We start from the raw sequence: 136,008 nt of genomic DNA, 5'->3' as shown, positions 1-136,008 counted from the left end.
GTATATATGGTCAGGGTAGAGATAGAGAAAGTGCAAAGGATAAGATAGAGTATAAAAAAGTAATAAGTTTTATATATAAATATATAGAGTGTGTTTTTATTTTAACTGATGCCCCTCTCTCTATTTGTGGCCTTAACAATGAGGTCAACAGAGGTCATATATAGTGAGGGATAAAGCCATGGGATATGAGTGTGAGGCGAGGGCTGGAATAGAGTTTGCCTTTGAATATTAATAGTATCTGCAAAGAAAAATACACTTTGAGTGGAAGTTGAAGAACTATAAACTTGTAAGTAATATACATATCTTTCTAATTATTGATCATTGATTATTCTGGCTTTATCTATGGACTTCAAGAAGAAAGAACTAAATCTGAACCTAATCACATATTAGCATATGCTCCTAGTGCTTTTCTGCATCTTTGAGATTATGAACTAATAAGTTCTTTGAGTGCAGGGGCTCTGCTTTATTTAGCTTTGTCATCTCCTGGGTTTAGCCCAGTGCCTGCCTGCTTTACTATAGACTTCTGGCAAATGTTAATTGAATGCATGAGGGAAATGGGATGCTTTCACAAGAGAGCAGGGTCAATCCTCAGCAAGATGATAGGTATGGACATGCCTTAGGACTTCTGCTTCCTTGGCCTGTTTAGTTCCTGTGATATCACAGAGGCCTCTACTGCAGCACCCCACTGAATCTGCATCCCAGCAGGGATCCCTTCCCAGCCACAAAAGTGATGGTATCTGCATTGGATTTCTACTTCACTTGATAGCTCATGCCACTGAGCTTGATGTGGGATGAGTGCTCAAGTACCTGATGTGTGTAATCTGTACTGTCATTTAAAAGACTGATTTTGGGGATGACAATGTCAGGTATCATGGCTGACCCAAATAGCTGTGCTTTATGCCACCCAGTTTTTAAGAGACCCTGAAAAATATAATTACATCCTGTAGGCAGTTACCCGTATACTTTTATGCATACTTACAGAAGGGAAGTTGTATTTTCAAGAATTAAATTAGGTCGTGTGGAGGCATAAAGTGCAGACTACATGCAAGGGTGCTCCAGAGCACAAAATAATGGGGAGCCGAGATGTCATGGTGGTGGGGAGTAGGAGGTGATCCAGGGAGTGTCATCAACCAGCTAATGCTACAGAGCAAACCACCCTAACTCAACCATTTATCATTGCTCACAAGTCTGTGAGTCAGTTGCTTAGCTCTACTGATCTGAGCCAAGCTTGTCTAATGTTAGCTGGGCAGTACTCTTGGTCTTGGCTGGGGCTCACTTGTGTGTCTAGTGCTCAGTTGGCCATTGGTTAGTCTGGAATGGCAGTGGCTGGGCCAGCTGGTACCGTGCCATGTGACTCATTCCCCAACAAGCTAGCCTAGACCTACCTTCTTGCAACTACGGGGATTCAAGAAGGAGAAAAGAATTGTGCAAGGTCTTCTGAAACCTGGGCTCCAAATTTACACATTGATACATTGATAATTCTACGGTGTTCTTTTGACCAAAACAGCCATGAAGCCAATCTAAATTTAGGAAGTAGGGGGATAGGCTCTACCTCTTGATGAGAAGAGTGTGAACTCACATTGCAAAGGGCTCAGATACAGGGTGGGATGGAGAGATGAACCGCTTTTGCACTCAATCTATCCTGGAGAGCAACTCGACTTTTCCTCTCTTGTCAAACAGGGTTCTTATGATATATTGTAGTGGCATATTACAAGAGAAGGGCAGCCCCAGGGACAAGCAGGCTGGGGTCTGGGCACTAGGAAGCAGGCCTCTGCTTCCCGTAATGACCGGGTCACAAGGCTTCTCATCACAGGAGCGGCCCCCTTTGTGGATGTTCCCTGCGTGTGCGCTTCAGAAGCTCACAGCGTTCTAGATGGACCCTGCATATCAACTGGCAGCGTCTCCTCCCTTTTCAGAGGACTGAGGCCCAGAGAAGGGAAGTGACTTGATCAAGGTCAAACAGCTACTACTGGCTGCAGGAGAATCTAGAGATGTTTGGAGGAAAGAAAGGTGTTTTGTTTTCTGGGTTTTTTTTTTTTTTTTTTTGACTTCTAAAATGTAAAATCATAACCTCTTCCCAAGTGAGGGAGCATGTCAGACTCATTAGACTGTAGCAGGATGAGGACAGACAGAGTGCCTGGGTAGCCAGAGAAGGCATCCTTGGAGAGGTGGCCTCTAAAGCCACCATTTGAAAGACAAGAAGGAGATGGCCAACTGGGAATCCGAGGAAAGAGCATTCCATGTGGGCAGGCCAGCGAGCACAAGGACCTCCATAAGGAAAGGCAGGAGGAGAAGGTCCTGTCTGCAGCATAGCCTAACCTGTTACCTCCAACACAAAGCGGGTTTTGCTCTCCAAACAGAATTTAAGAAAACGTTTTCCTATTTGAAAGCAGACTGCGCTAGAGTTGGCTCAGAAGCCGTTTGCTTGGCTGACGGGGGAATAGATGCATAGCCCTTGTGTCTCAATGGCCTTTAGTGGAGCCAGCGCCCTGGTGTGTGGGGTAAGAATGATTTGAGCCCTGGAACCGCATCCGATTTCCCCCCCAACCCCAGTAACAAGATCTCAGATGCTTGACAAGCGGGCCCTCTCCCCGCTCCCCACACCGGTCCTGCCTCCTGGAATTCTTGGGCAGAACAGCTGCACTAGGGGCTCAGTTTTCAATGAAACAATAAAATACTCCTGCGTTTCCCTAAGAGGATGGCATTTATGACTGGGGTGGGCCAGCTTCCCTGCACAGACAGCCCCTCCCCGATTCCCAGGCTCACCAGCCCAGACACTCACATGTCCCACAGCTTGTCCTTAAGCCTCTGGGAACAGCAGCATGGGTGCCCTGGAGGTCCTGGCCCAGAGGACGCCTGGGGGGAAAGACACGCTTATCCAGAACATAAGGACTTTTGCCAAGAAGTACAAAATGCACTTGCATGTCCCAGATCAGCCTCCAGCGCACCCTGCCTGGCACCACACCCTCTCCCAGAACCCTGCCACTCTCGGCACGCACACAGCTGCCTCAGGGAAGACTGTCTGCTCCCTGGTTCAAGGACAGGAAAGCCCTCCCTGGCTCTGAGAGGAAAGCGGGTGTGGCCCACATTCCTCCAGCACCATACACCCTTCCCCAATTCCCTATTTCTGCCCTGGGCTCTTCTTTAATGGAGCAAGAAGTCCTGGACTTGCATAAATTTCCCTTGTGCTCAGCATGCAGGTTGGGACTCTGTGCATTGATCCCCGGGACTTCCTTCCAAGTGCTAGCCTGGAACTTCCATGCCTAGGAGGCCAAACCTTCCAAGCTTCCACGTGGGGCCCAGCATGCCAGCTGACAGTTCAGTGTCAACCTGTCCACACCACCCCCTCCTCGTCCCAGGCACAGAGTTTGGGCAGTTATTATACACATTTCATTGAGTTTTGTCCTTATTGCATTTTAAAAAGAAAGCAGTAGGAAGCAGGACTAGAAAGCATACGTCTTGTAAACATAATACAAATGAGATAGGTGTCATGAGGCACGCCCAAGGAGAGCAAAGGCACCACCAACAGATGTTCACCAGAATTAAATGGATTGAGGGCTGCAGACGGAGACCAGACACGTTTCTGCTGTTGGCCTTCTACCCAGAATGTTCTTTCCCTGGACTGCCACGTGACTCGCTCCCTCACCAGCTTTCTAAGTCATGGCTCAAAGCTCAGCATATCCGGGGGGCTCCCCTGACACTCCTGTTGCCAAATGCAACGACCTCTCCACCTTCCACCTGCATTTTGGGTCCTCGCTACTCTGTTCTGCTTTGTCTCTCCCACTCCCCATCGCACTTATTACCATCTAACAGACTGACTTGTATAGTTTTTGTTTTCTGTCTCCTTCCATTGTTAGACCACCAGCTCTATGAGAGTTATATCCCAAACATCTAGATTGGTGTCTGGCAGCTAGGACACCATTTTGTTTTTCAACATTAATATTTCATTAATATCAATGAATGTTGAATTGTAAAAAGTAAATAAATATGTTCAAAATATGGGTAGTATACTGCAAACATTGCTCCAAAAAGGTGAGGTACAATTATGATGTTGCTATTTCTTTTAGATCACTGGGAAAACACCCTTATGCCATGTAAGTTTATGATTATGCTTTCAAATATTTTATTTTTCTGTACAATTTTGGAAACATACTATACATGACAATAGGGGCTGACTCTTGAACAAGCTAATCCCAGAGTTAGAGCAGACTCAGGTTCCGGGCAGAGTTCAAGGCAGGAGAGTGAAATTGGGAAAGGCTACAGGAAGAAGCAGTGTGACCTGCACGCCTCATGATTGATGTCTGGCACATACTAGGTCAGGTTTTACAGCAGGTCTTTGTCAAAGAGTATGGCCTGGGAACTGTGGCCTGAGCCTGCCTGGATTCCTCACCAAGTGTTTGCTGGCTGGCCTTTGCAGCAGGTACAGCCACTTTGTGCCCTCAGCCTGGAAGGAGCTGAAGTCCCGATTCTCTCAGGTAGGTCCCCCTCCATGCCCCCATCTAATAGGAAATGAAGGACAAGATACATGGCTGTTCCCCAGGCTAGAGGAGCAGAGGGTGCAGCTTCCCATTCCAATGAAGTCTTGAGGGAAGGGAATCAGAGAAGCCCCCAGAGCAAGGACAGAACCTGCTTCCCCTAGCAGCTTCAGCAATTCTCCAGATTCGTCCCTTATAAAAACATGAATTGTCCAGTAGTGAGCACTTGTAAAGAGTTCTGTCTTAGTATACTAAGTGCTTTACCTGTGATATAACTCACTCACTTCTCTCTATAGCATCTGTCCTGTGTCAGTAGGTAAATTTGCTTCTATAAGAAAAGGCAAGATTGGAGGGGTTAGTTTACCCCAGGTATGGCTAGTATACTAGTATAGTTCATGTCAGAGGCCCAGCTGTCTGACTGTAGAGCCCCCGTTATGAACCACTGTGAGGGCCATGCAGAAGAACATGGGCCACACTGAGGAAGCTGGGAGTTCTCTCAACTACCTCTAACAATTCTTTCACCCCAAAGGAATGCAGAGGTTCAGTGTGAAATGAATAACAAAAAACAACCTTTTAAGACCACTGAAAAAGAAAACAGAAAAACTTTACACACAAAACCAGAGAAAATCTTATTTCAGTAGACCAGATGGATAGAGTAGACAATGCCCTCAAAGGAAAATTTATTTTGGGTTCAGAAAATTCTTTCTCTTTCTTGACACACAAACACTGAAAACGTGTGTAATTTCATCTGAACCTCACAGAAATTTACTCCAGTCTGGGACTGTGGGTCTGAATATGGGTACTATAGGCTAGGGCAAGGGGTGGGGTTGGAAGTATGTGTTGGTTTAGTTCTTCTGAGCCCCAGCCTCCAAACTTGACCAGGGCTGATTCCCTGGGAAGTTAATGAAGCTTCAGCTTCAGATTCCATCACCAACTCCAGCACCTTTCAAAGGTTGGGAGGTGCCCTAGCAATGTATTCATATGTTACATGGTTTTTAAATTTTTGTGAAAGTAATATTTAAAGTTATTTTGATATCAAAAAATAAATTGTGATAAAAAATTTTTAGATCACACTAAAGTATTAATTCATTAAGAAGGAGAGATAAATTTCCGATAGAAATGACACATTTTCAATAGAAGTAATGAGTAGGCTTTTGGATTGTTATATAATCCAATTAAAGTAAAGGGATGAATTACATGTTCACATTGGAAAAATAATGTCCCTTTTTTTGCTGATTCAGCATGAACTGATATAATGGATAAAGATAACATAACCCTATAAGTGTGAATGATGATGACAGATTAGTTAATGAGAGTTGGTAATTCTAAGAGCATTTAAAATTAATCACTGCATTAAAACAGATGGAAATGTCCTGATATTTTTCATCTGATATGTGAAAGGACCTTCATAGAGGTTTTCCTAAATTTGGTAACAATTCCGAAAATGTACATGACATTACCAAGATTAAGTTGTGAACCTGAAAAAACTTTTCTGAAATATCAGTATTAAAAAACAACATGTGAGTCATTGTGTTACAAGAGAAGCTAAATCATCTTCCTGTTCTCTCTATAGAAAAAAATATGTAATCCTATTGTCAAATATGAAGAACATGCAGCAAAACATATGGGAAATAAAGTATTGTAGAGGTATGCCAGGAAGTTAACGGAACTATTAGTATTAGGTTTTGTACGTTTTCTGATTGTTTATGGTACCTGTCAGCTTTTAACATTTATAATTTGTTGTGATTTATTTTTCTTCTTTATGTACTTATATTAAGTTTGCTAGAGCTTCCCTAACAAAGGGCTACAGACTGGAGGCTTAAACAGTAGGACTATATTGTCTCAGTCCTGGAGGCTGGAAGTCTGAGATCAAGGTGTCAGCTGTGATGGCTTCTTCGAAGGGCTATGAGGAAACTATCTGTTTGAGGCCTCTCTCCATGGCTTGTAGATGGCTGTCTTCTCCCTGTGCCTTCCCATGGTCGGTTTTCTGATGTCGCTCCATGTGTCCGTGTTCTAATCTCATCTTCTTATAAGGATACCAGTGACATTGGATTCAGAACCACTGTAATGACCTCATTTTAACTTAATCACAGCTTTAAAGACCCTATCTCCAAATACAGTCACACTCTGAGGTACGGGGTGCGGGTGGTGGTGGTGGTGGTGGTGGTGGTGGTGGTGGTTAGGACTTCAACATGTGAATGGGGGGGCAGGGCACAATTAAACCCATAATGGTGCCCACTCTTGTATTGTGTTTCTAAAGAGGGTTTAACTTTGTTTGTTTAAGTTTTAAGCGCCAAAAATCTGGACCCAAACATATGGGTATCTCTTCTGTTCTTAGAATCACACCTTTTCTGAAGTTTATTACCTGTTGCATACAGGATGTCTTTACAACTCAATAAACATTATTGAGGAATTACTGAATGCCAGGCACTGCTCACACTGGGGCTTCAGCAAGAACGCCCACAGGTCCTTCTCCAATGCCTGAGAAGGGGTGTGTGTGCTAGGAGGGGAAGCCCCAGGTCCTCTGGGAGCCCAGAGCAGGTGCAAGGTGGGCTTCATGGGTGTGTGACTTTGGCAGTCACATGAGGCCTTGCATGTAGGGCTCTGTGCTTGGGCCTTCATGTTTTGCTGCCACCATTTTGAAATTCTTAATTACTTATGAACAAGAGACTTGTGTTTGCCTTTTGCACCAGACCCCCATAATTCTGTAGCCAGTCTCAAGGAGGGGAATAGAGGTGCAGCCTCTGGTTATGGTCAAGATAACTCTAACAGCTGGAATGTTCCAGGAAGAAGAAATGTGTCTCATGTGTCAAGACTTGTGGACAAGAGTCAGGAAACAGAGTGTGTAGTCTGGAACTGTGTCCCTCCTCATGAATCAGAGGACACAAATTCCATGTGGAGAACATTTCAAGGCTTGGTTTCTGGAGCATGTGGGCCTGAGTGCCAGTCACCAATGGTAACTATGTGTGAGTTACTGACTATCCCTGGGTTTTAGCATCTCCATCTCTCAGAGTCAGGACTTCATACATGGACACCTGTTCTTTTCTGGCATCATTTCCAAGTCAGGAGAGACTGCTACATGTGGTAAAGACTGTGGTCAGGGGAGGAGGCAGAGGGCTGGGGATGGGGAACCTCCAGCTCCAAGGCTTAGAAGTAGGCATGTGGGGAGCCAATTACTGGGGCCATTCTCAGTATTAGTGAGAGAAAGGAATAGCCAGGAAAGCAGCTGGGGCTGCAATGTCAATGACCTCAAATGCCCAGCCAGGAAGCATGGACTATAGACAATGGAGACCCCCAAAAGCATTTGAGTGGGACCTGATGAAAGTGACATTTGATGAAAAGTCCTGTCTGGGAATATTCTCATTCAGCTCCTCCCAAAGGCCAGGTTGGGAAAAAGAAAAGCCAACTCTACTGCAGGGCTCCTGCAAGGTGAGGGGGGACCCTGCCTTGCTTGTTAAGCAATGCAAAGGAATTGATGGGGCAGCAAGGAGACTGTATTCCTAAGGCTACCAGAGCTGCGCTGTCTTCCTACCCTCCTGAGGAATTATGGCCTTGCTGCCTCTGAAGTGAAAAGGGACATGTGGGTCAGTGGCCTGGAATAGGGCCTGTGGGTTCCACAGGCTGAGGTCAACTGCAGCACCCACCCTGAGGAGGCTGGTTCCAATGGACTGACAGTCACACTGACATGAAGCAGGGTTCGTGTCAAAAGTTCAGGAGGAAGTTTGACAGGATAAGAGGGAGGGGAAGCAATGTGAACTGAGACCTAGCATCTGGCCTTCCAGCTGTAGGAGACCAGAACAGGCAGTGACCAGAGTTGGCCCTCTCATCAAGCCATGGGCACCAGGGAATGCACAGGGGGAGGCTGAGTGAGGGGTCAAACTCAGATGAGGAAATGCATGATGAAGTGGCCCCACTACAGCCTAACTCTTGCATCTACCTTCCCCCAAACCTGGCTTTTGATCTGGCAGGATGCCTATCACCCCCAAGTCTTTCCCTTCAACATGACTTTGAGCATATCCACACTCCAGAGAGAATGCAATAGAGCATGCTGGGATCTACTCAGGGGCCACCACATGGCTGGCCACCTCTATTCCTCTGACTCCAGGAAGGCCTCACTCTGCACAGATACAATGGAGCAGCCATTACAAGAGGTCTAGGGGGTGGATGATGAAGCTCAGAGCCCTTCTTGACAGATGGACACTTGGGTTACCTGCCTATTGAAGGACATCTCCTAGTTAGCTCCCAAAGGACACAGGATCCCCCTTTTCTGCAGGATAAGGTCCAAGCTCTTAAGCATAGCCCATTGGGCCTCCATGACCTGGTCCTTGCTGGCCTCACTCTTATGTCCCAGTAACATAAACCTATTTGTTGGCTTCAGGCAGAGTCCCTTTTCTGTGTCCTACTAACAAGCTGTCACGATAGCTCTTGAAACATTGAACACATTGCATCACAGTTGTCTGGGTCTATCACTGCAGGAGACTGAGCTGCAATCCAGGGTCTGACACAGAGTCAATGCAGAGGGAGGAGGGAGTTGATATGGCCCAGAGACCCTTGACTCATCTGAGGTCATGCAGTGTGACCAGGGCCCTAGGGTTCACATCCATTGCTCTCGATGGCCGCACTGGGCTGTTAGTCACCCACACTGCATCTCTCTTACGTCTTGCTCACCAGAAAGGACCAGGATGGGGCAGTGCCCAGTCAGAAGCAGGGGCAGGCCTGATCCCTGGGGAAGCCGCTCTCTGAAGGAGTATGAGGAGGAGGAAGAGTAGATGTTACAAAGAAACCCATGGGAATTAGGAATGTTCTGCTTCCTGATTGCCTGTGCTGTCCAAATGGCAATGTTCTTTTGGAACCTGGGCTATTTTTATAAGAGTGTTAGAAAGCTTCCAGGTTTGGTCTGGACTTCAAAAATCAAAAGCAGTAGACACTCTGACTTAGGCTACATTGCGAGGCATTTGGGCAAGAAAAAGCAGCACTTCCCTGTAAGCGAGGGTGGCGATGAGCGGCAGGATACTGTGTGTGTGTCTGTGCAGGGCAGCCAACTGAGCAGCTAGATCTCCTTTTCTGGGGCCTGCAGGCACTGGTCCCATCTCTCAGGGGAGAGCGCTGATGTTACCAAGGGCTTCCTGGATGCCAAGCGTGCTGCTAGATGGCTTCCGGGTTTGCCTTCCCTCCCTACGACATCCCCAGGAGGTAAGCAGAGTGGACGGCAGGCTGGAAGAAGGTATGCCTGGACCTGTTGTTAAAATACGAAACAACTACTGTACCAGTTAGTATGAACTGCTGCTCCAAGCCCCCATGGGGTATCCCACTGCCCTTGCTCTTCCCTTGGGGTCTGCAGGAATTACCTGTTCTCCAACACTCAAAGAAGGCCCAGGGGAGCCCCCCCTGGACCCTGTTCCAGCCTACTGGTCCCCTGGGCCACACTGCCTGTGCCAGCTACAGACGTTTCACTGTCACCCAGGAGGCAGGTCCTATCATCATCTCCATTGTATAGAAAACTTGAGACTGAATGAAATCAAGGAAATTGTCCAAGGTCACACAATTGTGAATGAGGAGATCAGGAGTCCAGCCTAGGTCTCCTGGACTTGGGTCACCAACCAGAGGGACAGCCTCTGGAGGGGATGATAATTGCAGATTTCACATCCAAGCTGGAGAAGTCCAGGTCTCTGAGAACAGCAGAAGCACTTGTTGGCAGGACAAATTCTGTGTGAACTCTCAAGTGATACATTCCTGTAGTTGGTGGAGAAGGCGCCCATTAAGGCAGCCCCAGCTCTGCCCTATATGTTAGCTGTGTGACTTTGACCAGCTTACTGAGTTGCGGCTGGAAGCAGTTCTAATGGCCTTTCTGGGACTTCTCAGAGGCCATCCAGGTTGCCTTTCCTGTATCCTCTCAAAGTTCTCACCCCTGCCATTCATTCTTAAGGTAGGCTGGGTTAGCTCCTGGGGTACTTTGTAACTGAATCAGGAATATTTTCCTATATGCCTTTCTGGAAGAAAAACTGAGGGTTTTGGAGTACAAATGACTCAACTACCATCCTGAGAAGTCACTGATGGGACCCCAGAAGTAGTCTCCTTGAAGCATGCCTTAGATTATAATTCCCTTGGGCACCAGAATCAGAAACATAGCTACCTACGCTCTCCTGCCTGCCCTGGCTTGAGATCTGCCAGTGTGAGCCAGAGGCACAGAAATTCAGAGGGAGTGGCGCTGCTCACTGCCTGCCCCCCCAACCCAGGCCTTGCTGCATCTGGAGGTGTCCAGAGGGTGCAATGCACTCTTAACAGCAGGAGGGAGTGACTGAGTCTTGTTGTTCTGGAATGTAACAGGTCTGACAGGGTAAAAGTTCCTCAGAGGGAGGGAGGGTTGAAGAAAACCCTTTGAGGAAAAGCAGCACTGTGCATAACGCTTGCCTCTGTTACAGGGAAAAGTGGGTGCCTAAGGTCTTAGATAAAAAGCTTCACCCAGAGTTAAAGGATGACGAGATGACTCACAAACTGGGTTCTATTTACACTTCTACTGCCAAAACTTGGCTTTTGATTTTTGGTTAAAGATCCTATCCTTTAATTAGGGTCATTATACACTCAGAGTATAAGAAAAAGTGTTTGAGTTCCCTCAGGCATACTGACATTTCATGTCTTGAATTTCATGGCAGCAAGCATTTTAATCACTGGAAATATATAGTAAATAACACCACCCTCACCCTGCCCCGACTACTCCCTGTTCATTCTCCTTTTACTCTTTTGTATTTCTTCTTAGTGGTTACCACTACCTGAAATTATCTTAAATACATATTTTCTTATATCTTTTTTTTCCTGTCACACCCTCTAGATGGGAAGCTCCCTTAATGACGCATCTGCCCATTTGTCTTTATACTAATCAATGCCTAGGAGGAGAGCTGGCACACAGTAGAGCTCTATAAGAATCTTTGACTGAATGCATGCTTGAATGGATGAATGACTGCTCAACCAATCCTGATGTTCTTTATCCGAGGAGGGTAAACATAACCCTGGTTTATGGCCTTGTGTTTTGTTTCCATTTGCTTATATTTAAAAGTTGTTTTCTTCCAATTCAAGTCCTCTTTCCAACAAGTCACCAATGAAATAATGGAGTCTCAAATCTTTGGACTGAAAAGGACATTATTTTTCGATATTGTGAAGCTTCTTGCCTCCAAAATGTATTCCCCTAACTCATGTTAGACATACAGTTCTGACTAAACCAAGCATGATAGCTACTTAAGGAGATTACAGCCAAATGCAATGACATATCCAACAAGTTATTACACAAATATTATTGCAGTTGTGTTACATGATATGAAATAAAATGATGGGTGGAAAACCTAGACCCTAATGAACTCAGAAGGAGGTGTCAGGAAAATTCCCTCTAAGGAAAAGGAATTTACAAATTGGATCTGAAGACTGAGCAGGAGTGAGTCAGAAGAAGAGAGTGCAAAGACAAAGGAAGAGCATTCAAAGCAGAGGGAATGACATGCCTGCACCTTGAGAACAGAGGGAGTTTGGCTCCTTTCAGGATTTTCCTGAGAGAAGAATCTTTGGTTTTCCTGATTGACCAAGAGTCTTTCAAGGAGCCAAGTTAACAACTGGGAAAGGCCCTAGACCAGAAAACAGAATCACTGTATGTCTTTTTTGGACCAGAATCTTTAGGTTTCAGCTTCCCAACATCTGACATTTTCCCTTAAAATGGAACCTGAATTGTCTCTGATAGCATCCTCAAGCTGCCCACCAAGACATGCCTCCATGGAGTGACTTTGGTCTGAAGAAACCCTGGGCCTCAGCATATACAGTTATTTTTCTTGGTTCATCTCAAACTTTTTGTCCAGTGTCCGAAGTGGTGAGGTGGTGGGTGGAATAGGACTTCTGCAATGGAAAGCTAACCATAGACCCCCGTAGGGGAGTCCAGATTCTACCCTCTGTCTGCTCATGAGCTTTCACCCATTTTGGCTTCAATGAGACCCATTTGTAAGCAAAGAGGCTTATCTATGGCAGATTATTTGTAAATAATTAAGGGCTGTTCTTCCATAATTTCAAGCACACATCTATCTCGATCATTAAGCATCTCCTGGCTATCTCTGCCCATGGGCACCTCAAACTCAATATCTATTGTTCCTGCCTTGATACCCACTTGTCTTGCAGTCCTGTTGGATATGATTTAGAACCATTATGCCTTAAGAATGTTGTGGTCATCTTCCTTAATGCCTGCCTCTCTCACCTTCCACATCCATTTGGTTACCAAATCTTATGATACCTCAGAAATGTTTCTGTAATCTGATGTTTCTCCTTTCTTCCACTGTCTTCTCCCTAGTCTTGGCCCTCCATGGTGTTATTGATCTCTGATCTTCCAGCTAGCATCCCACCAGTCTGTCTCCAGTCTATCCATCAGTTATATGCCACTAAACTTATCTTCTTTAAAAAATAGCTGAAAAAAAAAAAGCAAACCCTTATTGGCTCCTCATTGCTTAATACACCAGTGATTCTCAAACTGTGCAGTGGCAGCATCACCTGGGAACCTGTTAGAAATGCAGATCCTCAGCCTCCCCTGAGACCTAATGAGTCAGAAACTTGGATGATGGGGCCCAGCAACCAGGTGAGCCTGATGCTAAAGTTGAGAGTACCCAAATAATCAAATGTGAACTTCATAGCCTTTCACACATGGCCTTGAATTATTTGGTCCCAACTTCTCTCTCTAGTTTTCTAAATTCATGAAACTCTTATTATCCCCAAACTTTTACTTTCCTCTCTATATGTCAGATCCTTTCACCATTATGCATTTTTGTAGACTGTTCTTCTATCTGAAATATCCTTCCCCTCATTCTTCCCTTTCAGACTCCTACACATCCTTAAGAGCAATCTTAGAGATCACCTCCTCAGTGAAGCCTTCTATGACTGTTCAAAGTAACATTTAGTTGCTCTTTTTCTGGAATTCCTGCAGCCTTTTTCTTGACAATCTAGTTTTGACTGCTGTATCTGTATATTTGGCTTTAACATAGAGAATAGATTTATGTAAAATAATTAGAGTTATTTTAAAATGGAGCCAGCTCCTTGTGAGGAGGTGCTTATAGAGAGCATATGGAAATTGCCAAGGCTACTCTAAGCTGCTATAACTTAAGGTTCCACCTTTTCTATTCACTGCCTGTCCCAGAAGGTTAACATCTCTTGTGTTGCGGCCATACAGTTGAGCAGGGTGTATGACATCTAGTAGGCATTCAACAATTTCTAAAAAAGTGTATTGAATAAAAGATTTCTTCCTTGTAAGGGAGGATAAAAGTTTCTGTCCACATTTGAAATTCCTGTCTCAGAAGGGTCTCAAAGGTTTATGACAGCAATGCTGATCTTCATACATAAGAAGCTACAGCCACCTTCCTCCAGTACTGTGATCATGAAGTGGCTAGGAGGGGGATGGAGGGCTTGGGGTTGGAGGCTCACTCTTTCTCCCCAACCTCTGAGAACCGCTGTTGCAGTGAACTTCTGAACTAATGAGTCTGGAACCTCCCTCATGTGGGACCATTATTGGGAAACCTTCTGTATAGACACCTTAAAATCTCCTGTGTGTCAAGGGCATGCCACCCTCCTCACTCCCCTCACCCCTTGAAATTCAGCAGTGAAGGCCCCTGAAGCACTCAGCATCTTCTCTCCATCCTTGTCTTACCCAGTTAACAACATGTCCTTCCACACCACACAGACCTCCTGGGCTCCTCTCTGGAGCTTACCTTTACCAGCTGTACAACCTTGGGCAGCTTACTTAACTTGTCTTAACTATATGTCCTCAATTGCATAGGAGTTAAAACTGCCAGGATGCACACGGTGCCTTACAAGGAGGACGCAGCCAGTGGATGATAACCATCACTATTATCTATTCTTTGGTCTCTCTTATCTTCCACCACTAAACCCACACTGGCTCCCAGTGCTTTCCTACCAAATTGCAAGGTCCATGATTTTATCTCCTTCAGTCTGGGCTGGTGGAGTCAGCTGATGATGTTTGTATCTGCAAATCTTCAACCCTGACCAGCCTGTTTTCTAGTCCCAAGAATGTTCATTTTCCATATGGTCCCCAGCTCACTACCAGCTCAGTGTCCTAAGGGTTAAACTTATGTTCCAGAGCATTCTTTTCAAGCATTACCATTCCTTTAAAAAATTCAATGTATTAATGGTTAGGATATCAAAACTACACACACCCGCATGCAAGGACACACACATAAACATACACGTGTGCAAACACATGCATGCCCACCCACTTCCATACATCTTCATGTGAAAAGCCATTTAACTCATTAGGCTGTTTCACAATTTTACAATAAACTTTTATGTTTTCCTGCCACAGAGACTTCTGTAATTGAACAGGCAATGCCATTGCTGAATTCTGCAGCAACTCAACTCAGTCAAACTCATCAGCTTCTAGAAAAGTCTTGGTATCTTCGGGCCAATGTCTTCTCCACCTCTTTACTCCTCCCTGCTGCAGGCACATCTATGCTTGTTTCATTGGCCTTCCATACACTGTCACCCATTACGGGCCAAGCAACAAATCCATCAGAGTGCTTTGACCTGCTCTGTGGTTCTTCTCTTCCAAGCTGGGCTGACCTCCACCTGGAACCAAGCAAAACCCCAGGGTATCCAGTCACTAGAGAGTCACTTGCATTCAGCTCACTGTGAAACACATGCACCTTTTGAGAAGTTCATGGGACCACTGACCACTGTAACCTGAGAAGGCATGTGTAAGGACTTCGGGTCTCCTTAGATTTGGGGGTGGGGACTTTGAGGAAGAGGATCAGGCTGAAGAAGGTTCCAGTGAGAGAATCAGTCTTCTGTGGTTGTGGCAATTCCTGGGCTTGTGGAACTCAGCATGTTCAAGGCCCTCTGGCCAGGGTTGTTGCGGGCGGGGGATGGAAGGGTAGACAGTTGTCTATTTTCCAGGCTTCAGAGGACACTCTCTGAGGCTCAGTGAGCTTGAGCTTTGTGAGGCGAAGCTGGGCCTTGCCAAGGACCTGGTATTGGCTTTGCACACCCAGGGCTGTCAGACCTTGAAGGCTGGGGGATGCGTCTTCCTGGTGAAGCCAGACAAATCTCCAGGTAGCCATAAATGAACTACACAGTTTTCATGCTCAAACATATGTTCAAAGGTGATAAAATACATGCAGATGGTTTCTCCAAGCCTCAATGGAGGGTTTTTACATCGAGTAAACAAACTAAAAAGCACATACACGGAAAAGGGACCCAGCAAAGAAATCCTCAGATGCCAAACCCTAAAATACCAACCTGGAGAAAGCATTGTTGGACAAAAGTGAGAGGAAGGGAGGGGGAGAGAATGGGAGCAAGAACAAAGCTGTCTCATAAATTTGCAAGAAGGAACAAAACACACATGCACTCTCTCTTCAGAAGATCAGATAGGCTGCTAGTAGTTTTGCTGAGAGGAGTTAGCAATCCTTCCCTCGTGTGTAAACTGAGAAGGATTCAAGGCCTATCAGTGAGATTGGGCCACTGGCACTGAGCAAATGCTACCCTGGGGACTGCCTCCCATGGCACAGATGCTTGATATACTTTCACTGTGAAGTTTAGAAATTCTTACCAGAATTGCAGAGTGAGGGCTCCTGAAAATCCCACAGAAGTTAGTCATCATCATCGTGTTATACCCAGGGGCTTCCTATGTGTCAGGAATTGGATGCTTTCATTACATTGCAAAATGATCTTATGAAGTAAGCACCATCTTCATTTTGTGGACAAGGAAACGGAGGCTCAGAGAGGCTAAGTAGCTTGCTCAAGTTCACACAGCCCACAAAGGGGGAAACCTTAGAGATGGATAAGAGGGCAGAGAGAAGCCTCCACCAATGGCCAACAGAGCTTCTGAGCACAGCATTCACTAAGGAAGTGAAGACTACCTAGTATGCAGTAGAATCTCATGATGCAGAAAGATCCCATTAGGACAGGTGAGTTACCCAGGGATACCTAAGCAATAAGGGAAGATGGGAGAGAGTGTGGAGTTTCCAGGAGCCAGACACCAGCCCTCCAAGGCCCTCCTCTCTCAAAGGTGAGTTTAATTTTCAACCTATCACAATGGCCAACGTACACACTGGATAAAAGTGAGCCTGCCATGAACCTTGAAGAGGGCTCTGCCCTGGACCCATAAGCCCAACACGTTGACTTTGGCACCATGTGAATGCCCTCTACTGCTAATGAAGTAACCAAAATGGAACTGAATAATGCTTCATTGCTCCGAGACCCAGCAGAGGAGAGGCAGAGTTGTCCCATAGCCTGAAGCCTGGAGATCCTTTCAGGAAGGTTTTCACTCCTCCCCAGGTTCACTTTCTCCTTGGAGCTGCACTTGCCCTCGAAGCATGCCACTCCAGACCCGCTCTGGACATACAGGCAAACTCCTTCCATTCAAGGCAGGGCCTAGGACTCAGTCCTGCTGTTTTAAGGACTGTGGCTTTCCAGGCTGGGATCCGAGGCCTCTGTCATCCAAGCCCATCCCCCCAGGCAGTCAGACCCTCTAAACAAGCCCCCTGCTCATTTGGAATAGAAGTTCTAGGAGAGGAACCTCAGTTCCAGCCTGAGAACTGGGCTTGGGTCAAGCATAAGCCTTCCATTATCCTATCAGTGGGCTGCTGTGTTTAGCTATAGGCTCATGAAGGTACAAAAGGATTCCATGCAGAGAACTACATTTTTCATTTCTCTAGGATTTTAATGTTCATTCTGAAATGCAATATACCACACAGAAGGGGACAAGGAGGAACTAGTGAGGGGAAAACAAGGCCGAATCATCATTCCAACAGGAATTTAAATTTCTTGCTACTTACCTGCTCAGCAGTCATGGGCAAGTTAACTTCCCAAGCCCCAGTTTCCTCACCTGCTAATGAGATGACTGTGACTACCTCAGAGGACCTGTGACAACGGATGGTGGACCTGTTTGAAAGTGCCTAGCACACAGTGGGCATGGGGCAAAGTCCTCATTTCCTGCTCTCCTCCAGGCATCTAGAATCAAGTGCAATGGAACGATGCTCTTAACCAAATCACTGCTTTTGCTGATCCTATTTCAGAGGCTCATGGCAGATAAAGGACACATCTCCTATTAGACATGTGTTAGACAGGCCTCAGGGTGCAGGCTGTTCTCAACGGAGAGAGCACACCTGGGCCTTGAAGGCAGGGCGGTCCAGGGACGGCACAGGGCAGGGTGGCGGGGCAGTAACGGCAGCTTCCATGGTGGGATGGGGGCATGACCACGAAGAAAATCATTACGAAAGCATGGGCAGTAACCACTACATTATAGAACTGATCATCTATGACAACATGGGAGATGAGATTCCTTAGGCTCCAACCTCAAGAGCTTGGGGACCACTGGTAGTCTCCTCAGGCCTGCCACGGCAGGACAGGTGTGGCCATCCCTACGGGGACCCTTTGGCTTCTGTGACCCCTTCCAGGACCCAGTAGACACTAGGGAGATTCCTTTTGAGCTTTTACACTTCAAAGTGATGAATCAACCAAAAATGATATAGAGGAACACAATAGCTGAGAAAGAAGAGGAGGGGAAGGGAGAGGGGACTAGCACTCTCCAACACCTACCTTATGCTAGAAGTCTACAGGGGTTATGTATCTGAATCCCCAGGAGAGCCCAGCGAGGTAGGCAGAATCCCATCTGACTTGCTGACCCTGAGAGACGTGGGTTCAGGGTGGCTTCCAAGCCTAGCTCCAAGTCACAGGGAGGGGCTGGGATTTGAACACAGGCCTGACTGCAAAGCAGAAGCCTTTTCGGATTCCTCCTGCAGCTCTAGAAGGCGCCACCAGAGGAGGCGCCAAAGGATCTCTGAGGAGCAAATTCTCTCCTGTGTGTGGATTATTCACAAGCCATTTCAGTTTGCTTCTGGGTAACCATGCAATTATTCTGTTACAAATAGTTAAAAATTTTTTCCTATGTATCTAAAGGATGGAAACCACTTACAAAAGCAAAACAAATACAAAAAAGAAAAAAGAAAAAAAATCCAACCCTTAAACAACCCCAAATAACAAATGTGCTGAAAAGAAACTTCCAAAACTAAAATTGCCAGGTTTGCTGTAATTGTTCTGGGACATATCACTGGGGCGAACCATAATTCTGATTGGCAAAGCCGACAGCAGAGAAAGGAAGAGTGAGTTCTTGACAGTGAACTTGCTGCCAGAATTAAGAGCAGGGCTCAAAGCTACCGGGTATCCTTTACAATGCAGGTGATAACAGTGTTTTTAATTAATTAATCAAACATGAAGCATACCAGGAGGGGGATGTTACTGTGTCTACACACAACTCTGACATCATCTGATTTTAACAAGTTTACTAAAACGACAGTCATGGCCTTGACAATACTGAATGCAAAATACTGGCGTACACAGATTTTACACAGCGGCTCCTGAGAGCTGGGTCACAAAGTAAGGCTTAACAGATGGGAGAGGCCCGAGGGAAGGCAAGCACACTGATTTTATTGAGAAAAAAGCTTATATACTGTAGGGTTGCTGAAGTTTAATAAATAAAGGTCAACTTATAATATATAAAAACAATATAAACATTTATATGCTACATGCATATCATATAATTTAAAGTAATAATTTATATATGGGGAGAGATGCCAATTTATGTTCTTCCGATTTTTCTTGACAAGGCACACACACAGGAGGTGTCTATCCGTATCCACCGCCAGCCTACGAGTTTATTGTTTTCTGATGTCAGTGCTCGGACATAGGTTTGGGACGTTTTGCACTGAGAGTTCCAGTGTTTATCGTCAATCCCCCTGCAACCGTTTTTGACAGGCCTGGCTTCTTTACATCTCGTCTCATAAAAATATTGTTTGACAGGAGAGTTGCCGGTTTTGATCTCCCCCAGCACCGTGACCTGGTGTCCCCGAATGTCGATGGCCGATGACTTGTCGGTCACCCACAGGCTCTCGCTGTCACAGACAGAGTACTCCCCTCGGTGACTCTTGTGCTCTGCGTACCTCTTCCGCCGCGATGTTCTGTTCGCCACCGTGGGGTTGCCCACGTAATCCTCCATGAGATACAAGGGCGGGGGCTCCAAGGGGGTGCTGTCACTCAGCAGGACCCGGGGTGAGTTGTAGCGTCTCTGTTGCCGCAGCAGTTCTGTGTCCATTGCAATCATCGGCTGGAATTCTGACTTGGCGGGCTCGCCCTGTTCTGGCTCTTGGGGGGCCTCTGCTTTGGGCAGGGTGCTCTGGTAGTTTTCCTTAACGTCCACCATCTGCTTGGAAAGCTTGTTTTTCAAAATATCTGCCTGGATGAGCTTAATAATCAGGGAATTGAGCGAGTCTTCTGGCAAACTCCTTTGATCCATGTTGTTACCTTGGATGCCACGGAGATAAGCGAGAAATATCACATAAAACAAGATGGACATCACCTTGTTCACCTGTAAGAGCTGAAAAGGAAACACAGGTGTTACTAGCAGGCTGTAATAGCTGATGTCATGCTGGGACCAGCTACCTGAGGTCAAGCGTCCCTGTGTGGGTAAGAGAGAGCAAGGTGTCACCATTCTAGGTGAGCAGGGAGAACTCTCTGACATCCAGAGACAGAGCCTGTCTACCTCTGTCCCCAGCCTGGGGACTGCTGCCTTTATGCCACTATTCTGAATCTCTACAGCTCCTTTCTCTCCTAGACTTCTAAGTGTCTTTAGCTCAAGTCTTTCTTCTCACACTGCAGCTGTGTGATGGGGAAAGAGATGTGTATTGTGTGTGTGTGTGTGCACATGTTGTATAAACATAGGGGAGAGGGCAAAGCATATTCTTTTAACAAAATAAACCAGAAACATTAATGGAGAGAATTACAGTTTTAAAGGGTTACGTCTCTTCCTAAAACCCAGGTCACAAGGGCAGAGGCAGGGTGAGGACGGCACTCCAGCCCTCGGCCTCTGCTGTTCCCGAGACAGACAGCACCCACTGCAATGACACCTGAGGTCTCCTCTAGCTGCAGCCTTCTGTTGGGTGTGGATGATGTCCTGCCACGTCCTTAAATATCACTTAGCCTGAAAATACCATAGCCCACTCCACCTCGGCAAAGTATGAAGAAATTGAACCTGAAAATTATAACTGTGTATTTAGAGCCTGTTATTGGCAGCAGCAGCCTTGCAAATGTCTCAAGAATCAGGGCTCTACCGTCCCCAGCTGCAGCCCCTGGGTCTCTCAAAGGAATTCTCTGAGGCTGGGGGTGGGGTTCTGTGTTGCTTTTGTGTTATGAAATCAGAGATGGGTTCACCCCTGGCTGGGCCACGCCTGGTGGAGCTGTTCTCCTGCCTTTGGAAATGAACATGCGGGGCCACCACCCACTCTGTGACAGGGCCTCAGTTTCAGGGTGCTCTGCCAAGCTCTCCAGTGAACATGCTCCCCCCAGGACACCCAACAGTTCCTCAGAGACTGTCTTCACAAGATGGTGGCAGAAGATGGAGCAGCAGCAGCAACTAGCTGAAATTAATGAGCTGGATATATCCTCAACAGCAAGATTTCTTGCTGATTAATTCTTCCTGTTTGGCCCATCAACACTCTTATTCTGTTGCCATAGGAGAACCTCAGCATGGGGTTTCCACCGGGTCTTTGTGGGATCAGTGGTCTGATCTCAAGATGCCTTCCTTGCTGGTCTCTCTCACTAGAGCAAAGCCTAAGGCCCTGGAAGGACACTCAGGGTGGCTGCACAAGTCACCCTGACCTGTACCCTGTGACTCACACCACCCGCCTGGAGGTATCGATTCCGTAATTATCATGGCTACCATCTAACTGGCATCCAGGGGTGTACTGTTTCCCCTTTAAAGCACTCAGCATGGAAAATAAAAGCCCTTCCTTGGTTCACCTTTGGTATTTTAAGGGAGACTTTACTAAATCCAGGTAGAAAACAGAAAGGAAATAAACAAAGGTGTCACGAGAAATAGAAAACCTGTTCTGCTTACCGAGTACCTGTGTCTGAGCCGGCCCATGCTAACTGGTTCCCAGGACTCACAGATGTAGCCTCTACTCCCATTTTATCTAAAGAACTTCTCTCTTGTCCCCAATGGCCAGCAATGTTGCAGCCACTTAGTTCCAATTTCCGCCTTCTGGCTCCTGGCCTGTCTCTCTGATAAGAGGACCATCTTTTTTTCCATGGGAACCACTTTCTGGACGACTGACTCCCTCAAGATCAAAGCTGAGCAAAGGATTCGAGCTTTGCTTCCCAATCCCAGAGTTTGCCCTGGGAATCATATTCTCCCACCAGATAACTCATCTCCCTCTCACTCTGCAGGTAAGTGATATTTCCTTCAATCTTGCAGCACCAACAAAATTAAAGTTGAAAACACAAATATGACATACACATCACTAGAATTAGACCCCTTCACCCACCTCTCCACTACCAAACAGAATACAGTTGTAATAAAATAATTTGACACTGGATGTCTATCAAAAACCTTATTTATTAAATCCCTCCCAAACCCAGACAGTATACACTCAGAATACACGCAGTATTCTCATAAGGAGAGGGATCAAGCATGGTTAGTGGGGGGAGGTCCCAGGCAGAATAAGAGTCAATGTAGAGATTAGCAAGGTCATTACAAGGGTGAGTGAGAGGAAGAATGATGGATGATGCCAATGGACTGGGGATGTATCTCTATGGTTGGTGGCCTCCATACAGAACCAAAAGGTATTAGAAGGAGAAGAGCCTTTAATCCAGCTCCTTCATTTAATGGATGAGAAAACCCTAACCTGCAGTTTAAAGAAGAGGGGTGACACTGGGGAAAGAGAGAGGAGTACTTTGAACTCTGGCCCAACCTGCCTTTTCAATATTACAATTGGACTCATACACCCTATGCCCCAGCCCCGTTCTCTAATCAAAAAGTAGTGGAATATGCTTTACAACCCATTTTCATGTGCTGTTCCCTCCGCCTTGCACACTTTCATCACCACTCCTGTTGAAATTTAACCCATTCTTCACTGCCTGGTTCAAAAACTAACTTTTCTAGGAGGGTGCCAGTGGCAGGAATTGCCACTCCCTTTGCATTTCCTGCAGCATGTTCTCCAAATGGCAATGGTGGCAGGTATGGCAGGCCTCGTGTCTTTACATGGTTTACTCCCTAGGCTCTCTCTTCTCCAAGGTCAAGGCCCCTTCTTTCCTGTTTGTGTCCGTGCTTCTCCCCGGTGTTCACATCACAGAGTGTACAAAGTGGAGGTGGAAGCCTGCATGCTGTGAGTCAGAGTTGGAAGTGAGGCTAGCTGAAGGCGGAACCAGCTACGTGATGGGCAGGCCCTCATGAAAAAATTATTTAAAGGCAGGGTGGCTGCTGGAGGTGTGAGCACGTTCGAGTCAACGTGCAGTCTCCAGGCGCGTGTTTCACTGTCCCACTGCACTTCACTTACAAAACAAGTAATCAGAGATAAAATTCTTAAAAATTTCAAGATGGCAACCACAAAGCCTTGCACCCTGAGTTCAACAGGGTCCCCTTCCTTCGTGTGGGATGCTGTGCCAGTGTACTGGTTGCATGAATCCAGCCTTGGCTACAGAAACTAAGATGTTCTATCTCAGTGAAATTGTTGGAAAGTAAGAGTAGAAATCAATTTTTGGTCTAGAGGGATGGGCAAAGCCCACAGAGAACTGTATGGCAGTGTGTCACATTCAGAGTGGTGGACAGGAGCTATGACTTTGGCTGTAATCTGGCAGCCCTTTAGACTGCCTGCTTTCTTCCTCAGGCAGTGGTGACCAAGGATGGAGGGAACTAAATGGAGTGGTGAGACAGGTCAGGGTTGTCAGGGAGAAATGTTTTATCACTGATATTGTTATGAATTGCCAAAGTACGGTCAGCACAGAAAGCTGATTGGCTTTAGTTGATTTCATTAGAGTTTTTAAATTCTCTAATACTGCTTGTACCTTGGTGGAGTTTCCTACCGTCCTACCACAGGGGGTTAGAATACAGGTGTCCTGACTCTTTTAGATAGTCCTGCCCCTTTCCAGAGTCCCAACACACAAACTCAGCACAAAGAAATCAGGCCACCACTGGTGGAGGTCAGGTAGAATAAATGAAAAAAAAAAAAAAAAGTTAATAATATCAAAAGCTGCTTAATGGCCCTGAGACTAGGCCGTGCCATTTCTGGGTCCGTACTGTTTATTACCGCCAAATCCCAAACCTTGCCACCACACTCTGTAATCAGCAGCTGGAGTAATCCAACTGTTCCCGCACTATTTGCAAAACCCAGCAGGCTTCCTAGGGACTCCACTCGGTAATCTGCTTTCAGCTTTTTCTGTAAAGAGCAAGCCCATGAACGCTGGTAGGAGAACTCACCAAAACACAATGTTGGAAGTTGGAAGTTGGAAGTGACCCTAGATAACCTCCTCATTTTTACAAATAAGGAAACTGAGGCCTGGCGTGGTGGTGAATGGAGTTGTCTAAGGTCAGACTGCTAAGTTACAGCAGATAGGGGACACTCGGTTCTTCGGCTCAACAAAGAATCATGTGGCTGGTGCTCGATGGAGGCTGCTGTGAGGGGTGAACGAGGAAACCTAATGAAAGCACTTAGCGCAGTATTTGGCACAGAGAGGTGCTCTGGAAACACCAGTGGAACATAAACCTGAATTGTCTGTGGCAGCAGAGATACTGTGTGCCTGCCCTCCATGCCCTCACGCAAAGTACCAGGGGACTAGATCCCTGGAGAGGGGCAGTGAGAGGGGCTCTGAGAAAGGCATGGCAGTGCCAGTGCGACCCAGGCAGGGCACATCAGTGAAGTTTTGGATTTAGAGAGACATCTGTGCTCCTCCTCTGGTGTTCGCAGTGGTTTATCAACAATTACCCTACCATGTCATCACTGTGGTTATGCCTCCTCTCTGATGATGGAGCTGTGCCTTTTACATCCATACAAGCCCGATGCCTAGCACAGGGCTGCTCTCGCTGATTGAATGAGTGCCTACTATGATCCAGATCTGACCCAGGACATTGTTTACTGGCCCGCGATCTGTATGGACTTCTGCCAAGTCTGGTTTGGAAGCCAATCAACTCTGCCTTCTTTTCCCAAAGAAAATACAGGCCCTAGCTCTGAAGTAGGCCATGGTCCCTAGGCTCTTCTTGGCTGTAATTGGAAAAAGACCTGTTAAAGACCTCAGTAAAACCCCCTTCCTACACTCTCCCCAGTGCCCATTTTCCCCTGCTCAGAGTTTTCCAAGATCCTGACCAACTTGCATATGCTGTTTTCCTCACTTAGAAATGCTTTCCCACATATGGTGTTTTCTCAGTCCCTGGAGCAACATTCCTACAAGGTTTCAGCATCCCTCAAAATACTCAAAAGAGAGCAATTTCTGATTCCTCCTCTTTGGCTCAATTTACAACACACACAGAGGGTTCTGGGGTATTTGAGAAGCAGATGAAATGGAAAAGGAAGCTGGAGTGAAGAGTGGTATGGGACCTGAGCCCAGAGCAAGCACCAGGTCTGCCCTGATCGCATACGAAGAGTTGGGGCCTGCATCCGCTGGGTTCCGACTTCCTTCTCCTGACACTCCCCAGCTCCTCCTGCCATACACCAAAGATCTCACTTATTGCATACGTATGGAGTAAATTTTTGGCCTGGGTAGAGTGGGAGTACCAGGAACAAAAATGCCACGTGTTACATACTGGCATACATTCAATCTTTAATCGTGATAACAACTCCTCTGAGATAGTAGTTACATTTCTGATTTCACATGGGCAAACTGAGGCACACGGTTTAATAACTAACTAATAAGCAGCAGAGCCAGATCACAGTCTGGCTCTGGAGTTGGTGCTCTTAACGATTATACTGTCTGTCTGTCTGTCCCTGCTCTCAAACATTCCAGAGAGTTTATTTCCAAAGGAAGCTCAAGTTCCAAGCCCGGAGCCAGGACAGCTGCCACCAGCAGGTTGAGCATCTCCCCAAGAAGCCTCAGCTCTGAGCAGAGTTTCCAGGGATTTGAGGCCACCACTCCAGTCTCCTCCTCCCCATATTCCTGATAAAAACATTCCCTATAAAATCAATGAACAAAACTCAGTAACTCCTTCCCCTCCTGGGCCTGATGCTCTCCAAGGTTAGTCCCTCTGCTGGTCACCCATCCCTGCAGAGGCTGTGTGTTGTGTGGACAGAGCACTGGCTATACCTTCTATAGCTCTGGGTTTGGCACCAGTGCTAGAAACTAGGGTGACTTACAAAGAAGACATAAAGACTCAAGCTTTCCCTGGGGAAGGAGGCATAAGATCAAATGCGGAAGCACTTTTAAATTTGCCAAGTTTTTAATATGCAAATTCAACAGATTTCATGATTTCTGCTATAGCCACATCCTCTGGAGGCAAATGTATCCTCCGGCTGGGGTTAACAAGGACACTGTCCAGCTGTATCCAGAAGGTCCTAATTCTCTGGAGAATTTCTGCAGCTATGACATGGTCTCTTACTAATGCTAAGGGTTCAAAAGACCACATCCTGCCAGATAACCCTAACAGCTTGTACAGGGAGGGAAAAGGGAGAGAGATGGGAAAACGATAGATTTAAAGGAGAATGACAAAAAGGAAAGGAATGTAGTGGAAATATTAAACTCAAGCGATATAAAAGACTGGTTAAGCTTGTTCCACATATCTTAATTGCAAAATTAATTCAAATTTGCTTTGTTCTGAACGCAGCTTCTGAGGCCTAAAAATTAGTCAGTGGGGCCACGTGAAGATGTCCTAACCCATGAGAAGGCGAGGAGCTGGGAGAGACAGATCCTGGTGGAACTTCCACTGGGGATTGGTCTGGTCTTGGTTAATCTCTTTATTAATGATCTGAAGCAAGAGAGAGAAAAAAGTGGCAGATTAATTAAAATGCACAGATGACGCTCAAAGGGAAGGTGCTACAAACACCGGTGCGGACAGACCAATTATTCCGCAACACCCGTGAGGGTTGGCAACCCGGAAACAGCATGATGAGATTCAAACTGGAAACATGCAGGTTAACGCACTGGGGGCCAGATGAATCCAAAACCAACAAGGGAGGGAAAGGCTTGTAAAAGGATGAAGGGAACGAGTGACTTGGAATTGTTACACGGAGTAAGTGGGAAATAAACTCACATGAAAAGGGCTGTGTGGGTTTCCCCTATAGCTTGACATTCTTTTCTAAAACCCACCTCACTCACACCTTTGGAGTGGTGGCAACTATCACAGTCCCTGTCTCCACAAAAAAATGTATAGAAAAATTGAGCTTTAAAGAAGGTACAAAATGGAGCCATGATCAAACAGCAAGTCAACACTGCCCCCCAAACATGTGATGAGCATGCCCTAAACTCCCCAAACCAAAAGCGATGGGTGATCTCGAAAAGGAAGAGCCACCCTCTCTGTGCTGTTTGGGAGGAGACCTCGCTTGAGAACCCCTGACCCCTGTGTTGGGGAGGTTTTACATTGTTCAAAGCATACTCTCCTCCGGCACCAAGGCAGAGAAAGATGGCAGGTATGGCACATGTCAAAACAATGAGCACCAGAAGCTCACGGAGGAAAGTAAGAGCAGTTATTCCTCAGGCTAAGGCACCCTCTGGCGTGGTCCCATCTTGGCAGAGAGATCTGAAAGGAGCTTGATATACCAGCACAAGCCACAGGAAACCCAGATTTACTTTATCCTTTCTGTACTACAAATTCTCATTCTGTGGCCAGAGGGTGGACAAGGAAGAATCTGCAGAGAAAATTTGTGTCAATCTAGCTACTAGCCATAAAGGCATTTATCTAATAAATTCAGTGTTCTTTGTTTTGAGCACTAATATGTACCCAACACTGGGCCTAGAGGTCTGCATGCATGGGCTTGTGCATGCACACGTGCACACACACCAGACACATACCACACAGTGTATTGCCTAGCTCCCAAGGATGAGGATGGGTTACAGTTAGGCTATTCCCAAATCATCATATCATTTAATATTCTGAGATATTTTGAGTTTGGGTTCATTTTCTGCATCTGGGTTAACTCCATTTTTCCAAGTGTGAAAACACACAGGGAAGGTTGTTGCTTCAGTTACATAGACAGTCTGGGGTACACCCAGTGCTAAACTATTAGCATCAGAGAATAACTACTCCAAGTCAACCTTTTTATTTTTAATTTATGCTTCATGTCTGAGTTGGGTTTATGAGCTAAGCATATGCATTACCTGCAATGTGCTGTACAGCTGTAAGTTAGTATTATTACAAGGGAGGGGCTGCTGAGAATTGATCTTTAATGATTATAATACATAATGATGATGATGATGATGATGATGATGACAAGGTATCATTCTTGTCTACACAGCCAAGAATGAGTCTCAAAATGGCAGAATAATGGAGGTGGCTTCAACCTGAGAGCAGGAAGCTAAGGGAAATCCCACAGCATGACTTCCCTTCACACTCTGGATGTCTCTTCCAAACCAAGACCACAGCTGGCTTGGCAACACCCGAACCTTTGACTGTGCATCAGCCAGAGCAGCAACAGCAAAGCCAGGATCAACCCAAACCATAATGGTTTGGCCCCAGGAGGACTTGGCCACAGTGAGTATGGGCAGATGGCAGCCTTTCTCCTCCAGTCTTGACGATCAGGCCTGTGTCAAATATAGCCTATGTCTTCCCCTCACACCTCCTCCTGGCCCCACAGCCAACCTCCTTTCAGGAGGATGAGGGATTGGCAAAGGGTCCGTGGCTGTCTTTGGTCTGAATCCCCTCTCCAGGAAACCGCCACATCTGAAGATGCCAAGGGCAAGGCATCCTTCCATGCTACTGGCGTCTGCCCTCTCTGTTCACCCCAGCTGCCAGCATTCACCTGAACACCCTGACAGACCAGGAAACTGAGACAAGAGAGGCTGCTGTGTGGTGACCTCCTGGGCCTCTTCTTGCCCAGTTGTGAAGCGATGCTGGGATGTGCACACAGAAAGAAAATCCATCTCCCACTGAAACTGGAATGAGTGGTAGGCACTTCATAAATGTTATGACTCCGATTCCAAACAGTCTACTGACTCTCTTTCTGCGCAGCTGGGCGAGACTAAAAACCAACCCAAAGCTTGTCCTCTGAAAACAGTTTTGGCACCAACACCCTGAACCCAAAGCTGTCTTTAATCACAGACACAGTCATAATAACCGCTAGCATTTACTGAGCCGCGCCATATGCTAGGGACTTTGCAGGACACTTCACAAGGATTATCTCAATTAATCTTCACAGATATGATTATTATCGCCACTTTGCTGCTGAGGAAACTGAGGCTCAGAGGGATTAAGTCCTTTTGTCTGAGATCACACATCAATGGAGAAGCAGAGCCAGGATGCAAACCCCTGTGTGTGCGATCCCACAAAACTTACTTTTAACCGATACTGCGTAACACCTCCCAACCCATTCCAGAGTCTAAGGCACCTGCTACTGGCTGAACCAGGCAGCGAGCACCATGCTTGTATATTAACGGTTCTTTCCCTCTTTTGAGAAAGAGACACTCAAGACATTTCACCGTCTGAGGCTGGCATCACCAACTCACAGCAACTGAAAAGCCTATTTCTGCAACATTGGGCTAATGGGCTCATGTTCCTGTGCTTCGGTTTCCCCAACTAGAAACTATCCCTTTCCTGTTTCCTTATTTGATGGTAAAGAAGACCAGTAATCCAGGGATTCCTTGTGAAAGTGGCTGGAATTTGGAAGGTGAGACACATTTCTGAGTCTTTGGTTTTCCTCAGTTTTAGTGTATTTGCAGTTCACAAGGAGAAATAAAATAACGTGAACTCTTGGCACACCTCCTCTTCTGATTTGTGACTAAAAACCAGCTTTGCTACTAAGCAGCTCTGTGGCTGTGGGAGAACCGTGGCTGGTCTTGGGGTCTCAGTTCCTAACATAATTTCTCCTTGGGGGTTCTGTTGGTATTTTGGGAAGGATAGTTCTTCATTGTCCAGTTTTGTCCCCCACACATGAAGTCTTGGCCCCCACTTACTAAGTAACAATCATGTCCCCAGTCATGGTGGACAACTTAAAAAAGCACTCATATTTTTCCAAAGACCATCTGGGGTGGCCTTATTCCTCCTGGTTAACAATCACCTAACATAATGTTGGTGGATTAATGACCTTTTTAAGAATTAATAAAAGCCAAAAAACCTTTTTCCTAAAAAATAAAATCTATGTGCACATAAAGGAAAAGAATTGCGAAGTAATTTCAAGGCAGTTCATGGACTCCTTAAAGCTTAACCCAGAGACACAAAGATCCTAGAAGAACAATTCTTGAACTAAAAAGGTTCAAAGTTTCTTTCTGGCCACAATACTGTATGATTCATCACTGTCAACCCTGAGATATTTCTTCAGTAGACCACATAATCCTCATCATTGGTGTCATTTTCTGGTCCTCCCTGTTTCTCTGTGTCCCTTTGAAGCTATGGAGCCAGGCAATGACATCCTAATCTGCTATGATTCTCACATAATAGGAAATCTATGATGAGAAAGTGACCTGCCCAAGAGGAAACAATAAGTTAGTGGAAGAGCCAGAACTAGAATCCAGCCCACAGAGCAGTATATTTAAGAACACAAGGGCAAAAATCTGCCCACAAGGCTCAACCGCCATCAGGGCTATCTCAGGGAGCAATATGGGTCCCATGAGAGCCGGACCACCATGGTATGTTTAACACCACACTGTGAGAGGGCTGGAGCCCTGGCAGCCTCACCCAGCTCAAGAGGTAGCCCACAGAGGCAGCATCCTTCCCTTTCTCCTCTTACATATGTTTGTGTAGCATCAGTGCCATCACCTAGTGACATCCACATTTCTCAAGGGCTTTGGGACTTTGTGAATTTTCCTTTCCATCTCTCATCCTGCTATGACTCTGGACACCTTAACCTCCAACTTGGTGGCTTTTCTATCCCTTTGGTCGCCTCGCTCTTCAACATCCTCAAGGCCAGTGCACTCTGTTACCTTTGAAACGTTTCTGTTTCTGAAGAGGCAGCTGCCACTATGGTTCTAGGGAGGAGGAGCACTGGGCATGGCTGTACAGCCTGTCAGGAGGAGGAGCTGGAGGTAGGAGGGCTTCAGGGTGGGCATGGGACACTGGCCAGGGAGACATGCTTGGAAGCTTGAGAGAGGAAGCTTCAGCATCAACAGGCTCTCTTGTTATATCATACAGCGAAAGTGGGTATACCCATCACTCCACAACAGGGCCTAACCAGAAAATATATTAGGGCCAGATACTGTGCACAAGCGTGTTGCTAATTTACAACACAGCTGCCGATTTTTGACTCTCTTCCCATCTAGAGGTGGTGTCTGTGTGCCATCGCCTTGTGTGTGGGCGCCTCGCAGCTGTTTTGACCACAGTATCGTGGAAGTAACAGGCTAGGCCATGAGATGCCAGGCAGCTTCTTCCTGTTCTTGGAGCCCTGAGTCACCATGTGACTCACCTGATGGTCCTGAGGCCACCGTGCTTGAGGGGCTCCCCTCGATGCCAGCCTTGCCAAAGCACTAGACTTGAGAGTGCAGCTGACCTGGATGATCTGAACCAGCCCATCAGCCAACTGAGTAGCACCAGGTGACCTCTGTCAATGCCACATGGCACAGGAGAATCTCCCAATCCAGCTTTATCCAACTCCCTGATGCAGGAAATAATGACAAATAATAAAAGTGGCTGTTGCTTTACACCACTGTTTTGGGGTGGTTTGTTACACAGCAAAAGATAAGCAAACACCCAGAGCTGGAAAACCTACAAAAGACCAGAAGTGTCATCTTTTAATAACATGTTATTAAATTTTCTTAGAAGAGTCTGGGTCAATTCCTGGGTGATGGATGTAAAGTGGATCTCCAGGATAATTACTGTGTACTGTCAACTACCTGAGGCTGGAACCCTGAAGAACAGAATGTCGCCTGAACGTGTGCTCTAGCTGAGGTGCTGCCATCCCAGTGGGTGTGACTTCAAAGTGGCAACCAGGGGTGTGAAGCCACCATCCTTCAGGGTGAGTGTGTGTGTGTGTGTGTGTGTGTGTGTTTATGTGTGTGTGTGAGAGACAGAAGGGAGACAGGACGTGGGAATGGGGAGAAGGAAGGAGAGAGAGACAGGCAGACAAGGGTTTCTTGAATAGAGGGGTTCGGCTGAGTCAAAGGCCCCTGGGCAGGTGGCTTTTTACCTGGTGAGGGAAAAACAGGAGTAGTGAGAGAGAGAACGCCCCCTACCAAGTCACTACTACTACAGCTCCAAAAGGTGCGTCTACACTTAGACGCATGCTGGAAACTGCTCCACCTGCCACTCTCCCACAGCTAATTAAATCGTTTTTTAGGTTACATTTTCTTCCCACCCCCTGGGGAAATGAGCAAGCTGGTGCTGCAGACATGGCAGGGAACTGCAGACCTGGTACTATGAGAAAGCACAAAGGCATGAACACTCAGTTTCAAAAAGAGTTCCCTGAGTGACACAGAGGTCCATGAAACAGGCCATTGTCATACCGGTCATTTGTACTGTGTCCCAAGGATGGTTGGGGCAATGCCCAGCAGCGCTGCCATCAAAGGTGGGGGGTGAAGGAATCCCAACCAACGCATGTGCTGCTGGGAAAAAGGCCAGGCAGTATGTGTGTGTGTGTGTGTGTGTGTGTGTATGTATGTGTGTTCCCTTGAGTGTGTGTGAGTATATGTATGCATGTGGTATGTGTGTCTGTGTTGTGTGTTGGGAGAGGGAGGCTGACAAGGGGAGAAAACCCAAGGGTTAAGAGGGATCCCAAGACTAGGTGCTCTCCCCTCAGCTTTCTCATTCAGTCAGTGTGAGACCTTGGATAAGCCTATTTTTCCCTCCTCCCAAGCATCAGTTTGCTCTTCTACAAAGTGAGGGCGTCAAAGTGAATCATCCTAAGATCATTCCAGTGCTAGCTGTCTGCTTACCCACAGGAGGTCTGAACAAGGCTCTGGGCTTGATGCTTTTTCTCTGGTCCTGTTGGACACAGAGAAGTGAGAGATGACTCTGGGGGTCCTACTTACCTACCCACCCCCACCTTACACACACACACACACACACACACACACACACATGCACACACACGCTGTCAGCTCTGCAAATTTACAGAGTAAGGCACAGGGCTCCAGTGGCCTTCTTGGGTGCCTGTGAACTGGAAACAAGTAAGGACAGGCAGGGGAGAAGCCGGGGAGATAGAAAGAGAAATTCTGGGTCAAGTTTGCATTTCTCATTATTTCCCTAACCCTTCTCAAATTCCTTTTGTTTAGAAACCTCCTTGAGTTTCTGAAACCTTCCCCCTCCCCCATCCCACCCCTGAAAAACTCTAGGAGCTCCTCCAGCCTGTAACCCTTCTGGGTAACACGTTCCATATGTCGGTCACTCTGCGTGAAACGTTTGCACTCACTTTTCTGGTCACCTCCTCCACGGTCTCCCCACACGGCCTCTCCTCAGAAGAGCCTACCAAGCCCCTCTCAGACCCTCTCCATTCAAGAAGCACGAGTTTGGTGCATCCTGGAGCACCCTGTGCTCCCCACCTCCCCGACCCCCACGTCAATTCCCAGTTAGGATTCCTGCAGGTTTGCCCTGTGAGTGCCCAGAGCACTTGCCTTTTGCTCCAGCCCACCCGCCACCACGACAGCTGTGGGGGACCCTCCTTTAAGCACTGGGGCTAATTGAGCAGTGCTCTGACCGAGCTGGCCATATTATTTGCTTAGCGTGTGTTTTTATTGCAGGGCAACACAGCGTTCTATTGTCTTCCTTCCCCACCCCAGCTCCCCCTCCTCCCCCCGTGGCTACCCACCATGGTAAATAAAGGCTGAAGAGATTTTTCCAATGTAACTTCCAATGTTCCTTTTGGGGATGCAAACATACCTTCCATCCCCCCTACCCCATGCACCTCCCCTATGCACCCTGCCCCTTCTGATACAGCTTTTGGCCACTGAGCTTGACTCTTGAAAAAAAAAAAAAATACAAACTGCAATGCACAGCTTTCACACCAGTTTTTCTGTGGGTTTCCACAGCTCTGGCGAGGCTGAGTTGGGTGGGCTGAAGATGACCTTAATTTGTTCAAGGGAGCCTGAGAACTGCATGAAGCTCCTCTTCCTCAAAAGCATCATTGTATTGAAAGGCTAAAGGCCCCTATGGGTGCTCTGTAGAGCCAACAGAGGCCATCTTGAAACAGGAAATGAGGCAACCCTTTAACCTAACAAGTGCAGGCAGGAACAAGTAAGGAAAACGTGAGACCCTGGGGGCCAGATTGAAGGCTCAAGGCTTTCCAAAGCAGACACATGGGTCTCAGGCACAGAAACACACCTGGAGACATGGCAGGACCATCAACTCTTAAGGGAAGGAAGGACAGTATATTGATCACCAACTATATGCCAAGGGCTGAAACTTAAAACTTAATCCCCCTGTCCCTAGTTTTTCTGGTGGACATGGAGTTAGGAAAATTATAAAGGGAGAGGGTATTGCTCTTTTAAAGCTGAGAAATTTAGGGCATAAAGTCGGTGAGGGATGGGCTCAAAGATGTCACAGAGTGCAGTAAAGCTAAAACCGGACTCCTGATCCTATGTTCCTCATAAAAGATAACCTTCTCTCTATTATTAAAGTCCAGAGTCCAGACCACATGCCTGGGCTCTACTCAAGAAGTAGAGATCCTTCATCTACCTGTGAACTTTGGAAGATCCCCTATAGTACAAAATACAGATGGTATTTTTCTCTAGGCTCACCATTTCTTTAATGCAAAGGGCATCCCATCCAGGGAGGTGGATGGGACCTGTCATTAGCCCAAATTCTGCACCTATGTTTTTCTAAGCCCCGCCCTCCACCACTGGTGTTCTCCCTCAGTGTTGGCTCCATTCAGTCTAAAGATTTATTGCATTCTGGAGATCAAACAACAGGTTAAGCCAAAGTGTGTGTTAAAAGCAATCTCAACAATACCTGCATTAAGAAAACGATAATTGTGAAGGAAAATATGTTTCATGATGTGTTTGGACGATGCATGGTGGCTAATGAGACAAATAAATTAATGTAATTGGGGGAATCTGACTTCAGAAGCTCCAATTATACTTGATGGGCTTGGCAAGGAGCCCTGTAATTTGGTGCTAATGAATGGATTAACACAGAGGATAAGGGGAAACCCACGAATGTGCAGGAATCTGTCCTGACACTGTGCTGGGCACGCAGTAGGGGGGCCAACAAATACCTGATGAATTGAAGTGGAAAAAGGTTGGAGACCTCATAACAGGCAGTCATTTTTGGCCAACAGATCAGCTCTTCTGCCACTGGACCAATTTGCTAAGCGTTAGAGCCATCTATTTCAGGGAGTTCTGTTTCGGTTTGCTAGGAGGAATGCTGTAGTGAGTTTCTGGGAGTGCAGTCTTAATGACCAGATTAACTGGATTTTATAGGCAGGACTGCAAAGAAAGTTTCCTCCAAATCTGAGGCCCTGTGGTACAACGTGGATGTTGTGAAGGTAAAACACTCCACCACAGGGAGGTCGATGGGGCCACAGAGGTCCGTGGGGGCAGAGCAGCTTCTACCCAACGTGGGTGAGTCACATGGTTGAGGGAACAGGACTGCCGCCGACTGATCAAACTAAAGGGTCTGGAAACATACTGGCATAGGTTCAGAATGTGGGACTTTGATCCTATAACATGATACATTTTATTTCCCCTTGCAGATGTTAATAATATAGTTGTCTAATGCTACCCTAACAAAATTTATGAAGCCCTGACTCACCCAAGAAAAGGAAGAAGTAATGATCTCAGTTTGTATACTACCTATGCTTGTGAAAAGGTTGAGTACAAATCAAGTTTTTGTGAGTTGATTTATGTTTTAAAATACTAGGAGGGCTTGCAATAACAAATCTTACTGTAAATTCCTACAGAAAGCAGTAAATAATATCTCCTGAATTTTAAAAAGTATATATGGAATGGTTTTAGTTTAAAGCAAAGAACATCTTTAAATGCAGAGCAACTCTGTTGTGAATACCTTACAATTCCACAGTGAATATAAATGCTTTGAGATTAAAGTCTTCATTAGGGGAATAAGATTTATTCTTTAATTCATTCTTCAACTATCTGGGTGCTTTGTTAACATGTATTATTCCCTATGATGTTCTTCAGGAGGCTAGAAATCTAGAAGAAGGAAAGAGGCAGGAGAATTTCCCTTCTAAAAGTTCCCATTTTTCCACTCCTGTCCTAAACATGTCAACCTAAGTTCCCATAAAAGTTGTCTTTAAAATCCCAATAAGGAAAGGAACAGAAGGAAGAGAGGGCAAGCAGAAGTCATGCACTCCGTGCTTAGTGAAGGCTCAAGAATAATTATAGTATCAGTAATGATGACAGCGAATGTCACTGCGCATTTACTCCGTGCCAGGAACTGTGCTAAGAACTGTACAATCACAATCCCATTTATTTCTCCCGTACGCTTTGAGGCAGGTCCTACACTTCCCAATCCCTTATCCAAAACCTTGCACATTATTTGAATGTTACCTAATATGCTCAATGGGTCTGGGGCAGCATCCCATGATTAGACAAGTTCATATCTCTACTGCAAAGATATATCCATTTAAGTGAGATAAAGATTATGCTAATTCAGGTCATATTTTGCAGCCAAATTGATCTGCTATCACCTTAAGAAATGACTCTGAGTTTTGAGCTTTTTAGGACTTGGGATTGTAAAGAAGAGACTAGAGATGCGTATTATTCCCTCTATTTCATAAATTAAAAGGAAAAAAAATATATCCAAGAGAAAGCAGCCTGCCCGAGATCACACCATGGCCACGCTGTTGCAAAGACTAGTAGCAGAGCTGGGATTCAAACGCAGGCATGTTGATGCCAAAGCCACACTGTCCCACACCAGGCCATACTGTCACGTTCCCCGTGCTGGGGCCTGAGGACAGGAAAACTCCCTACTGCAGTTTTCTGAGGAAGCCAAATTAAACTGTGATTGCATGTACCCCTTTATATGTTTAAAGAATTTTTCCCCTAAATATGTTGTTCTAGAGAGAGTCTTTTTCCTTACTATAAAAGCAATAACAGCATATTAAGAGGCATTCTAAAAAACCCAAAAATATATAAAGAAATCTAACAGCTTCCACAAATATCATTATGGAATATTTGTGCCCTGCCTTTTTTTTAAACATACAAAAAATTTCCACGTATGTCACAGTTGAGACTGTTTAATATACATCATTCTGTAACTTTCTTTCTTCATCTTACCACTTAAGCATATTAAATATTTTAATCCCATCATATTAAAATTCTATGTAAACAAAATGTTGACGGCTAAATAATATTCCATAAAGGAATGTGCCGTAATTTACTGGATTACACTGCCTTTGCATGAAAACTTAGTATTTCTAGTTCTCCACTCTCATAAACAATGCTGCAATAAATGTCTTCATATTCAAAGCTGACAATCTGTGTAAGTTATTCCCATGGTCCATCACTTCAGCCACTCTCAACTGTCTGGTCACATCGGCCTTGCATGTCCCCACCTCAGGTCAATTCAAGCATCCATTTCTCCTGCTGACACCCAGGCTGCTGAGGCAGGGAAAACAAACACACATGTGCACGGATGGTGCCAAGCCAACTGGTGCTGCCCGGTTCAGCTCAGCCTTGCTGTAGAGCAGTGGTTCTCAACCTTCCGAATGCCGTGACCCTTTAATACAGCTCCTCATGTTGTGGGGACCCCCAACCATAACTAAAGCATAGTGATTAATCACAAAAACAATATGTAATTATATATGTGTTTTCCGATGGTCTTAGGTGACCCCTGTGAAAGGGTCATTTGACCCCCAAAGGCGTCGCGACCCACAGGTTGAGAACCGCTGTGGTAGAGCCACAGTTGGTTGCTTTCATGCTTTTATACTCATGTCAGGTCTTTCATTCCTCACAACGGTCCTTTCAAAACTGCACTTGTCTCCTGGCCTCTTAGACACATAAAATCTTCCCTCCTACTTCACAGAAAAGAAAGAAAGAAAGGTCCCTTAGGTAGGAACCCTTCACTCTCTGACACTCCCTACCAATCTTAGATGCATAAATTGAGGTGACCAGATACTTTATCACCCAAATCAGAACACACTTGGAAGTAAAAGGGAGCATTATTAATCATTTGGTTGGGGTAACTGCTGCAGAGCAGGTCTGGCTTGGGTCAACCAGGTCGTGTGGCCATCCTGAGTAAGCCACAATTTGCTTGGAGTGGCTGAGTTGTCCTTGTCACACAACCCTTTCTAACAGGATCCACACTGACAGGCTGGTCCCACTCCCTTCCATTTCCTCAGAAGCCTCAGTCCACCAGGACTCCCTCCCAGCCACACCTTTAACCTGCCCCTCTCTGCAGGTTTCCTCTCCTCAGTATGTAATGCTTGACTGTTGCCAACCTTAAAAAAAGGAAAAGGAAATAGTTGTCCTTCTTTAAGGATGACTCCCTGACCCCAGCCTAGCTTCATAGAAGAGCGCCTGCATCTGTTACCTCCAGTACCTCAACCCCTTTGCAATAGGCAGAGTTATCTCCTTCCCCCCTCACCATCAGCACCAGGGCTCTCGTGACATAGTGCTCCTAGAACACCTGAGCCCCTGTTGTCAAATCACACAGACCAGACACATTGCCACCCCTCCTGCCTTAATATCTCGGATCTCCCCTCTTCAGCTCTGTGACACTATTCAGTCATGGTTCCATCCAACAGCTACCAGTACTTACCGTTTCACTCTTCCATGCTGTTTTCCAAATGCTGCCTTTCTCCTCTCATCTGTGCTTATGACTCTGCAATCTCGTACACCCCATATATGAGTGGATGATGTCTCTATCCGCATCTCCAGCACAGACCTCAACCCTAGACTCCAAGCCAGTAGACCCAACTGCCTACTGCACATCTCCACTCAAATGCCTCAGAGGTACTGCAAGGGGAATATACCCAACAACGAGGACACCATATTCCCCAGACCCTGCTCCTCCTCCGGCCCCAGGTGCTTGCTCGGGAAAGGGCACCGGCACTCATCAGAATCACCCATTGGTCCTCTCTCTTCCTTGCCCCCACATCAAATTGATCTTTAATTCCAATTGATTCTGCCTCCTCATCTTTCTCAAAACTCATCCCTCTTTTCTTTACAGCCCACACTATATCTCTCTGGCCTGACTTACTTCAGTGGATTCTTAGATGGTTTCTGAGACCCCACTTTTGCCCTCCCCCGCTCCACCCAGCCTCCCTATCTTTTCCTCTCCACACTTGAATGGAATGATCTTTATAAAATTAAGCCTAACTGGGTCACTTTCCAGCTGGATACATTTCTGTTCTTTTTTAAAACCTTGAAGATAAAGCCACAATGGCTCAGCCTGGCATGAGATCCATTGTGGTCTGGTCCTTGGGGGCCACACTTAGCAGTTCTCCTCCCACACTGAGCATGCCAGCCACAGGGAGAGTCCACAGCTCTGCAGACACAGCATGCGCTTGCCCACCTCTGCAAGGATTCCTCTGATTACCCCCTTTGCTGAGAATATTCCCCACCACTCCCCTTACCTGGCTGATTCCTATTTGTCCATCTGATAATGCCCGTGCATCACCTCCCTAAAGAAGACTTTCCCTTGGCAGTTACCACCTTCTCTTATAACATTCTTTTACCTGTCTACCTCCCCAGAGACTGGGAGCACTCTTTCTGTGTTCGATGTCCCCTAGCACCTAAAATGGCACCTGGCTCATCATAGATACTCAATAAAAGGCTTCTAGAAATGACATCACTGGATCAAAGGGATGAACCTTTTAAGAAGTGTGACCATTTGTGATTTTGTCTTGGCATAATAATTACGAGTTCTCCCTCTCACGCCCACCCTTCCGCAAAGACCCATACTATGGACTACCTGCGCCCTTTAGGCAAACTCATACAGAGTTAAAAGCAATAAAGTGGGTAGGATGAATCAGCTGGAGATGCTTATGTGAGCGTTGGCAAAAGGACTTTCTGGATGTGCTGGGTGACGGTGGATGACCTGGGGGATCTCTCATGCAAAACTGTGTGTCAGTAACTACAAAGCAAGACTCCAGATGCCAAAGAGGAAAATAAAAATTTCAATTCCAGCAGCCCTGGCCCACTGCCCAGAAACAGCATAGTTTTCTCTCTTTGGGAAGGAAGGCAAGGAGAAAGGCAAGTCTCTGGGTCACAGAGAAGACACTTGCACTAAGATGGGAAGGAACTTGCACAGAAGTCTGGCGCCCATCTGCACCTGAGTCTCTCTTTCTCATCCCTCACTTATTAGCAGATCACAATGCCTCCAACAAGGCTTCCCGGCACTACAGCTCTGGCACAGGATCAGGATTAGATTGGGAATTTCTAGACATGAATGCACAAGACCAGAGAACCTGCAGATCAAAGCACCCAACAGGACTTGTGAAGGTGAGAATAGGGCTGGGCCAGAATATCTCTTAGCCACTGCTGTGAAGTCCAAGTTCAGGCTGGGGCAAGGCCCTGGGAGGCCCTCCTATCAGCTCAGCAGGCTCATGGAGCTCTAGGTTACTATTGGGTTTTATTGTTCCTGGGAACAGGGCTCACATATATTCATTTCTGCAGCCCCGGGGCCTAAAACAGTGCCTGGCACAACATGAATTGTACAATTACATGCATGGATGAAAAATAATTTACTCCCAAAAGATGTACAAGAAATCTTGGAAGAGCCGGGAAGGCAAAAGGTAAAGAGAAAAAAGGCTTAACTCCCCATGGCAACAAAAAGAAGGTTCAGGTTCATGTCTTCAGCAAGACCCATTTAGGGGAGAAGAAACTGTTTTGGAACTAAATAAGACAGGAACTCTGCTGGAACCTCCAAAGAATATATTTATACCTTACAAATAAGCCTCCTGGCCCAAAGAAAAAGAGGATTTGAAAAATTTTTTGCACTTAAGAAGTTCACTGAATCACAGCTCTGAGGGAGAATTAATTATGCATCGACATGGAAATCTGAGGTTGCTGATTCACTAGGACAGAAAGCAAAAGGCTAGCTCTGAGACTAACTCCTGGCAAAGGTGGTCTCTCACCCTGGCACTTCCTATTGCTGTGGATTTCTTCCTGAGCATTACCCTCCCAGGGACTCTGGGCCCAGTGGGGGGAAAAGAGATGCAAATGGGAAAAGTGACCGGTGATGGCAGTCAAGCCAGCCTTGGGAAACTGCCCAGTCCCTGGCAACACTGGAAATCAGTGCCTCCCCTCCCCCACCCCAGGCTTGTTCAGATTAGAGCAACAAAAACCTGACCAGAAAGAACAGAGGGTAAATCACCACCAAAGGGAGAAGGTGAGGCGAGTGGAAGTGGTGGGGGTCCCAAATGTCATAACAATTAACATATAAATTGTTCTGCTGTAAGCTTTCAAATTGATCGTTACAGTAGCTCAATGAGATAGGAAGACCAATATTTACTTGATTTTTAAATTTACGAAAACTCAGTCTTGGGAAGGTTAAATGATATATCCAATGGCAAACAGCCGGTAACTGACAGAGCTGGGAACAGATCCATCCCCCCACCCTCTGACTCCCATTCTTTTTCTGACTACTCATGTACACTACAGGCCTGACCACGCTTGCCCTTCCCACCACACCATCCTTCAGCCCTCTTTTCACTGACATAGTCCTAGGATTCTTCCCCATCCCATGAAGGTCAAGTCTGTGTGTAGAAATTTCAAATTATTTCTGTTAATAAATAAATACCAAACCTCTTTAGAGCCTAATTATGTATAGAGGGCAACCTTACCATCAGGTAAATAATACCTCTAGCCAGAGGAGGCTTTCTCGAGAGGACCTCAGATTTCACATCTATCAACATGAAACCAGGTAAAAATCAACAGTATGCAGACAAGGTCTCAAGACCTCAAGTTGATTTTCTGTCTTGTACATAATGCATTCCCTCATCAGACTTGCAGGGGTTATGCAACATGCTGGGGAATTGATGTTCCATCCCTCCCAGCCTTCCTACCACCAACAAAGACAGAAAAATCCTCTAGGATGCCTAAAGCCCACTTTCTACCTTCCACTAAAAGAGGCAGAGACTTCCCATCAAGAGACGTGTTCCTGAATTCCACAGAGATCCAGAAATTTATCCCCAGTGAACAAATTCAAATTTCTGTGCAGAAGCCCTCCCTTTTTCCAATGTTTCTTCATGTAGTTATTACCACTTGTCACCACTTCCTACCCAGACTCTCTTCCTTGCCTCCAAGAAGAGCTCCCTAAGATATGACCACAGAGGAGATGCACATAACAAACAAGAAATACTGATGCTAACCCTTCTGAAATCCTCTGGGCAGGGTCCATGCCCCTGTGCATTGGTGTTTCTCCTGCTGTCTACCCAGAAACTCTTCATTGCAATGCCAGTCCCTTTTCTTTTTGTATGTTCTTGGTGGGAACAGACTACCAACCTGATCATGTTCTGTACTTTAGTACTAATTTATAATTCCAATATATTATTGCTTTATGGGTTTCCAAACTCACATAGTGTTTCTGTGTGACAGATGAGGAAACTGAGGCCCACTGAGGACAGTGACACTTTTAAGGCCACTCCCTGGTTGATGACATAAGGGGAAGTGTGAATCCAGGTGTCCTAGCTCCTTGTGAATCGCTGTTTTCAGAGGCATCTGCTCCACATTAATAGCCCACGAAACAGTCTGTAAAAATCAGAGGACTATTTAGTGCTAGAAAAGACCTTAAAGTCAGTGGGGCCATGTTTCTCAACACAGACTATATTGTGAGTAAATAAACTATTAAAAGTGCCTATTATGAAATCTAGTAATAGGGGAGAAGAGAGGAGACCAGTAACGGAGGACAGGAATTGATGACCACTTGTGTTGCCCGAAGGAAGAGTGGGGAAAGAAAGGAAGGAGCTCAACGCAGCTGCTGACAACACACCCAGCTTCTGTGAACACCGGTCACTGAGAGACACACATTCCGTATTTCAAGGTAATAGCCTTTATCAGAAGTCATTTGGGCTACAGATTTATCTTACAATCAGTATTTTATGGCAGAGAAGCCTCAAGGCCAAGTGGCATGCCCAGAGTGTGCATTTGGACTTTTTAGGTGAGGGAAACACCGGGTCTTCTGCTGTCACAGCTCTGCTGGGCCAGTGTGGGTAGGTGGAAGCCCTTCCCGGCACCTGTTCTCCAGCCACTGCACCAGGGACCCAGGAGAAGGCACAGCACACTCACCCAGGACAGGAAGGGAAGAGGAGGGAACAGCCCCCTGCCCTGCAGCCAAGGGAAGATGGGTGGTGGGGGAGATTTATCAACAGGATCTGCAGAAATGGTTCTCTCCGGTTACAGCAGGGCCCCCAGGGGGATTTCCCAGGAACACGGATGTCCCCACTTCCACCTCAGCATCCAGACCATGACATAAAATTCAGGAATTAAATTCAGGGTGAGGGGGTGTTTTACTGCTGCAAAACTTGGATGTCCAGATACTGCCTTCTGGAGCTTGTGGCAGTTAATCCAACTTCCTGCTCTCAGTGGAGTTCAAAAGAGCTCTGTCCTTGTATCAGAGAAGGGGAAGAGTCCCAACCCTATGATTCTTCTTCCCCCACAAGAACCTCTACGCCGGAAGTTTTTTAAAATGAACTCATGACTAAGTCACAGTGTGAAAGGGAAATGGGGTCCTTCTCATTGTGTGTGTGGGTGTGTGTGTGTTTTTAAATATAGGGAGGTTCACTAAATCAAGGACGTGGGTAATTTAAAAAAGGGATGACATGAGTCTAGAATTACCTCAAAATTAAATGTTAAAAAATGCATGGTTCGAAAATAATTTTTATATTATTTTGGAATGTGAAAGAGACACACATCCAATAAGATTTGTGATTTTCAAGGAAGGTTTGGCCAGTGTGTCAACATTTTGCCTTACTGGCCAGGGTTAGTTGTAAGTTAATCATAAAAATATTATTATAAAATCCCATCCAATTCTCCATTCATCTGTAACGTGTAGTTAGGTGATGATATTCCAGTTTCCCGTGATCCTGTGCACTGTGCCACCACCCCTGCACCGCAGGGAGTGTCACTGGCCGCACCGGGTCGTGCCTTGCAGTGCAGGCCCTCCTTCTCCAGGAGGCTGCACCCTCCAGCCCCTTTCCACCTCCCTCCACGGAGCATGCCTAAGCTCTGTCACTGCCCCTCCAAACCCTCCCCTCCTAGTCTGTTGTTTGGGAAAACGGCTCTGATGGCATTATGCTCTGACTCTTCCACACTGTGGCTATGACTGTTGTAAAGCTAACTTTTCAGAATTCACAAAAAATACTTTTCTCCTAAGTGCCTGGCTCTGCACATCGAAGCCACGACTTCCCAGAATTGTCTGGTATAGATTTACAACATCCCATTCAGCAATTCAACTGATTTCTCTGTTCTAGGTGGCATCTCTCCTCCCCGATGAGCTGATGAGTGTTGATGACCCAACAGGTTGGGGGGGGAGGGGGCTTCACTATCACTCAGGGTAGTGCCTGATTCCCTTTATCCTGGCTTAACCAGGGCAGTGTAATGATCAATCTAGTAGAATTCAGTATGGGGTGGGTATATGGAGCTTCTACTGCTCAACTGCCATTTCCAAGTTCATATCCATATTGTCTTCTATGGCCTCCACATGTCATTCCCCAGGGCCGCCGCCTATCTTTTCTTCCTGTTAAAAGAAAGAACTTATAACTGGGGGAGAATGAAAACTGACTCAGGAGAAAACACTACATGGTACTGGTGAGACGTGGAGAAGCAAACTGCCCACCTCACTCTCCATTATGTGGGTGACATTTATGATGAGTGATAAAGGAAGTCTGCCCTCAGTTTATAACTAGTTTTTGACCCAGATTTAGATAGCTATTCTTAAAAAGTTAAAAAACAAAACAAAACAAACAAAAAAACCAGCCCTAGGGTTCTCAGATGAGTCCAGTTTAGGTGATGTGCATTTAAGATACTGATTTAGAGAAAGATGAAAAGAAATTACAGGCATGATAAAAAGTGTACCTCCCTTTCAATATATAATACACATACACTACATGTAATATATACACACATATATGCATTTAAGTGTGTATACATAAAACAGCCCAAGAGGTGGAGGACACAGAGTAAATTACATGAACAAATCAAGGCAGAGCTGGTATCACAGAACAGACTGTGATTATGTTGATTGAAACCAGATTTAAAGAACCAGGGGAATTTGTTTGGGAACAGAGAACAGGACCATAATATTCCCTCAGAGAGGAAATCTCATCAGAGGAAAAGCATGGGGGGGCTGATGTGGGGAGCAGGGGAGCGGAGCAGGCAAAGTCACTTTATGGCTGAGTTTGGGAAAGTGAAATGGAAGAGTCACCTACCGCTCCACTAGCGAGTGTGTAAGAGGAACACGGCCTGATAAATCCAGGGGACCACGGGGATGGTGGGGCAAAGGGGAATCTGGGCAGGGAGGGAGGAGGACAGGAGGAAAGGCGGCGAATAAGGACCTGCCCATTTACCCCTTTGCTGTTGTGAACTGGGAAATAAATTCATTCCAATTTGATAACTGAACAGTGACGCATACCTCATTGCTGTCGGAATTTGAGAATAGACATTCATCATGTGCAGGTTTCAAAGAAGCAAGATTAATGGACAGGTCTAGCAGGATGCATCAAAAGAATCTTTTTAGACAAAATCATTTGAGGAAGGGTGAGAGGCAGGAGACGGAAGAATCTGGCATTTGGCCAATCCTTAGGAGAAGAAAATGCCAAATTCAGAATTCCACCTTTCTGAGCCAGTCAAAGCCACTTGCAGCTGCAGATGACCCAGCCGGACTGGATGACAAAAACTTCTCAGACACAACACAAGGTCATGCTCACCCAGAGGGATCACCCTAAATACATGGTTTGAAATGATGGTGGCATTTAAAAGTCAGGAATCCCAGAAGTGCAGGATTTTAGCACTCAGAGGAACTTGGAGATCATCTACCCCTCACCTCCATTTGACAGCTGAAGGAACCAAGGCCCAAGATGCTCAGGTGAGCTGCTCAAGGTCACACAGCCAGGTAATGATTGAGCAGGAACTGGGTTTTACACACTCAATTAAATATTTCTACTGTGTTGTTTTTTAAGGTAAAAAAATTTTTTGTGCTGTTTTTCATAATTTTGTAACACTCAATAGATAATTAAATTAAATTACAGAAGGCATTCAAGGGAATATGGCCTACAAATGGGCAAGTGAGATATGGAGGAAGAACAATCACATTGAAGACCTCATCCTTCCAGGCACTAGGATGTCCACATTTGGGAGGCCTTTGAATGCAATACTGTCATTCCCATTACTGAGGTTATGGGAGGGGAGAGAGGAAAAGGTCTGAAGAAGATCTCAGAACCCAAATCCCAGGACCAGCTCTTCCTAATTTCCTTTTTGGGAGCCTTAGGAAGTCCCCACTGTTCAAGGGTGTGGAGGAAAACTTCTAGGGCTGGTCCCTTCCTGCTGCTCTCTCTCTTCCCCCTTCCTTCCCATGGAAAAAATACACAGAGTTCGGGTTCCCTAGTTGGGCCCAGGGCAGATGCTGCCAATCCTCCTGGGAAATCCCAACCTGCAGCATTTCTTGCCTGTGCATTCTGAAGTAGAGGAATTTTCATGTTCAAGTTTGAACAGGAGACTCTACCCAGGAACAAAAAAAAGCAAATAACAATTCAGTGAGTAGGCAGTAGTTCCTGAATATATTTCTCTACCACATCTGAGCAAACTTAGAGTTCCTGTCTCCCCTCTTTCCCCTTTTCCGGATCCCCCTTAAGCATGTATGTGTGCACACACGTCATTTCTGGAATGAATCAGTGCCTAGGAAAGTATGGATCAAAAGGAGAATTTGTCAGAAGAATTACGAGGGAACAAGCAGTTGTAAAAGACACCCCTGGGGCTGGCAGCACATTCTTCTGGCATTATCATTGTAGGTTGGGTTTAGAACTCAACTGCGCAAAAGGGGACAGGCCCTAGTTCCATTTAGGCACTGGGGATAGCCCTGAATCAGAATACCAAGAGCGACAGCAGAACAGACCTGGGTCAGCCTTTCAGGAAGGACATGCTAATTGTGATGTTGAGAGAGAATGCTTCAGAGATGTACAAAGCTCTAGTATGAACTTGTCCTGAGACAGGCTAAAGAAAGCTCAGCCTGGAGGCTAGAGCATGGGCCCCAGGATATTCACAGGTCTCTTCCAGGCCCTGTTTCTGGCTGGTGATGCCTTAGAATGCTCAGTGTTCATCTCAGAGAGGCTGAGCCATGTATGGTACAAGGACAGCTGAGTCAGGGGACCTTTATGTTCTGGCTCTGCCACTTGAGCAATTCCTGTCATCTCTCTGAGCCTCAATAGGGAGCTAAGAAGAAAAGTTTCTTGAGTAGCCACTCCTGGTGCATGGGTCCTACTGGATAAGCATGGAGGCTGCCATGGGAGAAAGGCCAAGCCTTTGCTGTAGCTGTTACTGCTGAGGTTCTCTTGATGGAGCTTAGTAGGATCATAAGTCTGGGACTCAGGGTATCCAGTTCCATTAGGTGAGTTGGACATTTGGAGGCTTTGAAGCAAGAGAGTGGATGGGAAGTTAGACCCATACACAAAGGCTGGCTCTCCAACCTCCTAGTAGTCTGACTGTGAGTAAATATAATTTTGGGAAGCCTCAGTTTTCCCAAATATAAAATAAGACCAATGATGCCTATCCCATCAAGTAGTTAAGAGGAATAAATGAGGCATTCCATGATTAATGTCCCTTGTGCATAGTGCCTGGCACATAGTAGGCATTCAATAAATAATAGGTCCATTCATTTAGGAAGATTCCTACCCTCCACCTTAATTTTCCCACCGGTAAACTTCTGGGATACTAAACTCTGCCTTCCTTCTGCCTCCTGTGAATTCTGTGCCGATGAAATAACATAAACACAGGTTGTCATGGTGCTACTACCTAAGAAAGCAGATATAAAGAAGCTGTCATTTGCTGCAGCAGGAATCCTTCCAGATCAAAGCTGTGTCAGCTGCCCTGCTCTTGGCAACAAGCTCCAGCCTGAGTTCTCTGCCACCTCGATTCTGGCTCAAACCCCGAGCCCACATTGGCCTCTCCCAGTTCCAGGATCTGCCACACTTGGGGGAGGGGCCACGTCTCACTTAACATGGAGCAGGGAGCAGCCCTGGACTGAGGGCAGGAAATGGTGCTTTGAGGTCTGGTCTGCCACTTGTTACTTCTGTGAATTTGGACATATAGATTCATCTCTCTGAGCCTCAGCCTCCACATCTGGAAAAAAAAAGATAATAACACCTGACCTGTTTACCTTTGGGGGCTCTTTCCAGTCTCAGTTGATAAAATGTGAGTCTTAGATAAATACGAGAGAGAGTGAAAATAATAATGGCGACAACATTTCACATGTGAATGACCTGCCTTCCTAATGAAGCTGTGATTTGTGTAGGTTCTCAGAAGTGGAGATCGTAGCCGTGTCCTGACTTATATTCTCCATTTCCATCCCCTACCCCTGGGACATAGATGTCTGTAACAAGCACACAGGACAGAAAACAATAAATATTCCATAAATCCAAGTAAATACATAGTCATTCTGAGTAGTGATGACTGACAGTCCTCCTTCAATCAGAGCTCCCTGAACTGGGTGCAGCACCACAGTCATCTGGGAGCAGTTCATATTGCATATTACAGAGTCTCGGGCCCTACCCCAGGCTTACTAAATCAACATCAGCAAGGGATGGAGCCCAGGAATCTACATTAAAAAAAAAAAAAAAAAAAAACCTCCAGGGTGACGCTAGTAAGTATGCCTGGAAAACATTCCATGTCTACCTGTCAGCCTCAAGACTGGCAGGACTTTACCTCACACAACCTCAGCACAATGCCTGCACGGAAACTGGTCATAAAGCGTTTGCTGAGAACAAAATAGAAACAGATTCATAGGTACAGAAAACCAACTGAGGGTTGCCGGAGGGGAGGTGGATGGGGGTTGGGTAAAAAAAAGGTGAAGGAAAATAAGAGGTACTAACTGCCAGTTATAAAATAAGTACATTGAGGGATGTAATGTACAGCACAGGAAATAGAGTCAATAATATTGTAATAACTTTGTACAGGGACAGATGATTACTAGACTTATCATAGTGATCATAAAGGTATATAAATGTTGACTCACTGTGTTGTACACCTGAAACTAATATAAAATTGCATGCCAAATATACTGAAAAGAAAAAGAGTGTTTGCTGAACTCAGATGAAATTCCAAGTTGGTGGCCCTGTAATGAAGAACCCTCTGGGACCTTCCAGACGGGAAGGAGCCAGCTGTTACTTGTGCCTGTGCAGCAGACAGACAAAGCACAGCTCGGACCAAGCCCCAAACCGGACCCCTGACTTCTATGTGCCTATGGAAACAGATACCACTTTGTGCCCACTCCCATCTCACAGAGGCATAACAAATAAATAAATAACCCTATCACTTTTTCTTCCTCTTCCTCTTCCTCTTCTTCTTCACCATCATCATTATAAAACCATAGGTGTCGTACTTAGAATGGGCTAATTCAACCTCCGGATTTTACGGGGACGGACATGGAGGCCCAGAGAGGGGCAGTAGCTTGGCTGCGCTGGTGCTGCAGTGGTGTGATCTAAAGGAAAGCGGCCTGAGCCAGCTGTGCGGCTATCCAAGCGTTCCACAGACCTGCCGAGATCCCACACCGGACCTGTGCTTGTACCCAGACATACCAGACTTCTGCCTCTAAAACTCAGCCTCAGCAAAAGAAAGATTCCTGTCTCGTAGGCCATGCCCCTTGGATACATTCATCCTCGTGGCAATCTCTACACTTCAGGGCTCTTTATCTCCACAATCTCATCCCCTCTGCTTGCCGGTCCTACTGTCCCACCTTGACCACCCCTGCCTGTCCTCGTAGAGCTCTGCTGAGAGACTGATCGCAAATGCTCCAATCTCTACCTCCTCTGTGTAGCCTTTGGGGTCTGCCTCCTTGGAAGTCCCAGGCATTTCGATGATCTCTTTCGTAGATCTTCTCTTTTGCCTTGTCCTTTGTGTATTTCTTTATCCCTCATAACAGTTTTTAAGCTGTGTAAGGGCAGGAATTATGTTTTATATCTTTCATATCTGCTATATTGTCTAACACACTTCAATGATCAGGATGTATTTGCTTAATGAAACAGAATCTTGACCTGATGCAATTGTCCAGGTCCAGAAGGGTACAATGCCCTTGACTAGCCTTTGGCATGAACTGCCCACAACTGAATGGAAGGAAGAACAAGGCAAAGCCCCAAAAGAATTTGAAACCACAAGGAAGAAATCTGTTTAGCTTCTCCTTTTTAGTGCCTATCAGTAGGCCAGGAAGGGAAATAATAAAATGTACTACATATATGCTTATTTCCTCAAAGCATTATAAAAATACCCCAAGAAAGGCACTTGAAGTCACTGATATTGCAGGATATGTAAATTTATGACATTAATCCTTTGAGTGCCAACATCGCTGTGAGCAATGCTAAATTTTCCCAAAAGCGACTCTTTTTCAGATGTCTATCAATGTAAATAACAATGGAATAATTCATATTTTATGTTTTGTACCCTCTTTTTTTTTTTTTTTTTTTTTACCTCAGGTTATATATTGATATAATTTTTTCTCATGTTGATCCAAATTTCGAATTACGCATGGCACTCAAAGGGTTAAGAGTTCAATTTGCTCAAAGAATGTTCCCTGGGGTTGCTGCTCTGAGAATAACACCTTCCCAGCCTAGAGGCAAGGTCCAAGTCCAGTCTGATATCATCTTGGAGAAGGCATTCCTGGGGATGCCCCATACACCCCTCTCCAGTCTTTTCACCTTAGAATGGGATGAGCTGCAGTGAAACCTCCCAAAGGTCTGTCCTACCCCCTCCACACCAATACACTTCTCTGTCATCACACCAGTGGGAATGCCATGAAAACGAGTTATTGTACAAAGATCACCCCTCACATCTCTGTCAGGGCTTTCCTCCGTCACAGTGAAGATGCTCCAGAGGGTCACGTGCTAACGCAGGCCTGGTGTGGGCGCACACCCGCACGTGCAGTGTGTCCAGTCCTCACACACGGAGGTTAACTCTGTCCTCCCAGGATAATGAGGGAGCATTGTATTCATTTGTGAAAGAGATTTCAGAAGAGTGGTAAGCATGTGAAGTTAAAGTGAGGTAGATTTAGAGGGCCCAGCTGTTCTCCATCTGCCTTCACTGAGGACATTAAAAGAAGGACATTAAAAGCAGCAGGGTAAGCCAGGGTGGAGGACGTGCATCTCTGGTTCTACACAGTGTCTGTGCCACTTCACCACCGTATTTGTCTACCACTGGTGCATGCTTACGACGTGCGTGCAATGTTCTAGGCTCTACCGTGCATGATCTTATATACCTTATCTTACATTATCCTTGCTTCAGACCTCTGTGATAAGCACTATTTCCTTAATGTAGAGAAGGAAACTGAGGTTACAGAATCATTATTAACAATTAATTATTAATAAGTAGCAGGTCAGGGATTGGAATTCAGGTATTCTGACTAACCCTAATGTTCTATTAAACTAGAGGTGGCAAGTGGGTTTCAATCAAAGTTCCAAATCTAATTTATCTAGAGACCTGTACTGAGGATTTAAAGGCACTGTAAAGCTCAGTGGGAATGAGCATTATGATCGACTAGTGATGTCCGCTCTGGGGAAAAATAAGAATGATAGTACATGTGCTGAATTTATTTGCCATCCTGCGCTAAAGCATACTTTATTGAAAGAACAGTTTACTCTGTCACAAATTTGATCACAAACCCCATCCTCCACCATATCCTTTTAAAGTTTCCCCATACGCAGACCCCTCAAACATTTTCAACATTTTTTCAATTGTCTTTTTCTAAGTTTTCCAAGTTACCCACGTTTCCTTTTAAGTAGCTAACCCCTCAAAATAAGTCTTGGATCACTGTGGCATATGGGTGCAGCCTTTCCTTCTAAGGGCTTCTTCCTGTATGCCACCCCAGTTCGACCCTCCTTTGACCCCAGAAAGGCCCTTTGGAGATAAAAAACACTCTTAAAACACAGGGAAGGCATGTTTGACATGACCCTTGACAACCACTCCCTGGAGTGACCATTACTGCCCAAGGGCTGAAGCATGAGGAATGGAGTCAAGGAAAGTCGCAGCGCTGGGCTGGGGAATCAAAAGGCGGCACATGGGCAGCTGAGAAGGCACTTTCAGAGTTTAGGCAAAACAGCGTGGCCTGTTTGGAGCAGAATACTGAGGAGAGCAAAGAGCATGCTTAATGGCCAATCGCCCTGCAGCCTAAAAGTGATTTACTGCCTTGTGCAGCCAACCATGAAAAAGAAATGAAAGGGAAAAGAGTGGGAGGAAACGTCTCTTCTTCATTCTAACTCCATTGTCTTAATCATCGAAGTCATTTGGACGTTGTGCTGCAGGCAGGACTGACCGCAGCTGAGAACCTGGAGAAACCGGATCCTATCCTGAGACCCCTTTAAAGCGATTAAACTCCTATCAGACCAGGCTGGACCCCTTGACAGCCAAGACGTCATGCTTGAAGCAGCAACCCTGGGAAATGCTCATTGGGCAAATCAGGATCTTAAAAAATAATTACAGTTCACACATCCTGAAGCAATAATGAATTCAACCCCCCCCTTCACATGTGATTTATACATAAGCATATTTCCCCCTTGAACCCTCTCCCCCACTCCCATTCTGCTTACTCCGCCTATATCCAAGTGGTTAGAAAGTCAATATTCTTAGGTCCTGCTAAAAAGTCCAGATGGAAAAACCCTGGTCTGGTTCAGGAAGAAAAGAACTGCTAACACCACCTGCCATTAAAATTCTTATACACCCAATTGTGCATGAATGTGAGTATGTGTGTGTATTCCAAGAGATTCAAAGGAAAAAGGAGAAAAATTAATTAAGTCTACACCTCCCTGCCAAGGTTTCAAATGCTCTCTGGGGCCTGGTTTTGAGGCAAAGAAATGTATTCCTATAGGGCTGCTGGTTCTGATCCAGTTTACTGTAGAAAGGAGAGAATGAGGTTAAACCTGGGGTGGGGTGCTGGTATGGACCTAGCCCTCCTTTGTTGTCCCTGGGAAGGTGGCCCGGGTCTTGGGAGGAAACGTACATCCATTATATTCTAAGCACTGGCATCATAGAGGTAGAAAGGAACATATCACGGTAGGGAAATCCTTCAGAGGACTGGCATTGTGGTAACAAAGGAACAAAACAAAGACCAGTTCTGCTTCTGCGAGGTCCCATGAGGGAAGCTGACAGGTGGGATCAGAAAGAGGGGAAAAAGCAAGAGGATAAGCTAGCCCCTTAGGACAAATTACAATTGGAATAAGCATCTGGAATGGCTAATCAAATATCTTTTCAACATCAGACTTAAAGATGTGAACCAAGTACACAGAATGAGCTCATATGACTGAGCAGAAGAAAGAATTAGAGGCCAGAGACCCCCAAAGAGAAGGCAGCTGAAGAAATGCAGCCCCCTCAAAGACACCGCTGATGAAATCTGCTCTAGGAACACAGCCCCTTCTGGGAACCAACAGCCAAAGCACCTTGATAACCAAGGTCTGGAATATCAGCTGAGCTCTGGTCTTTTTCCTCATATTGCAACTGCAGGTGTAAAGAAATAAAAATGAAAATTCACAGCCAGGCAAAGGTCCAATACATATGTTTCTCCCTGAAGATAATTAAAAATGAAAACAGCCCCAAAGAGGATAGAATCACTTATAAGACCTCCAGGAAATAGCCTCTTGCTAGAGTGTGAAGGGCAGGAGACAGTGTGCCCTGTGTCACCCTAGCAGGGGAACAACAGCAACATCTTTGAGAGGAAGGACAGACATGTCCTTAACTGAGGAACCTTGGGGTAGGCACTGAGCCTTGAACTTCCTGAGGCCTCTTTTCAGATGATCCTCTATCATGAAGAACTGCTGCTTCTGGAAAGCTTCGAAGGAACTTTATCAAGGTCAAGGAGGAAGGATATGGTCAGTCTCCATCCTCTGACTTCATCCCATCTGAGAATCCAGAAGAGGAAGAGATGAACTCTAAGCACAGAAAGGAGAAAGCTAGTTTAGGGGGAACCGAGTCAGGTGGTGGCTTTGAAAGGAAGGAGGGTGCAGCAGCAGTGTCCTTAAAGGAAACCAGCAAAGACTGAGCTGCGACTGCACTTCAACGGTCCCACCTGCTCCCCTAGATCTAAGGCTCAGGGGATTGTCCACGGCCTGCCATGAGCCCAGACTGGAATGTGAGTTACCATCTTGGAAAAGAGAAGAAGAGGTTAGGCATGTTGCTGTGTGTGACCATGATGTCTATGAGTGTGTGTGTATGCATGCTCTCACTTTCTGTACCACTGGCCACAGAGAAGGAAGGACCAGTTCATCTACCTGCCAAAAATCATTTCAGAGATTGTTTTAAGAGACTTTCAAAGAAGGAATAAGCTCCCTGTGGGAAGAGATTAAACCTCATTCAACTTTTTATCTGGCTGTGTGGCATGGAATAAATGTTTGCCGAAGTGAATGAGGGTTAGTCATCTGTTCTGGGAATTCATAATGCCACCCTGAGGAAGTTCCTTCCTTAATTCCAGTGTTGGTCTTTGATCCTATTCCAACTTTCTGCAGGGCAAACACCGTTGGTTCACTCATCCATTCACTTAATGGCTATTTATTGATTATTTATTATAAGTCAGGCATTGTGCTAAGTGTGATTGAAAATGCTACGAACAAGCAGGAATATAGTTCCTGCTCTCAAGAAATCTATAGTCTAGTAAGGAGGTGGTTGAACCAGAAGTTAGAATTAAGAAATGTTGGGTATGGGTGAAAGTACAAGGTGCTATGGAAGTATGTGGCAGGGAGCTCTGGAATAAGAAAGCAGATTAGGGACAATCTCCCAAAGGAAGTGATGCTCAAGATGACACCCAAAGGGTCATAAGAGTCATGCAAGAGGCATGGGGGTGGGAGATGGAGCAGAACAAGATTGTTCCAGGTAGTAGAACCTAAATACTGGGGCTCAGAGGCAAGAAGGTACAGTGTGTATTCTGGGAAACAACAAAATCCAGTATGGCTGAAGGAAACAAAGGGGGGGGGGAGAAAAGGAGCGGAGAGGAGGGCAGAAAGGAGAGAATAAGAGAGGAAAACACTGTACAATTTAGAGTAGAAAAATGACCCCATTAGCTTTGCAATCTGGGGATAATGGCAAGAGATGAGGTGGCTTTGATTAGGAAAGTGGCAGATCTGGACAAACTCAAGAGATGCTTACAGGTTAGAATTTGGGCAACCTCCAAGTCCTCCTAAATCATTGAGAATAAGAGACAGGGACACGCTAAGGATGAGTCCCAGGCTTCCGACTTGACCAGATGCAGTAGCAGGTGTTTCCATGTACTAAGCTGGGAAACAAGGGAGAATATTCACTTGGAGGTAGAGCAGGTTTGGGGTACAGAGAAGGCCTCTGCTTATTTTGGGACACACTGATGTTTAGGTACCCATAAGACATTTTGGTGGAGTGTCTATTAGGCAGCTGGATATATGGGTTTGTGGCTTAAGGGAAAGGACCTGTGTGCTTGGGAGTCAGCCTCATACAGACGTAGGTGACCACTGGAATGCTTGACATTGGCTGTGGAGAGTGTGTGGAGAGAAGAGAGCCTGGGTCTGGTGGAGGAGAAAAAGTCAGCTAAGACACGTGGGAAGACACTGCCACAGAAGTAGGATCAAAAGCAGGACAGTGTGGTAGATCAAAGGAAGAGAGAATTTCAAGAAAGAAGACAACATGGGAAAAGATGCTCCAAGGGCAAGCACAATGACACTGGCTTTCTTCACTGGGCTTAGTGACACGGTGGCCATGGGCCAGATAAGGCTCTATGACATGTCAGTGGTAGAAGCCAGAAGGCCGAAGGTTTGAGCATTGGGACAAAAATTGTGGAAATGGAGTCTCCATTAAAGAAGTCTGGTTGTGAAGGGGAGAAGATAATCAAGGTAGGAGCTGGAATGAAGTCATCCTGGGTGGCAAGAGGGACACCAGGGGCCTCTAGTTCACAGATCCCAGAACTTCCTGGCAATGATACTCATGACTGGATTAGATTAATTTCTAACTTCTTACCCTGCATTCCTCAAATCCGACTATGCCATGAATTTATACAGTTCTGGTTCTCTCTGTAATTCAAAGCACTTCATAAATATTTTTTCTTTGTTCTCATTCTATAGCTGTGCAGAAAAGTAGCAAGATGATCATTGTCTCCATTTTTCAGGTGAGCAAACCCAGGCAGAGACCCTGTGGGTGGGTGATGGAGGTGGGAGGCAGCTGCTCCCTCACCCATCTCTCCAGGATGGGCAGCTATGGAACGCTCAGCACACTTGAGCTACTAACAGACCAGTCATTCAGAGACTGGAGAACTTGGACCCAAATCACTTGACCTAAGGGAGCTTGTGCAGTTTCCTTGTCTATTCCAGGAAGCCTGATAAAACTCATGGCAAATATCTGAAATGGAATTGAATCAGAAATGGAATCTGGTCTTTGTCATCCCATCTGCACTGAGCTGCTGAGAGAGAAGCTTACACAAACCTCCCCTGCAATTGTCCGGCACTTAGCAAATTAATGCTAGAGCTATGATCCTCAGTCACTGCTCCAAGGGGTGGGGGGCAAGGTGGGCTTGCAGAGCTCACAGTCTGACAGAAACACAATGAGGACCACCTTGGCCCAGAAAGAGGTCTAAAGAGCTAGCATCAGCTCTGCTGGGTGCATTCAGTCCTAAAGTGGGGAGTTGGATTAGATAACCTTGGGGCTCAAGAGGCCAAAGTCCCCTAGTGTTCAGTCCATTTCTAGGGTGAGAAAAGAAAGCTGCAGTATATTGAAAAATCCCAAAGGTAGTTTATCATTCATTTTTTTCCACTCATTTCGGCTATATGACTCTCAAAAAGGGCTGGTACTGGGCCTATTAAAGGCATTTGGAAGTGTGTGGAGGTGTTCCTGGTTGGCATGGTAGCTGGAAGGATGATGTTTAATGCTTGCTGCTTATCCTGCACCACTAAGAACTGTCCCATCTCGTGCAAACTGATGGCAATAGAAGCCCACCCACTGACCGGGGAGTTTCTAGGACACTTGAAGGAAGAAGTCATCCATAAGCAAACAGCTTGCCTGCCCTGCAGTGGGATCACACCCCTCCTTTTCCTCTCCTGGCACCCACAGCACTGAAGCTCACCCAGTCTGGCATGGGCCACTATGACCTGCAGTTTGCCGAAGTTGGTCTTGTTTTCCTACACTCTCTGAATCATCTAATTCTAACCACTGACCTTCATTCCTGACCTTTCTCCCTGGTCATTCTTTACTGACCCTGTCCCTAATAAAGGGCTTCAGTACAAGGATCAACAGAGCCACCTTCTTGCGCGGCACTGTCTTTGAGTCAGCAATGTGTCCTCAGTTTAGCTGCTGTGTGCCCCTGAACAAGACATTCACTTCTCTGAGCCACACCTACCCTGACCTTCCCCATCATCCATATAAACAAGGTGCAGGTCTTGCTCTCTCACTACCCAGGGTGCTGGCAAGATAAATTGAATGGCATGAGCAGAGCCTGGGCTCCTTGGAATATAGGAGCAGGGTATGTGGCGGTGGTGGGGGTGGGGTGGATACTGAGGCGAGGTGAACAGGTGATCAGAGCCCTGTAAATAATAATATAGATGGAGCCACTTTAAAATGGAGTCTGAGCTGCCATACCAGAGGAACTGCCTTGCCTGTCTTATACCTCAAATCTTGGGATATTAAAACAGGGCAAAATAATCATTGGACGTTGTATTCCAAAGAAGTGTTTCCAGAGATAACAGAAAGCGGTTATTATGACTACTGGACTGAAAATTAAAAACATTGTTTGGAATAAACATCATGATGTTATATTAGCAGCACCAATAGAAATGCCTTCTTTCTATTGGTGTAATTGGTCCCCTTCCCCTTCTCATAAATACCCCTTGTCTTCGTCTCCTAATCAGAACACTATTTGGGCTCCTGCCAGGATCAGTGCTGCCTGAAGAGCTATTCTTACTGATCTCAAATAAACGTGAGTTGCCTCTCACTTTGAAAGGCCTTTTCAAGCTAACAGCTCAAAGATTTACTTAATCTGTTAGGGCAGCACTTCTGGAGTCAAAGCTGGAGGCCAGGTCCAGGCATTCGGTCCCCACCTGGCTTATAGGCATCTTCCTCCCGCCTCCCAGCTAACACAGTACGCAGCACACGCAGTCACAGGCTGTGTTCAAGAAGCTTGGCATGGCCTCCCAGAGCTGACAACAATCAAAGACAGATGTGAGCAGTCAAAGAATAATGGAGATCACAAAAAGGAGTAGCAAGCTTACATGTGGGAAGAAACAGGAGTCAGGAGAGGAGTGGGAGCCATTTACAGAGGCCCAGGCAGGGCACCAGATGCATTCTGGGTGACGCTGTGGACAGGGCAGCCCTGCTCAGAAGATGTTTCCACAGGAAGAGGGGCTGTGCTCTCTGCAGAGCACCAGGACCAAGAGCTTTCATTGCTCTGAACATTACGCTCTGAGAACTCAGTTCTGGCCAGAAACGAGATCCTAGGCAGGAACCTCCACCTCATTACACCCATGGAGAAACCAAGGTCAGGAGAAGTTAAACACGTGGGCCAAAGGCATGCAGCCTGGTGACAGGATTGGGACAAAAACTCACTGCTGCTGAGCAGCCTTCTGCAGCCTCCCCACTGATATGCCGCTTCACACACTATCTCTTTCTGATCATTCCACTCCTTCCCACTGACCTCCACCCTCTGCTCCTCCATCACTTCCCTCTGTTCCCTACCAGGTGGACTCTAGCTGTGCTGTTTTCTCCAGTCAGCTCTCAGAAGCTCCCAAATGGATAAAAGAGAAAGGCAGGAGTCATATTGAAAATAAAAAGGGTGGGATTGAGACAAGGAAGGCAAGATGCCTTCTGCCTTGGCCATCACTGTTGCTGAGACAGACAGAGACCCCACTTGAAGCTCTTGCCCCTATTCATCTTAATGCTGCAAAGAACCAACTGCATATTTGCACAGAGCCTGCCCTACACGCAGTAGGTGTGTGCAGTTATGGATCCTCAGTGTCTTTCCTTTCTATTATGGATTGAACTGTGTCCCTCAAAAACAGACATATTAAACCCCCAGTACCTCAGAATGTGACCTTATTTGGAAATAGGATCTTTACAGAGGTAATCAGGTTAAAATGGGTGGGCCCTAATCCAATGACTGGGGAAACTTAGACACAGACAGACATGCACAGAAGGAAGACCATGTACACACACGGGGAGGATGCCATGTGAGGATGGGGGATTGGAGTGATACATCCACAAGCCAAGAATTACCTCAAGCTACCAGAAGCTAAGAGAAAGGCATGGGACAATTCCTTCCCTAGGACCTTCAGGTAGAGCCTGGCCCTGCCAACACCGTGATTTAGGACTTCTGGCTTCCTTAATGGTGAGACAATAGATCCTTGTTGTTTAAGCCACCTAGGCTGTGATTTTTTTTGTTACAGCAGCCCTGAGAAACTCATACACTTACCTACTCTTGTGGTCCTCCTAGGCTGCCTGCCATTCCCTGGGGCCTCACTCTATTGTCGACATCACACAATGTAAGGTTGAGGTTTGGTTAACATGCTACACAGTATAATCTGAATTATGTATGCTGTGCATCGAAAGAGATCCTGGAACTTGTCTAGGATATTCGAACTGTAACCTGCTGTAACAGTTCCCAACGTCTTCCTCTCTCCTCTCCCTAAGCAGGCACTCCAGAGAGTCTTGGTGGCCATGCCACTCCTGGTGTTGCTGAGCAGAGGAGCCCTTCAGCACAGATGTCCCTGGTCTGTGGTCATCTGGGGAAAAGATCCCAAACCAGAGGGGAGCTTGAGGGGGAAGGAGTCTAGGCAAATAAGAAGAAAACCTTCCAGCTACCCAACACATCTGTTGGGAGAACAAATATAGTGCAATGTGGATCAAAGAGATTTCTAAGTAACAGAGAATGTTTTACAATGCAGCACCAATAAAGCCAACTAGAAAAGCTGCCAGCCGGGCTCCAATTCTTTCTAAATAGAACAAATAAACTGATAAGGAGGGAGAGACCAGGAGGAAAGAAAAACGTGCACATATGGGCAGACTGGGAAACCAGAGAAAAGTCCACACTCTATAAAATAGTGAGTGTCCCAGGGAAGGAGAGAAAAGGACAGGAAAACACTAAAAGGGAGAAGAGAACTAATACTGGGGATTGGAGGAAAAGTGTTGTTTTAAGTCCCATATACATTAGAGTGCTGACATCTTGCAGAAGATCTTAGAAGTCAAACCCAAATGAATATATATTAATAATAATACTGCTATTGATTTATCCATCTTAAAATTCATTTAATAATCTGCCATTTATTAAATGCTTTCTATGTGCCAAGCAGTGTTTTAAGCATTCTATCTGAATTTAATCATTAAATCTTTGCACACTCCAATGAGGTAGTTAGATTATTATCCCCATTTTACAGATGAGCAAATTGAGGATGATAGATGTATACAGTACTTACTGAAGGTCACTGCACTAGTGAGTGATGGAACTGAGATTCAGAGCCAAGCTGGCATGGCTCCTGCACCCACGTTGCTTTCCACTGCACTCTGAGATGTGCACTAGCTGAAAGGTTTGGGGTGGCATTGGGAGAAAGACAACAGGACAACAATCCAAAACTTAGATCAAGAAAGTACATAGGCCCGGACAGTCTTTCTCATCATCCACAGTGCTCTTCACTGCGGCCGCATGTTGCGAGGTAGGGGAAAGGAAGGGACCGCTGGAGCTGGCCAAAGCACCCTTCTCCTGTCTTATAATAACTATCAACTCTGACTCCCCACATAGAGCAGATAAGCCTTTAAGAAAATCACTGCCTTTCTTCAAAAGGTCACCATCCTTTAGCTCAGAAAGGTAACATTTAGAAACCCATTCTAAGAAGATAACTAGATATGTGCATAAAAATGTACAGAGAAGGATGGTTAACTGCAACGGAAAAGCAGTGGCCACAAGGAAGATGTGTCACAGCAATGGAACGGGTAAAGTATGGTGCATGATTGAATACAGTATTTCGTCTTGTACAAGTACAATTAAAGACATGAGCCAATACATAAGATGCAGTATTAAGAGGAAAATGCCAACTGAAAATTGTTTTATAAAGTATGATGAGCTCTCTTATTAAAAAAAGGAGACACGGTGACACATAAACATGTACACACAGAGACAGAAAAAAATAACTTCAAGGTTATATGTACTAAAATGTTGATGGGATTTCTGGTAATTGTCTTCCTCTTTATTCTTTCTAACATTTCCTAATTCTCTAAAATGAACATGCATCGGAACAGGTATTTATTTCACAGTCGGGAAACAGTGTTGCATATTATCGCTATTTCTGGAAGGACCCCCAAAGCCTTAGCTGTCATCTTTAGCTGACAGTCTTATCCTCTTTCAACTGAACAAGAAAGCAGGACTTCCAGCAACCCCAGCTCAGCTCTATGGGACTTCTTTGGCCCTAATCTTAATCTAGGAAAAGCTATGGAGGCAAATATTTTATGTTTCTGATTATATCAAAGAACTATACATATGTTAATTATACCTGTGAATTTAACAGGGAATCAACAAAAGATCTTGCTCAGGAGGCTGAGGATGCCGTGTGGAGGGGTCCTGTCACTTAGTGCATCTAGTACATGACAGCTGTGCTCTTTATTCAATTACAGCAAGAAGGGAGAAAGGCATAGGAGACAGGGGTAGAATGGGAGATGGGAAGTTACTTATACACAAAGAAGAAGGCAGTGTGAGGTAGGGGTTAGGAACACAGACCTGGAATAAAAAAAGACTGATTCCAAGCTTGCTGCCACCATTTCCTAGCCATTTAAATCTTGGGCACACTGTGTGGTCATTCCACACATATTTACTGAGCAACTGCCATGTGTCATGTAGTATTCAGGTCCTGGAGATGTGGCAACGAAACAAGGATACAAAAAAACACTGCTCCCATGGAATTTATAATAGAAAAAAACAGACAATACATTTTAAAAACAGGTAAAATATATAGTTTCTCAAGATGATCAAGTCTCAGTTGCCTTGTCTACAAAATGGAAGGGGGATAATAAAATAGCTATTTCATCAAGTAGTTGTAAGGTATCATGAAATCACATATGAAGCACTGAATATGGGTCTCAATTCAATAAATATTAACTATTACCATTATATTGAGATTAAAGAGTCAGCTCTGCTTTTCTTGTCTGCGTGGTGAAGTGGGGGAAAGCACAAGAAATGGCTGCAATCATTCAGAAATTGAAGAGGCAAAGGGGATTTGACCCAAAGTAATAAAGAAAAAATTAAACCAACAACATTGTAGTACAGTATTGAGTTTCCTAACAACAAAAACAAAGGGCAAAATTTTTCTCACTCTGGGGTCTATCCAAAGTCCCAAGAAATAAGAAGAATCCCTGGTCACTTCCACTATCATTTAATAAAGATAATACCTGTCCTTCGGTTTCTCCCACTGCAGAATGGAAATTAACAAAAGGCACAAGACCCAGGGAGTCTCACCTGCACCCACGTTTCTCTGCCAAAATTTCCTGCCTAGGGTTTCTAAAGATGGCAGGGGCCCAGAGCAAAGGCAAGGCAGTCTGTTGCTCTTCCAAGTCCACACATTTCTGGGGCCATTGGGTGTCACAAAATTGGTTAAAGACTGAAGTGGAGTTCTCCCAAAGCCTGGTAGAGCCAGATTATGGACCACAATGCTTTAGGGACGAAACTCACATGAGGGTGTTTCTGATCCAGGCCCCAACCACTGGCCAATGGCAATGACCCTCCTGGGGAAGAAGGAGAGAAATGACACTGTGGCTAGGCAGAAGAAAGAGCTTTCCAGAAGTCATATCCTAGAAGCCCTGGATTCCAGCCTCTTGGAGAGGACAGACGTCATCAGAGGCTGGACAAAGGGCACAAAGAGGTAGATGTGTGTATTTGTATGTGAGTACGCCAGCAAACACATGTGCAGGAATGTTTTAAATAACTAAATGCAAGGCTTAAATCAGAGGGATTATCCCAGGGTTTCACAAACCAGTAGCTTATTTTTGGCAGACCTCTGAGGGGCTAAATGATTTCTTTGCACTTGACAAAGAGTTTAGCTTGTTAGTGCTTCTCTTCTTCTCTGTGAATCCAGGTTTGGCAGAGCTCTGTAAACTTGGGAGTTAGAGGTGTTCGGTTTTTCTCCGAAGCCCTGCTCCTACATTCAAGGTAAATCCTTCTTTTCCAGGGACTGGGATGACAGCAAAACAGCAAAACATGTACCCAACGCTGAATTCAGAGAAATGCTTCTGGAAGGCTACAACCTACAAAGCAGAACCCCATAGTGTTAAACTAAGGACAGATGAGAAGACCCCAGGAGGAAGTTCCAGAAAGTTCAAAGAATGCTCTTAGGGGGAAACAATGCAAACCAAAAACAGGAAAGAGAAGAGAAGACACGAGGGGATACAGTAGGCCTTTCCTCCCAAACCACCGGGCCCTGGGAGATGGGGAGAAACTGCTGAGACCCAGCTTCTTAAGTGCTCTGTACAGACTCTCCTTTTCAGGCACATCGGTCAAGCCTGGAACACTCCCCACTTCGTGCCTCTGTCTGTGCTACCCAGATCTACCCACCTCATTGGGGGGATATCTCCGTCACCCACCATAAGTCTTTGGAACCCCAACTATCCTCAGTGTGTAACATTGCTGTGGCCCTCTCATTTCTGTCTTGAGTTTTATTTAGCTGGGGATGTCTTTTTCCCCTGGATATACTCTAAGTTCTTGGAGGTGAGGAACCATGCATGTTGTATCCCCTGCCAGCACAGGACACAATACCTTACCATATCAGGCCCTCAGTAGCTCGTTGCTGAATGAGCAGCTTTTTTAGAGCCAGAATTTATGCCCATTAGGTCACTGAGCAGAATTCATTTTTCAGATTAGATTAATGAAGCATACTGAACATTCTATTTTTCTTCCTCTTGTGCTCCTGGTAATGACACAGTGCACAGGCATGGAAAGAAGCTCTTTTGGGGGGGTGGGGCTTAGGAACCAGACACGAACAACGGTGCGTCTTCCTTCTGGGACTGTGGTTGCTCCGTCTTCATCACAGCTTTCCTTCTCTCACACTCTGCCACTTGCCCATCAGCAAGTCCTTCCAGCCCTACTGCCAAAACAGATGCCAAATCTTCTGGCTTCTTTATACCTCCCTAATGACCACCCAAGTCCAGACCGCTCTCTCTTGCCCTTCTTGGCATCTGATTTGTCTTACATCCCCTAGAGCCTGTCCTCCACAAAGCAGGCAGCAAGACCTTTTAAAACATGTCCACCATGTGACAACATTCCCTGCTCCAAACCCTCCTATGGCTTTCCATCACACCTGGAGGGGAAGACTCTGTCTTCCCAATATATTTGGAGGGGGGCATGGAGAAACCTTGGCTTCTTATCACAAGCCTCAACCTATCACACAAATAAATTCTGACTGTAAGACTCAACACAACTGAACTGGTCAGCCTCTCTCATTCTCTGTCTCAGCCACCCAAGACTTCCTGCTGGGTCTTGAGCATGGCAATCTAAAATACCCTCTCCCACAGTCTGTTGCATCACTTTGTTTTATTTTCCATCATGTAGAATTTCATTCACCTATCAATCTAGGACATGCTTCTTTGTCTCTGCATTTATGGGTGTCTCTGCTGGAATGTAGGCTCCATGAGGACAAAGGGTTAGCTCTTCTCATTCACAGCTCTATCTACAGCACCTGGAACAGTGCCTGCCACATCACAGGAGCTTTTAAATATTTTTGGATGGAAGGATCTTTCTGGTACTGATGTTAGAATTACCTGCCAACAGAGTTCTCCCTAATGTCAATTAATGCCAAAAGAAATTCTTAGAGATCAGAAACCAAAAGCCAAGACTTTATAGCTCTGGCCAGTAATTAATTAGCTGCTTTTTAAAGTTATCTAGATGAATTTCCCATAGAACAAAAGAAGGCTTTTAAAGGCAACCACAAACCTTCCCACAAAGATACATCAATGCTGAAAAGAGTCTTGCCAAATTCTGGGACCCCTTGTGATGATGTAGGATTGCCTGGAATTCAATTTAGTGCAACCAATGCTTTTTGAACATGGTATTAAGTCCTGGTGGATATAAAGATAATTAGAATGGGGCCCTTACCCATGAAGAGTGTGCAGACTCGTTGGGGAGACAGACACACAAGCATGCATAATGCAGTAACAGTAAACCAGAGATGTTTGGGGCTTCAGGAAAGGCTTCCTGCATGAGCACCTGTAATAGCCATCCAGGTAAGCAAAGTCAGGAGAGAGACTCTAAGCTTTGGAAATTATAGGAATAAAAGTATGGCTGTGAGAAAACCCATGGAGGCAGGATACTTAATCATAAAATGTGAGGCTGGCAGAGTGTGTCGTGGAGGGACAAGTAAGTCACATTCAAGGAGCTTGCTTGTACTTGGTGTGCGATGCAGAGAGTCTTTGACCACACCAGATTTCTTCAAATATACGAGTGGTAGGTGGTATTGGCTGTATCCACTCTTTCCTTCCCTAAGTACAAAATTGCTCAGCAACCAAAATTCTAGCTAATGTAGAAAACAAAAAGAATGAAAGATAAGATGATGGCTTGGGACCTTCTGAAGTTACTTCAAAAATTAATCTAACAATTAGATAAAAGGCTCCAATAAGAGAATAATTCCTCAAATGATGTTGTGTATTTCTTACAGAAAAACATGTACGATAGCTTCACTTAAAGGAGGAGGAATGGAAGCTAGACAATCTGCTCCCGAAAAGAGGAGATGCCATGTCAATAGGCAGCATGTAAGAGACCTAGCTTCTGATCAAGGCTCTGCTGGACAAGCTGCTTATCTCCGCTGAGTCTCAGTTTCTCCATCTGTAAAATGGGCAAAATTAGTCCATCTTGCTGAGTTGCTCTGGGGATTGGCAATGTGCACATAAAGCATCTAGCACAGTGTGATCCTGGTGTCATGATGCATATGCAAATAAATAAGCCAACAAACACTGAATGAATCATAAAAATTATCGCATTAAAAATTCTCAACCTAGATCACGAACTGGTTATCTAATTGTCCAGGATTTAAGAATCCGAATCTTTGCCATTTTGGATATGCCTAAGGCCTTCATTGTTTAATCCTGCATTCAGCTTGAATCCTGCAGGGAATTAACAGGGTAAAGCTCACACAAATTGGGAACTGCATGTGTACACTGAGGATCTGCACTTTCTGAACTGCAGAGGTAGAGCTCAGGGGAAGCTTCAGAGAGCAAAGCCTAGGATCTGTACTTGGGAAAAGAAGCTAGAAGGCATGTTCCAGCTCCCAGGGCCACACAGCATGTGTGAGGGTGACTGGAGGATCTGCCCTATCAGACCTCACCATGCCTTCCCAAACTACATGCAGAATTCATTTCATGCCTGTCTACCCGAGTGAAGGCCCTGACTGAATGATTACCCAAAGATAAAGACCTGAGGTAGTGCTGAACATGATCTGAGGCTCGGCAAGAACTAGCCGTGCAGAGACACATCAACCTGTCCTTCTCCTCACGGGGTGCTCCATGCGGTCTGCTTATTTGTCATTCATATTAGTCTGCATTCCATTGACTGCTCCTCTCCTCCCTGTCCTACAGTTTAGCACGGGACTGTGAACAACTCAGAAGAGACTGACCCCCTTCAGACTGCCCCTATCCAAGCTCACCTGAGCATCCTCACATGTCCTATAGCTAATTTCATTCCTGATATGATGTATGGATCATTTTAGTGGATAACTTGGAGGTAAGTGCTTGGTCTACAGGCCCGCACTCTGAACAGCACACCTTTGTGGAAAGGTTGGGCCTCTGAAGTTATTTATGTTCTACATGACCCGCCCCTGCTCCCTGGTCTACAACTAATGAACTGGTGTAAACCTCTGACTAAAGCTGGGAAAATCAGAATCTCTATCTGTGGAATTTGGAATTGGGACCCTGAGAAAGTCAGTAGGTAGGCCTAGAATGAGAGAGAGGGAGAGGAGGGTATCGATACACAGAGAGTGGGGTACTGTTCACAGAGAGCAAAGCCACGTGATCCTGCAGACAGAGAATGGCCTCCAGGCTCCTTGGTCTCTCATGAAGACTGGTTGCAATTACTGCCCTTGAATTCCCTAAGATGGCACCGTAGCTGTCCCCCCCCCCCCCCGCTGTGGGTTAATGATATTCAAAACAGTAATGTCATGATAGCAATGGCTAAAAAGTTATTGAACCTTGACCATGTTCCAGACAAAGAGTTACATACTATGCCTTATGAGTCCTTCTAACAATGTAATGTCATCCTTTCACGAGTAAGAAACTGATTGAATCTTAGAGATATTGTCAAGGTCTCCTTGGCACAAAGAGGTGGAGATGGGATTTCAAACCAAGCTGATGCTCTGTTTTTAATCACAATAATATAAAGATAACAAAACAGTTTTATCTGCCTAAAACAAGTCCCTGCTATGGGGCAGGCACTGTGCTAAGTGACCTAGCTTTTATCACCAGTATCTACTATCGTGATCTGCTTAAACATTTCACAAGAGCAAAGCATTCTTAAGAACTTGGAAGAGAGTCCCATTTCAAGGTGGCAGACTGAGTACCCACTGCAATCCTCCTCTTCCTCTATCAAATCCATATACACAACAAAAATATATTAAATGTAGATGTGTAGCTGCCTAGGCTTGAAAACAAGAAGGGGGACTTTCAGTGGTAAAAAAATGATAAGGAACTCTTAAAAGAAGGTAAACATTCAAGAAAGCACAGACAACTTAAAAAGCTGAAGCCAAGCACAGATGCCACGTGCAGGGAATCTAGGAGAATCTGCCACAGGAGATACCCTGGCCATGAGAATATCCGACCACCCATCTGAGGAAAGCCAGCACGTGGAAGGAAATGGCAAATTTCACTACCAGAAAAACTCAAACACAAAGAAGCCATTAAAGAGCAATCAGAAAAGGACTTTGAATATTTCATGATCTCAAAGATATAAGGCGCTGCATCCACAAAATAATAGTAGGGATGTTTCAAGGGGATTTTCATAATGATAAGAAAACAAACCAAAAAGGTCGGCCCGCTGCAGTAGAAAAGGTCATCTGTGAGATCTGCAATGGTGCTGGGAGGTTCTGTTTTGCAGATACAGCTGTAACTGTGCAGAAAGAATTTAACAAGAATAAACAGCTGGAGACAAACTCAGTGACCAGCCTTGCAGAATGGGTGGGTGACACAGACGGAAATAAACTCAACTTCCCCGCACTACATTTTGACTGCCCTGGGCATGTCCACCCTCGACATTCTGTCCCCTGAGCTGCCCCTCCCAAATGGCAGTACCTTGGGCTTATCTACCCTGGATGACATCATCAGAAAATGGTAAAAGAATACATTGATTCTCTCAAGCGACAACTGTAACACTGCTTCCCATTTCTTATGGGTGCCCCTGACAGCTCAGTGTGGCAAGAGCACCAAGGTGCTGGAGTATCTGTTGAGGAATATGTCCCCAGCCTGACCTGGAGGACAACCATCTTCCAAACAGAGAACAATGGGCTATTAGCATTGTTTCAACCAAACCGTTTATACCAGTTTAAACCAGAATATATATTTGTAAAGTAACTTACAGCTTTCAAAACACTTCTCTATGCATAATCTCATCGAAAACTCCACATGAATTATGTTAAGTAGTTAATGCTTATTATCCCAGTTTAAAAAAGAGGCAACTGAGGCTCCCAAAGGTTGTGACTATCAGTGATTGACAGAAGTGGAAATAGAGCCTGGGTCCTCTTGCTTCCATGTTAGTTCTCAGTTTCCTTCACTGTAGTGAGGTTTACATTCCTTCACCATTAGCTCTAAGGCATAAATAGCCTGAGGAGCACTTTCTCCTTCAACCCCCCACCCCCACCCCGCACGATTCTGTCAGGGGATTATTGCAGGGCCACTCTTAACTCCTCTTACAGTTAATGCAGCTAATGTTCCTCAATACTATAGTCAACGTTCTACTCAGTCCATGGTCCCTTATGAACATGTTTTTGATTAGACTTTCAAAAACAAAATAAACTGTCTACAGAGCACATATAAATGCTTCCGCTCATCTCTCTCTCCACTCTTTAAAACATTACTGTCCCTGATTCTTTTTTAAAAAAGCCAGTGCTGAAGGTGACTGTACTTGGGATGGGGGGAAGGAGGAATAACAGGGAGGGGCGGGTGGGATGGTGGCAGCTTCACTGCGCCAAGAATGACTTCAGTCCCATCCACATGCTATATAGGGAGAGCAGCGAGAGCCCTGTGGGTTTTTGCCCCCACTGTTCTTTGCAGGGCTTGTCTCTGTCACTGACGTGTAATCCTTAAACAGTTCTTTGTGCAGAAGAAGGCCTCCACTCATTCCACTGCGGTCGCTGGAGGTCATGGCTGACCCACTGTCCAACCTCCTCCCTGGGACCACCATCTTCACATCTGCTCAGCGTGGCTCACTCCGCCACATTATAGTTCCTGAGCTACACTTAGGCTCCTCAGCAGTCAGGAGAATCCCAAATCCAAAATGCTTCCAGAAGCACGTACTTAGCAATGGGAGTGAGACAGCCGGTCCCAGCCTTCCTGACAGCGTATGAAGGAATACCTTTTTGTAAATGAGAAACTCAGGGATTACAGTGATTCCTCATGGTCAGCTTCACTATTTGGGTTATATGTGGTTGGAAATGTAACATTTTTGGACCTTTCTAATTTTTTTCAGACCTTGATTGTTAGCTTCCTTCTCTGACCTTCCACCCGACAGCTCTCCTGCAAGCCCTGACCTCCAACAGGAAAATGGAGAGACAGAATACAACTGCTTTCTCCACCTGGAGGCCCCTTGGTTAAAGCAGGTCCTCAGCCTGGGCCTTTTGGGAGCACCGTCCAAGACAGCGGCACTTGGGCTGATCTCACAGAACCGAAAGGTAAGAGAGATGCTCACTTTCCCATTGAGCCACTAGTGCTAGATGGCAGCAGCCCTGGTCCATGGCTAAGCCTAGAGTAGGCGCTCTGACTGATATGCACATTCCCAGAGAAACTCATCCTTCAGAGACTGCAAACCATTTTGCATTCTGAATGCTTTGTGGAGACTGTGCCCTCCAGCCTGGTGTAATATCTGCCTCTGAGGGCTGCTGGGGGAACTAATGAGATGACATATAAGTATATAAGAGTTCATGAGTTCATGCCCTGGGAATGCTGGTCTATGTTCCTCTCTCTCCCTTGCTTCCCACCATCTACCCTCAATAGCCCCTTCAGTAGATGGGGGTGGGGGGCACTTCAGAATCTTCTGAGCACCTGTAATCTGCCCTCTTGGACTCCAGTTTTGGAGGCAAATGCTGGACAGGGAGGGAGCAGGACAGCTCAGCTCAAATGAGATGAACACCCTTAACTACATGGGGAGTTCTCACAAGCACATGCAGAGTGGAACAGATGCCAGGGCAAAGTTGCAAAGGACAGGGACAGGGCACAGGGGTCAGATTGTAAGCTAGTGGCTCTCAACTTTGGCTGCACATTGGAATGACACAATGAGTTTAAAAAATACAGATGCCTCTGCCCCAACCCTAGATATTCAACTTTAACTGGCCAAAGTTAAAAGTGCAAGGTGAGATCAGAACAGTAAGAACATGGGAGAGTCTTGGTCGAGCAAAGACCTTTGCGATGACAGTAGAGGTTCTCTTTGGCATCCTTTGGCTTTACCAAGGGGAGTTTGTATGTCCCCATATCCCAAGTTACTGGATGATAGCATGTCAGGTGCCTGTCTGGGTCACTGTCATACATACTCTCCTTAAATATGCTAAGTAATGTGACTTTTCAAGTAACTATACGACAAAAGAAATTCTGTAGAATTGGTAATTTTTTAGAGACTTTGAAATTCACATGTGCACATGACACACACATACACAAACAAATCTATAGGAATCATCTATAGGTGCGGTTGATGTCCAGGAATCTGGTTTTCCCTCAGATGCCCCAGGAACCTAAGTGTCTGTCCACATTCCACTCTGAGCCTTTGAAAACATCTGAAATGCAAGCAGCCCCCTCTGGAGCAAGTCACTGTCAGTTTCAGACTTTCTGGGGTCAATTCCAAAGCCCCTATCATTTTGATCCTGAATGAAATCTAATTCATATGGAAATACAGAGAAGAAGGAAAAAGGTTGGGAGACCGCCCCTCACTGCCATCTACCCTAAACTCTCAGCATTAGGAGTGACTAGTTACTATTTTAGTCCCTATTTTCTATATCTAGATCTAATAATCAATTTATGGACACCACCCACATCCTCACAGGCTGGTTTACTCTCCCCAGGAGCCAGCACTGATCAGAATAATCAGAGATACAATCAGTCTCGATGGTCCCCTTCCACATTTCATTCATTTGTTCACTCACTTATCATTCTTCCATCAGTCCAACCAACAGCCGTTCTTTTCACTGAACAACTGTGTTTACCAAGAGCCATCTTCCACATTGCAGCCAGTGATCCTTTCCTAAACAAAAGACTGATTTAGCCCTCCCCCATGTCAACTCTAATTTTCTATGGCTCTCCATCACCCATGAGGTAAAGCGTAAGCCTCTCCCCACACCATTGGCTTCTACCTACACCCCACCTCGCCTCACCGTGTACACCACCCCACAAATGTCTCTGTGCGTCACCTACCTGGACTTCCTTTAGCTTTGTTAGTCCCAGTTTTCCTCACCTCAGGGCCTTTTTTCCACTTGCCTCCTTACCTGAAACTCTTCTCCCACCTCCTCTTACTTTCACCAATGACTACAAATCACATCACAGGCCATCAGAACACCTCCCAGTTAGTTCCTGGGGTTCTTTGGCTCCACATCCATGGCTCAGAACACACGATCTCCCTCCACACTTATTGCTGTTGAAAAAATTTCCCTTTCTGTCTGTATCCCAAGCCCCCTGCCCACCATCTCTCTTTGGCTGAGAGTTACAGACATCATTGTGCCACGGGACAGCATGTGAAACCCCCCCGGAATCCTTCTCCAATCCTCTTAGTCAAAAAATCAGACCTTCTCTAACGGCTCTATCCTTGGCTGTGCCTCTGTCAAGTGGTCCCCCAAAGAACTGAGGAGACTTGCAGCAGACAGACGGTAATTCTATACAGCAGCCCCTAAAGGAGATGTAAACACTGACGGGGGGACTGGGAAGATATATTGCCAATTCATACAAGAGCCAAAAAGTAAAAAGGAAATGTCAGAGGATTATGGTGACAAGCTGAGGTCTCTCTACCAGTAACCCAACCCAAATTCAACTTGATTTTCTAGACTTGCTAATAGACCACAATCTAAAATATCTTTCTCTCTTGTTCTCATTCTCTCTCTCTCTTTCTCTCTCCATCTCTCTCTCTCTCTCTCTCTCTCTCTCACACACACACACACACAAAGACAAGAACATGAAATAAACACACTGAAGATTTCCCTAGTGCTCATTTAAATGCTAAGGAAGAGAGAGAAAAAAAGATGAGAATGAGTTATTAAAATGTTTTTTCCATTTTAACCCACAACCATCAAAGTTTCAGATACTTAAAAAACTCCATAAAAGCAATGAGTGGTAAAACAAACCCTAATGTGAAGGAATCTTACACTTGAGCTATGACTCATCCCACTGCAGTTTCTGTCTTTGACTCAAGTACTATACAGATATGTTTTTGGAAGGAAGGTCCAGGGGAGGTGTGCAGAAAAGCGGAGACCGGCAGACCCTCCTGAAGCTGTTCATCCCCTCATATTTGTATAGCGCCTAAGATTCCTCTGGGGAAAGTCTCTCTCTCTGTAAAGTCTCTTGTCGTTGTAACCCTCTGACATTTCCCTCTTACTTCTTGGCTTTGGGATAAAGTGCTAAGAAGGAAAGAGAGAATATAAGAATGTGAGTGTGGTGATTAGGACAGGGCCACACCTTGAGTGCCCCGCCCCACATGGGACCCAACTGGGACTCTGGTTCTAATGCACCTTGACAAACTGGACACTAAGATCCACCTCCCACTATATGCAAGTGTGGTACCTCATGCAGGGTCAGGGGTGGGAGCACCCTGCGACAACAAGACCCACAGCCCTGGGTCACAGTGCGGGGTGGACCTCAGGCTTTCTGGGTCCCAGGACACCCAGTGCAGAACCTATTCTATGACATCATGCAGCTCTCTCAGGGGTCTTTCTCCAAACCCTGGAATTGTTAAAACTGCCCACCCTTGTCTTTCCCAATCACCCCAGCCTGCAATGACTCAACCTTCCTCCAAACTTCCAGAGCCTCTGTGGTCCCTGCCACTCATTGTCACCTACCAAACATATCCTGCCCCATCCTATGTCTATTTCTCTGCAAGTCTGTCCTGACCTCCCAGTTAGAGTGCAAGGCTAAAGGAGGCAGGGCCTAGCCTTTCACCTCCTGGTATTCCACATGGGACCTAGCAGGGAGGTTCAGAAGAATCAGGAAATACAGGAGGCCCCCTTAAAACAACACTTTTGTTAAGCAAATAAGAAAAACATCTAACAGATGTGTATGTTTTTTAAAAGCTCCCTTCTAAATTCCAAAGAAATCACTAAATAAGGACCTGATGTCTATTCCATTTCTCCTGGTAACTGGACCAATTAAAAACAGGACACGAAAAAAATAAAAAAATGCTGAGGAGCTCACAAAGCAGGAGGGACTCTCAGAGGACAGAAGTGGACAGTAGATGGCAGTCTGTTGCTGTGTCAGAAATGGTCACAGAGACATGTGCACTGAGGCAACAGGGAGAAGCAGTGAGAGCGTAGGCACCTCGGGCAGACCCACCTTCCTGTCTGCGCGGACCGCAACCATGAGCAGGATACTTCTGAAAATCATACCTGTGAGCACACACCTACACATCCAAGCCCTGACACCTGTCCAACATGTACGGTCCCCAAGCTCTCCCCACAAACAACCAAGGGGCACATAACACAATGGGCTCTGAGATGCTCTGAGACTTGATCTGACATTGAAAATCTGGGGACAAGAAAACCACTGTCCTGCCAAAGTGAAGACTGTTCATAGACCCTTCAGCCTGCTCCTGACAAAGAGGACTCTCCATCATCATTCACACTAAAAAGCAATGCTCCAATTGGGAGCCCTGCACTTGACCTTCCATGCTCCTCTTCCCAGAGTGCACTGATGTAACCCATCTGTCTCCCTCACCAAATTCTAGATCCTCAGATCAGAGCTGCAGCATCCACCTCACATCTTCTCCAACATCTAGCACAGGCCTAAGACTTAGCTACCAACAGGAGGCTTACTGAATAATCTCCCAGCACATGCTTTCCAAGTGTCTAGACATCAGTTGCCCTAATTCGTGTGCAATAACACTCAATTCCCCTTTGACTAAGATCCCAAATTTACAGAAGAGCTAAGCAGACTAAGACATGGGGAGAGGGGTCTCCAAAGCGAGAAAGAACAGCCTTTCCTAGTTAGCAGGCTTCATGACCTCAGGCCTGGGACAGGTCAAATGGAGACACAGAAAACAAGGCTCTGGACCATTGGCGAGCGAATCACCTCTCTGAAACTCTGCACAATCGCTATGGCCCATTATGCCCCCAATTCATTTCTGTGGCAGACACTGTTCAAGGTACTGGGGGCACAAAGAAGAAAAGACCAGATCCCTTTCTTTGCAGAACTCATATTCTAGTGAGCAGATAGAAATATAAATAAAAGTCAAGCTGCTAAGTGGTATAACATGGGATGGCTGGTGAAGGAGCCCCTGGCTCTCTGGGGAAGGCACGGAAGCTGCCCAGAAAAGGTAATGGTGAAGCAAAGGTGTGAAGGATGATTTCCAAATCCTTGAAGATGGAGGGAAGAGCATTTCCCTCTACAATGAAGCCAAATCCCCATATGGAACCATCCATCCAGGTTTTTCCTACTAATTCCTAATTCCCACGCTAAATGATGAGGCAGGAAAGACTTTGGGGATCACCAAAGCCAGTAGCCCTTAACTCTCTCACTTATCGCACGAGGAAAGTGAAACCTGGTGTGGTTCAGGGACTCCCCCAAATGCACAGTCAGTCTCTGGAAGAGTCAGGGGGACATCTGGTCTCCTTGCTCATAGTTGAGGATCTTTCTGATTTAGCCTACTGAGTTCAGCTACCCACAGATAATTTTATCCCACATAAAACTCTCCCTATGCTCCCAACTTCCAATTCAAGATCTGCCACAAATCTGGCAAGCTTGCTTCTTCAGCATGTTATAAACATGCACTCATCCATATGTTCAATAACTTATCTGGCACCACATAACTTAATTTCCTCCTCCTCTTCCCCTCCAGGTTTCTGCATGGAAGTCCTCCAGGCCAGTTGGGATACCTGAAAATCCCAGCCCTGGGTCATGGTGAGGCTCAGGGACCAGCAGGATCACGGAATATGTGAGTTGTCACAACTGGCAGGGTCCTTTTGATCTTCTACTGAATCCAAGCTCCTCTTTTTCCAGAAGAGGAAACAGAGGTCCATGGAGGGAGACAGATTTGCTCCAGGTCACACAGCTAGTTTGAGTCCTTTGCAAAGAGAAGTACGTAGGGCAAGCTGGGTGTCAGGACAGCTGGGGTCCGTCCCAATCATGGGATGCACTTGTTGGGAATCAGGTGATATCCAGAGCTGCATTTTCCTCTTGAACCCAGTAGAAGCAAGGCCATGCCCTATGAACCATCAGGAGTAAGTCTGCTAGACACAGGATGGAAATAATTCCAGACTGAAAATTTGAAACATATTTCCTAGGGGATCATTTGGAACCAGAGGGGGAGGATATTTTTAAATGCCAGGGTCTCAGACCTAGAAACAGAGGGAGGGAGGCAGTAAATTTCAAGGACCTGACCATTATTAAAAAAATCGTAGGAGAAGAGCTATGTCATTGTATAAAGAAGAAATGCATCACCTTACACATAAAGTTATTTTAAACCAAGTCAACACATATTTTTGGAGCACCTACAACCTCACTGTCATTAGGTTAATGTTGCATGTTTATTTTCATATTGCAATACCTTTAAGCAACACAACAAAATCATGCTCACTAATTGCCTTGAAGATGAGAATAAGTGGAGGGAGAAAGAACAACAGTCTTCAGTCTTACCCTTCAGAGATGGCACATGCGCCCCAAGCACTCTTCTAGCTGCTCTACCTCTGGTACTGCCCAAGGGAGGGCATGCAGCAGGCAAGTGCCGGGGCTGGAGGACCCTACAACTGCTCTGTTCTGCACCAAATAGAGCCTGGGGACCCAATTCCTTAGTGACAACCTCTGACCCCAACCTCTCAGGGGAAAAAAAAACAACAACTGCATTCACATTGGCTCCAGTATAAGTGTATGAAATCCCCTAGCCTATCAAGGAAAGCCATTTTCCAAATTCTGAAAAGCCCTCATGGTCTCCATTCATATTTTCTTTTACTTTGATTCTGTGCAATCCTCATCGCAGGACTCAAGAATGCTGGGACCTACCACCTCTCATGGATCAAAACCAGATGTCCAGCTCCAATGTTACAGAGTTTGCAAGGAGGCAATTGTGGCTTAAATCAATACCCCTGTTCTGGACGGGCAGATTCTCTTGTCAACAAAATGGGAAGTACGGGGGGAGGGCCAATGGGAGCTCAGACAGATCTGACACGTGCTTGCCAGCATGCTCCTAGAAAACCTCAACATTTGTCTTACAAGTGAAAATGAACCCTCCAGTGGAGCAGGGTTCCCTGTGGGGTGATAGACTTTACAGAGGGCTATCAAACAATCTCCCGTCTAGATGACACCGCAGAATACAGAAAACCCGAATCTAACTGGCAGGTGATGGACTCAGGACGATGGCCACAGGCTTTAGGACAGAAAGCCAAACACCAACAATTACTTGTGTAACCGTAAGCATATCCCTTAACCTCACATAACCTCAGGCTCCCTATCTGTAAATGAAATTATTTTGATTATTTGAGATAATGTCATACATTATTTGTAATCATGCCTGGCACTCAGTAAGTACTCAAATATAAATTATCATTATCATCATCATTAATCATCTTAAAGGCGGGTCCTTATCTTAGTCAAAAACGCTGACACTAAGAGGCATTTAACTGGAAACTAGATGATAAATTAATATCAGGCCTACAAGAAAGCCAAACTCAACCTCTTTCGGCTCTGTATACAGTGTGCAGACTAAGCCAACTTCGTGAACATTCTTGGCCAAAACAAAACATTATGGCAAATTCTTTGCATTACTTTCAGCCTTTGACTCAGCCATTCCCCCAAGATAAAAACAGGAGCTCATTTAGGGTGTGCCAAGATGTACTTGAAGCAAAACATACTAGCACTGATTGAGCAGGAGGATAGGGCTACTATAGAATCCTAGGATGGTAGAGATGGAATGGGACTTGAAGATCTTCTAACTCAGGCCCTTCATTCACAGATGGGTAAATCATGAGCTGGAGAGAATGTCCAGGATTAAACAACAGCTGATTAGTGACAGAGCTCAATTCCAAACCTGGACCCCCACCTCCAAGTCAGCAGGCTTTCTGCTGCCCCATGCTGCTTAAGATCACCTTGGCCAAGCATCTTTAGAGATTAGTAAGCTACCTACAGCTCTAGCGTTGAGTGAGCGAGAACTTTCAACCTTTCAGAAATCCCTGTCTGGACAATCCATAAAAGATTTGGGGCTCAACAAATATCTTCTCTGGACATGTTAAAAAGTGAGCAACCACAACAGACCCCACCCAATTTCACTTCGAAATCTGTTCTTCTCCAGCTAAACCAGTTATAGTCAAAGGTTTGTCCCGTGAGGATGTCCAGAGACACAGACAACCTCTGGTGGTTCACTTTTAAGATCACTTGAAAAGGAACATGGTGCAAATGAGGACTGGAAACAACAGAAGCATTCTGACCACCCAGGGGTACATACCCCTTGGTATTTTGGGGTAGGATAAAAGGGCGAATTATGGAAAACTATCAACAAAAACAAAAAAACAAATACTTTAAAGATCTTGGGCCATCTGAAAAGCTTCCTTTGTCCAGACTTGATCTTTACAGAAATCTGTCCAGGCAAGAGTGAGGTACTATGGACACTGGCCTCATATTTCCTAAAAGCTCATATATCTTCTATCTCCCTACACAAATGAGCTAAAATAACTTGCTTCTGACTTTTTCCATAAGCTGGCCCTTCTGCAAGAAGCAATATGATGACAGTTCAGTCTGAGCCAGGCACCCATATACCTGCCACCCATAACATACGCCCTGCAAATGCCTCCTGCTCACCCAGGGCCACTCCTGTGCTCACGTGTCCCCCAGCACACACGCACACCCCGTGCTCTCTTCTCACTCCACACACACCTGCCCATGCACACAGTACCTTATCAGCAGCACCACACTGGGCTTAGGCTTGTCTCCAGTAGAGGATTTGGTCCTTCTCCAACAAACTCAATTTTAAATAAAACTAAATCTAAAACATAGCTACAGTCATTAGTTCAACCCACTGCCAGAAACTGCTTGCCTCATTAAAGAGGAAAACAGCAGCCAGTAAGGTCTTGAAGTTGGTTAGTGGGTTTTAAAGATCTTCAGTATCAGCCTGACTCCCCTCTCCAACTTCAGCCAACACGTGGATTTACATTTCCTTCAATTGGGGTGGAAGTCTCTGCTCAGGAAAAGGTCTGGAGAAGCCCGGAGCAGGAGAAGCCCGGAGCAGAAGCCGCCCACTCAATTAGTCGTCCTGAATGGAGGGGAAGAAGAGAGGCCTGAACATCTGATACATCTGGGAGTGGAATTGCAGAGATGGGAAATGTTGTGTAATTAAACTCTGCTGGCCTGTCCTGCCTGGGGAATGTGAGACCCATCAGCAGTGACCTCTTCCAATCAACTTAATTGGCCCAATCTCGCCAAGAAAAGCAACAGAATTGGTTTAGTGCCTCATGGAAATAGCTTAGCTCCTGACTATTTATGGCCACTGAACTCAAGGATGGGAGCCTGACTCTGAGCCAGGAGCTGACAGCATGTGCTGACTTCTGGGAGCACTCGGAGGCTTCAGTGAGTTTCCTTGTCCCTGTGCCTCCATTTCTCTGTGGAAAGTGGCAGTACCAACTTGTTGCTCTGGGTGCACGCCATTTCACATATCTCAAGATTCTTGCCTGCCAAAACCCCACAGTTCAGAGGAAAGTAGACCTTCACAGTAACCCAGGATGGCTGGACTTTGCTCCTCTTTTATTCAAATACGCCAAGGACAGTTACTATTTTCTCTCTTCTCAAAGTCACATTCATTTTGGCATCATTGCACAGCTCATGTTAAAGAACAGGACAATGTCTGTTTTTGACAATTAATAACATGGGTTTTTGGATCACCTTTCTTCCAATAAGTTCAACAACCTTTTATGAATATAGATTTCCATCAACTATAATCTAGGTTTGGCTGCTTCCATTTTATGGATGAGTAAGCTGAGGCGGTTAAAGAAAGTTGCAGGGCTTGGAGACATGAAAAAGCCCTGGCTGGTGTGGCTCAGTGGATTGAGTGCCAGCCAGGCTGAGAACTGAAAGGTCGCCAATTTGATTACCAGGCAAAGTACATGCCTGGGTTGCAAGCCAGGTCCCCAGTTGGAGGCAAGAGAGTGGCAAACACACACTGATGTTTCTCTTTCTCTTTCTCCCTCCCTTCCCCTCTCTCTAAAAATAAAAGTAAATAAATAAAATTTAAAAAATAATAATAAAATAAAGTTTCACTCATCCAGTGGGTGAGCAGTAGACACGCAGAGGGCATTAAGACTATTTTACCAACTTGCACTGTCAGGGGAAAGAGGTACAGATCCCATTTTTACAATGGTTGATACACATGCTGGCACTTGTATTCAATTAGACTTCGTCTCTGAGTAAAGCTTTGCACTCCTAAACACACCAAGCTCTTACTGGGAGAAAAGCAAAGTGAACTTTGCTCCTTGAAGCATCACAGACATTGGCATTTTGCAAAAGGAGAAACAAAACAGAGAACCAGAGAGATGAGAAAACTTGCCCGAAGTCACACTGTTCCATGGTGACAGAGTGGGGACTAGCACCAAGACATTCCCAATGTGGAGTCTTCCACCCCCACCACACAATCCTCAGATATATCTGCCACCAGATATGACCAAGGGTCAAGCTCTGTATTAACTCTCTCTTAAAATGGCACAGCTATCATTTTATAAATTCAGAAAGGTCCTGAGTGCCCCCAAACATATGCTCTCACACAATTACAACCTAATAAATGAGGTTTCCTATCACCTGGTCTAGACAAGCAAGGATGTGCAGTCAAAGCACACCACTCTCCCTGTTCTGATGCAGCCAACTAACCAGCTCTCTCAGGATATGAACTCAACCAACTTCACTTCCCAGAGGCTCCAAAGCCTACAGCTCTTCTTTTATCTATACCTTTTTTTAAAACCTAAGTTGCATATCTGAGCATCCTTCCTCAGACACACAGAATTCCTATAAAAAGATAAACTCCCCCCCCCCCACGGGAGCCAGAATATACATCCCTCCTATCTTCATAGCTAACTTTCTCCCAGCTCCTTAACTCCAGCCTCATAGAGTCTCTGTGTGTGTATGTGTGTGTGTGCGCACACACACACATGCACACAATCATATACCACCAGGTTAGCTTTACACTCATAGTCCAGAAAACATCAAAATTAACAAACACTCTCAACCCACATCTTCCCTGATCAGTGCTTCACCCTGCTGCAGCTCCACATATCAAGTTTTGTTCCTGCTAGTACCTAAGCACTACACACTCAAAAACTCACCACTCAAATGCATCAGGACCTGCATTATGACCTGCACTGAGGCACCCCCTACCCCAATTCCCAGCTCACATCCCCTACAAAAAACAGTAACATGCTTCAGCTCCATCCCGAACACCCAAACGTATACAACATCCCTATCTTTATGTCCTCTTTTTACAAAACCACAGATATATTTCAAGTCAGCATCCCTTTGGCCCCCAAGATCCATAAACATCTCTAAAAACTGAATTATAGTTCTTGAAGAAACCTCAACTAGCATCAAGCTCGCTTCATTCCTCCTGGCAAAATTGCAGCAGTCAGCTGAGCTCCAAGAAGGAATTTTTCCAGGGCACTGTGCCATGGCTCAGTATCCAGCAATGAGCTGAGCATCTAGTAGTCATTCTATAAATTTTAATTAATAATCAATATTAATTGGCGACAGTGAATTCCTCTATTAAGTAAGAATTCTACTATACAACATAATATAATGTGCATCTCTGCCACTAGGCATGCAAAATATATTCCTTCACTCATTCCAGTTCTATGCATGCATCCTCCCTGATCCCCACCCAGTGCCAACACGTAGGACTTTTCCCCTTAAACATATATCATCCCTCACTCTAAGCCTTCTCCAAGTCCCTCCTTTTGGGGGAAATGGGGATGGGGAGAAGGCAAAAACAAACCCAGCATCCTTCCCTGGCAAGTCTCTCCATAATGAGTGTCTGAGTCCACATTTTCTATCTCCCACATACCCCAATGCCATCCCAGTCAAACTTCCCAACACACGCTCATAAAGTTCACACTCTGCTCTTCCCAGATAATCTTTCCCCACCTCCACACATATCCCTTTGGTAATCCTCAGGCACCCAACCTGCCACACACATCCACCTTTCACGCCCACGCACAGCCTAGCCGCCCTCCCACACCACATCCACTCCGTGTGTCTGTGCAGGCATGCACATGCCATCTGTTTCCAGCACACTGTACCTCTCCTCCCGCTCCAACACCCTTCGCAGGCACAGATTTCTCATTAGCTACACCTATGTTCCCGCGTGCTCTCATCTCCTGCTCATCGCACATATGCTCATCTTGCAGAGTCCTCAGACACACGTCCACGGAACACAGGACACAGGACAAGGTGGAGCTCCTGCTCTCTGGTCACCCACCAAACACAACCTCAGGCAACTTTCCAAAAACCGTCTTCCCTGACCAAACAGAGCACCCAAGGGTACCCATCTAACCTCCACAGGAAAACAGATCCCATCACACAGAACCGAATCTTCCAATTCCAGCTACAATGCAGTCCTCACCAACACACCCCTACTGACATAACCCACCCCCCACCCCCACCCCGCCCCGCCGCTCCCTCAGTCTTTCTACCTTCAACACTGTTCACAGAGCCTGGTTTTCTTTCCATTTCACCCTGCTCCCAAAGCTAGGTCTCAGTTCTTGTGCCCAAAACAGAGGCTGCTGGATTTTTATCCCCCGAATTCTAATGCTCAACTTTCTCCGTGCAACAAACATATCAGGAAGGAATTGGGGGCCAAAGTGGGACAGGCTGAGTATGCTGGAGAATCTCTGAGTGCTGTGAAAACAGAAGGGACTGAAAAGTTTGCTCTGTTACAGCTGTCTCCCATCCTGACATTCAGGGCAGAGAGCTTAGATGTTTTTCTTGCTCTCTGTTCTGGAGGGTGGGAGAGAGTATCTCTTGATTAAAAAGCAGGTCCTCCAGCGCATTCTGTAATCGCCCGAGTTGCAAACATCAGACTCCAGGAGTGACACCTACCCGCTTTTAGCCCCCGCCCCCTGCTCTTCGCGCACATAAACAAGTCCACGGGGGCGCAGTCTCCGAGCTCTCCAGCTCTGAGTACAGCACTTCGGCTGCGTCTAGGCAGCTGCCTCCACTCAGACTCTGAATCTGCCGCCCACCACCAGAGGTCGAGAGGAGTCGGTCAGGTTCATGTTCGGTGTTTCCTCCACCTGGAATCCCCGGAGCCACAGATCCAATGAGAGGGATCCTCACTAATCCGTGAAGGGCTCTCAGTTCTGTGCAAGCGAAGCGCAGATGAGGAACGCAACAGCTAAACTCCCCCAAAGAAGCAGCGCACCCACTGGCCCGCTAAAGCTACAAGCAGAGTCCCCTCCCCCACCCAGTCTCTCTTTCCCCGAACTTTCAACCACCAAGCGTCCCAAATTTCATTAGGATTATGAGCGGAGCTCTGGGGCAATGAAGCGAGTCGGACCGTTGTGGGTCCTATTGACTCCGACGTAGCTCCTCCGGCCCCCGGGTGTCCCAGCCTCCCCACACCTCCGCCTCAAATTCCTAGAGCTGGCTCGGAGAAACCGCGAGGATTTCTCCAGGGATGGTCCGGCCCCCCATGCCCTCCGATCCTCCGCCTGGTCCCAGATGTGCGGGCCGCGCGCGGAGCTCCAACATCTGCGCAGAGACCCAGGGTGGGGTAGACGCTGGCCAAGACCTGCCCCAAGTAAGGGGTCATTTCCGTAAAAAAGCTTTCCACAGAGGCAAAGGGACTCCAAAGCAGGTACGTCGCGCCTGATGAGGAGTCTCAATTCCCCAAACTTGGAAGTGACCTCCAGGTCCGGTGCTCCGAGTCCCCTCCCCCAGCCCACGCCTGGGCAGGGGCAGCCTAGCAGTGCGGAGAACTCCGAGCGGCTAGGAACTAACTGGGCGCGGGGGGCGTGCCGGGGAGTGGCGGCGGCACCTTGCCTCTCCCTGCCCCAAGATCTGTCGGTCACCCCCTTTTGTTATAGGAAGCGCAGGGAGCCTTCTCTTCAGGAGCACACGCGTCTGTTGGGGAGGGGGTGGCAGCTCTGCTGAATCCCTTCCCTGCCCTTCTGTCGCCCCCATTTCCCCTCGCCTCCGCCCTTCGTTTCCAATCCAGGTCCCTTAAACCTGATCACTTTCCCAGATATCGGTCGGTTTCTCGTGCCGCCGAGGGACGAAAGAGAGGAGGTGGGGAGAAGTGGTGTGTGTGTGTGTGTGTGTGTGTGTGTGTGTGTGTGTGTGTGTGTGTGTACACGGGGTGCTTGTGGGTGCGCCTCACCCGGGGCTAATCCCAGCGCAAACTTCGTGGAAGGCACAGCCGGGGAAAGTGAGTGCAGCGCGATGGGGGTGGGGCACGGTGCGGAGTTGGGGCCCCCGCGCTCCTTCACTGTAAAAACTCCTCTAGGCCCCCAAGCCCCGAACCTGCCCACCCAACGTGCCCGCCTCCTCTTACCGTGGCAGAAGTAACCATGGCATCCGTGTGACTGTTTCCAGGGACATCGACATGAAGAGAAAGGTGGACGCAAACTTGGTCATTCAAAGTCTCCCCCAACCCACCGCCGCCACTACCCAGCAGGGGGAAAAAAAGGAAAAAGAAAGAAAAGGGAGGAAAGTAGTTGCTCCAGGCTCTCTCGGGCCGCGCTCGCAGAGCTGTTCGGTGGGGAGAGGAGCCTTCAACTCTGAGTCCCGCGAACATAATCTGCGCGGTTATAACCAGCCAACCCAGCCAGATGGCTCCGCGCTCAACGCCTTAACCCCTTGCGCGCCGCGTCGGCCGCCCCCACGCCCGGCGGGTTGCGGCCGCGCGGGCCTGCGCCCCAGCGCCCCCCTCCCCACGACTTGGTCTGGGTACGAGTGGAAGGACTGGGCCATTCCTCCTAGCCCCTTTAAAGAAAAGCACCAAAAACTTCAAGATGAGTAGTCTGCGTCAGTATCCCCCATGATTTCCCTTTTAAAATTCCAGGGGGGAAAAACGAAATATTCAACTTTTTACTACATTTTACATGTTAATGTCTCCAGCCTGTTTTATTTGTGCTTTTTCTTAAAATTTTATTTTTGCTCTTCCTTTTTTCTTTTTTCTTTAAGATTTTCTTTACTAGGCAGAAGGGCCTTTCTTGCCCCTTTCCTCTGGGCGGCTTGGGTCTAATATGTAAACTCCTCCTCCAAACCTTAGACCCTTCCAGCTCCAGATCTCTCCCCACCCCCTATCTAGCCCACCCGTCACTCCTTCTACCACCCCACATCACGAACACGCCCTAGGACTATCGCTCCCCAGCGAACTCGCTGCTCGTGGGGACCAGGACGCAGAAGGCTGTGCAGGCGGTCAAGGGAGATCAAACCAGAGAGGTAATAGGGGAGAAAATGTTGGGGTCGGCACGGAGGAGGGAATGGGGGGAACCAAGGGGGTCTGTGTGTGTGTGTGTGTGTGTGTGTGTGTGTGTGTGGTGTGTGTACACGCTCGAGCAATGTGAACGGCGGGGATGGGGACAGATCGGAGCCTCCCCTTTCACCCAGCCTCCAACTTCTCCTAAGTCCCTTTCTCCAAACTAGGTTCGAGCCCTGCAGCTGAGCGCCCGCCCAGCACCCACCAGACTGCACGCGGGGACAGCGCAGGAAGCAGAGAAGGCAAGAAACAAACAGACCTCTTAGTAGACCTCGGGAAGTAGTGACGCTCACTTCCCCTCCTGGAAATTTTCGAAGAAGGGAATGGTGGGGGTGGAGGAGGGTGGCAAATACTCTTATTTCAAGATAATTTTAGCTGCCCGTTAGATCCTCACTTGTTCTGATCGTTCTCTCTAAATTTACCGAGTTATCTTGCTTTTGCCCATTTGCCATCGAGAGATGGAGGGGGGTGTCACTTAGGGGTCAGCGAGAAATCCAGAGCCTCAGAGCGGAATTTTGCACTCCTGCTCCCCTTCTACCCCGCTCCTCCTGGGTCATGGCGTGGGGAACCTAATCTCCGAAGCCCCTCCACGTCCCTTGCCAGCTCAGCCACTCCTCAGTCCATCTCTTGCCAGGACCTTTTGACTCAACGCGCGGTTGGGGGAGGGAAGTGAGTACATACCCCATCTCCTCCCTGCCCTGCCATTTCAGGTGTCTAATAAACAGCCCACTCTATGTTTCAGCTAGGGTCCAGGTTCAAAAAAATCCAATTTCTTTGACTTGTTTGAAAATTTGGTCACATACTGAGAAGAACCAGCACTGTGCCTACCAGATAAGGCTGAACCCCACATAGAGAGAGGCTGCGGGAGATGGGAAGGGATGAGGAGGCTGGGGGCTGCGTACTAGATAGATTGTACCTGCCTCATCATTATCCTGGCTGATGAAGGCTGCCACATCGAAAACGGCCGGAAGCGCCCACGGAGGCCCAGGGGCGATAACTCCCGCGGTCCCCGCGAAGAATAGGGTCCTCCTTCAGTGCTTTCCTCGGGCCAAAATATCCAGGTCCTCCTCTGGGCCAGATTAGGCTGCCGAGTTGTTCCTTCCACCTGGCACACAGCAACATGAAGGTTGGATTGGGCGTGCTCTGTCGGGTTCTGGTTTTCACCCCCTGCTCTGGCCCGCCTCCTTGCCCTCCCTCCACTTCCCGCACTGGTCCCCCCTACCCCTTGCTTTCAAAGGGGAGATTCAGGCCCCAGTGTCAGCTCCACTGGCGGAGTTCTAGGGTCTCTTTTTCTGGAGCTTGAGGTCCTCCGGTAACCCAAAGAGGGAAAAAAAAAGGGGGTGGTTGGCTCCCACTTCAGTGAGGAATGGGTTAAAAGCACGTGTGGGCTGATCAGCCTGCAGCTTCTTGGTCACTGGCAGTCTGGAGGGAGGAAGGGAAGGGAGGGGGCAAACTTGAATGTGAAAAATCGGAAGGAAAAAAAAAAAGAAGAAGAAGAGAAAGCAGCAGTGAGTTTAAGACCCGGATTTGTTCTGCAGATGCCGGTCACTGACTGGCCGCCTCCCTTTGACAGGACCTAGGCAATCACAGGACGAGTTTGTATTGTTTCCCACCTCCAGAGGGTTTTGTCCTGAGCTAGTGGGTCTGTCTTTGCGTGCCATCTACACACCTTGTAATATGAGAGGTGACACCTTAATCTTGCCAAATATGTGCGGTGCCTTTGGGTGGGGGGTGGGTGGAGGGGTTGCTGAGAGAAGGAGAGAGGAAGAGTGAGAGAATCAGGCAGAAGCAGAGAGTGAAAGACCCACTTTTCTCACCGTTTCCTAAATGGGCAGCCACTAGTCCTTCCCTTTGGGGGAGACTTTTTGTTTTTGTTTTTTTTTTCAGGCAATATCTCCTGAATAGGCACAACGCCTTTGCCTTTACTGTTTCCCTTTCTACTTCAGAGCAAAAATTCTCTTCTCCCTTCTAAAGACAAGGGGCGGCCATCCAGGTCTTCCTTTTAGCTTCCAAGGAGGTGGCAAGGTGATAAGAAGAGTGGCCAGAAAAAGAAGTAAAAAGGTGTGTGCGCGTGTGTTTGTGTGTTTAAAAGATGATAAAAAATTATTGTATGTAATAGGAAGTCCTTTTGGAACTGCTGAACATTGTGATTTGTAAGACACTCTGATTTTCTAAATAGACAAAGAACTTAGTGGTATAGATAAAGCAAAAAGCAGAAGTGGGAAGTAAGCTGGTGAGTTCATGCCACACAGACAGTGCTGCATGTGGAAGTCCATCTAGATGAAGATCTTTTTTGATTAGCTAGGTAATCACCTCCTTCCAAGTTGACTCTTGTGGTCATGGCCTTGGCCGTCCATATGTTGAGTGTATTTGTAGGTTCCTGAACCTTTGTTTTTCCCCTGCTGCATCTGAATATAAGGCCTTGACTCCTGAAAGTGGTTTGTGAGAGCAGAAACCAGATCTAGTGTTTGAAAACCCCTTTCCAAACTCTCTCCTAATGCAAATTTCTAGAGCTTGTGTCTGTCCAACCTTATCTTTTGCAATAGCACCACTGTGTGGTTGAAACATTGAACAGAAACAAAATAGAAATGGAATGAATTGTGTGCCTTTATCTTCTGAAAAAAGCATTTATCTACTTGATGTTTCAGTTAAGTGGGCTGCGTGTTGGGGGCAATACCCACATGTGGTTAATTCATTGTGACATGTTGACCCAGGAAGTAGGAGAATTGGTCCAAATGGCCTCCAAGGATCCTTTTCTGTCTGACCACATGCAGCAAAGACAAACCTGGTTATTCCCCCTCGTGGTCATAGAGCTAACCTAGAATGGTTGTCCTCTCCCATTGTTTTTCTCTTTCCTGTCTTTGAGATTGCAAAGCTATACTCTACACCTTTGATGAGCCTAAAACATTTGCAAGCTGCCCCTTCTGCTGCTGGAGGGCACTGTGGAGAAGTTTGGCAGAGTGGTTGCAGCTACTTCCTTTTGCTCTACCTTGTCCATCCCCATCCCCTACCAACCCCGCCCCCCAGTCACCCTGACAGCTGCTTGAGTTGATGGACCCCAAAAGCCTATATTCTGAAACAATTAAAGTGAGTATGGAAGGTGTGTGCTTAGGGACTGGGAACTTAAGGGTCAGGAAAGGCTTCGTGCTACCTTGGCTCCTAGCATTCGAGATTCATGCTGCCCACCCATTACTACACACAATTAAGTGCAGCATTACTAACCAGTTATCATGCCAATTAGCTACTACGCCCAAATGCCCTCCAGGGTCACGTGTGAGGGATTACTCTTTTTTTTTTTTTTTCAAACTGGGTGCAGTTTTCCACAGTCACCAAGTGACTTGCCTATGTTTATATGGCAAACCCTGTCTTCACTAAAAGTTACATCATCTCAATAAAACACAGCTTTGCTGTTATCAGCATAGATGTCTAAACAGAGCTGGGTTACTAGATATAACAGTCTCTGTGTTCCCATTCTACAATTAATAGTTGAGAAAACTGAGGTTTCAGTCTCTGTGTGACTTTCCCAGGGAAACAGAAAAAACATAGTAACAGATAAGAAACTAGAACTCATTGAAAGAGTGGATTTTGGAGGCATACAAACCTGGACCCCACACTGCCTTCTTCACCTAGTAGGTGTGTATCTTTGGGTAGGTTCCTGAACTCCTCAGAAGCCATCTGTAAGTGGCAGAAACAATGCCAACTGCATAGGAAGATTATGAGGACTGAATAAACTCATTTATTAAAACACTCAGCACAGTGCCTGGCTGACACAACGTAAGTTTTAACTCCTTACTTAACAGTCCTTAAACTGGAAACACTACCACCCTAGTGGTGAAGGATCTCAGCCTTTAGAAATTTGTTCTGTTTGTTATTTGTAAAACGTTAACATTTCATTAATATAACTTCATGAGTATGCATTTTCCCCTTTGGACAAAGACAGAAAGAAATTAGCAGAATGAAGTAGTGGATGTATTTAGACTTTATCTAGATTCCAAATGTGGGTCTCAAAGAGCACAAAAGACATAGTTGAAGGATTTCAAAATCTCATCTTATTCATTCTTTATCTCTAAGGCAAAACTACCTCATCATTTAAAAGAAAATTCCACCATGTCCTTCAACTCCTAACAGATTGCCTGGTATATTATTGGTTTGTTTTTATTGCTAATTATGTTCTAGGGCTTACATTTTACAATATAACGAATTACATTGAACAACAGTGGATCAACTCATTTTGTGAAATGGCATATGTATTCATAATTATGTTTCAAAAAATTACCCATAATGACAGAGGGAAGGTATGTATTCCTACCACACAGGTGGATATAGAAATCATAATAAAGTCTCCTATTTCACCAGTCATGACATGAATTCCTAACCACGCTATAAATTAACTTTATGCTGCACCAAACTCCACTCATAAAAAAATGACATTAAGGTTTCCTAGGTAACTAATGCATTTCCAAAGGGAATACGCCTCAAGAGACAAAGAGGGCAGGGAAAGGGTGGGGGTGGGAAAGTACAGAAAAAGAAAAAAACATTAGATTAGACCCATGGGACATAAACAAAATATTTCATAGGAAAGAACTCATAAAGTTTTATTACCTGGGTTCGACAGAGATATGGCACTGCCATTAATTCCATCTTCAGATAATAAAATACTCAATAAGCTGGCGCTCACATCACATACGCCAGCATTTCATATTGCAGGTTCAGATTTACAAATGCTGAGAGTGATCAGTCCCTTCCATGCCTCTGCTGAGCTGTGTCCACTCACCGGCCAGCTATTTCCCGAACCTTCCACAGTTGTTTTTAGACATAACCAATGTTGCGATGAACATGAAAAACAGGGTTAATTAAGATGTTTCAGAATATGCATATATTTTTGAACTTAGAGATTGTGAGGCCTTGGAGAAGGTCTGTTAGCACCAGGAGAAGGCTGGGACCCAAGTGTTGAACTAATAGGGTCCAGGCGGTCTTTTCACTGTGACTTCCTTCATCTGAGGAAGGGTTAGGATGCTAAACATGGAATGCTTTGGAGGAAATGAAAGGTTATAGGTGGAGCTTAGGCTTCAGTTTACGTTATACGAACACTGAGTAACCATGAAAGACAATGCTATCCAGAGAATCATCAGGAAGCTGGAGACTGGGAGGATGAAAATATGGAGAGCTAGCCTTGGGAGCTAAGGAAAAACTGAACTTTTCAGTTCCTTGGTTTTACCACGTGTAAAAAGCACTTACCTCCATTTTCTTGTATAACTGGTAATATAAATAAGAAAAAAAAAACACATTAGTGAATACACTTGGGAGTTTGTTATTATCTGCCCTCCTCCACCTTCAGTAGCCACAGAATGACATGTCTGAGTGAAAATCCAGCTGATTGCAGGCCAGAGCCAGGCGACTTCTCTGTGCAAAGCATGCAAGTTTCCTTACTGAGTCCATGGCAGCAGTGTTCCTGCCTACTCCTATTGGTTTTCCAGTTGGCTTTTCCAGCTGTGAACTCGTGTCTTATGTCCCTTTCCTAGCAGGCCTCTTGCACTTTCCGTGCCCTGCTGGATAAAGGACACAAGACGCAAGTTCACGGCTGGAAAAGCCAGCTGGAAAACCAACGCTGTTTCCATCACACAATTCCTTCCATTGGGAATTAAAGTCATTTTGAGATTGTACCTCTATTTGGGGACCTGGGTGGAATTAGGATTAGAATAGTCTTCTGGCCATACCCTCCATTTACAACCCCTACTGGGTAGTAAGAGGCAGGAAAAGTAAGTGTATTGCAATCCAAAGGTACAGTTTTCCAAAGGATTTAGGATAATTAGGATGGGAACCAAAGTCTCCTTATCCCTAAAACAGGAGCCCTATCTAGTCTAGCCACGCATATAACAGTGATATATATTAATATGTCCTATGAGTACTCTTCTGCTACACATCTCTCCTCAGAATTTGAGGCTGGGGGGACATGGCAAAAGTCACTTCATTAATCCTCCTATCCTCACTTACCTCCTGCTCCCAAGACCAATCCTCACTGCCAAGACAGGTGTGAAGTATATGGAGAGGGGCAAGGAAGGTTCATTCTATTACCCACATCTCCTTGAAAACATTCTTCTCTCCACTCCAGCAGTCTAGGAAAACTAAGAAAGGAGTGATTAATCACTGAGTCTTTTACTTCAAAGATCTTGTGCCCACAGTTCCCACCAAACACTAAAAAAAGGTGTTAACAGTTCTTGGGGGTTAAGGAAGGCTGAGTTCAAATTAAAATAAGCTTACATACCTCTATCATCCCCAACACACACAAACATACACAGACAGACACACCCCTGTAGGCAATCCATCTGATGGTTTGCTATATTTACCAGTCAATTCACTGGTAGTTCTACCCCTGTTACCACATTGAGAGCAGGCTATCCTCAGCCCCCATTCAGAATGCAAATAATGCTCCAGCAACAAAGAGTACCCAATTCTGGCCTTAGCACTGGACTACTAGAGCAGGAGACAGAATTCATGTCTGAGCTCCCATGTGATCTTAGACAAGTTACCTGTCCCCTCTTAGATCTCAATTTTTAAATCTGTAAAGTGGAGATAATAATAGCACAGATTTTAAAAATTGAGGTGTAAAGAATTTACATAACATGTCCAAAGATACATGGGTATGAATGAGTGGCAAAATAGGTTTGAACCTCAACTACATGCTCCTGATACACCATCCAACCTTGAGAGAATAGTGTTTTTACAGATGAGAAACTGAGGTCAAAGAGCAGACAAGCAACTTGCCTAAGATCACTCAGAGGAGCTCGGTCATGAGTCAGGTCTCCTGTCTCTAGTCTACGGCTAAGGCCAGCAGTAGCAGCATTGCAGTATCCATAGGGGTCAAGGTTGTCCTAGGTGGTAAAAGAAGGAAAGAAATGGAGGATGAAAGAGAGAGTAGGATCAGGTCCTTCTCTGGGCCCTTCGGGTGGCTTTCTAAGAGAATGTAATTCACACCAGAACAGTGACTTGATGCATGGAGAAAGGACTGATTTCATCATGTACTCATCTCCTCAGCAGGTTCCTGTCAGGACACACCTACATGACGACATGACAGCCTTGGATGAGAGAGCTCCCACCAGCAGCAGGGCAAAGCCACACAGTGCCTCGTTACGAAGACATTTTTCCAAAGGGGCAGGCCATCGGCTAGGCTCCAAAGATTGAAAGACCTTTCATCAAAACTGCTAGTGTTTGCAGCATCAAGACACACAGAGAAAAAGTTAAGCCTCAAGTTTCTAACAAGTCATAAGTCTGTAAATGCCCCTGGATTGGAACATTATGGGCAATTGATGTTTTGTTACATATGTTTCACTTGAATCCCATCCAGTCACAAATGTACATTCATGCAAATGTCTCTTCCTCTACCACAGACATAGACTTAAATGCCACTTAGAGCTCAGACTCAGCTGGCAAGCCAGCATTCAAAACCTGCCTGTGAATGAGCTTTAAAATCTGGAGCTGCTGCCAAGATAGTAATCATGAGGCATCAGATTTGTATTTCACTGCTCTGCCATGTCCAGCCTCTCCGCCCCAAACAAGGATGAGAGAATTCCACTGGTCCTTCTCCCACTGCCTGAAAGGTCTTTTGCCAAAAGTTTTCAATAAGCCCAAAGAATGGAATTAGCTCCTTTGGAGCATATGGAAAAAATAACATTGCAAATGATGACAGTGATTATTTTTCTACCTGTATCAATCCCCTCAAGTGATGTTATGGATACTCGAAAATAAAGTAAATGAAAGAGGTAAACAACAAAGCTGAAAATAGTCCTCTATTCATAGAAATTAATAAGCCAAAAACTATGTCTTTTTCCCAGGGTAGCAAAGAGTCCATGGTCAAGATGAGAATGGAATCATAATTGGCAGGAGATTCACAGTATCAATCACTGGTCCACACTCCCTATCTGAAATTGGAAAACAGACTGGCTGCAATGTAGAACCAATGAATAAATGACTTATTTTTTTCACAGTTGCAAAGTGCCTGAGATTCCTCTAGTCAAACTTCTCATTTTACAGTGGAGGTTATAAAGGCTCAGGAAAATGAAGGGACTGGCTGGAGATCACACACAGATAATGAGGCTCATCAGTGAGAGTATGGAATCCAAAATTCTGACTCCCAGAGGCTGCTCTTCATCTACTTTCTTCAAACAATCCCCAGGAAATAGACACAGCTCCTGCTTTCCTTCTGAAAATGCTCCACCTCCCTCTAGTTCCTTCCTTACCTTTTCTTCTTTCCTCCATTTTGTTATTTACTTCAACTTATTTTACATTTGATATTCTTTATTTTGTTTGCCTTGTGCACTACTGGCAAAACAAGAGAAAATTAATTTAACATGCAAAAGGCAAGGTTTCAATAAGCACAGGAAAAGAGTTTTAATACATCAGAGGTTGAAGGACAGCTTTAAAAGTGAAGTGGATACTTTTCTATCTTTGATGACATAGATTTGGTCCTTTCTGATGATGGAGGATTGATTAAATAAATCTGATTTTTCAATAATATTATAGATAACCTTTAAAGATTCCCACCTGAATAAATTTTTCTTAATATCATTCTTCTTGCTCTTTAATCTCCTTTCCTTTGTATTAAAAATGGGGAAAATCTATCCTGCTAGGGGAATGTTTAATAGAAATAGAATTTTTAATTTGTCTTGCAATAAAGCAAAAAAGCCATAAATAAATAAATAAATAACTCAGTATCGAAATCTTTACTCTCCTATTTGCTTCCTAAGTCCTTCCTTGTAAAAAGAACACCAATATCTGTCCTTGGCATTATGGATCTCAGAGCCTAGGAGCACCCAATAAATAGGAATTAAAAAGACCTAGATATCTAGAGGGTCATGATGTAAATGAAAATGTGACTCTTCTGCAAGACTCCAATGGGTAGAATGAGGATTGAGGGGTAGAATTTACATGGGTGCAAATTTCCAGTCAAGATAAGAATAAAGGTCTGAAAATCAATGACCCAAGTTTCCACAGCTTAGAAATTTAGAAAGAGAAGAGCAAAGTAACCAAAAGTAAGTAGGAAGAAGAAAAAATAAAGAGAAGAAATGAAAGAAGTGAAAATTAATAGAGCCAAAATTTGTTACTGGAAAAGATGAACAAAATTGGTTATCTCCTGCTAGATTGGTTTAGAAAAATGAAAGAGAAAAAAATTATCATTATCAGGAATGGAAGAGGATTATCACTCAGATTCTATCAGTGTAAAAAGAAAAACACGGGACCCTCATGAGCAATTTTATTCAATAAATTTGACAATTAGATGAAATGGAAAAATTGTTTGAGCTAACAAATGATCAGATAGACTATCCAAATAACCTTTTATCTATCAGAAAGATTAAATTTGTTACCATAATCCTTCCCAGCAATAAAACAATAGGAAAAGATGGTTTTTACGGGTAAATTCTATCTGGATTTAAGGAAAAGCATAAGACTTAAAACACTTCACAGGTTGTTATATGAGGCCAGTAAAATGCTAACACAAAAGACTGATAAAGACATATTCTCACCTATAACAGGAATCTAAGGAACAAAATAAAGTAACAAACAAAACAGACCACAAGCAAGGAAACATGGATCAAAATGAAAGTAACCAGAGGGGAGATGGGCGGTGGGGAGGTGGGGTGGGGTAATGGTGGAAAGAAGTGGGAGGGACCAGACAAAGAACATATGTGAATTATCCGTGGACATGGACTACAGAGTGGGAATTGACTGTGGGTGCCGGTGGTGGGATGGGCAGAGGAGGGCAAAGGGGAAAAAATAGAGACCACTGTAATGGAATAACAATTAAAAATGATTTAAAAAAGAAGATGAAAAAGAAAGGAAAATGGAAAAATTGAAAGAAAAAAGAGAAAGAAAATTATAGGCCAATACTTTTGTGAACATAAATGCAAAAACTTTTAACAAAATATTAACAATAGAATTCAAGAATATATATTATGACCAAGTAGAGCTAATCCCAGTAGTGAAAAGTCAATTAACATTTGAAAACAAATCAATATAATTCACTCTACTGACAGAAAAAGAAGAAAAATCATCAGATATTTTCAATAGATTCAGAAAAACATTTAACAATATTAAGTTCAATACACACACACAGAGCAAAATAAAGGAACTTTCTCAATTTGATAAAGAATTTACAAAAAAACCAGCAACTAACATAATACTTAATCGTGATCTTTTGAATACATTTTCCCTAAGATCAGAAATAAGACAAAGGACACAAATATCTCAGGATCTCTCAGTAAGAAAATTGATAAACAAGCTATTGTTTATTCATATAATGAAATACTCTTCAGTAGTAAATAAGAACAAATTATAGATACACACAACAATATGGATGAACTTGAGAAATATTGTATTAAATTAAAGGAGCCTTACACAAAATTATATATCTTATGTGATTCCATACTTATGAAGTTTTACAACTGGTGAAAATAACCTATTATGAAAAAATATACAATAGCTGTTGTCGCTAGGGTGGTGGAAGTAGAAAATGATGTGAAAGAGGCGTTAGTGATAGAGATTTGGATTATACAGTGATATCCTGTCACTGAATAGAGTGTAACATGATAGGCATTTGGGTTATACAGTGATATAGAAAGTGATAGAGGTTTCAGGAGTGGTAGAGGTTTGGATTATACAGTGTCAAAATTCAGTCTAAGTTCACTGATCTTCATTTTCCTTTTGAGGCATATGCTTATTTGTAAGTGGCAGCTAAGAGAATGAAAAACTGAGGTGAACTTCAGCAATCTTTCCAGATTTCAGAGACAAAAATCAGCATTCAAGATTCACTGAGGAATAAATGTTTCCTGTTTTGATTGTTGAAAGGTAGGAGTAAGGACAACCAAAAATAGAACCACTTTTGCAATAACAGAAACCCAAGGTTCAATCAGCTCAAGGCAAAACAGAATTAAGATGATCTTTCCTTAGCCTAACTGCCTGACAAACAAAAGAAAATCATTAGTGGAGAAAGAATACACCATGCTTCAATTATCTGCATAACTTTCTTTACACATGTCAGAAAACATGTCCAAGTGATTAAGAAACAAGAGAAAAAAATCAGACAATAGGAAGAAAACCCAAGAATATCCATCCATTGAAGTTATTAGACGGACTTTTAAAAATTATTTATAAAAATATTTACAGCAAGATGGAGAATTTCATGACTCTATTTAAAAGAATCAAATGCCAGAATTGAAAAACTACAACCAAAAAATTAAGAATGCATGTTAAATACAACTGAAGAGATGTTAGTGGGAAATATACAGGCAAAAGTACAGTGAAAAAATAACGGAAAATACATAAAAGAAAGTAAGAACATATGATTCACAGGGAAAAGATGTAATACATATATTACCTGGTGTCCCAGTAAAGAGAGGAAATAGAGAATATAGAGAATAGTGCAGTAGCAATATCTGAAGACAACGGTCAATAATTTTCAAAATTTGAGGAAATACATGAACTCACACATTCAAGAAGTTCAGCATACATGGAACAGGGTAAATAGTGAATAGAAAGAAAACTACTCTTGGCACATTACAATAAGTCTGCTGAAAACAAAGACGAAAAGAAAAGAAAAAAGGGAAAGTGGTAGGAAAAGAAGCCAATAGCTCCCATTGCAATAAGATTTACAGAGACGATGAGCTGCTGGAAGGGATGACAAGGAGGGCATGAGGACACTTCTCGCTTCTGCTTCAGGTTCCTTACTTACAGTGCCCTTTCACAAAATTGCTCAGTTTTGTTACTGCTTTGCCCAAACTCAGTTGCATCATTGATTACCATATCCTCTGACTTGTCAGTGAGGGTTTAGCAAAATAATCCAGTGCAATGGAAAGAGCACTGCATCAGGAGTCAGAAGACAGAGGCTTGAAGTCTGTCTACGTCATGGTCACTCACCATGCAGTGCTCATGAAGCCACTTCTCCTCTGTGAGATTCACTTTTTATCTGCAAGACAAGGGGATATAGAGAATCCAGATTCAGATCATCTCTCAATCCTGCCCTCTTCCCCAGTTCTAAAGTTTTGAATCCTTTTTAATTTGTCAATCGGTTTCAGCTTCTGAGATGATGAATGTGTTTGGGACTTGCCATGACTAGACGATGTTGCCAGCTGACCTCATGAGACAGACATCTTTTGCCTTCCTCCCCCTGTGGTCTTGGGTGAGTAACTAAAGTTTTTGTTCTCAATAAATAGATAATGAGGGAGGTTTTCCTGTGTGTGTGTATGGGGCAATAAATAAATTCCAAATCTATTTGCAGCCCTGATGCAGAAAGGGCAGAGACAAAATGAAGATACCCAGTCACTTTTAAAATTCAACTCTTTAGACTCCAATAAACTACATATTAACATATCAAGTGAATTAGCATTTATGATCTTAGACAATTGTAATATTTGAGATATCATGAAAAATGAACATATGCTTTTATTTTCAAAACAAAAGAGAAAGAGTACTGCAGGACACTACAGGTTAAATTGAACATTCTACAATAGACTAGATTATTAAATAGATGGTTTTGAGTCCTTAGACAGGAAGGTGACAGTCTGTAGGATCTAGGAATGGTTACTGAAAACATGCCACAGAAGCTGAACTGGTCACCAGGGAATTAGGCTGTCTCAGTGGGTTAAGGTCAACCTGTAGTCAGGTAGGTCCCAAGAGATATCAGCAGAGAGCTGTATCCATGTTCCACACTTTCCATCAGTGACTTGGAAGAAGATAAGAGTTCAAGCTTTCCAAATGTGTGGATTGCTCCTATCTTGGAAATGTTTGTTAATATAATGAATGGCAGAAATAACATTCAAAAATTTTAGAGACTTGTAACAACTAGCAATATCAAATTAAAAATGGAAGAAAAGGACACGAAATTCAAATTCTGCATTTAGATGCAAAAGGCAATAGTGCTATGATGGAAGTGTGGTGATCTGGCTCGACAGTAAGTAGTTCACATGAAGACAGCAGGAGCTTCAGTAGAACATAGACAGAACCAAGACGAGGATGCAACCTTAGGCTATTCCATTTCAAGGGAGCTAATCCCAGGAAAACTGGTCAGACATATTGGAAGTATAGGAGAGATGGAGTTGGCCAAGGTCCTCAGGGCCAAAGTCTCTCACAACCTGTGAGCTGCAGTGAAGAGTTTTATCCTCTGGATCTGATTGCAAGAAACTTCATTTTTCTCTCCACTGCACAGTTTATCTTGTACATGATTATGTTCAGTCCATAAGAATTACAAATAAACTTCATTGAAACATCCTTGATTTATTGAATAATTCCTTTATAAAAGCATTCTAGCAGCAGCTTGAAAGAGCTTTTGGAGGCAAGATGCTTTATCCATCAGAGAATGTCAGAGGGTCTTTTCACGCCCATAGGCAGAAACTGGACTGTGGCAGGAAGTCAGTCTGGAGTCTGAGAAAGCACCAAGAAAGAAGGCAGAATATAACAATTTTTTTCCAATAGGTGACAGAGGCTAGGGTGAAGAGCTGGGCTCTGCGGACCAAACCCAGAGATGGGGCTAAATCCCAGTTCAAGGACTTACCAGCTGTGTGACCTTGAGCAAGTCACTAAGCTTTTCCATACCACTGTTCTCTTATCTATAAAATGAAGATGATGATGATGATAATAATAGTATATACCTCACAGAGGTGTGATAAGTATTAAATGATCTTATATGTTTAAGCACTTAGAAACAGTTGTGTGACGTTGGGCAAGTCACTTGATGTTTCTGAGTTTTGGTTTTCTCATCTGCTAAACAGGATGATAATGTTACCCACTCACAGAGCTTCCATGAGCTAGAGTATGACAACATACAAAGTTCTTGTCATAGTGTCTGACACCTCTATGAGCAATGAGCTTGATAGATATTAACCAGAGGGAACCACACAATTTCTCTAGTCCTTTGACACATCATCTACAGATATTCCAAAATGAGGACACTGGTTGATGCCGAGAAACAAAAATGTCATTATACACTACACAGAACAGGGACTGTGTTCATGATGGAAAAAAAAAAGATACAAATCCAACAATGCTTTTGTTGATTTTTTTATAACCCTAGCATATACATCCAACCAAAACATAGACGCACATACCTGTATAAAACACATGTATCTAAAGCAGTCCTTAATGCTGACCCAGTAAGGCCACAAGTGCAGCAGTGTGTGGACATGCTCAGATGCACCGGGGGCAGGCTCTGCCCTTGTACCGCTGGAAAAATCAGGCTACAGTGGGCTATGCAGTGAGTGTCCCCTCCCACTCAGATAACAGGGTATTGAAGGGCTTTTCTGTCCCCTCTTTCCTTTCTTATAAAATGTATCCCCAGCACTTTTGCCAGAGTTCTAGGAAGTGATGCACTGGACATGAGCTTTGGAATGACAAAGACCTGCCCCTTGCTATCTATGTGAACTTGATCAACTCATGTCACTCAATTTCTTAACCTAGATAAAGGGATATTAACAACTTCCTTTCAAAAATAACTAATGTAACATATGTCAAATACCCAACATAATACCTGAATGTCAACAGATGCTAACTCCCTTACTCATGTCCCTCCTTCCTCTTTATGTGCCCTTATATCCCACTATTGTGTGCAAATCTGATACATTTCAGATAAAGGATAGTTAATAAATGTTTGAGTGATTAATTAATTGTCAGTCAGTTCTGTGTTCTTTTTATATTATTTGGATAAATGGTTATTTTTAAGTGACTGAGCTGGAATATTAAGATACGATTAGAATAAAATATTCTTAAATTTAAATAGGCTTTAATCCAAGAAATAATCAATGTAAAATCTTCAGGTATCAATAAAGGCCAATGATCCATATATTTGGCCCCAGTATCTTGGTAAATCGTCACACTATGTGCATCATAGTATGTTGTGCCTGAGCATGTCAATCACTCAGGGCTCTTCCTTTGTGGTCCCTGGGTTCATGATTCCAATAAGGTATGTATTATATGGTATTTTAATTCATCTGTTTATACTTGCCTAGTTCCTATCAGACAGCAAGAGACTTTTCTAAACCTGGGTTGTATTCATCTTTGTACCACAAGTATCTACAATAGGCTCATGACATACAAGGTGCTTGGCAAATGCTGAGTGAAGGAATGAAAAACTCCAAGAAAAAAAATCAAATCATATGGCTCTCTTGAAATAGGTAAATGTTCTGCCCTTCTGTTACAGAGCAAACCTGGCTACAGGTTCCATTAGTCTCATTTGAGGTTGCCAAAACTGTTACAGAGTGAAAGGGGGTTCTTTCACGTGGTGCCTTGGTGTAAAACCCAACAACTAGTGTTGAGGAAAAGAAGTCTTTATTTACAATATTCCAACCTGGGGAGGACAGTGAGCACTTCAGCTCAGAGCCCTGTTCTCCCATGGGACCCAGAACTTCCCTTGCTCCCCAAAAGGCTATAAGCCAAAAACATTCCCAGAAGTTCTCCATCCCTTATCTGTTAGCTCTCTCCTTCAGGATTTGGGGTACGATGTCATCGGCCTCCATATAACAGTCCAGGAAAACATGTGCCATGTTGCACTGGATCACGCGTGGTTCTCTCTTTGCCCTTTCAAAGCCACATGGAGTTCCTTCTCTGTCCTCCTTGCAAACTGCATGGATCTCCTCTCCTCCTCTCTCTAAAAGAGGTTGCCACCTTATTTTTAAATCTCTGACGGCGTCCTGTGACGCAGTGGGTGTGGTACCCAGTTCTGACCATTCATAGAAACTTGCACAGGCTCTGAAGGCCCCCCCCACACACACACACCATTTCATAGTCAAATTCCCTCCCATTTCCTTGGGGTCTTGGAAGAACCAAACCATTTGCATAACTAAGACACTAGCTATTAGCCATAGTCATGCAAAGGTATCTTAAAAGCTGTTCCCTTTTCCCCATCCCCCAACCTGCAGGCTCTGGGGATTTTTGGAGACCCCCACTCTATAACACTTCCATCTGCAAAAGGCAGGTTTTTGTTCCCAGTGGTGGAGAAGCCTCATCTGATCCACTGGGTGGGACCCACCTTGACTCACCTCTCAGAGAAAAGGCCTCCAGAAGTATATTTTCAGGACTTGGCCTTGACAATTAGAATTGAACACACCAGGCAGCCATGGAAGGCACAGTTTTTTCTCCCAAGAACACTAAATTACTTTTCCAAGAAGTAATTTAATTATGTAACAGGGGGCCCCTGATCTCTTACCTTTTTCCCTCAGCATGGCTTTAGTTTAAGAACAAGAGAAATCAATGGCATTGTGTCTGTAGGTCAGTGACCTTCCCCCAGGTCTCACCTCGCTGGCATCTGTCTGTTCTGAGTGATTAAAAGAGAATTGTCTAGGTCTTTTGGGGACATTCCATACCTTTGCAATGAGGGCACCTTGACCTCCACTTCTGCAGCTTGTTCAGGCTTCTAAAATGGACTCCCATCACTTCCCCATGGGGTCGCTGTCTGGGCCTCTCCCAACTTTGGTCTATTCTCCTCACTGCTGCTTTAGTAATATGCCTGAAAAACAAAGATAGTCAAGTCAAAATAGTCTCCCTTCTCCAAACATCAACCCTGTTGCTGATCCTACAGGATGAAATTGGGATCATTAGCATACCTGCCCAGCCCTTTACCTTCGGGGCTCAATTTACCTTTTCTGTCTTATCTCCTTACCGTCCTCTATAAGACACCACCCTATACACCCAATACTTCCACTAGGACTTTACCATGACTTTGATTTTGCATCATCACCTGTTCTCTCTGCCTGCAATTATCTTTGCTTATTACATATCTACTAGAATATGAAACAGAACCTGGAGTTGTGGGGCCATCCCCAAAACCTTAGAGGAGCTCAATTTTAAATTTCTAGAGAAGATCTACTGTGGCCAGAAGGTCAATCTCTTTGTCTTCTATAAAAATTTCATGTTTTTTTCTTAATGTGAGTTGGCTTACGATATCTATTTTATTGTGAATATGGAGAGCTGCCTTGCGACCATGGGCTGAAATGTACACCTCTCAAATTTATAGTTGAAGCCTAACCCCCAGTATCTCAGAATATGATTATATTTGGAGACAGGGACTTTTTAAAGAGGCGACTAAGTTAAAATGTGGTTGTTAGGGTGGGCCCTAGGCTAATCTGTACACATCCCTGGTATCTGTGAGATTAGGACATTCATAGATACCAGGGATGTGCACAGAGGGAAGTCCAGGGAGGACATAGTGAAGAGGCAGCCATCTGCAAGCCACGGAGAGATGCCTTGGAAGAAACCAACTTTGTTGTCACCTTGACCTTGGACTTATAGACCCCATAACTGTGAGAAAATAAATTTCTGTTGTTGAAGCCACCTAGTCTGTGGTGCTTTGTTATGACAACCCTAGCAAATGAATACATGAATACACTTGTAACAGAAAGAAAAAAAAAACTTTTATTCATCTTTGAAGTCTTAAAATTTTTAGTACTTAGAGCTTCTTGGAATGTAGAAGATAATCAAAAAATGTATATCAAATGACAGAAGGCATCTGGGACTGGAATCACCCAAGGGAAGGTAGATGTAAGCACTGTGTTCTGGGGAAAAGGACATATCCACCACAGAGATCTGGGAATTCCCAGGAGTCTAGGGCATTAATAAAAATGGCAGTGGAATCAAGGCCCTGCTGTTCACTCCCACATCACCAGCCGTGTGCATGCTCAGTTACCCTCTGATGACCTCTCTTCCTACCCAAAGACTTAAGTGTCACTCTGGGATGACACTGAATTCCAAGATTCTTGGATTGGTTTTCCTTTATAATACAGAAATAAGAGAAGGTCTCCTCTTTTCCATGTCAAAACTTATTAACATAACCTCCACCCCACATACTGCCTTCCGCTTCTTAAAAATAGGACATTCCTCTTTAGTGAAATAACATGCCAGCCACAAAGACAAATGGAGAGCAGCAAGAAAAAGAACTGGGGAGGCTGTGAATCGCTTTCTTTCTTTCCCATATAAATATAGTAAGAGAATGTTCAAATGCATAATAGTGTTTTGGGGAAAGATTTCAGCCCATTTATAAGGAAACCGTAAGGAGTCTGCTTTTTGCTGTGCCAACTTCTACTTGAGGGAAAGTTGATGTTGGAGCCATGTTATACCCAGTGATCTTTCCCCTCTCTTACTACTCAAACTACAACATTTCCAGATGTCTTCTGGGATTAACTTTCCCCTTTCACCCTACCTATTGTAATATTCCTCTACATATATCCTCATTCACTCGCAGAATCTGTGAATTCCTTCAATTTTTACTTGTTAACATATATTTTTAACAAGTTCACAAAATTTTTACTTCAAGGTGTGACTGCCTGGCTTAGTGTCTGATGCCCAGCAGGTGGGTGCTCTGCAAATGTTTGTTTAATATATGAATATATGGATCAGATTAAGCTTGTGTTCCCTATCTCCATCCTATGCATAAACACACACACACACACACACACACACACACACACACACACACAGACAGATTGTGTTGGTTGACTAGCTATTGCCTGTGGCTAAAGAGAGCCAACCTGGTTGAATGTGTAACTCCAAAACACAGGGGAAAAACAGTGAATTGAGATGCTCCTGGGGAACTAAGATGATCAAACATTGAATAGAGCCACAGGAACATTAAGGCCATTCACCTAATTCTGGAAGAGCCAGAATGAAAATAAGGCTTCCTGGTTGATTCTGTTGTAGGACCAGTCATCATTTGCGGTTGCCTGTTTTGGAAGACTGATTGACTAGCCTGCCCAGTGATTCCGAAAGTCATATAATGCTTTCAAAACATTCTACAAAGGGTTGGGGAAAGAGAGAAAAGAAAAGTGGAGTAGGCTAGAGAGAAGATAGCAACAATTTTCCTTCCTACAAGCTCCGCTGTGCAGCCTGGCTGAGGAATTTCTCTTAGTCATCTTCCTTGACTCTCCATTCCACACCCCTTCCTTGATGGCTGATCTGGCTCAATGAACTGTCGAACTTTCACCTGCCTGATAGGGTGTCTTCACCCAAATTTACCTTTAAACAGAATCGCATGCTCTGGACTACTAATTTTTCATCAGTTCTGTCAGAACTGCCCAATCTCAGCTCTTGCCATGTCAATTGACCCTACTCCAGAAAAAAAAAAAAAAAAAAAAATCATCCCAAAGAAATGAGTGGTGGCAGGAAAAGTATTGCCAGAAGGCCAACAGGAAGATTATGTCAAAGGAGGGGTTTCCTGAGATCACCCCACAGTGCTTCCTGCATTTTAAGCTGGCTCTGCTTGACCCATTGAGGCTATAGACAGTCTACTGCAGAATTTCCACCTGCAAGAGCTTGGGGAGAAGCCTGACGAAACTTACAACTTCAATAATGGAAAGGAAACATGTTCTCTTATAGCTTTATGCAACTATAACATTTAAATATGCATAAATCTGATTATTCATATCAGTCAATAACTAATTTTGATTCCAGTTCTCAGCTTATTAGGGTGCAATTCTGCAAGACAGTAAGATTGTGTCGCCGCTTCTCTTTCAGAATGTGGAGACTGATGATTTCAACTTTGTCTTAGCCCGCCGAAGTTGAAGACAGCTCAATCTATAAGCTAAATTGGACAATCGAATTGATGAATGAGGCAACACTAATTAATGAACCTAGAATGAATGGCTTATGGTAATTCATTCATTCAGCATATATTTACTTGCAGAGCGGCATTGTTTTGGTTTTCTCCAGGAGAGTCCGACATCTCCTTGGAAATACATATAAGTCAAAATCTATTGTTCTCAGAAATAAGGTGCTAGAGAAGAAAGAATAAAATTTAAACTTTCAATTGGAAGTCTTGTAGTCAGAGCACCCCACAGGTGATAGAACACAGGTGTTATTATCATCCCTTCTACTTTTTGTTGCTTTCTTACATGGACCAAAGGAAGCCATTATTCTTGTGCACGACTAATGCCATGATCCTTATAATTCCTCCAAATTCATATGTGTCCCAAGCATTAGTTGTTGAATGGAATTTTAAAAATTTATCAGTATAGAGAATTGCAAAGAGAAAAATTTAATATTATAAAGGTTTTTTTTTCCCATTGGTTCTGTGAAAAAGCTTAGGCTTCTGAATTAATGAGACCTGGGTTTCGATTTTCTAGTTTGATCAAAGTAGTTCACCTCTCTAAGCCTGTTTTCATCTTCATCTATGAAATGGGGATAATTACACCTACTTCAAAGAGTTGTGAGTAATTAAAAAGAGAAAATACCTATGAGGTGCTTATCACAGTATGTGGGACATAGTAGGTTTTCAATAACTCTTAAGCCCTAAGTCTTTCCAGTTTCAATACTGAGAACTGAATTAAGGCATATTCACCTCTCCATCTGAAGATGCTTCTCTCCACATGGACCTGAGGAGTGGATAAGACAGAATCATGGGGGTCCTGAGTGCCTATCCTGTGGCCCACTGGCATCTCTGTCACTTCAGAGAACTTCACTGGAGTAGATTCCTGTCTCAGTGCCTTCTCTTTACTCATTCCCATGCATTCCCTCTCTCCCCCTCCCTCCCTCCCTACCTCCAATAGGTTCTTAAAGAGCATTGCCAAATATTCCTATTCAGTTTCTAGTACATTGAATCAATGTTACCTGAACCTGAGGATTTTTTCAGGTTTGCTTCTATATCCTTATGCACTTAAAAATAGTTGTGGACATATAAAAAAACGAGTCAAAATGGAAGTGCACCTCTGTGCATCAAATGGTAAAAGATTCCTTAGTTCAGAAGCATTTCTGTTAAGGAAAGGTTCAAGCCTGTTCTCTACATAGCTGAACTCTACTTTACACAAAGAAGACTCTGGGGGACTTTGTAATCCAGCCAAGGGAAACTGTGCACTAATGTCAGAAATCTTCCTTAGTATCCATCTATTTCCCAGGCTCTCCAGTGAACCTGCCTGGGTTTCTCTAATTTAATCAGCCATACAAAGGAAACAGAAGTGTTGCATTTGGCCCTGCGGAATTTTCATTATGTTGTGCTATTAGAAGGGAATACTACCTTATGGAATAATATCAGGGACAGACTCATGTAACATCAGACCTAGAAGAGTCCTTGGAGACAATCCAGTTCAACCCCAGACTTTAAAGAACAGGAAACTAAGACTCAGAAAGAGAAAGTGCTTTGCTCATACTGTAGTTGGTGACAGATCTTGGGCAACAACCCAGATTTCTAGCTCATGTTGCTGCCTTATCTTTTTGGTTCTGGCATAGAAATTCTGTGGTCTTTGGAATCCAATATGCTGAGGTTTGTGTTCAGTATTTATTTTTAAACATTGGTGATTCTACTTATTACCATTATTTCACCTACTATTGCTTGAAGGTCACATTGAAAAATAGATTTGAATGAATGGAGTCAATGATTGCTGTCTGGCTACCTGCACTGGACTCAGTTAACTGAACATGGATAATTACTGACTTCACTTGGTACCAGACAGATAGTGGTCCTTCCCCTCAGTGCCTAGGAAAGCAGGCAGTCCCTTCTTTCTCATCCTCACAGGGACTCCCATATAGTAGGAGCTTGGTGTCATCTTGCTAAAAGAAAGGAAAAAAATGAATAAATGAGCAAATGAGTGTATTGCTTCCTATCTGTTAGAGTTTCACTCTATTCTTTATCTTTACCCACTGGTAGCCCTGGCTGGTTTGGCTCAGTGGATTGAGCGTCGGCCTGCGAGCTAAGTGTCGCTGGTTCGATCTTCCAGTCAGGGCACATCAGAGAAGGAAAACTCTGACTCCAAAAAACCTCCACTGCCTTGTGGCATACCTCTTCAGGGGAAAGGCTAAGGGAGTAAACCCCGACAGAAAATCCGGAGCCGGAGTCCCTAAGGCGGTTTGACGTTGTAGTCAACACCGGCAACTCCTGCGGCGCACCTGAAGCCAAGCTGTATTGACTCCGTCTTTCCCTTGGACCCTTCAGCTGTGAAGAGAGGGGGGGTCTGCTGCTTGGGCAACAGCAGACCCTCCATATCACCCTGCCCAGGCTCTGTAGCTTCAGCTTCACTGGAGAGGACACTCCAGCGTCATCGCAAGATGTCGATTCAACACGGGAGGAGACAGATACCGTGTCACTCCCGAGTCGGACTGCACAGCCATTCTCGGCGGTGCAGATGGACTCTTGAGAAGCTACACCATCGTCTCTCGAGATGAACGGCTGCCGCCGCTACCGCCGACGACAACGACCCACTGGTGTTCTTGTCCTTTTTTTTTCAACAGTGCCTAGAATCACAGGTTTTTAGAACTATAAAAGAAACTTCCAGATTACCAGATACAACTTAGTCCCTTTCCAGAGTGTCACTCAAAGACAGCAAGTGCTTAGTCAATAGTCGCAGAGTGACTCAATGTCAGGGCTGGGACTGGACTCAGCTTCTGTGACTCCTGGTCCAGGAGCTGACTGTTTCCTGTCACTCTATTCCTTCCATCCTGGCATCCTTCTCAGGAGTAGCTCACACCTTGGCTATTAACCTGGAGAGTGTGTTTCTGGAGCTGCTTTATGACCTCAAAATGTGACATGCTCCAGGGTGTCATCCTCATTAAGAAAGAGCCAAAATAGCTGAAATACTGGCAAAGTGTGCAAAGCATGGCTGACCCCTGGTGCTGAAAGGTAAATACCTGCTTTTCCCCAAACCTGAAGGACCACCCAGCCAGCACAGACATTCCTGTTAAGTTGGTGCTCCCCCAGGGTCTCTGAGAACTGAGGGAGCAGGGTGACAAGTGTCATCATCACTCCCATGTAGGGTACATTCTCACATACGATGTACATAAATCTGTGAGGTTGGTAGAAGAAATACAATGACCATTCTTCAAGATGTGCAACTCAAGGCCTGGGAATCAGAGTGACTTAGCCAGGGTTTAGAGTTACTATAATCGAATGAGGACTCAGGTGCTTGGTGATGGATTTAGGATGAGAGCTTAAGGTGGATACATATCTTCTAATCTCCAGGGATGACCTCAGTGAGAACAACCACTGCCTTCCACATCACATTTCTTGACGCCACAATTTGAGAGAGAGAATTAGCCTGGGCAAACTGTGAACTGCAACATGATGTTCTTCCTAAGATTCCCAATAAGAGGCCATGTAAATAAGAGCATTTACTATAACAAGGCAATGTGGAAATAAGATAGATGTGATTTTTTTTTCTATTTCATAATAGTCCAAGGCAAGCAGGTGGGACGAAGCTGAGCAGCCTTGTTCCATGCAATCGGAAAGGGACCTAGTTTCCTCCACATTGTGACTCTGCTGTTCCCTCAGTGTTGTCCTCCCTTGCAAGACAGAAATGGGGTCTTGACCACATCTCCCTTCCAGACTAGGGGAAGGAGAAAGAAAAGAAGTGAGGACAGACAATTGCCTTTAAGCAAGGGACATGGAATTTGCACATGTCATTTTTTCTTATGGGCAGGGACGTCAGTCCTAAAGCTACTTTTATCTGCAAAATCCTGATAAATATAGTTTGTAACTGAGTTGGTATGTGTTCAGCTAATTTATGTGTGTGTGTGTGCATACGTGCACATGTGTGTGTGTGTGTGCATACGTGCACATGTGTGTGTGTTGTTTGGGAGTTAGAGTCAGTTCACCAGATCAATACCAGGAGTCTATGGGCAGAAATTCTCAAAGTGTGCCTGTCAAGAGCCATCCCTAAACTAGGGAAAAATTATAGTGTATCCCAGGGAACCAATGCAATAGAGAAAGCAAATATGAAATTACTTTGTCTTCTGTTTTATCATAAAAGTTAATGTAAAAATTTTTCTGTTCCATAATATATACAAGAGAGGACCCAAAAAACCTGGAATTATCTTCTGGAGGGCAGGCTGCTTGTAGTACAGGCTTCCTCCGCTAGGTGAGTGTTCTAGGAATGCATCTGTATCAGTGCCAGCTGGCCTTGTTGTGAGAGGCTGTGTTTGGCTTTAGTGTAAGTTTTTTTTGTTTTTGTTTTTTTTTGAAGGCTTTTTCAATGCGTTTGCTCATTTCATGATGGGTGATTTATAAGCACACCTGTCCACACTGCACTAAGTGTTCAGAAGTTTTTAATAGAAAACAGCATGACCCCCCCCATACCCCACCTTCCCTATTCACCTGATCTTGCCCTGAGCAACTTCTTTTTTCCCCAGATGAAAAAGTCCTCAAAAGGAAACATCTTGTGATGTGGAAATGGTGAAACAAAAAATAGATGAAACAATAAAAGGCATCAAAATTGACAAGTTAAAAAACTGTTTTGAGCAGCAAAAAAAAAAAAGGTCTCAATAGGTTTACTGCACCAAATGGAGAGGACTTTGAACATGACTGAAGTTTAAACATGTAAGAATAAATACACAATTTTTTATAAACAAATTCTCAGTTTTGGGGTCTCCCCCTGTAGGTATGTATATATAATATATATGTCTGTGTATATAACATAACATAGTGAGATTAATATTAATACTAAATTATGTCTTAAATTACTCACCATCAAGTAAAATTGACCATCCATGAAAAAGTATCTCATTTATTCTATGGTTTCATGTACTTCCTGGCATAGAGCCAGGCATTCTCAGAGGAATGTGTCCCATTTTCAGAGAAATATGATTGTCAGTGAATAAAAATTAGAATAGGAATAGCAGATCTGACTCCCCCAACTCAAGTCATGGGAGAGATGGTTTTTCCATCCCTGAAATGAGGATGATACCGCTTGTCCCCCAGCTGACAGTGACTGACTTCGTGGTACCACATACACATGGCACATCATTTTACTGATCATGAAGCAGGCATTGTGTATCCTGACAAGAGGCGCTGTGCCTGTCTGCTCCTAAGCTGTCATGGTGTGTGAAGACCACATTAAGCTGAGCAGTAACAGTAAAAACTATGATAATACACTGTGCTCCTGGAACTGACCCAGGACCATAACACACACACACACACACACACACACACACACACACACACATGATTCTTGTCTGAGGAGGAAGCTGCCTCCCCAGTCCTGGGCTCATTTCACAGAAGTGGGAGTAGGAGGCCTGGCTGGGAGGTGACCTTCATTAGCTTGGAACTAGTGCTTCCTGTCCCCACTTATGAGATTTATTTATTCATTTGCCTTGGTATAGCTAATGGGGGTTCAGGCAGGGAATGGCGGGTGGCCAGTAGACTGCTGGGGATGTAGGGTGTTATATATTGCTTCCTGAAGGGTGATGTCTGGGGGCAGGCAGAGCTGGGGGAGGGGGGAGGGGAAGGGAGCAGAGCGGCTGAAGTCCACTCTCATGGAATACCTAGTGAACAAGATGGATGAACTCCCCCAGGGAGCAATTAGAACATAAAGTAGCAGGAAGAAGAGGAGGGAAAAGTTGGGGTGGGAAAGAGGAAAGGAATCATGGAGAGACAAGACCCAGTGGTCTCCACATCTCAGAATAAGGCAGCTACATCGGGCAACAGAGGAGGAGATGGGGTGGGAGGCTGTAGAAGCAGGCACATTCCGAGGGCAGAGGCAGCTGGGTGTGATTTCAGAAAGACTTTTGTGTCTCTCCTTTGCACCTCGTATCTCCATGTTTGATGATGCATGAAGTGCATTGTTTAGGTTTAAGATTTTGAGTCCCCTCTCAGGAGGCAATATTTTAAGCTGTCATCACTGTTTTACACCACAATGTGAATGAGCTGTGTGGTGGTGGAGGTGAGGGTGGGGATTATTAGGAGCAAGTTAATGCCAAGAAAAAGCAAGTGAGGGGATACGAGAGGAGACATGGGGAGGAGTGGATGAGATCGAGGACCCCAGAAACAGAGTCTTCCCTATTGCCCGAGTCCTAGTGCTCCATGGCTGAATCTGCATGGATCAGTACCCCGAAGAAACACTGAGGATGTGATGCAGGAAGGATGCCTGGAGTACCTGATACGTGACAGGAAGGCATGGGTGAAGGGTGTATGCAAAGATTTAGAGAGATTGGTAGAAGATTGGTTCAGGGACAAGTGCCAGAAGTAGAATCTTTAGAGAAAAGTTGATGGAAATGAGGTTCAAAAGAAAGGTGGGTAGGTGGCAGGCAAAATGTGAAGGATCTTAAACATGCACTGTGGAGCTTGGACTTGATTTTGTAGAACGACCAAAGCTTTCTAAGCAGGGAGAAGAGAAGAGGAAGTTGAAAGGAGGATGAAGGAAACTATCACCTTGGACCTTGTCTCCTTTGTCCTTCATGGCCCCTGGGAAGTGAGGTCTTACCCTCCACCTTCTGCGGATGAGGAACTTGTGACCTCATAGGCTTTACAACTCACTCAAGAACATCCAGCTGGAAAGCACTAGAGCTGAGATTCAAGTTCAGGTCTATCTGACTCCCAAATCTGTGCCTTCCTGTGACAACGTGTTGGGTGTTTTATTAAGACTTAAATTTTCCAATAATATGCCATGTTTTCCCAGTGAGTATATTAGTTTCCTTGGACCACCATAGTGAATGACCACAGACTCAGTGACTTAAACAAGCATAAAATTTATTCTCTTATAGTTCTGGAGGCTAGAAATCTGAAATCAAATATCCCTATGAAGGCTGAGAGGAGAATCCTTTACTGTTTCTTCCTGCTTCTGGGGACTCCAGGAATTCCCTGGCTTATTGCAGCACCATTCCAATCTCTGCCTCCATCTTCACAGGGCTGTCCCTCTGTCTCCTATGAAGATTCTTATCATTGGAATTAGGACCCATCCTAATCCAGAATGTTCTTTCTCTCACATCTTTATCCTTATTACATCTATAAAGACTCTTTCTCCACCTAAGGTCACATTCACAAGTTCTGGTGAACTTATCTGCTGGGGGCCACTACTCAACCTACTCAGTGAACTTGGTGGAGTACGGAGACCAGAGGCTCTGAGACATGCTCCCTCCCCTTTCACTTGCAGAGATATCATCTGTGTGGTTATAGAATCCTCTAGTATTTTAGCATCATTGGTCTTATTTTCTTCTCATAATAGCCTAGCTAAGGAATGAGAAGAAAGAGATGATGCTTGTTCTCTGCATAGATGGGGAAACAAGATCCAAACTCGAGAAAGTTACCATGTGAGTCCCACAGTCAGACTCAAACTAGATTTCAGCTGTCTGTGGGGTGAGTAAGGAAGGGACCTTTTCCTTTACCAATGGAAACAATTCCTGCTTCCAGACTCTCAGAAATAGAGCAGTGGCATCTCTTTGCCTGACTATCAAGACCAACTTGACCCTGTGCCCTGTGGTAAGCACCCTTAGTTAAAAAGACCTTTAGCAGATGGCTATAGTCACATGTCTGCAAGAGAACAAAAAATTTAACAACTTGGACCAATAAGAAAACGGGTTACTGGGTTTCAGAGAGCTAAGGGGGCTCCTCTTACCCATTTCAGGTGTTCCTGGCTGGCTGGAGCAATGGTTGTAGGTGCCTGGGTCCCTTCCTTGTTGGCCACCCTCAGGATTCACCCCCCATCTCTGCGTGCAGTAATGTCTTACATTTGTGAATGACCTCTGAAGGCTCTGAGCTCCAGGCTCTGGTGAAGCCCACCCCAAGGCCACAGGGAAGGAGATATTTTGAAAGCCCTGGGCAGCAGTCACTGAGTGGTCCTGGTGGAGTGGACAAAGAGGCATGCTTCAGTATAAATACGTCTTATGTGTCAGGAGAGGGATTTGAGTAGTATTTCAGAGGCCCCTCAGTATCTAAGTGAGGTGTCAAGGCAGCACTGCCCCTCATAACTTGGAGGAGCTCTTTCTCTGTGCCGGGACCCAGATGTCTGACATGTGTTTTCTGGCAAGTGGGGGAGTGAGGGGCAGTGAGGGAGAGTGGGGGAGTGGAGCAGGAAAGGGGAAGTGGGGAGAGGAAAGGAGGCGGAGGAAAAGAAAGAGGATAAAAGAGAAATGGGTAGGGGAGTAAGAACTGGAGAAAGGCAGAGAAAGATAAATAAAAGGAAGGGAAAGAAGAATTAAAAGAAAGAAAAAAGTGGACTTCCGGCCAAGATGGAGGCTTAGACGGACACGCTAGGTCTCCCTCTACAACTAGAGAGGAATACAACTACTTCAAAACAAAGGATAACTAGAAATTCCAGAAAATAAAACTACACGGAAGTCCAACATATGAAGTTATAAACCAGCGATGCCATTTGGGCAGGTAAGAGTTAAAGAAGGCAAAGCTGTTTGCGGTCGCACCCGGAGCGGCGGGCGGCAAGGAGTCCCGGCTGCGCAAGCCCCTGGCGGTGCGCGACCCCGGCGAGGAGTCCCGGCTACGCAAGCCCCTGGCGGTGCGCGACTCCGGCGCTGGGGAGAGCGGCCGCTGCATCACCTTGAACAGTGAGGCCCAGGGGGGCGGGAGGACGGATCCCGGTCTCCTAGCTGAATAACTGTGTGAATCCATCTTGGACCCCCGCCCCCAAAGAAAGCACCACAGGGCTGCGAAATAGGTCGCGGACAGGCAGGCGCCGGTCGCTGATTTGTGACGCCAAACGGCGCCGGTCGCTGGGTCATTACGAGTACACAGGCACTGCCCCGGACAGCTGGCCCAAGAAAACAAAACGCATCTGTCAAAATGAGGCAGACAACTATAGAGATCCCGGTGACACAACTCACCAGACAGCAGATAGAGAACCTGACAGATGAACAGATAAGAAACCTGTCAGAGGCTCAGTTCTGGGCCATTGTTATCAGGTGGCTTACAGAATTCACAAAAGAGCAGGAAAAAGATAAGAAAGAAGCGAAAAAATTTCATAACGAAAGGAACAAAACCGCATACGAGATAGAAGGTGAGAAAAAATCCAGAGTTCATTTCAACAAACTGGAACATGGAGAAGGAACAAGCAGTCAACCAATGCAGCGAGAGGAAATGGGAAGCAACAATGAGAGGATCAGAAACCTCTGGGACAGCTATAAAAGGCCCAACATAAGAATCATTGGTTTGCCAGAGAATGAGGAAGATGAACTAGAACTTGAAAAATTGAGTGAAAATATAATAAAGGAGAACTTCCCAGACTTGGGGAAGGGAATAGACTTGCAGGTCCAGGAAGCAAGGAGAGTTCCCAAGAGACTGGACCCAGGGAGAACCACTCCAAGACACATTATAATCAAAATGTCAAAAATTAAAGATAAAGAGAGAATCTTAAAAGCAGCAAGAGAGAAGAAAAGAATTATGTACAAAGGGGTCCCAATTAGACTATCAGCTGACTTCTCAAGGGAGACCCTACAGGCAAGAAGGGACTGGCAAGAAATATTCAAAGTAATGAAAATCCAAAACCTACAACCACGAATATTCTATCCAGCGAAATTGTCATTCAGAATAGAAGGACAGAGAAAGTGTTTCCAGGACAAAATAAAACTGAAAGAGTTCATTAGATCCAAACCACTGTTATATGAGATGTTAAAGAGACTGATTTAAAAAAACAGAAGCTAGGGAGATGAAACAAAGGCAAACTAAATAGGCAACGAGAGTGGAAAAGGAACTGTGGGTACGGGAAGCATATTGGGGGGAGGTCAACAGGGAGGGGGAATGGGGAAAGGGAGGGAGATGATATAGGAATTGGGGATCAAGGTAGGAGGGAATGGAATAGACGGAGAGAGGTTGGGAGGAACTGTATGCACAACTAATGGACATAATCTAAAAGGGGGGGACAACTGGAGGGAGGGGGGCCACCGGGTGGAGGGGAGCAGAGGGAAGGGAAATTGGCACAAATGTAATATTTTAATCAATAAAACACATTAAATCTGAAAAAAAAAAAAAAAAAAGAAAGAAAAAAGTTATCGGTTCTTGTGTGACTCTTGATTGAAGGACAGTCTTTGATCACCACGTCCCATTGACAAGATGCTCTTTGAAGCCTTGAGCACTGAAAAATGGAGGATGCTCCCAGCCGTGCCACTCCAACAATGACAATAATAAGCAAATTTATCCAATTTCTGATTTTCTCATGACAACTTTTTAAAAATAGCAAGTATGTCCTCATGCTATTTTAAAATAACAAATATTACCACCTCCTTCCAAAAAGACATGTTTTTGATGACCCTCCTTTACGAATGCTCCAAGCATGGGCTTACTGGGTAGACCACACCAAACAGATAAGCAATTGTAAAATGAAGGTGACAGCACCCGTGAGAGTCCTTGTATTTATTTGTTAGTTCAAAATGTACAAGACTATTTTATATATATGACTGGATCCTATGAGGAAAGGTAAAGCAGGTGTTTATTTTTAATCAGAAAAACATATAGCTAAAGGAAAACAACTCCTTCAGTCTTACCTTCCAACTACTTATATTTCTCCAGGATGTTTAATAATTATACACACACGAGATGTTTTTGCAACATAAAGAATGTTCTGCTTCAAAGCTGTTCAAAAATGGAAGGCCCAGCTTCAGGAAGAAGTGAGTAGCTCATCAACAGGGAGTATTGTGGTTTCAATTGTGCACCCCCACGCCACCTAAATATAGGACCACTTCCTAATCCCCAGTACCCATGAATGGTGAATGTGTCTCACTTGGAGATGGTATCTTTGCAGACGTGATTAAGTTAAGGATCCTGAGATGAGAACATCCTGGGTTTAAGGAGGGCTTTAAATCCTGTGACTAGTATCCTTATAAGGGAAAGGAAAGGGAGCTTTGAGAGACAGACACAGATGCAGGGAAGAAAGCAGAGATTGGAGTGATGTTGCCACAAGTCCAGGAACACCAGGAGCCACCAGAGCTGGCAGAGTCAAGGAAGACTTCTCTCTAGAGCCTTCAGAGGGAGATTGGAACAGCTTGCGGACACCTGGATTTCAGACTTCTGGCCTCCAGAACTGTGAGAGAATAAATTCCTGTTGTTTTAAGCTACCGAGTTTGTAGTGATTTCTAGTGGCAGCCACTGGAAACTAATACAGAGGGGTTCAGGCAGGGGATATATGCCCCCTTGGTAAAGATGTCTCCAAAAGAATCTGAAAATCAGAAAATCAGGTCATTTGGCCAGGTGACTTTCAAGGTTCTTTCTAATCCTCAGATTTTATAACTCAGAACATTTTTACTCCACTGCATTCTGTATTTATAATCTAATATTCTGCTTTTATATTTAGTAATATAATTTTATATAAATTTTAAGTATATAACTTCATATTTTATCTGTAATGACTACACAACATGCCTTAAATTGACTATGCCAATTCCCTAACCCATCTTTTATTACTGCTGCAAACTGTTTTCCTATTTTTTACTATGATATATAATGCTGGTCCAGATCTCTTTACTCATGCAGCCATCTTTGTTTTGATATCCTGCAACAGTGGTTCTCAACAAGGGGTGATGTTGTCTTCCTAGAGACATTTGATGGTGTCTGGGGACTTCGACTGTCACAAGTTGTTGGAGAGGGTTGGTACTGGCATTTAGTGGGTTTGAAGCCAGGGATGCTATTAAGTACTCTACCATGTGCAGGACATCTTTCTACAACAAATACGATCCAGCCCAAAATGTCGATAGTGATGAGGATGAGAAAACTTTCCTTAGGATAAACCTCTTGGAAGTGGAATCAAGAGGCCCTTGTGTCTGATTCTTGATATGAGTTGGAGGAGCATAAATAAGCGCCTTGGTTAAAGCAGAGGTTCAGAGAGGTAAGGAGACCTGGCCCCGTGGTTGCATGGCTGGCTAGTGGCAGAGCCAGTGCCACAACTTTGGTCTAGACTGCAGTCTAGTGCTGTCATCCTCCTGGCCTAGCTGTCTATCCTCCGTGGTCTAAATCCAGAAAAACATCCAACAAGTTGTCTCAGGACCAAGAACCAATGAAAGATAAATACACCCGAGCCTTTGGTGCTGAGATGCTCTTGATTAATCTGGGGAAATGAAATTCACTTCTCTAACCAGAAAACCAACACCCACTATGTTAGGAAGATTTCCCTGGACACTGCAGTCCACACTGGCCTTACACATCATCAACACCTCTCATTGCCTGCACTGCTCATGAAAGCACTTCAGTATGTCCTGGCATATGATAGGCCCTTAATAGATGCTGAGAAGGGTATGCAATTACTGGTCTGCAAAGGTGGCTGTAGGAAAATACATGCTCATTAAACCTTGGGATGGTGGCAGAACCTCCCCACTCTCCTACATCTCCTGAGACTCGGACTATTCCCCATCGCTTGAGGAGGAATCCACTTTGTTAAGACTCTCAGAGTACAATACAGGGGTGGGGCCACCTCCACAACATCTGGGGGGCTCATTAACAATGCAGATGACTACTTTATAGGTTTAAAATCCATCCCCTCCATGAAGCCCAGAGCCATGTTTCCATGTAGATAGTTGAAGAGAGGGCTCCTCCCCCACCATGATCATGGTAGGAGCTTTGGGTGTTCAAGAAAATTAATTTGGGCAAAGGACTATTCCTTGTCAGCAAATGTGATAAAACTGTAATAAAGCACAGGGCAGGGAAGGGGCATATACTCCTCTAGCATGATAAGATAAGGATTACTACCTCACAAGAAATAAAGTAAAAGGAATACAAATTTCTCATGAACAGCAGACAAGAGTTTTCAGAATGACATTAATCTTCATGGTGTGCTGGTTTCAGATCCTTTGCAGGAAAAACAGGCACCGTCTAGGGAAAGGGCTTTTTGTTCTCATTTCTCTTCCTCTGTCCTTGAGGTAGTCCAGAACTCCCTCCCCACCCCTTGCCTTCTCATCCCTTGGGAACCAGAGTATGGTCTTTCTTTTTACCAAAGCCATAGAGGTGGAGTATTTAAAAAATGTCACTGGGCCTCAGTGGATGTTTCAGGCATATGGCTGAACAAAAGGTGATATTCTTCTTTTTTTTTATTACATTTTATAGATTATATTGTCACAATAGTTTCATTTTTTCCCCTTTGCTCCCCCCCACCCAGCGCCCCCCTCCCCCAGCAATCCCTCCCTTCCCCAGTCCATGTCCATGGTTCCTGCATACAATCCCTTCAGTTTCTCCCTTTCGTATGTTACCATTATTTTAGAGTTACTTCATTAATTGACTTTTTTATAACAATAAAAAAGTAACATTCCCGCTCCCCTCAGACTTTAGACCCTTTGTAATCTTATAGAGGAGAGTGGGTGACGGTCTCCTGCTCTTCTAGCTGCTTCAAGCTGGGCATGGTCGTCATCCTTACTCTCCTAGGAGGAAGGCACATCCTCAACAAGGGGAGAGTGACCAGATCCCCTCAGAAGGGAGGGGGGCCCCCCATGAAGCAGCTTTCTACTGAGCTGCTTCAGAGTGTGTTCAGGTGGAAAAGGGCAAGAATGGGAAAAAGAGGGGCAGTGCCCACCATGCCCATCCTCATGGCCACCTAACAGGTATAAACCACACCCCCTTTATGGATGATTGAGTGGCAAAAAGTCTTTTCCCTCAGACTGGAAGAAGGTAAATAAAATTCCCCTTAATTAGTGTCTCTCTGTGAGATAATGAACAAGAGTTTTCTATGCAAGTTATATTTAGATTTTAAAAACTGAGAACCAAAGGAGTCTATTAACAGCGTCAGGGTAAAATAGCACGATGCCAGCCCAGGACACCAAGCACTGTGCTCTTTCCCATGTCCGACCGCCCCTGTGCCCCTGTGAGGAGAGAGGGACCCACCTGCACACGGTCTCTAGGCCAAACGGGGGACACACCTGTCCACAGAGGCGAGGGGTTGGGTGTGATGTCCCATTTTGTGCACCACATGGGGTTAATGAATCCCAAGGTATGATTCCTAGCACTTAACTTCTCCCCTCTGTGTTACAGTGAAACTGAGAAGGGCTTTGCTCTCCAAAAAGCCCCAGGGGAGTCTTTGAAAGGCATTGATCATTGCAGCAGGGCACATTACCTCCCTGAAGGACAGTCTGGTTGCAATGGAGCAGTGTAAGTGTGCAAAGTGCACTTCAAATAGAAAATCCCTATTGTCTGCTACACAGTGGATCAAGTGCACTGCACTCCTCTCCTAAGAACTTTATATTTTTAAAGGAGCACAAATATCTTTCCTGGGGCAAAAAAAAAAAAAAAATAGTTCATACTCTTTTCCTTATCCATCAAAGCTCAATGAAAGCTTCATCTCTTTCATCCTGTTTTATTTATTTTTCAAGAAGAGAACATATTGGCATAGCCCTTATATTCCTTTCCTTCTTGTCCCTTTGCCAATTTGTATCAAAATAGGAGAGGCTGGAAGGTGGATATGGAGGAGGCAGTGACCACGGTGATGAGAGAATTGACCATAAGTAATAGTCAAGAATTTAACACTCATATTTATTCATGTACTTGGCAACTAAAAATATTGTTTATTTACCCAATATATATTTACTGAGCACCTATCATGTTGGTACACTGAAGGACAAGCAAGATGGATAAGACAGGCCTAGTTAAAAGCTAAAGTATGTATCCTAATTACCCAATACAAAGAGAAAAGTCATTGTCTTAAGATACACATATAAAATAATATAAGATATTAGAGAGAACTTTCAGTCCAAGAGATCATGGTAGGTTTTGTAGAGTCTTTTTTTTTTTTTTTATTTGTTTATTTACTTATTTATTTTTAGAGAGAGGGGAAAGGAGAGAGGGAGAGAAACATCATTGTGTGGTTGCCTCTCACTCGCACCCCCAACTGGGGACCTGACGTGCAACCTAGTCATGTGCCCTGACTGGGAATCGAATCAGCGACCGTTGGCTCACAGGCCGACGCTCAATCCACTGAGCCACAGCTGCCAGGGCTCAGTTTTGTAGAGTCTTAAGATGACATTGTTGTTGGGCCTAAAGTATACATTGGATTCAGGTAAGAGAGAGTGGGAAATAGTATTATAGATGTTACTGGCAAGTAAACCTGCATGAACAACATAGGCGCAGGGAGTTACAGGTTAAATACTGAAGGTGGTAAATTGTACAGATAAAGTGTATGATGAGAAGCAGTAGAAATTATGTTTGGAAAGTTAGGTAGGCAACAGATGGTGGACCATATTCGGGGGACTACGATAGCTACATAGAAGTAGAATATGATGAGAGTGGTACTTTACCCTCATTCATGGACATTTGAATGGGACTGAAATAGGAAGGACATATAAGGCTATTGCAGTGGCCCAGAAGAAAGACCTCAACTATAACAATGAGATGGAACGGACAGGAGAGGTTGGCTAGATGTTAAATTACAGATATTGAATTGGTAGGATTTATGATTTTATCAAGCCAAGAAAAAAATGTGAAGTTCAAGATGATTTGCAGGTTTCCAGATTATAAAATAGAAATCAGAATGATCAGTTAAGAAAATTGGGAAACAAAATAAAAGTGTCTGATTTTGGAGGAAAGCTCAGAAATTCAGTTTTGGAAACACTGAATGTGTCAGTCCATTAGGATATCTAGGTGGAGATGTGGAGCAGCTCTTTTTCTACAAATGCAAGATTGTAGTTTCAAAATTAAGAGTCTTCAGAACAGAGGTTTTGATTAGACAATGAAACTGGCCGAGACTGTCAAAAACAAGTCTAGAGGAAGAAGAATGGAGTAGAGAAGAGAGGAGAGGTGAGGTCAGATCTTTGGATAAGCTGTGGTTTAAAAGGCAGAGGAAAAAAGTTAAAAAGAACAGAAATTGGAGACCGAGGTAAAAAAGGAGAAGGATGAGGAAAAGTGACCAAGAGGAGTAATTTGAGAACCTAGAAAACAAAAAGAGCAGTACAGTGTGTTGGAAATTGAATCAGTAAAGATTAGGTTTGCAGTGTAAGTGGAAAACCAAAATAACTGTGGTTTAAAATTTTAGGGATTAGTTTTTCTCTCACATAGAAGAAATCTGAGATAAACAATCAATGGGTTGGCATATCTGTATAATATTGTGATCAAGGACTCTGGCTTATTCTATATTTCTGTTCAAGGACTCTGGCTTATTCTATATTTCTGTTCCATGATCTTTCGTACATGGCTTCTTTGTTAAAGTTTGCCTCATGGTCCAAGATGGCTACTGGAGCTCCAACAGTTACTGGAAGAAGGGAGAAGGGCAAAAGTGCTTATGTCACTGTTTGCATTACTTTTAAGATACTCTCTTATAAGTCTTATCAGACCCATATTATTGACTGCAGTTAGCAACAATGAGGTTGTAAAATGTACTGTCTGCATTGCTGCCCAGAATAAAATCAGTCTATCAGTAATTAAAAAGGAAACAAATATTGGATAAGCAATCAGTGGAATTCTTTTCCACAGAAGCCAAAAGTGGAAAATATTTTGTAAAAGAAAGAAGAGTCAATAGCAGTGGTTTTAAATGTGTGGTTGCCAAACCACACTTCAGCAAACCTGGGAACTTGTTGAAGTTCCTACTACATGAGACACAATGCAGTACGAGCATGAGATATAAAGACAAGTGAGACAGGTGTCTGCTCTTAAGGAATGCACATGCACTTTAAAGAGGGGAGATGGATGGGGAAAACATTGAATACATGCAATTGAGAGTTACAGGGGTAGACCTGGGTGCAAGCCTCTGTGGGGCACAAAGGTCAAGTCTTCCTGGAGAAGAGAGATCCAGGATTTCACTCTTTCAATTGGCTCCTGTTCTAGATTTAAAGTTTTTCAAGGATGGGCTAAATTGGCTGCTATGTTACAAAAAGTTTTCCTGTCTCCTATTGCTAACCAATAGGCTCTGCGGACCTTGGAGATGATAGTTCTGCTGCTGCTGAAGCCAGTTTAGTCACAGATAGCAATGTCTTGAATATTGAGAACCTCCTGCTGTTGTATGACTTGCAGACCCATGTTAGTATCCAAGGGTCAATCCTGAACCACAACTAGTACTTTGGATAGATATATGTGTATGTGTATGTGTATGTGTATGTGTGTGTAAAACATCTGGAGAACATTAAGAAAGTAAAACCCCAACTCCACAATGCTAAAACACACCATTGTTATTAAACCTGGGTACCCCATAGAAAGTTTTCTTTGACTCAGAAAGGAAATAGTTGTCCCTACACCTGTTGTTGGCTGTTACCAAGTGACTTCATATGGTCTTTCCTCTGTTGCAATTTTTCTCTTCTTTTGACATTTTCTTCCGGAAGGTTATATGTTTTGAATTCCTCTCAAGCACTGTTTATCCACAAAACACGGTGAGACATTCTCACAGCAATGCCCAGGGGTGAAAATTGGCCATGTATCTCCCATTACAAAAATGGCTGCCTAGGAAGCTATACTTTAATTCAATTCACTGCCTTATTAGAGGATGAAAGATAGAATACCTATAAGGGACAACACTGTACTGTGAGTGGGGCAGAAACATAGTCTTATTGCAATAGAGATAAAATTGGATGGATAAGACAGAAATAGCTGAAGAACTCTGTTTCTAGGCTAAAGAGTCTGGACTTCATTTGTCCTAACCAGCCACACAATCTTAGACAAATCAAGCCCCTTCTCTGGAACTCAGTTTCTCCTTCTGTAAGATGGATAAGGTTGAATTGGAAGGCTTTTGTAATAGGCGATAAGGAGGAAGCAGTTAAAGCCATTCAGTGGCATGTACGAAAGGTTTCTAGAAAAGATTAATCTGGATTATAGAATGGGTGGAGTTGAGAAAGTATTGGATCCAGAAAATTCACCGAAGAAGTTACTTCAGTAGGCCAGGCTGCTTCCTCCTGGGTATGTTGGGTCCCTGACCTCCGGACTGGAAACAAGAGACAATGTCTCACTGTCCCCATCACTGTTGTCCCTCTCTCCACTGCTCAGAATTCCAAGTCAGGTATCTGGAAATATGCTTTCTATTTACTACTTCAAAACTGCAGCCATTATTAGATCACCTGTAGATCATGTTATTTAATGTGTTGTTAGAAAAAAGGACATTTCTCATTGTATTACAAATGAGTTTTGTTTTGTTTTGTTTTTTTTTGACAACTGTATCTCAATGAAACCGGTATCCTTTTTGATCCCATGTATTTTATTTTAAGCATTCTCATGGCCATGACAAACTCCTAGAGCAGGAGTCTGGGGAAGTCCTGGGAAGACTGTGATTCTATTGAGAAAAACTCTTCAATACATAGTTGGTTATTAAAAAAAAAAAAAAAGATAAAGCTCAGCTCCTATTTTGAAATGAATAAAGGTGGTGGCAATGAGAAACTGTATTGTTGAGGATGGGTTGTCCGGAGAAGCAGAAGTTACCATATTGTTAAGGGTTTTTGCTTCCCCTGGGGGGTTTGGATCCAGGGCTGGGACACATGAGGGCAGGGAAAGGGCTGGTGCACCACATGGAGGTCACAACCTGGTAAGAAACTTCCTGGCAGGGGCATGGCTGACGTGCTTGTGCAGTTGTGGTCATTGCTGCCAATGTTAGGTCTTCCTTTTCTGCACTTTAATTCCTTCATGCTCTCATCCACCCTCAGACGTTTTTGTTACAGCCCAGAGTCAGTTCTTACTCGGGGACTTATGGGCAAAGCAGTGAGAGGAAGGGATAGTGGCCTGGGGAAGCAATATTGCACCGCTGATGAGTGGTCAGAGACAACCTGGTCAGAGTTGACCTGCAGGACAGACATGGTGGCCTTGCCACTCTTGAGGAATTCCAGAAACCCTAGGTAAGAAGACCTGACAAAGACTGGATTCCTACAGACAAACAAACTGGGGACTTAGCTGTATTCCCATACTACATTGAATCTAAAATGCCAAGAGACTTTAAGATGAAGTATAGCTTTATGCACCAGTAAGAGCAACAAAAAAAAAAAAAAACTGCAAATTATAGTTGTGAAACACCATCAATTGTTAGATGGATTCTGATTCCAGACATGTTAAGATGTGAATCAATGTGTCTTTCAGAATTGAAGAAATACAATAAATATTTAACTGAAGGGTAACTCCCCCTACCCAAAGTTGTCAGGCTCGGAGATACTCATGTTTCCTATAGTAATGTTGGTGGCCTTGTTTTTCTCCTTTCTGTGTGAACCCATTGCAAACCAAGGCTGTATCCTAGCCACTTCTGTTTCCCCAGCATCAAGTACAATGTCTCTCTCATGGTAGATGCTCCAGAAATGTTTGTTGTATTAATAACCAACTGGTTTAAGTTACTGATGAAAAAAGAGTTCATGAAAGGTACGGTTCTGTAGCCTATAGCAAGGTGAGGTACGAGGCAAAGGAGGACATCCAGCTCAGCAATGAGGGCCTTTTCACCACTGACATCTTTAGATTTTTTAGCTCGTGGTGATAAAAAGCAGATCAACTTTTAAGCCACTTTACTATTATCTTTTAATCCTCTGCCCACAATGTACCTCCTAATTGCTTGTATCCAGGACAGAATACTCCCTCCAGCCCTTTGTGTACCTCACGCCAATGAGTGAAGGGGAAAGCTCCAAGCCACAATGAATCCAACAAGAACAAAGGTGACCAACTGTCTCAGGTGGCTGACATAAGCCATGATGTCTTCCCTTTATTTGAGACTTTTCCCTGACACCCTGCAGATCCGGAAGAGCACCAAGAAGGTGTACTGAATGCAGAACTGAAACACTAACCCAACAATCAGACAGCTCTTATGATGAAGTATTTCCATTGCACTTCAGACTGTCCCCTCCTCGCCTCACTGTGACTGAATCAGCACTGTCAATACCATAAGGAATGATTCCCTGAGGGAGCCACAGAGCATTTGCTTAATCACTTGAGGGAACCTATACTTTTGGCACCATGGATTGGGCGAGAAGAAGGTCCTCATGGGGCTGCTACCCCTTTAAGCTCTGCCTCCCAGTCCTGCATCTTGGGGACAGGCCCAACAAGCTTGGTGAAAGGGTGATGAAGACAGGGAGATAGGGAGGTACTGACTTCAGCCAGGTGGCTTGTTGGGATGACTTGTGAGGTCTGGGGTAGCCCTGTGTTTATGAGTCACTGCAGCTAAGTTTAGTGCTGGCTTCAGTGGCAGGACAGATGGGCAGTCCGAGCAAAGACATTCTACTGGAATCCAGCCCAGCATGGCCCTGTCAGCTTTAGGGCTGACCCAGAGTAGCCAGGTCTGAGCTGACACAGACACATGCATGGCACAGTGCTCCCAGGTCCCAGGAATGGCAGGCAGAGGACAGAAATCCCTGAGTGCCCATTGTTTCTTCTCCACTTGTTCAGTCAGAAACTTTTATTGAGCACCAGTTATACGAAAGTCAATACAGCAAACTCCTCCCTCAATGTGCTTACAATCTAAACGGGCCATAGCCCATAACTACATAATTATATCAACAAGATGCAAATAAATAGGAAATGGACAGGAAGTAACAACGAAACGTGGACACTGTTTTCCAATTAATGAGGGAGTCTCTAAAATCTATCATTTGATTTGCTTCAAACAGTAATCATGGGAAGTTGTGTTATTATCCCCAAGTTTCAGATCAATGCACTGAGAAATAAATTGCCCGATGTCACAGAGAAATAGATTGAGAAAGCTGGGAGTCTAGGAGCCCTTCTTAATTGTCAATTAAGAATCTTTTTCCTAACACGGTCATGAAGAACAAGATATCCACTTGCTCGGTTAGGAGAGAGAGTGGTATAAGAGTCTTTGACCGCAGGATTGGTAGTTTAATGATCTTGGCATTTTCTGGCCGCATCATTCTTTCAGTCTGTCTTCTACTCAAACTTCCATTGGCTCCCCCAAAACATTGCTGTATCTTTTTCCTTCCTGGGCATGAATGTGCTTTATTCTCTATCTTGTTTCTTGCTTCTTCAGGAGTCATATTTCACTTCATTCCTGGAAGTGACCTTCGTATGAAATATCAGGGCCTCTGTCCTGGAAAAGGGGAATGTGCCAGTTGGTGGGAAAGGGTTGATGTGATTTTTATGGAGGTGCTAGGAGAGTACTATGACATTTCTTGAGGCCTGCACTGAATCTTTTATCATAGTTCCTTCCCCATATCTCTCAAGGTTATGGTTAGAATTTGACATAGTGACATCAAGTTCACCTACATCCCAGAAACTCAGGCCCGCATGCAATTTCTTCAGGGAAACCACTTCCTTCCCCAGGTAGGGAAAGCTCAGGATGAAGCACCTGGGGAGCAGCTCCCTTTCAAGTCTGTTTTATGCTTTGTCAGGCAAGAACTGAGCTCTTGTCCTGGGATCTGATATGATCCTCTCATTCCTGTGTTTTCAAGCCTGAATTCAAACGTGCTCCCTTGTTTCCTTTTAGATGAAGCTCTTGTTCACTGCCAAACTCTAGCTTTCAACACAAAATGTTAAAGTGCCCATAAGAGAAACTCTGGCCACTCTTCTGATCCTCTTGGGTGTCACTTCCTAATGAGACGATCTGGATTTCTTTGGGATATGGCACAGAGTGGGCTGAAGGGGTGGGGGTTTGTGTGGTTGTGACGGTGTAGGCGTGGAGTGAGAATGCCATTGTGGTTTATTGATAGTTGGCAGAAAGACATTCTTGTTTCATCATATAATGAGTGTTTTCAAGGCACTGAGCCAAGACCAACCATAAACCTGTCGGGGGATACATCTCCGTGAAATATTTCCGAGCTCACAAGGGAAATACCCACAGAGGCAGCACACATCACCTGATTCACTCCTCCAGGTGGCCATAAAGCATGTGATCTGGAGAAGGTGGAGGCGGTGGGCTTCTTACAGCCAGTGTGTGACAGAGTCAGGATTTGGAACCTAGGTCTACTGAACCCCAAGTTCATGTCTTTTCATAGACCCAGAGTCTAGACGTGCAGGTGACAGTCATTCTGATTCTAGCTCTACCACTAATTAGTTTTGTCATCCTGGTTATATTTTTTTACCCTCTCTGGGTTTCTATTTCCTCCTTTGTAAGACATGGCTTTGGAAAAGCTTACCTCTGGCTCTCTAAAGGCAGGGGCTGTATCCCAGGGCATGGAGTCCTGCCTGGTAGTAGGTACAACATGAATACCTATAGGATGAAAGTATCAATGTTCTATGATTCTATGAATGTCCATTCTCATATTAGCTCCATGTCTTTAAATCAGCTCTCCATTTGTTTACAAGTGATCTCCCATACTCTGTCCATTTTATAGGGTGAGCCTTTAAAAGAAACTGTTTCTAGTTCATTCTATTAGCATGGTGCCTATTCCAACATGCCTGTGACAAAAGAGGCTTCACTTGTTCTACAATAGAGATGACAGCGGTGTTAGTCGTCGGCAGCCGTCCCTCTCGAGAGACGATGGTGTAGCTTCTTAAGAGTCTATCTGCACCGCCGAGAATGGCTGTGCAGTCCGACTCGGGAGTGACACGGTATCTGTCTCCTCCCGTGTTGAATTGACATCTTGCGATGACGCTGGAGTGTCCTCTCCAGTGAAGCTGAAGCTACAGAGCCTGGGCAGGGTGATATGGAGGGTCTGCTGTTGCCCATGCAGCAGACCCCCCCTCTCTTCGCAGCTGAAGGGTCCAAGGGAAAGACGGAGTCAATACAGCTTGGCTTCAGGTGCACCGCAGGAGTTGCCGGTGTTGACTACAACGTCAAACCGCCTTAGGGACTCCGGCTCCGGATTTTCTGTCGGGGTTTACTCCCCTAGCCTTTCCCATGAAGAGGTATGCCGCAAGGCAGCGGAGGTTTTTTGGAGTCAGAGTTTTCCTTCTCTGATGTGCCCTGACTGGAAGATCGAACCAGCGACACTTAGCTCGCAGGCCGACGCTCAATCCCAGCGGTGTTAGTGAGTATATAGGAATTTAGGGTGTTAGAGTTCTTTCCACTTGAACGATAGTCCTTTTTCATCCTTTCTCTTAAGCCTTGGGTCATTGGCTTATATCATATTAACGTGTACTTTTTTAACCTATTATTATTTTAAGCACATAAAAAGTTATATTATCCATGAGTGAGTGTGTGTGTGTCATATTCTTCAGTGTAAAGGACCTATATTATTTTTGCTTGCCCAACATTCATTTCTTTGGGCAACACTCCTCCCCAACTCTCACATTATATACCGTGAGTAGAGCTGACCTACCTGCTTCTTAAGTGTGATTCAGCCCTGGATAATTACAAGCATTAAACCCTCTTAGCCACAGAGCTTTGTTTAGTGATCCAATCAGATCTAAAGAAGCTTTGTTCTGGGGCTTTTGATGGAACCACTGAGATAAAGGCTTCATCTTTCTGCCAGATTTAGAACTGTGTAGATGTAAGCCTGTACTACCAACAGACAACCTTCTTCCCTCCACCGTGGGGGGAGAACTTGTTTGAGAATAGAGACTACACCAAAGAAAGCAGAGCTGAGAGACAGAGAAAGACATTGCTTGAGTACCTGAAGCCAACTGGGCCTGAAGCCAAACCGCCCCCAGGCTTTTAGCTGTGTGAGCCTTTGGGCTGGGTTTACTGTCACTTGCACCTAAGTGATAAAATTCCATTAAACTGTAAAGTTCTGAGTAATCAGAACCTGTGTTTTCCTTTACTCCTCCCTATCTCCTCTCATTGTCAAGTCTAAGTTGTGTGAATGCCTAGCCCCGGTTTTGTCTCCTCCAGCATGGGTGTTCAAGCACAACCTTTTACAAAGCCCCAGATTAGGATGGTTTGGGACAGGGGGAAGGGCGTGAAGGGGGCATTGGGATGCTGTGCGGAACCTGGGCTGCAATTATCTGATACCACAACTGGCTCTTATAATCTTTACCTAGTTTTATGACTGCTAGTTTCCACAGAAGATTCAGATAAATCAGGTATTCAATTTTTTCAATTTATAGAGAAAATTTCTCCCATTATATATGTCATCTTTTCATGGCCTCTTTGTTGAATTCTCTACTTCAGGAAAATCAATTACATAATTCATCCACACATTGAATTGTCTTTCCTTTCCTCCATATTTATTATATTGCAATTGATTTTCTCACATTATATTTTCCTTCTGCATTTGAGGAAATTATCTTGAGTCTTTTCTCTATGTTAAAACTTTTCAACTAAAACTGTTGCTTTCCTCATTGTTTCTTATTTATTTATTTGTTGCTCTGTAATGCCAATGTTTTTACCTTAAAAAAATATCTTCCTTAGATCTGCAAACATCTTATTTCATTGTTTTATCATCTGGTCTGAAAGATAGTTTTTAAAATTTAGTTCAAGCTCTATTAAATTTTTCCAGAGGTGATGTATAAACACTTTGGTTTTCTTCCTTCGAATATGTTTCTTCTATGAGATTTTTTCCCCTGAATTTTGCTTAGTTCTTCTGGTTGTTGTAGTTTACACACAGTGCTTGATGTGAGCAATTTGTCCAGACCTTCTCATTTTTCTGATGGCTACAGGTGATTTTTGGTTCTGCTCCCTTCCCTTCTGTATTTTAGACCTGAGTGGCTTCCCTGTTTATCAGGGTCTGAGGAGGGTAATTGCATTCATCCACCTCTCTATATGAGGGTCTGATGGCTTAGAGGAACAGTCAGTGGAGACCATGCCTATTTGTTTAATGTCCTGTACTAGAATTCGCCCCTCCCACCCCCTGTACAGTGTGTATCCTTCTGAATAGCTCTTCTCATATTCAGAGCAGATCCCAGGAGTTTAGCTCCCAACAGAAAGGGCCAACCTATGTTTATTTCCTGTTTCACCCCTCTCTCTTTAATTGACCCATCTATTCCCACCAGCCAGAGGAGGAGAAAAATAAAGACACCCACTTCATCCACCTTTCCTAAATTCGAGAGTTCTAATACAATTTTCAGTATTTTGTCAGCTCAGCAGTTCTGTTTCAGGGGAGAAAGGATGAGAATAATTCCTTGTTTCTCTCCTTGGGTTCCACCTTTTGGAGTTTTTAGCTTGAGATCATATCTCTTTGATTGTTTGGCTGCTGATAGTAAACTTTTGCTGAATTTTAATGTTTATTTTATTTAAATTTTATTTTTTTGCTGAATTTTAACATATTTTTTCCCTAGGTCTAAGTGAGGAGACATCCCCAGAGGCAGCCCAGCATCATCAAAAGAACAAAGGTTCTGCAACCCATGTGAGGCACTGAGGATAGAGATGGGCAGCCCATCAGACTAGCCATGAAACCCTGGATCTCTGTGAGATTCAATCTATTCCTTGGTCATTAGAACAGTCACACTCACTTTGTGGTGTGGAATAGGGATGCTGTGTGCAAAATGCTTGTCACATGACACATGCTCCAAATGATGACTGTTACTGGGTAGGGGAAAACGAGGGACTGTATCTCCTCTTCATTTTGTCTCTTGTTCCTGGGCACTGAGGAACTTAGTCTATTTTGTTGAATTATATACAGTATAGTACTTTAAGGGAACCCTGGCTGGTTTGGCTCAGTGGATTGAGCGTCGGCCTGCGAGCTAAGTGTCGCTGGTTCGATCTTCCAGTCAGGGCACATCAGAGAAGGAAAACTCTGACTCCAAAAAACCTCCGCTGCCTTGCGGCATACCTCTTCAGGGGAAGGCTAAGGGAGTAAACCCCGACAGAAAATCCGGAGCCGGAGTCCCTAAGGCGGTTTGACGTTGTAGTCAACACCGGCAACTCCTGCGGCGCACCTGAAACCAAGCTGTATTGACTCTGTCTTTCCCTTGGACCCTTCAGCTGCGAAGAGAGGGCGGGTCTGCTGCATGGGCAACAGCAGACCCTCCATATCACCCTGCCCAGGCTCTGTAGCTTCAGCTTCACTGGAGAAGACACTCCAGCGTCATCGCAAGATGTCGATTCAACACGGGAGGAGACAGATACCGTGTCACTCCCGAGTCAGACTGCACAGCCATTCTCGGCGGTGCAGATAGACTCTTAAGAAGCTACACCATCGTCTCTCGAGACGGACGGCTGCCGACGAGTACTTTAAGGGGTACCATACTGCTGACACAGATTTGGCATCCATTTAAATATTTGTTGAGTGAATGAAACAAATGAACAAATCTCCTTTTAAAAATATCTTAATAAAAAATGAGCTTGATCCATTATAAACAAAGTACCCCAAAGGGGTCCTGGAGGGGGCAGGTGGCTCAGACACCAAGTGGGCCATCTCTACTCCTGTAAAGCAGGAAAGAGGAAGGACATCTCTAAAATCAGAGAAGGAAAACTCTGACTCCAAAAAACCTCCGCTGCCTTGTGGCATACCTCTTCAGGGGAAAGGCTAAGGGAGTAAACCCCGACAGAAAATCCGGAGCCGGAGTCCCTAAGGCGGTTTGACATTGTAGTCATCACCGGCAACTCCTGCGGCGCACCTGAAGCCAAGCTGTATTGACTTTGTCTTTCCCTTTGACCCTTCAGCTGCGAAGAGAGGGGGGGTCTGCTGCATGGGCAACAGCAGACCCTCCATATCACCCTGCCCAGGCTCTGTAGCTTCAGTTTCACTGGAGAGGACACTCCAGCGTCATCGCAAGATGTCGACTCAACACGGGAGGAGACAGATACCGGTTATAAGCTCATCCGATTGGCGAAGGAAACGAGCGCCAGGGGTCTCCTCTGACGGTGGGAGAGGTCATCGCACCTCACTGGACAGCTACCGCCCGCCTCAAGCTGGGCAGCCCCAGCCAATTAGGTGCCGTCTCGCCATGGCTCGCCTGCCCCACTGGGTGCGTGGGGATCAGAGAGGCGCCTCTCGAAAAGTGGGCCACAAAACACCCGCACCAGTTAATTCCAAGCAAACAACAAGAAAGAAACCTCCAGCTCTTCGTCTCGCTAGCTAGAACATCAGGACCATGTGCCCCGGACTTACTGCAGACCTTCCGTGGATCAATGGTGCCAGGAAAACCGCTGTCATCGATAGGGAACTGGCATGACTAAACATCGACATTGCGGCTCTACAGGAGACCCGGTTGGCCAACAACGGAACTATCAGAGAAACCAACTACACCTTCTACTGGCAAGGGAAGTCTCCGGACCAACCAAGACAGCACGGTGTTGGGTTCGCTGTGAAGAACACGCTTGTTAACTCCATAGAGCCACCCACAGGAGGCACAGAGAGATTACTTACCCTCCGATTGTCAACAACTTTCGGCCCAGTCAGCATTCTTAGCGCGTACGCCCCAACCCTCTGCGCCACCATCGAAGAGAAAGAACAGTTCTACCATGCACTAGACGAAGCGTTATCCAAGATCCCCAGAAGTAACGCTCTCTGTCTCCTTGGAGACTTCAACGCAAGAGTAGGAGCCGACCACATGGCCTGGCCCACCTGCCTTGGAAACTTTGGGAGAGGAAAGATCAATGAGAATGGTCAGCGACTGCTTGAGCTCTTGTGTCACCACGGCCTGTGCGTGACAAACACATTCTTCAAGTGCAAAGAGATCCACCAGGTATCATGGAGGCACCCCCGCTCCCGCCATTGGCACCAGCTTGACCTCGTCATCACCAGAAGAACAGATATTGGCAGCACCCTCCTCACCCGCAGCTACCACAGTGCAGACTGCGACACGGACCATGCCTTCGTGGTAAGCAAGGTGCGCATAATGCCGAAGAGGTTGCACCACTCCAAGATGAAGGGTCGCCCACGCATCACCACCAGTTGTGCCAGCAACCCAGTTAAGACCCAGCAATTCATCAACAAGATGGAAGATGCACTCGGTGAAGGAGTGGCGGCAGATGACATTATCGAATCCAATTGGCCACGTCCCCGCGACGCCATATACAACTCCGCCATTATTGCTTACGGGAAGAAAGAGAGGAAGAACGCTGACTGGTACGAGGCTCACTGGGAAGAAATGGAACCCGTGATCGAGGCTAAGAGGAAGGCCCTACTGGCTTACAAGGTCACGCCCACTCCCAGTACACTTCAAGCTCTACGGGCTGCCAGGAACAAAGTCCAGAAGACCGCCCGCCACTGTGCCAACACCTATTGGCTAAACATGTGCAGAAGCATTCAGGAAGCCGCCGATATAGGCAACGCACGAGGAATGTATGAGGGTATCAAGAAGGCAACAGGCCCAATCCCCTCCAAGATTGCCCCCCTTAAGTCCAAGACAGGTGAGGTCATCACTGACCAGGAACAGCAAATGCGGCGGTGGACCGAGCACTACCTCGAGCTGTACGCAACGAAGAACACCGTAACAGACGCTGCTCTTAACGCCATCCCAGACCTACCAGTCATGGAGGAGCTAGACACCCCACCTACTGCGGCAGAGCTCAGCAAAGCCATCGACCGCCTCGCTTGCGGGAAAGCACCAGGAAGCGACGGAATCCCTCCAGAAATCCTAAAGAGCGGGAAACCAGTCCTGCTACAGCCGCTCCATCATCTACTCTGTCGCTGCTGGAAGGAGGGTTACATCCCCCAGGATATGAGAGATGCCAACATTATCACCATGTACAAGAACAAAGGAGACCGCAGCGACTGCAACAACTACCGGGGCATCTCTCTCCTCAGCGTCGTCGGCAAAGTATTCGCCCGGGTCGCTCTTGCCCGCCTGCAGACCCTTGCTTCCCGCGTCTACCCAGAGTCCCAGTGTGGCTTCAGAGCTGGCCAATCAACAGTGGACATGATCTTCTCCCTACGTCAGCTGCAGGAGAAGTGTCACGAGCAGCATAAACCACTCTACCTCGCCTTTATCGACCTCACGAAGGCGTTTGATCTGGTCAGTCGAAGCGGACTCTTCAGCTTGCTATGGAAGATTGGCTGTCCACCACATCTGCTTGCTGTGGTCATGTCCTTTCACGACAACATGCACAGCACGGTGTCCTACAACAGCGCAACCTCTGAGGCCTTCCCAGTCAGCAGCGGAGTAAAGCAGGGCTGCGTCCTCGCGCCTACGCTGTTCGGAATCTTCTTCTCCATGCTCCTCCAATACGCCTTTAAGGACTGCAGTGAGGGTGTCTTCATTCACACCAGATCCGATGGCAAGCTCTACAACCTGGCCCGTCTACGAGCCAAGACCAAAGTCAAAGAGGTGCTCATCCGTGAGATGCTCTTCGCCGACGACGCAGCTTTGACATCACACTCCGAAGAGGGACTCCAGCAGCTAGTCACTTGCCTTTCCCACGCATGCAAGGAGTTCGGACTAGCCATCAGCCTGACGAAGACGAACGTTATGGCTCAAGGCACGGGGACTCCCCCATGCATCACCATCGACGGATACACCCTGGAGGTTGTCAACGACTTCACTTACCTCGGGTCCACCATCTCGAGCTCTCTGTCAGTCGACCTGGAGGTCAACCGGAGAATCGCCAGGGCAGCCACAGTTATGGCCAGACTGAACCGGCGAGCGTGGAACAATTCCAGCCTCACTGAGAAAACCAGACTGCGCATCTACCAAGCCTGCGTACTCAGCACTCTCCTCTATGGCAGCGAGACGTGGACCACCTACGCAAGGCACGAAAGGAAACTCAACAGCTTCCACATGAGGTGCCTGCGACGCGTCCTGCATGTCGCCTGGCAGGATAAGGTCCCCAACACCGAGGTGCTGAAGCGAGCCAATATGAGCAGTTTGCATGCAGTTCTTAGCGAGAGACGCCTCAGGTGGCTCGGCCATGTCAAAAGAATGGATGCAGGCCGTATCCCCAAAGACCTCCTCTACGGCGAGCTAGCAGAAGGCAAGAGGATGACAGGGCGCCCAAAACTGCGGTTCAAAGACATCTGCAAAAAGGACATGACACAATGCTCCATCAATCTCAACACATGGGAAGTTCAAGCAGACGACCGCCTAGCCTGGAGGCTCGCGGTCAGGCAAGGTACGTCACGTGCAGAGGCTGCGCGCAACGAGGAGGCGGTCCAGAAAAGATCGAGGCGGAAGCAGCGTCAACAGCAGCAACAACGGCCATCTGCCTTCACCTGTAACAAGTGTGGCAGGGATTGTCACTCCCGAGTCGGACTGCTCAGCCATTCTCGGCGGTGCAGATAGACTCTCGGGAAGCTACGCCATCGTCTCTCGAGACGGACGGCTGCCGACGACGACCCCTAAGGGTGACTTCTTAATACTGAGCAATGACAGACTATAAAAGAGAATTGAGAGAGGGACTGTAGGCTTAAAAAAAAAAAAAAAATATATATATATATATATATATAGAGAGAGAGAGAGAGAGAGAGAAATAAATTAACTTTTAATCCCATATAGTTCTTGGACTTTAAAAATTCATTGATGAAAATCTTTGATATTAAAGGACTGTAGAAAAATGAATGTTTTCAAAAGCTATTTGTGTCATAAATTGAAGTAGACATAGGATTTTTTGAGAGTAAGTTAAAACAAGCAAACTAACATTTAACCCAAAGCAAGGCAACCCAATCAAAATCCTGTGCTTCAGTTTTAGGACCCTGTTGGCAGCTGGAGTCCTGTGTACTCAGCTTGTTCATCTGGTCAGAGTTGAGGCACAACCCTCATAGGTGGAGTTGTGAATATAGAAACCCAGAATAGCTTGTATTCTGTTACTTGTGAAATACAACTCTACTATCTTTGTTTCCACATCAGTGTTGAACCTTACTGAATACCAATTCAGAAAATCCTAGTATGGGTCAAGGAGTGCACTGTATCAGTGCTGTGAAAGAGAGGATGTCTGGGCATCTGTGTGTTGCAGGGACAGGGCAAGGGTTGGGAAGAGCCCACATTTCTGACCCCTAATCTAGCACTTATTGACAATACTGCACTGTCTCCTCTAGTCAGTGCCACTCAATTTAGTATTGAATTATTCTCAAATAGTTTTGCACATGAGTTTATTTCTCTTTGAAAGCAGAAAATATGTTATACTCTTTGAATCTCTCAAGTGCCTACCTCAGCACAAAGAAAGAAGGGCTTTCTGATTGCCATGAATTGATAGGTTTTAATTTATGAGGTGTGGGCACCAACTTGCCTTCAATCTACCATGAATCTCAGTATCAGATGCCAGACAGAGGCCAGCATACAAATCACCCTTGAGAGGGTGATTTCTAGCCCCTAGAAATTTCTGGTATTTATGACTTTTTATTTTTGTCCATAGTAGGAAGAAAACTTAGGGAACTGAGGCCATTTGGGTTGTCAACAGAGAGCTAGGCAGAATGGGGCAGGAAAGCAGCAGTTAGAAGTGCTGAGGAATTTGGGTAGACATGTTTGTATGTTTGGCATTTTTAAGGCAGAGCAGAAATACTATGTTTGTGCACACACACATGCACCAGGTTGCACACAAGAATGTGTTCAAGGACCTACACTGTCCTAGGATGACAATAAAATGTAGTAAGAAAACAAACAAAAAAACGTGGGCATATTTTTTGCAATAGATCATATTTTAAAAGGAAAGGAATATGATATCACTCACTTGGGAATTTTTTTTTTTTTTCCAGCTAGAGAGTCGTTTGTGCATTTGCACAACCACATGCCCGGGAAAACAGGGCAAGTCAATGTTGAGACAGGAGGCCATCAAGTCAAAGGAGCCATCTCTGCCTCCCTGACACCAACCACTACCACCCCAACCTCAGGACCCAAAGACAATTAAATGAATGCTTGGCTCAATAGGGCACCAGGTTGCGGCCATGGAACTATTAGCCAGACCTTGGCTCACCTCAGATGACAGAACGGATGAGATTAGACGATTTAAACAAGCAGAACAAAGATGATTCCTAAAGAGGACCATGATTTGGGTGCCGCACAGAAGTTCTAAAAGCAACCCATATCCTTGAAAAGATGGTAAATGACTGATATTTGACATTTTTTGTTTGAGCACCCTTTTTTGAGCATTTTTCTTTCTCTGTAGTCCAGGTTCAGAAGAATGGCAACACTGTAGAAAGCCAGCTGACATACTGCTAAGTACTAGGAGTCTGTGTGGATGTGTGAGTGTTGTGCATGTACATGAGGGCAGGGCAAACAAATATGGAGAATGAATAGAGAAGAAATATCTACAATCGATTTTGGAGAGCATTATTAATGCTGCCTTAGATACTTCCTTCTTGGGCTTCTGTAACTACCAAGTCAGATTCTCTCATTCTTAAGATTTTGTGATCTCCTCTGAATTCCTTTCTCAGCAAAAGAAGAGATACAGGCTTACATTCAGGTCAGATTTTATTATTTCATAATTGATCTAGACAAAAGGAAGTTTTTAAACTGGGCTTCATATAATGAGGCAGAATTTATGAAATGCCCCTTGAATCTATCACCAGATACTGTTAAGAGAGAATTAA

The 136,008-nt window shown here is 45.0% G+C and overlaps 1 protein-coding gene across 1 annotated transcript; it reads right to left on the bottom strand.

Annotated features, from left to right (window-relative positions):
* Window positions 1-18,772: 18,772 nt before the first annotated feature.
* Window positions 18,773-83,545, bottom strand: NTF3 (neurotrophin 3). Its single transcript, XM_090275377.1, has 2 exons — window positions 83,305-83,545; window positions 18,773-19,878 (listed from the first exon to the last, which is right to left on the bottom strand). Exons 1-2 carry the CDS (start codon window positions 83,320-83,322, stop codon window positions 19,084-19,086), a joined length of 813 nt encoding a protein of 270 aa, XP_090131503.1. The 5' UTR covers window positions 83,323-83,545; the 3' UTR covers window positions 18,773-19,083.
* Window positions 83,546-136,008: the final 52,463 nt, after the last annotated feature.

This window comes from Furipterus horrens, unplaced genomic scaffold (assembly GCF_987537825.1).
Source record: "Furipterus horrens unplaced genomic scaffold, mFurHor1.1.pri manual_scaffold_4, whole genome shotgun sequence".
In the NCBI taxonomy this organism is placed as follows: Eukaryota; Metazoa; Chordata; class Mammalia; order Chiroptera; family Furipteridae; genus Furipterus; species Furipterus horrens.
This window is presented reverse-complemented; position numbering and strand designations above follow the sequence as displayed.